This window comes from Cricetulus griseus (genome assembly GCF_003668045.3).
Source record: "Cricetulus griseus strain 17A/GY chromosome 1 unlocalized genomic scaffold, alternate assembly CriGri-PICRH-1.0 chr1_1, whole genome shotgun sequence".
Taxonomy (NCBI): domain Eukaryota; kingdom Metazoa; phylum Chordata; class Mammalia; order Rodentia; family Cricetidae; genus Cricetulus; species Cricetulus griseus.
In genome coordinates this window covers 139,377,474-139,521,652 of record NW_023276807.1, presented here as the reverse complement: position 1 = coordinate 139,521,652, position 144,179 = coordinate 139,377,474, and the positions used below count along the sequence as shown (strand labels likewise).

General features: G+C 41.3%; 1 protein-coding gene and 1 pseudogene across 2 annotated transcripts; both read right to left on the bottom strand.

Annotated features, from left to right (window-relative positions):
* Positions 1 to 32,008: 32,008 nt before the first annotated feature.
* Slain2 (SLAIN motif family member 2) lies at positions 32,009 to 94,191 on the bottom strand. Of its 2 annotated transcripts, XM_027390858.2 has the most exons (9): positions 93,774 to 94,191; positions 73,511 to 73,659; positions 64,770 to 64,934; positions 57,528 to 57,689; positions 54,925 to 55,284; positions 54,191 to 54,328; positions 46,648 to 46,725; positions 36,070 to 36,385; positions 32,009 to 34,892 (listed from the first exon to the last, which is right to left on the bottom strand). In XM_027390858.2, exons 1-9 carry the CDS (start codon positions 94,160 to 94,162, stop codon positions 34,826 to 34,828), a joined length of 1,824 nt encoding a protein of 607 aa, XP_027246659.1. In that variant the 5' UTR covers positions 94,163 to 94,191; the 3' UTR covers positions 32,009 to 34,825. The 2 variants fall into 2 exon arrangements, with proteins under 2 accessions (XP_027246659.1, XP_027246660.1); XM_027390859.2 differs by lacking the exon at positions 46,648 to 46,725.
* On the bottom strand, positions 82,117 to 93,691 carry LOC113832768 (annotated as a pseudogene).
* Positions 94,192 to 144,179: the final 49,988 nt, after the last annotated feature.

Sequence of the window (144,179 nt, the reverse complement as noted above, 5' to 3'; positions counted from 1 at the left end):
TCTGATAAAGCAGCACGTGTTTTTAATTACTGGGCCATCTCTCCAGCCCCTGAGAGTTCTTAATCTAGTCCATGGATGAACCTGGGGTTCTACCAAAATGCCATCTGCTTTTCCAGGTTTGTGCTTTTGTGTGTGTGTGTGGGGGGGGTGGATTATTGACTTTTCTGATTCCAAAGGGTCCAAAACATTTAGGAGAATAGTTAATGAGAGAAGAAGAAACCACTACTGTCTGAAGTGATAAATTAAAAATTATAAGCCCACAAATATGTATGTATTTACATGCTAGTAAATACCTTAAACATATGCATTAGGGAGGTTTGTATACATATTTCAATTTCTGGACAGTCTTTAGAATCGGGACTATTTCAGGTAAAGTACCAGGATGCTGACACAAATTAGTTTAAGATGAGAAGAGATTACTGACTCATGGAAATTTAACCTCTGTGTGTGGCTCAATCCCAGAGCTGGGATCCCTGACTCTTTCCATCCCCCAGCTCTGGGCATCTTCATTTTCACTTCTATTTCCTCTACAGGAAGCCCCGCAAGTCTCAGCTACCTGCTACTGGCTTAGATGTGGCTGCAAAAAGAGTCACTGCTTCTTCTCAGTGGTACCTCCAGCCCCCAAAGGTCCTGAGAGTCCATGCTTGAGTCAATCATGTGGCTAGGGAACAAACATGCTTACTCAAGCTTGGGAGTAGTCTCATCATCCCTCAAGATGAGAGACTCAGAAGATGCCAGGAGACTCCTCACAGGGCTATGGGGGAATGTGGAATGCTGTTAACAGAGGGAAGAAAAAGGGATGTTGGGAGATAGAAACTAAGTTGCCCATAGAAGTTGTTATCTACTGAATGGCCACCAGCAGGCATCTGAGTGTCTACCATTGCATTTCCAGCATCTGAGGTTGCTGCTTCGAGAACCTTTGCCAGTTCATTTTTTTAAAAAAAAATTATTTATTTATGCATACAAGTGCTCTATCTGCATGTATATCTTTATGCCAGAAGAAGGCATGAGATCCCACCACAGATGGCTGTGATCCACCATGTGGGTGCCGGGAATTGAACTCAGGTCTTCTGGAAGAGCAGCCAGGGCTCCTAACCTCTGAGCCATTTCTCTACCACCTCCAGTTCATTTTTAAAGCTTCAGATTCTGCATTTATGAATGAAGTCAACCCTTGTCTGTTTAATCATAGAAATACTTTACCATAGGGACAGTCAGAAGAGAGCCTGTTGAGCAAGCATAAAAATAGGAGTCTGGATACCCAGCATGCATGTAAAAGCTGGGCAGTGCATGGACCCCAGTGCTGGGTGGGAGACAGTCAGGAGCAGAGATAGCAGGCTCTGTGGAGTGCATTGGGTAGCTAGCCTCGCTGAATGGATGAGCTCCAGGTCCAGTGGGAGACTGATACCATCTTCTGGGTTCCACAAACATCCAAATAATTTTGTCTCTCACCACAAACACACAAGAATACTTTCTAGTAAATTATATCTTTTGTCAGTTTTCAGAAATCATTTAGCTTTTTAAAATACGCATAAAGAACATGAAAACATAATAAATAGAGGCAGCCAAAATACCCAACAGCATGTAATTGATTGACTAAATTATTCTTCATTCATATAATGGAATACTATGAAACTAAGGGTCACAAAATACATTCTGACGTGAAAAGAAAAGTTATGGACAATCTGGCCCAATGTCTTTAAAAGTTCTCATATATAGGCATATATAAAAAGGTTATGCAATATATATCAGAGTGTATTAGATAATGGGTGGTTTTTATATTTCTATATTTTCTTCCCCTCTCTCTAACACCACTGCCACTCCCTCAAAGAAGCTGTTTGAAATAAACAAGGATAGTGGGTACACTCTGTGTTTTGAGGGATAACAGATATGTTTTAAAAACTTCACTGAAGGGGCATGAATCAGACTGGACACAAGTTGAGTGGCTGTCTTTTATCAATCTGCTCTTGTTTCTCCCTCCCTCTTTCCCTCCCTCCCTCCCTCCCTCCCTCCCCTGTGTGTGTGTGTGTGTGTGTGTGTGTGTGTGTGTGTGTGTGTATGGTGTATGCAGGTATATATTAACCATGTTGCTGATCAAATTCAGGAACTCTTATGGATGGTTCACAAGCATTCTACCACTGTCCTACAACCACTAGAAGGCATTCTTTTCTAAATTGTTAAGTTACATGCTTATTTTGGGGAAGGGGAACACGTGCCATGCCCCACCTATGGATGTCAGAGGACAATTTGTGAGAGTTGCTTATCTCCCTCCATATGTGGGATCCGGGGAATCAAACCCATCAGGCTTGGTGGCAAGTGACTTCACCCACTGACCCACCTATCTGACAAAGTGGCATTCTTTTAATAGAGACCTATCAGATTGGAGAAGTGACAGGAACGTTGCACTTAACTGGTTTGCAACACAGCACACTGATTATACTTGATTTTTTATTAAGTCTGTTTTACAGAATAAATGTCACTTTCTAATAATGCTAATTCTACCTTAATAACCAGCTAACAATAGCCCTAAGCAAAGACTGTTTTCTACGTGCAAGAAGTATATGCCTGTTGGGTCCCAGCCCTCACAGGGTCTCTGTGAGTTGCTTGTCAGTCAATAACCACAGGTGCATCCTGTGTTCTAGTCCTGGCTTATAGACCCGGCCTTGCCCCACTACACCTGGGAAAACACGAGCTCTTTCTTACTCCACAAGCTCTTCCACCTGGGGTTCTTCCACTGTGCTGTAAGTGTATATAAGGCTGCTCTCTCCCTGGAAAAGGGCAAAGGAATAAAGATGGAAAGACGCACGAAGCACAAGCTGGACATCTCTGCGTTTAACTAAGCCCGATACTTAGACTTAGCTGAGGCACGGATGCCACATGTGCCCACTTGAAACATTAGACCACTGTATTATCTCTAGGCAGCTGGTATGAAAGTGTGAAGACTTTAAGACAGAGAGGACCTGGAATGGCAGCTCATGGTGAACTGTATTCATTAAAATATAGTGGAGAATGGTGGGGTGACCCAGTAGACAAGACAGGTAGAGGCCACATCAAAGGACCACAGCAGTCATCTCACAGTTGCTGTTGTTGTTGTTGTTGTGTGTGTGTGTGGGGGGGTATCCAGTTAAATCTGAACTTCAAGTGAACAGCAAATGTGCTATTTAATGTGAGCATATCCTTTTGGCACTCTCACCTGGACACAGATGACATTAGAAAATTGGAGGAGGATGGCAGCCTCCAGGCAGTTAGAAAATAAACCTACATTTCAGGAGACACTCCAGATGGGCAAAGAGGTACATACCTTAAGTTAGGATGCTTCTGGTGTCATGAGGAGAAGGCAGTGAGGGCTGAAGTCTCATGTGAGGGGGACTCTGGCTTGGTCAACAATGCAGGGTTGCACATTTTGTGGCCAAATTCCAGTTTGGTGGATTTGAGGAAGCCAATGAGCCACACAGATACTGGAACAGACAGCAGTTCAGGAATGAAGTGAACTGGAATTTTCATGATAACAGAAGTGGCCACAGTTCCAAAGGGGACTAGATAGCCTTGGAGAGAGTCACAGGAAGGAACAATGAAGGGACATGAGACCCAAGAATAGCAGAACAGAGGATGTTTGTGGACTTTCACCTCCGCTGTGAGGCACTGCAGATCTGGTAGTCAGTCAAATGTACTGATGTCAGTTGTTTTGCTTTGAGCAGACCTCCTCCATTCTCCTGGGAAATGCATCTTTTGTTCAGAGAGGGACTTATTCCTCCAGAAATTCTCAACACAAAGTGGAAACAAAAGTCACTCTTGCCAGGCGGTGGCAAAGTGTAGCACACCTTTAATTCCAACACTTGGGAGGCAGAGGCAAGCAGATCTCTGTGAGTTCCAGGCCAGCCTGATCTACAGAGTGAGTTCCAGGACTACGCAGGGAACCCTGTCTCAAAAGTCAAAATAAAAACAAACAAAAAAGCCACTTTCTTCCTAAAGTACCTGCCTACAGAGTTGTTAGTCATTATTGATGAGTTGCCCCTCCCCATGCTCTCCTGTGCCCAGCTGCACAAAACACAGGGTGATACAAGTACAGCTTAGAATTTGATGTCAGCTGTGTAGAGAAACCCCTATGCAGATAAAATCACTCTGGAGAATTCTTTGGACATGCATACCAATGCAACCACCCCCCCAAATTCCACAATGAAATTCTTTCCCCAGTAACAGGTAAATGGGCCAGCTTGCAGTCAGCTACACAGAAAGCATTTCTAGATCTTTGTTCTAGATGCTAAGCCATGACAATCCCTGGGAGCTGAGAAAGTGCACGACACACCAAATGCCTGGTCTGGCCTTTTCCAACAACATTCCTCACCATTCAAGTTTTGTTGATATTAAATATTCACCATTTAGCCAAACTAGATCAAGTTGGAACCAGATGACACCATAAAAGGAAGACCATTTTCACTAAGTGGTAAAAAAGAAAAGGAAAAAAGTAGGAATTCTGCATCCAGGAATGTCACAAGTAATATTTGGAAGCCAAAAGGTATTTTAGTGATTTCAAGGTAACCTATATTTGTGGACCATAGCCTCAAACTCCCATGGCAAGGTGGGTGGGGAATGAGCTCTACTGAGATGCTGCACAGTTAGTATTGCTACTAGCTTTATCCATCATTAAAAGGAATGGTCTTCCATCCCCAAGGATGCTATTGCCATTACAAATACAGAGAGCTCACAGAAAGCTCTTGTGTCTTGCTAATAGTCCTATCTCTGACTGAGATCGTCTTGGTGTCTGGAAGTCCTTGCTTTCAGCTTTGTACTCTTTCTTGACTTCCCCAGCTAATCCCATTTGTTCCATTTTTACACAACAGCTTTGGAAAACTCCCATCTCTCAAATCATAAGATTCAATTGGACATGTCCTAGCCCATCAATGGAGATGTGATTGAACCCAGGCCTCCTTTCATGCTATCCCCAAGTGTGTCTGAGAGGAGCCCTGTGCCTCTCACGTATGTGCCCAGTGAGGTAAGAGCAAGCATTTACTCTAAATAAGAGTCCATTGTTCTTCCCTCCTCTGCTAATCTTCTGTTGCCTGGTTAACACATTCTTCTTTTCACCTATAGTTTAACCTGAAATTTCAACTTGATCTTGATGCATGTTTTAGAGGAATTTTCTAGAAACTTCATGTACTTCCTTCAAATAGCACAAAGTCTAGTTGTCTGGACATGATGGCGCTTTCCTTTAATCCCAGCACTAGGGAAGCAGAGGACTGTGGATTTCAATTAATTCAAGGCTAGCCTGGTCTACATAGCTAGCTCCAGGCCAGCAAGAGCTACATCAGTGAGACCATCTCAGAGGGGGTGAAGGTAGAAGGGGAGATTTGTCATTTGATAAATTGACCAGCAAAAACTAGTACCTACAAAGTCCCAGCAGGATGTTAAAGTATTTGGCGTAAACATTTATAGAAAATGTCCACTGATCCTTTCAAGGCTTACTAGTAGAAATATTTCCTCTGTCTAAAATTGGACTTTGCTAAAGTTTTTGGATTGGGCTGTTTTATATTCTGTTGCTTTATGCAGAGGAAGAAAGGAATTGACTTTTCTGTCAAGGCAGGATCTCTCCACATAACCCTGACCTTGTTGTGTAGATAAGGCAGGCCCCAAAGTCATAGAGACTTGCTTACTCCTGCCTCCAGAGTACTGGGATTAAAGGTGTGTACCACCAAGATTTATTACTATTATCACTTTATTTATGTGCATGTGTACACGGCTCAGCAGTTAAGAGCCACTACCTGCTCATCCAGAGGACCCAGGTTCAATTCCTAGCACCCACATGACAGCTAGTAACTCTAACTCCAAGATCTGACACCCTGTGAAAGTTTGAATAGAATTGGGCCCCATAATCTCATAGTGTAGCACTATTAGGAGGTGTGTTGGAGTGGGTATGGCCTTGGTGGAGGAAGTATGTCACTGTATGTGCAGGCTTTGAGGTTTCCTATGCCCAAGATACTGCCCAGTGTCTCAGTTGACTTCCTGCAAGATGTAGGACTCTCAGCTACCAGCATCACATCTGCCTCCATGATTCCATGCTCCCTGTCATGAACCTCTGAAACTGTCACCCCAATTAAATGTTTTCTTTATAAGAGTCAACATGGTCATAGTATCTCTTCACAGCAATAGAAACCCTAACACACACCCTCTCACAGATATAAATGCACGCAAAACACCAATGCATATAAAATAAGCACATCTCTTTAATCCCAGCACTTGGGAGGCAGAGGTAGGTGAATCTCTGTGAGTTCAAGGCCAATCTGGCTTACAGAACAATTTCCAGGACAGCCAGAACTGTTATATAGAGAAAACTTGTCTCAGAAAAAACAAAACAAAACAAAAATTCCTTTAAAAAAAAAAAAAAGAGGTGGGGTGTGTGGATGGCCCCATTCCATGGGCTGGGCAGACATGAACACAAATAACCTTCCTCCTCCTCTTCTTCTTTACCTTCAGAAGATTTACTTTTATTAGTTTCTTTTTCTTTTTTTATTTTGTGTGTGTGCACCTCTGTGAGGTTGTGTGCATGTGAGTGCAGGCGTCTGAATAGGCCAGAGGTGTCAGGTCCTCTGCAGCTGGAGTTGCTGATGGCTGCACACCAGCTAATATGGGTGATTGGAATCAAACTTGAGTCCTTTGGAAGAGCCATATGTGCTGTCAGTCATTGAGCCATCTCAAGTTCATTTTCTGCTTCGTTACAGACACTTGACCAGAAGGCTCCTGTTCCCGCTGCCATGCCCTCTCTGCCATGATTGACTTCCCATAAGACTCTGCCTAAATAAACCTTTCCTTCCCCCCTCCCTTAAACTGCTTTGGCCAGGCATTTGTCATATCACAGCAGTCAGAAATGCAACCAATACAGTACTGATCCAGCAAGGTTAGAACCAAGGAAATCACTCCCTTAGCTAACATTTCAGCACATGGGAGGCTGAAGCAGGAAGATCTCAAGTTCTAGGTTAGCCTAACTAGACCCTGACTCAACAAAACAAAAAACAACAACAAAACAACACCAAAAACCCCTACAAAAATGAAACATCAAAATGTTTAAGTAAACGACTGGGCTGGCCTGACCCCTACCCAGAGCCCTCATCCAGTGGCTTTGAGAGCCCATGCCACATGAAGGGAACTCTCGTCCTGAACACATGGAGGAAGGCCTAGGCCCGGCCCAGGATGATGTGGTGGACTTTGGGGAGCCCCCATGGAGGACCCTACCCTGCCTGGGGAGTGGAGGGTGGGTGGGGTAGAGAACAGGTAGGGGGTTGGGAGGGAGGGTTGGGGGAGGGGAAGGATAGGGAGAAGGGATTGACATGTGAAGCAAGCTTGTTCCTAATTTGAACTAATAACACTGGGGGGGAAAGTAAAAGATTGGAATAGGAAAAAGGAAATCAACCTATAAGCACAGAGAAATGACAATTATTTTTTTCCTTTATGTTTGGAATCAGAGCTATGATTTGAATGTGTCCCCTAAGATTTCATGTGTTGCAAATATAATCTCATTATCTATAAGTTAATGTATCTGAAGGGAATAATGTATCTTTGGGAAAGAGTTAGAGTCAGATTAGGTCAGGAAATCCTGCCATGATGCCATGTTCTTGGACTTCCCAGCTTCCGGGACCAGGAGTCAGATGAATTCCCATTCTTCATCAGGTACTCAGTCCTAAGAGCTTCATTGCACCAACAGAAAATTGATCAAGAGGCACAAGTTCATAAGTCACAAAAAGAAAATATTTTCTCTGGGAAGTTTTCATTGTAGCCCAATGGAGTGCTGGGGTTAGTTTACTGTAGGCCGCAAGAACTAAAAATAGAAATTTCTCCTGCCTTCTCTTTCAATACTGTCATGCTAGAACCTTGACATCAACAAGGATGTACACAGTTCTGCCACAAAAAGTGATGTTTGAAGTCTATCATGGCTCTACTTCAAGAGTTAAAAGCCATTGTGTTGGCCTATCTTGACATGGTTTGGAAATTAGAATACATACTAATGTTTAATCCCAACACTCCAGGGGCAGAGGCAGGAGGATGTCTACATATCAAGTTCCAGGACAGCCAGGACTACATAGAGAGACCCTGTCTCAAACAAAACAAAATAAAACAAACAAACAGCACATATACTTGTATTTCTATCACTATCATCTCCTGGGAGCACCAGAACTAAGAAACAAAAACAGCCCATGCCCTAAACCCAGACCTTCCTGTTCCCCTAAGCAGTTACAACATGAGAAGTTAACTCATTACCAGCAAGGGCTAGCAGACATAGGCAGACCTGGCTTGGGGTCCCAAGGGCCTCACTACACAGATAATTTGGTTAGATATTGAAAATAAACAAAATTAATACATAGTTACAGATACAAAGAAAAAATATAAGACACACAAAAAAGCATAGTCCCAGGACTTGGGAGGCAGAGTAGCAAGTGGATCTCTGAATTTGAGGCTTAGTCTACATAGTGAGTTCTAGGATAGCCAGGGCTACATAGAAAGCCTTTGTCTTATAAAAAACAAAAACAAAAAAAAAAAAGGAAAGAAGAAAAAAGTAAAAGAATATAGTTTTAAAATCAAAGTAAAGATGTTAAGTTTTCAAAAGACCAAACTGATTTGGAAAATGATGATTTATTAAAAGATATATAAGTTCTAGACATAGGGCAGTATAACTAAAGAGATCAGGAAAATTTCTTTTTATTTTATTATTATTTTATGTGTATGAGTGTTTTGTCTGCATGTATATATGTGCACTATGTGTGTGCCTGGTGCCCGAGGATTCCAGAAGACAGCTTCTGATCCCCTGGGATCAGAAAAAGTTGTGAGCTATCATGTGGGTGCTGGGAATCAAACCAGGGTACTCTGTAAGAGTAACAAGTGTTCCTAACCAATAAGCCCACCCCCAACCACAGGAGAAATTCCTAAACAAGTCACACAATTTTTAGCTTTGCTCTTCTCATTTCCAAGATGAAACCGAACTAGACAAAATCTACATTCATTCATCTGGATGAATGTCAGGCATGACAAACAGAATAAAGCACGAACCAAAACCAAACCCAGAACACCCAAAAGAAAAAGAAAAACAAAACAAAACAAAACAAAACAAACAAAAAACAAACAAGAAGAAAAGAAAAGAAAAGAAAAGAAAAGAAAAGAAAAGAAAAGAAAAGAAAAGAAAAGAAAAGAAGATGAAGTGGGTTGCTGCCACAGTGGCTGCTCTGAGCCTGGCTGGTCCTCTGGCTTCTGCAGGCTTCCTCCTCCTGTGTGCCCTTTCTTAAGCTTTGTCTGTAACCTTCATTAACCCCGGGGTTTAGTCCCGAGCTCTTTCTTCTGAGTACTTGACTAGGTGATTTCATGGCTTTTACTACAAACAGTAACTATTGATCCCCAATGTACATTTCTAGCCCCAAATGTCACCTGAACCCCAAACCCATCACACACGCTATGAACTTGGCAGGAAGGAGGAGTTATTTTCCCTACATCTCTTCCCACTCTGGTAGGACAGGCATACACTCCTTATTCTCAATCCAGAAAATCCAGTTCACCCCTTAACTTTACTCACTCTCTCTGTGATCCCCTTAACTCTCATTGCTTGCCCTGTGATTCTGGGGACATCGCCTTTGGTTTCCCAGACCTACAGACACTCTTTTGAGCCCACTTTTCTCCAAAGAGCTGTGTCAGGAGGCGTGCCATGCTCAAGCCTACAGCTGCCTCACAGCGAGTACCTATTGCAGCAGTCCAGGTGGGAAATAGATGGGTTTTTAGATCCAACCAGCTCGAGGGACTTAAGAGTGTGGCTTTACTGTTACACTGTCGCACGAGGACCACAGTCATGTCTGTGAATGTGGCTTCTGTTTGTGGTCTGGTTCTGAAAGCTGAGCTATTGCTGGGAACGTGACCGGTGTTTTCCAACAGCAGGGTGTTGCCAATCACTGTCAAATAAAGCAGTCTCAAGAGCGCTGTTCCAAATGACCCGATGTGCAACTGTCTGGGCTGTGGGCTGGAATATTAAATGACATTGTGTTTCCGCGGCTTGCCGGGCTGCTTGACTCACAGCTGCGGCAAAAAACGTTTTAACGAAATTAAAATCTCCATGGGGGAGGGGAAAGCAGGGACTAAAGGTTGGACTGAGGACTGAGATGAGAACACTGGCAAGGCAGGGGACACTGGTACTGCTGATTCCTGTATTTAATTACCGTGGGGAAGGACTAAGACAGAGAGTCTACTGTATAATTTAAAACAGTCTAAATCATCTAAAATTTGCTACCCATTGAGTTGGGGGGGGAGAATTTTCTGGAAAATATATACATTAAATCAAAAGGGGCCATGGGGTCAAAGAAATAAAAGCTATCTCTTCAGAGAGCAAATTGAAATAGATCAATTACCCCTTGTCATTTCCTATTTCCAAAGCTAATGAATTACTTTTTTAAAAAGCCTGGCCCTGTGCACTGCTGGGTTTGGCTGAAGAAGAGGATTCCCAGATGCATATTTCATGCAAATGAACTATGATGTGGATGCTGAAGAACTAATATTTCTTTAGGGAACTGACACACAGAATTCTTGTCACTGTAAAGAAACCAAAGCTAGAAAAATCTGTGCGGAACACAAGCGACTTTATTTTTACCCCAAAGAGCATCCTTTGGGATCATTTTGACCAAAGGAAAGATGGCGGTAAAAACACTAAAACATAATGTGACATTCTTTGACTTCCTCCATTAAGAAAGGATGAAATGAAGTGTTTTGTTGTTCTCAGCATAGCAGCCCAGAGGGTACAAAGATGAATAAGACAAGATCTCTGCCTTTGAACGGGGCACAAAGTGGAAGGATACTGCAACACTAAAAAGGAGGCCATTAAAAGCATGTCAAGAAGCCCAAAGCAAGCAGGGAAGAATTAGCACCAAGTGGTGTGATCAGGAATCCATAGCTCCAAAAGTTTGGTAGCACTCCCTGGCCATTCATCTCCCACCTACCAGCCATCTACTCATCATCCTGTTCAAAGTGTATCTGCTGGGGAGGAGAGAGAAAAGTGAGATCCCAGCCAAAGAAACAGCACCACCTATGAAGACACAGAAGGGATGGGGACACTAGTGTCTTGGAGGAGGGACAGATAGAGTGATTAGGGCACAAGTGGCCTAAACAGGTAGGTGAGTTTATACTCACCATGTGATGGCTTTAAGACACCTCTTCTTGGCAGTAACAGCAGCCAGCCTAGATCTGTGACTCTGGATTTCTGCCCATCAAGTCATGTATGTTGATGTCTTCCCACGGGTAACAAATACAAGGACTGCCATCCTCAAGAAAATACTCTGAAAAACAGAAAGCATGATTTAGATCCACTCCAAGCTACTGCAAACCATGTCCCTCATGAACCTTGTTACTTCAGCTATGAATTACAAAGTCACCTGTGACACACCCTGCTATTTACAGATGAAGCAAGGGCAGACATGTGTCCTCCACAGATGCCTGGAGATAGAGGGCAGCATCACTGAAGACCTGGGAGAGCTTAAGACAGAGCTCGGCCCCCTATTCACCCACACTTACACACATACACACACTCACACAAACTCGTATACCCATACTCACGGACATACACATTCATATACACACAATCTCTCTCTGTCTCTGTCTCTGTCTCTGTCTCTGTCTCTGTCTCTGTCTCTGTCTCTTTCTCTCTCTCTCTCTCTCTCTCTCTCTCTCTCTCACACACACACACACACACACACACACACATTTCAACCAGAGCTGCTGTGCCGCTATCTGATTATTTCAGTCCTTTCATTGCGATTTCTTGCAGTAATGTGCCCCATTGCTTAAAAATTGCTTGCAGTGGATTCAAAGATGGAAGAGATGGGAAAGCAGATAAATCAGGAGATAATTGTAACAGCCTGGGTGAGAAATAATAAAATTAGTTCAGCCATATCTAGTTGAATGGATAAATTAAGGTTCATAAACCAGTGTGAATCACATTACAGATGGAATATACGTAATAGGAAGTCATGCTGCTGACTTGCTTTGGAATGAATTGGGATAAAAATAAACACATAGCCAGGTGTGGTGGCACACGCCTTTAATCCCAGAACTCGGGAGTCAGAAGCAGGAGTATCTCTGAGTTCAAGGTCAACCTGGTCTATATAGTGTGTTCCAGGCTTACAGCTGGCTTACAACGGAAAAGAGGCTTATTTGGGCTCCTATTTTATAGGGTGCAATCCTTGGTCCATTGATGCGATTGCTTTGGGTTTGTGGCACACATCAGAGTAGCACATGATGGTGGATCAAAAAGGGCTCACCTTGTGCCTGAAATGGTAGAAAAGGTGGGGAGGGACCAGTTCCCATGGTTCTAGTGACCTGAAGACCTCCTATGAGGCTCCCCCTCTAAAAAATTCCTACCACTTCCCAGTAGGACCATGTTGGGGACCAAGGTCAGAGAGACTTCTACAGGGTCATTTAAGACCCAAAACTATAGCAATAACTGGGAGCAAGCATTTGCAGAAGTTGATCTATGGCATTAGCATACTGTTTATTAATTGCTTTACTTATGAAATACATCGAGTATTAAATACTCTTGCTTGATGAGCACATTAGAAGCAGCTGCGAGATCATCCCCAAGTGCCTTTGAGGGGTGGCTTCTAACCGCTGTGGGGGACTGATAAAGTTAAAGCAGGCTTCTGAGTTGGAGTTCAGGCCTCTCGCTGGGGAGGCTTCCTTTCATCAACAGAAGCAAGCCTACCTCCTCCAAGAGATGACTGGAAAGCAGGTACAGAAGAGGTGACCTTTGAATTGAACCTCTAAAGATGAGTCAGATTTAGTGAGATGAGTTTGTCCTGGCAATCCTGCAGACAAGATATTCTGAAAACTTCTCTAGTGACAGAACGCCAGAATTAAATAAATATCCTTTGAGAATAATACTGTGAGATGGGCTACTGGCAGGTACTAGGGGCTCAGAGCCCAAAGTCAGAGTGGGAGGGTATGTGCAGAGGGCAGGGGCAGAGTGAGAAACCCACTTAAGCCAGAAGATAAGTGTGTGAGAGGTGATATGGGCTGGATCTCGGGCTTTGTGCATGCTAAGCAAGCACTCTGCTACCTAGCTATATTCCCAGTCCTTTTGGAAAAAAATATTTTGAGACAAGGTCCCAGTATGTTAACCAAGCTGACCCTGAACTTGTTCTTTAGCCCAGGCAGAACATAAAGCCATGATCCTCCTGCCTCAGTGTGCTGAATAGCTGAGATTACAGGCCGGTACCACCATTTCTTGGTTTAAAGACAGAAATCTTAAAGAATCATTCTTTTTATCACAGCAATAGAAACTCCAAGACAATACATAACTGTAAGGGCTCAAACTATTAAACCTCCCTTATATTTTTCAACCTCTATTTTGTTTTTGTTTTTGTTTTGTTTTAGTTTTTCGGAGACAGGGTTTCTCTGTGTAGCTTTGGAGCCTATCCTGGCACTCGCTCTGTAGACCACGCTGGCCTCAAACTCACAGACATCTGTCTGCCTCTGCCTCCCGAGTGTTGGAATTAAAGGCATGTGCCACCCACGTCAGACCTTAACCGCTATTTTTATTTTATGTGCATGGGTGTTCTATGTGCATATATGTCTGTGAACCATGTGCATACAGTGCCCACAGAGGCCAAAAGAAGGTATTGGATACCCTCAGGAGGACTGTAGTTACAGAAGGCTATGAACTACCATGTTATTGCTGGGAACTGCACGCAGGTCCTCTGGAAGACCCTAACCACTGAGCAATCTCTCCAGTCCCCTCAAAGACACCAGAAGAAATAAATACAAAGTTTTCACGGAAGGCATAGATCCAAGGTTGGCCTGGGAAAACTGTCACCTTATTTTCCTAGGGTAAATGTCCAGCAAGAGTTAGGAACCAGAGCAGCCTCTCATAAGGACACAGCCTTTGGCATTTATGCTCTAAGTGGCCCCAGTTGACCTGTCACAGGGCTAAGTACAGCTATGAGGATAGAGTCCAGGTTGGCAACAATGCCTCAGACATCATGGAAGTCTTCATAAGAGCAAAATAACTCAAGGGATAAACCCATTGACAGCTGTCCTCAGGGAATCACTGCTAAAACTCTCCTCCCCATCACCCTGTCGTTTTCTAAAGCTGCTTGACAATGATGCAACAAGTCCTTGATGTTTCTTCACCATTTTACAGAAGTCCGTCTTTTCCCCTTCGTGTTCTGTTGTTTGGATCAACTAAGGAAAGAGTTCCTCCCAATTGGAGGCCTGGAAGTAGGTCACATGACCTGATAAGCAGGCAATGTATAGCATCTTATTCCCCTCCTCGCTCCTGTGTGTCTATGACATTTTTTTTGTAATTTTTACATTTAAATTAGAAACAAGCTTCTTTTACATGTCTATCTCATTTTCTTCTCCCTCCCCTCCTCCCCTGCCTCACTTCGATCCCCCCCATCCCAACCCCTTTCTGCTCCCCAGGGAGGGTGAGGCCTTCCTTGGGGGATCTTTAAAGTCTGTCATATCATTTGGAGCAGGGCCTAGACCCTCCCCAGTGTGTCTAGGCTGAGAGAGTATCCCTCTATGAGGAGAGGGCTCCCAAAGTTCATTTGTGTTCTAGGGGTAAATACTGATACACTACCAGTGGCCCTGTAAATTGTCCTTACCTCCAAACTGACTTCCTCCTTCAGAGGGTCTGGAACAGTCCTATGCTGGTTTCCCAGCTATCAGTCTGGGAACCCCTTGAGCAACCCCTTGTTCAGATCATCTGTTTCTGTGGGTTTCTCCAGCCTGGTCTTGACCCCTTGCTCATCACTCCTCCCTCTGCAACTGGGTTCCAGAGTTCAGCTCAGTGTTTAGCTGTGAGTGTCTGCGTCTGCTTCCATCAGCTACTGGATGAAGGCTCTAGGATGACATATAAAGTAGTTATCAATCTCATTATCGGAGAAAGGCTTTTAAGGTAGCCTCTCAACTATTGCTTAGATGGTTAGTTAGGGTCAACCTTGTAGGTCTCTGAACATTTCCCTAGTGTCAGAACTCTTTAAACCTATAATGGTTCCCTCTATGATGCTATCCCTTTTCTTGCTCTCCTCCATTCCTCCCCTGACTAGATCTTCCTGCTCCCTCATGTCCTCCTCTCCCCTCCCCTTCTTCCCTTCTCTTTCTTCTAGCTCCCTCTTCCCTCCCCCCCCATGATCCCCAATAGCTTAGGAGATCTTGTCCCCTTCCCCTTCTCCAGGGGACTATGTGTGTCTCTTAGGGTCCTCCTTGTTCCTAGCTTCTCTGTCAGTGTAGACTGTAGGCTGGCAATCCCCTGCTCCATGTCTAAAATCCATATATGAGTGAGTATGTACCTCACTCAGGATGGTTTCTTCTAGTTCCATCCATTTGCCTGAGAATTTCAAGATTCCATTGGTTTTTTGTTTTTGTTTTTGTTTTTTGCTGAGTAGTACTCCATTGTGTAAATGTACCACATTTTCTCCATCCATTCCTCAGTTGAGGAGCATCTAGGTTGCTTCCAGTCTCTGGCTATTACAAATAATGCTGCTATAAACATTGTTGAACAGATGTCCTTGTTGTATGAATGTGCATCTTTTGGGTATATGCCTAAGAGTGGAATTGCTGGATCTTGTGGTAGATTGATTCCCATTTTCCTGAGGAACCACCATACTGATTACCAAAGCGGCTGTACTAGTTGGCACTCCCACCAGCAGTGGAGGAGTGTTCCCCTTTCTCCACATCCTCTCCAGCACAAACTGTCATTGGTGTTTTTGATTTTAGCCATTCTGATAGATGTAATATAGTGTCTCAGATGGGATTTGCATTTCTCTGAGAGCTAAGGATGTTGAGCACTTTCTTATGTGTCTTTCAGCCATTTTGGAGTCCTCTATTGAGAATTCTCTATTTAGTTCTGTACCCCACTTTTTAATTGAATTAGTTGGTGTTCTGGAGAATAGCCTCTTGAGTTCTTTGTATATTTTGGAAATCAGCCCTCTGTCAGATGTGGGGTTGGTGAATATCTTTTCCCATTCTGTGGGCTGCCGTTTTGTCTTGTTGACTGTGTCATTTGCCTTACAGAAGCTTCTTGGTTTCAGGAGATGCCATTTATTAATTGTTGATCTCAGTGTCTGTGCTACTGGTGTTATGTTCAGGAAGCAGTCTCCTGTACCAATTTGTTCGAGGGTACCACCTACCCTCTCTTCTAAGAGGTTCAGTGTGGCAGGATTTATGTTGAGGTCTTTGATCCATTTGGACTTAAGTTTTGTACATGGCGATAGATATGGATCTATCTGCAGTCTTCTACATGCCAGCATCCAGTTATGCCAACACCATTTGTTGAAGATGAAGTCTTTTTTCCATTGTATAATTTTAGCTTCTTTGTCAAAAATCAGATGTTGATAGGTGTGTGGGTTAATATCAGGGTTTTCAATTTGATTCCATTGGTCTACCTGTCTATTTTTGTGCCAATACCAAGCAGTTTTCAGGACTACAGCTCTATAATAGAGCTTGAAGTCAGGGATGGTGATGCCTCCGGAAGTTCCTTTATTGTACAGGGTAGGCTATCCTGGGTCTCTTGTTTTTCCATATAAAGTTGAGAATTGTTTTTTCAAGGTCTGTGAAGAATTGTGTTGGAATTTTGATGGGGATTGCATTGAATCTGTAGATTGCTTTTGGCAAGATTGCCATTTTTACTATGTTGATCCTTACCTATCCAAGAACATGGGAGATCCTTCTATTTTCTGGTATCTCATTTAATTTCTTTCTTTAGGGAGTAAAAATTCTTACGGTACAGGTCTTTCACTTTTTTGGTTAGTGTTACCCCAAGGTATTTTATGTTGTTTGTGGCAATTGTAAAGGGTGATGTTTCTCTGATTTCTTTCTCAGCGCGTTTATCATCTATATATAGTAGGGCTATTGATTTTTTGAATTAATCTTGTATCCTGCCACTTTGCTGAAAGTGTTTATCAGCTGTAGGAGTTCCCTGGTAGAGTTTTTGGGGTCACTTATGTAGACTATCATATCATCTGCAAACAGTGAAAGTTTGACTTCTTCCTTTCCAATTTGTATCCCCTTGATTTCCTTTTGTTGTCTTATTGCTCTAGCTAGAACTTCAAGGACAATATTGAAGAGGTATGGAGAGAGTGGACAGCCTTGTCTTGTCCCTGATTTTAGAGGAGTCGTGTTGAATTTCTCTCCATTTAGTTTCATGTTGGCCCTTGGCTTGCTGTACATTGCTTTTATTATGTTAAGGTATGTTCCTATTATACCTGATATCTCCAAGAACTTTAACATGAAGGGGTGTTGGATTTTGTCAAAGGCTTTTTCAGCATCTAGTGAGAAGATCATGTGATTTTTCTTTCTCAGTCTGTTTATATGAATTACATTGATGGATTTTCATATGTTGAACCATCCTTGCATCCCTGGGATGAAGCTTACTTGATGATGGTGGATGATTCTCTGATGTGTTCTTGGAATCCATTTGCCAGTATTTTATTGAGTATTTTTGCATCAATGTTCATGAGGGATATTGGTCTGTAGTTCTCTTTCTTAGTTGTGTATTTGTGTGGCTTGGGTAGCAAGGTTATTGAAGCCTCATAAAAAGAGTTTGGCAATGACCCTTCTGCTTCTATTGTGTGGACTACTTTGAGGAGAATTGGTATTAGCTGTTCTTTGAATTTCTGGTAGAATTCTTCATTGAAGCCATCTGGCCCTGGGCTTCTTTTTGGTTGGGAGACTTTTGATGACTGCTTCTATTTCATTAGAGGTTATAGGTCTATTTAAATCGCTTATCTCTTCTTGATTCAATTTTGGTAAGTTAAATCTATCCAGCAAATTGTCCATTTCCTTTACATTTTTGAATTTTGAGGAATATAGGTTTTCCCAGTATGACCTGATGATTCTCTGGGATTTCCTCAGTGTTGTTATGCCCCCCTTTTCATTTCTGATTTTATTAATTTTCGTGTTTGCTTTCTGCCGTTTGGTAAGTTTGGATGAAGGTTTGCCTATCTTGTTGATTTTTTTTCAAAGAACCGACTCTTCATTACATTGATTCTTTGTATTGTTTTCCTAGTTTCTACTTTATTGATTTCAGCCCTCAATTTGATTATTTCCTGGCATCTACTCCTCTGGGGTGCATTGGCTTCTTTGTGTTCTAGAGCTTTCAGTTGTGCTGTTAATTCTCTGGTGTGACTATTCTCCAGTTTCTTAGTACTATGAACTTTCCTCTTAGTACTGCTTTCAAAGTGTCCCATAAGTTTGGGTATGTTGTGTCCTCATTCTCATTCAATTCTAGGAAATCTTTAATTTCTTTTTTATTTCTTCCTAGACCCAGGGATTGTGCAATTGGGCATTATTCAATTTCCATGAGTTTGTAGGTTTTTTGCAATTTGTGTTGTTGTTGAATTCTAACTTTAAAGCATGGTGGGTCTGATAAGATACAGGGAGTTATTTTAATTTTTTTGTACCTGTTAAGGTTTGCTATGTTGCCAAGTATGTGGTCAATTTTAGAGAAGGTTCCATGTGGCACTAAGAAGAATGTATATTCTTTTGTTTTTGGATGGAATGTTCTATAGATGTCTTTTAAACCCAATTGGGCCATAACTTCTGTTAGTTCCTTTGTTTCTTTGTTAAGTTTCTGTCTGGTAGTTCTGTCTAGTGGTGAGAGTGGAGTGTTGAAGTCTCCCACTATAAGTGTGTGAGTTTTTATATGTGATTTGAGTTTTAGTAATATTTCTGTTTGAGAGTTCATCTTGATGGATTTCTACTTTCATGAATATGAAATGACCTCCTTCATCTCTTTGATTGACTTTAGTTTAAAGTCTAATTTGTTAGATATTAGGATTGCTACCCCAGCTTGTTTCTTGGGTCCATTTCATTGGAAAATCTTTTCCCAACCCTTTACTCTGAGGTAACATCTGTTTTTGAAATTGAGGTGTGTTTCTTGTATACAGCAGAAGGATGAATTCTGTCTTTCTATCCATTCTGCTAGCCTGTGTCTTTTTATAGGTGAGTTGAGACCATTAATATTGTGGGATATTAATGACCAATGATTGTTCATTCTTATTCATTTTGGATTTGGTGGTGGTGGTGGAATTGTGTGTGGATTTCCACCCCATTTTTCTTTTGGCTGTTGGTGAAGTGGGATTATCTATTGCCTATGATTTTCTGGTTGTAGTTAACTTCCTCGGGTTGGAGTTTTCCTTCCAGAACTTTCTGTAGGGCTGGATTGGTGGATAGCTATTGTTTAAATCTGGTTTTGTCATGGATTTCTTGTTTTCTCCATCTATATTGATTGAAAGCTTTGCTGGGTATAATAGTCTGGGCTGGCATCAGTGGTCTCTTAGTGTAGGTAGAATATCTATCCATTAGATATGTCACATGACCTTAGAAGCAGGCAATGCCTAGCATCTTAGTCTCCTATTTCCTGTGTGTCTATGACAATTTGTATGCTCTACACTTTGGTTCAGGCAGACTGCCCTGCAGTGGTCAAGTCTTTCTCAAAACTCTATTAATTTTGTAAATGGAAACTCACTAAAAACATACTTTAACCTATGTGTAAGGAACAAACCCTCATGTTGGGACACATACTGTTTAAAATAATGTATACCTTGCAATAAACAGATTATAAAGAGCCAATGTGCATTTGGTGACCTGGCCCCTGTGACATCTAGCAACATCTAGTCCTGAATTGCTGATGCTTTTGCCATCCTGTCCTCTCACACCATCTAACGGCTCCCAGTGTTTTTGGGATGTAGTTAGGGACTTTATCTGTATGACAGTGAGTACACAGGCAGCCATTTTTCTCTAAAATTTCCTTTGTAAACATGCCTAGAAAGGCTGTGCTCTGAGGATGGGAGTAGTAAATGCCATCAAGGTCTATCAACAGGAAACTTCACCAAAGAAATGCCCTTCCAACTCTTCACTACCATGACAGCAAGCCAAGGCCAAGTAGTAGGCAAGCCTTGGTAAGAAGGGCGGGGTCTATTCAAGCCTGTTCCTGGATATTTACACTATTCAAAATAAACGGAGCTCGAAGAGGGACTGATAGGAGAGGAGACAGGGAAAATTGCAGCCAGGATGTAAAATAAATAATAACTTATTTAAAAAATAAACATAGCTCTGTGAGGAAGAGGAGACATCTAGTGACAAATCTGGGATCCTTACTATTCTTGGAAATCATCTGCTGAGATGTCCCCCTGCTTGTCTGAGTGGTCACTTAGGATTTGATAATTCAAGCAGTGCCTGGAAGTCAGGTTCATGACTTTAATTGGCCCGGCCATTTATATTGACACGTGGATTCTATCCTTGCAGCTCTACTTAGCCATGACAAATCCAGTTAAGGCCTCCAATAGTGTAAGTGCTATTATATGGGTGGACTTTCAGAGCGCCTGCCATTAGGAGGGACTTTTTCAAGAAATGTGACTGTCATCCTAAGTGAATTACTATGACACTGACCATGGAATTTGTTAACCTTTGTTATGATTCAGCTTGGAAGTTTGCCAAGAAGATGGAGTTTTGACACATCTGTCTATATCTGTGCTTTCAAGGGTTCATATGACAATTTAACTAAATTGAATCATGATTTGCTAATTGGTACCAAGCTCTTTGGAAATAATTGCATTGTTTTGAAGTCTTTTTTGAATTAGCAACTAAGTAAAATGTCCCATTGATGCTTTCCTTAGAGTCCTAGCAAGTTATAAAATCAGGGAACATTTGCCATTTAGTAAATGCCTAGTGGTCCTGGTGGTTTCTTTGTAAATTAAGATATTTTTAAAAGGTAGGATCAGAAGGTGTTAGGGATATAGTCGGGCAGTGGTGGTGCACACCTTTAATCCCAGGACTCTGGAGGCAGGTGGGTCTCTGTGAGTTCAAGACCAGCCTGGTCTACAGAGTGAATGCTAGGACAGTCAGGGAGGTTATACAGAGAAGCCCTGTCTCAAACAAACACAAACAAACAAACAAAGAAGTTGTTAGATCCATAAACTATTGGATTTTATTTTATTTTATTTTATTGCTATTTTCTTTTTGGTCAGAGTTTGAGTTGAAGGGAGGCCTATATAGAGACCTATATAGGCAAAAACAACCCAAGACAACTGCTAATCGGCCAGGCTGTAGGCCTGGATACAGCCCGGTCTCCATGCTACAACAGAAGCAGCACATTTTTCACCCACAGAAAGCCCACTGAGGGTGTTCCTGAGCAGTTTACTAAATTATTCTTAAGAAAAGACCCACAAATCTAGCTCCCCATCCTCTAGCCTGACTCCCTTCCTCAGTCAGGAGCCTCTAGAGATGTGGAAAAACGTCAGACAGGGAAGACCACTTGAACACAGTTCTCACCTTTAAGTGACAGGTGATTTCTTACCAAAGATGTTATTGGTTAAACTGTGAGAATCTAGTGGCCACTGGGATCATCTGGTCCTGGCTTCTCAAGGGTGTTTCTGAGGTTCTTTTCAACTTCTGTTTGTTTCTGTAGCATTGGTGTATGTGTGTGTGCTGGGTATTGAAGCCAGGGCTTTACATATTCACTCTGGTGTATTTAGCTGTGAAAGTTCCAAGCAACATAAACAAGAAGATTATCTTCTTTGTAATCTGGGGATGGCTGCATCATTTGTTACTGTGTTATCTCTTCAGCTCCCTCCATAATTGAAGGAAGATGTCTAAGTCAAGGTTTCTTTTTGTTTTGTTTTGTTTTTGTTGTTGTTTTTTGAGACGGGGTTTCTCTGTGTAGCTTTGGAGCCTATCCTGGCACTCACTCTGGAGATCAGGCTGGCCTCGAACTCAGAGATCTGCCTGCCTCTGCCTCCCGAGTGCTGGGATTAAAGGCGTGCACCACCAATGCCCGGCTCAAATCAGGGTTTCCATTACTGTGAAGAGACACCATTGTGGCGTCCATGCCACCACTAAGTCTAATAGAACCTCCACTACGTCCGAGTATTGGGCAAAAGCCTGGAGATTTAGTTAAAAGCAGAGATATCCGGCCACTTGTGCTATATGCTTCTGTTCGCCTTTATTCCAGGGAGGGAGCAGCCTTATATATAGACTTATAGCACAGTGGGAAAACCCCAGGTGTAAGAGTCCATGTTTTCCCAGGTGAAGTTGATGCCAGTGGGCAAGGCCGGGGTTGTAAGCCAGGACTAGCACAGAGACTCCGTGGGGGCTGGGGCCCAACACACCATGAACTATGGCAACTTTTATAAAGGGAATCATTTAATTAGGGTGGATTACAGTTCAGATGTTTAGTCCATTATCATCATGGTGGGGCATGGCAGCATGCCGGCAGACATAGTGCTGGAGAAGTAATTAAGAATTCTATATCTTGGCCTGGAGAGATGGCTCAGAGGTTAAGAGCACTGACTGCTCTTCCAGAGGATCCGAGTTCAATTCCCAGTAACCACATGGTGACTTACAACCATCTGTAATGAGATCTGGTGCCCTCTTCTGGTGTGCAAGCATGCATGCAGATGACTGTATACATAGTAAATAAATAAAATTTTTTAAAAAAGGAATTCTACATCTTGAGCCACAGGCAACAGGAAGTGAACTGAGACATTGGGCATAGCTTGAGCATGCCCACCCTCACAGTGACACAGTTCCTGCAACAAAGCCATAACCTAATTATGCCACTCCCTTGTGAGCTTATGGGGACCAATTGCATTCACACTACCACAGAAGGCAAGAAAGATTATTTCATTTGTAATAGATCGGGGCTCCTGGCATGGTATCCTGTTTGCTCTTTGTAAGTAGACTGTGGACCTGCTTCTGTCTCCATTTGCCTTATAAGAATGGAAAGCTCAGGAGGAGCATTCAGTGTCAGACAACATCCTTTAGCACAAGCTGGACTTGCCACTCTGATCCTTTTGATTGGTTCAGGCTCCCCACCAACACCCCAAAACTAGCATACCATACCCCACTGGCTTTTTAGTTGTTCTTCTTCTTCTTCTTTTTTTTTTTTTTATCTGATTCAGGGTGTAGTTTTCACTCAAAGATCTTTAAAAACCATCTGGCTCCCCATTAATGAAACTTGATCTATTTATATGAAATGTTACAGCACACAAACCGTCTTCCCACTAGCAATACTCCAGTCTGCTAGCCCAGGAGTTGAGGGTCTCAGCTCCACATGCTAGATCTGGATTTCATCATTGTCTCAGCCAGTAGTCAAGACATTGTCTCAGACTGGCTCCCAGGTACTCTAGCCTCTGCCATCGCTGTACACAAATCCAATTGTGAGCTCAGCTGGGAGCCTGTTCTGGCTGGAAGACGCCACAGGACCAGAGCTGCTCTCCCTGAGAGCTTTATCTACAGGGGTGTGGCATTTAAAGAGAAAGATGAAAGGGAGTGGGAAAAGGCAGATACCAACCTGGATGGAGAGTCTGCTCACAACAGGTGATGGTGCCCATGATTGACAGGCACGAGGGGCCCTGAATGGCAGCAGCTGGACCGAGTTTGTGAATATCAGGTGGAATTAGGGGGGCTGGTTTCCTGACAGCAGCTTGAGGCTTCTTAGGAGAAGTAGTTGGTGGAGAAGCAGGTAGGGCTCGTTAGAGCAGAGCACAGGTCTGAAAGCATCTTGGCAGGTGGGGATGGGTTGGGTGGGGCATACCTTGGTGATTTCTGAACCAGAGAACCAGGCTGATGCTGAAAAGCTTTGAAGAGAATCAGGAGCTGCTGGGCCAGAAATGTCACCTGAATTACTCTTCTGGCAACTTTTCTCTTTGGCTAATCACTTTTCCTCCCTGCTCCTTTCTGTTCCCTACTCATGTATGTTTCTTCTCTTGCTGTGTTAGACTGTAATCTAGAAGTGGCCATTTTTAACAGTGGCTGCCAATAACTAGTGCGTCTTGATGCCATCTTTTCTTAGAGGGTCCCTAGTTCTGCTGGGAAGCAAAGCACCCAGGGCAGTCAACAGCTTCCTCATGATTGACCTTTGTTTGGAAAACAGGTTTTCTTTCATCAAATGACTCTGCTCAAGTACCAAATATAAGCAAACAACCCAAAGCCATATTCTTGATATGCTTCATAGCCCAGACTCTTAAGTTACAACTTGACCTAGGACTTTGCAGGTCTTAAAATTCAGCCTGGTGTCTTCACCCCAAAACACCTGGTTCTTCGGTGAGTGACTAATCATTCACTGATTTGATAACTAGTTGTTGGGTTCCATCTGGGTGCTTCCCCATGGCCCCAAAGAGGAATCATGAGCCAGGTACCCAGGGCCCTAGACTCCACAACTGTTACTCTCTGGAATAACATTTCCAGAACAGAACAGTACTGATGGGGGAAGTCCTTCTTTATATGTTTGTCTTATTGGTTGATAAATAAAGCACTGTTGGCCAATAGGGGAGCAAGATAGGCAGGCAGGACTAGGAGAGGAGGATTCTGGGAAATGTAGTGGAGGAGTCGTCATGTGATCCCCAGGAAGAGAGGATGCATAAGGCCGGCATCCTCGGTAAGATAAGTCTTTATAAAATATAGATTAATGGTTATGGTTGATAATTAAGCCTGAGCTAGCCGATAAGAAATCCTACTCATTGGCCAGCAGCATTGTAATTCATATAAGACTCTGTATGTTATTTGGGGGCCCTGATGTGGTGGCAGAACTCAGACGGCAGGTGGAAAGAGTTATCGTTACACAGTACAAGTTCAAAAGGTCCACAGAGGGTCCCCCAAGAAACTTGACATCTTCCCCATATGGGATGCCAAAGCACTTGAGACAAGTGCCATTTTTCTTTGGGGGAGTATATAACATTGAAAGCAAGAACAAAGATTAAGATTTTCATCACAAGCTGAAATACTTGGAGAACCACTGAGGAATAGCTCAGCCGTTAAGAGCACTGACTGATCTTCCAGAGGACCCAGCTTCAATTCCCAGCACCCACATGACAAAATACTAATGCACATAAAATAAAAATTTTTTAAAAATGTGGCGAAAGAAAAACACCATATGGTAGAACTTGGATGGAGGGGAGAGGGGAGATTGGCCTCTGGGGACAGGAGCAGCAGAAAAGAAAAAGAGAGGCAGAGAAAGAGATAGAGAAGCAGACAGAGGGGAGGAAGGGGAGGAGGGAAGGATGGGAAGTGGTCAGGGCCCTTTTAAAAGGGAAGGTAGTGAATGTGCACAGGTGGTGCTCTTAGTGGCTGCAGCTGAGGGCGTGTCCTGTCAGAACTGCAAGGGTAGGCCAGTACAGATGGTTGAGTACTATCATTAAGAGCAGAGACTCAGAGTGTGAGAGGTGTGGCACTTTTAGGTGTCCTTTAAATTTAGTTTTGTGTCATTCAGTTGGACCACCAGGCAGACAGGCCTCAAGAGGGGCTTCCTGGACTCTTGTGGAAGTATACACCCTGACTCTGTTCTGACATCCTTTCCCTGCTTCATCTGTGGGTTTGGGATTCAAACATCAAATTTTGGTTTTTCTGTAGGGCAGGGCAGTAGCTCAGTAATAGATACTTGCCTAGCATGCACAAGCCCATAGTTTGATGTGCAGGACTCCATACACATTCATATGTGTGTATAATGTTTGAATATGTGTCCATTAGTCACTCACAGTCTCATGGATTGCTTAATAGACTTCTTTCTTCTCGTCACCCTTCCCCGAGTGTGCATTCTCCTTAAAGTATTGTTCCAGAAGAAATTAAATGCAAGTTAGGTTCTGCTCTCATTTCTAAAAATATTTTGCTCTACCAGGCATGGTGGCACATAACTTTAATTCCAGCACTTGAGATGCACAGGCAGGCAGGTGTATGTCTGTGAACCACATGTGTGCCAGCAGAGGCCAGAACAGTCCAGATCCCCTGGACTGGAGTGACAGATGGTTAAAAGCTGCCATATAGGTGCTGGGGGATGAAACCTGGGTCTCGAGGAACAGTATCCAGTGCTCTCACCTGCTGAGCCAGTTCTTCAGCCCCAATGTTGGTCATTTTTATTAGCTAAACTTCATTTACACTCCCTCAGTTTTTATTCACTATTTTGAATTTGCTTTTTCCTGTTCCAAGATTATGAAGAAGGTAGCACACTTGATCTCTGTGTATTATCACTTTATTTTAATTAATGATGAAAATACCACGCTGATTTATTTGTACAGAAAACCAAACGAATCTGAATTTAGTGCAAGTCAGAGAGACTGGAAACTTAACATTCCAAGAGCAAACACGATTTCCCCCTAGTGTTCAATGTAGGTAACAGCAACCTAAACAGCTCACTGGAAGATGAAGAGGACAATTCGATATTTTGTTCAAAAACGTCAAAATGGGCTGGGCATGGTGACACACACCTTTAGTCCCAGCATTTGGGAAGTAGAGGCAGGAATATCTCAGTGAGTGTGAGGCTGGCTTGGTCTACACAGAGAGCCTGAAGATCATCAGTAGTATAAAGAGATCCTGTCTCACAAACAAAAAATTAAAACAGGCAAAATGGGATTTGTCACATATTCCTTCCTCTTATTCCTTCTAAAGACAATACTTATATAACAAGCACACTGAGGGCTACATAAGGAAGAGCAAGCTCTCCTGTCTCTGGCATTTTCTCCGGCCTAATGGAAGCATGGGTACTAGACAAACCCTTCAGCTTCTGGAACACAACAGGCTGTAGGCTAAATGCTTTTGCTGCGATTAAGCATTTGACTAGAGCCAAGTGGTAGAAGCTAGCAGGTGAGTTCTTCTTTCCCTTAGTTAAAGAATTAAAAGGCAGGCAAACAGCACAGTGTAGAGTGAATGTGTTCACTGGCAAGGCCCAGGTTTCTGGGACAGAGAGGGGCCCAGGGGGTCTGAGTCTGAGACTCTAAGGGGTTTGGGTTTGGGCCTTATTTAGTTTTAGGGATTCCTATCCGGTGACTCCCCTCCTTCCACACCTCTATTGGGGTAAAGTTGTCTGTGAGCCCCTTCTAGAGCAGGAGTGGGTCTCTGTCTCTGTAACTGCTGGTAGGCTGGGGTAAAGACTGGGTGCCTCAACCCCCTCTGCTCCTTGTGGAATGACAGGGATACTCACGCGCGCACACACACACACACACACACACACACACACACACACACACACACACACACACGGAAATGGGCTCCATTTCTGAGAAATAGACATTTACTGCTGGAGGCAAAAAGCAAACAAATGGGAGTTTCTCCCTATCACTGGGGGCAGAAACCCAGACAAAAAATTTAAATTGGGATTATGCTCCTGCCTTCTCCCGTGTGAAGGTACACAACTTCACACGGTTCCTGAAAACGGAACCACAAAGGTGCACGACACAGGTGAGAGAGTCCTTGTGATTGTTTTGGCATACCTGGGTAGCCATTCATTATGGCCAGCTGACCAGCAACTGAAGGCCATTGTAACCTCCATCTCCTTTGCGGTGTAACCAAATACAGTCACAGGTCACTGGTGTTGGGGGGGTGGATGTCTTTAGAAGGCCGCAACTCTTGCCTCTTACGTGTTTTTATCCTGATACAAGAATCTTATGTTTTCTTAGTCACTTCAATTTCCCTCAAATTCTGCTTTTATATTTTCTTTTTTTTGTGCAATTTGGAACATTTTCTGGTTTTGCTATTGACTTTGTCTTTGATCCTAGGCTATTTGTAACTAGTATTTTAAAATTTCCAGATATTTGTTTTTTAGGTGCCTTTCCATTGTTGATTTCTGCTTTTATTTATGATCAGAGAACACGCGTTATGATCTCAATGCTTTTAAGTGCATTAGTTTTCTGCCCCATTATGCTTCCTTTGTAGATACTACTTTGAAGATCCTGCTTGATGTTATAGTAACTGCCTTCAAGACCACTAATTACAGCAACTGCATCATTTGTGTTGGTGTGAGTTTGTTTTTGTTTTTGTTTTTTTTAGTATATTTTCTCAGGTCTTTGTATGTCAAGTAATTTTAGATACAATGCTGGGGCATTTCCAGTATTAGACTCTATCCACTGAGGTAGTCCAGGCCTGTTTTGTTTAAGCCCGGACAGGTTCAGACAGGAAGTTCTTTGCCACCTGCTGCATCTCTGCCCAGCAAGGCTATCTTCACTGGCTGTCTCTCAGTCTCTTTAACTATTCAGTACCTTACATCTCAGCCAGTCTCTCAAATTGCACCTTGGTTTTCTAAGTCTGCTGGGCTGCCTTAGGTCTGGTGTCTGCGTAGTTTAGGGGGAAGTGTGAAGTTTGTGTTAATTAGAAACATGAAAAGGAGCAGGGTGTGGTGATACATGTCTTTAATTCTAGCACCTGGGATGCAGAGGCAAGTGGAGCTCTCTGAGTTTAAGACCAGTCTGTCTAAATAGAGAGTTCTAGACCAGTCCAGGGCTACCCAATGAAACACTGTCTCAAAACATAAAAAATAAAACCATCAAAACATAAAAGTGGTTCCTTCTCTTTCTTCTCTGGGCTTCCCTCTTGCCCCACAAAGGTGGTCCCCCTTTTCTCTTGATATAAATATCACGTTTCCCTTCAAATTGAAGCCCCAACACTACTAACACACAACTCTAGCCATTCTCGGGGGAGACAATGGAAAACTGGCCCCTTTCCCCTTCCCTGTCCAGGAACACGGGGCTCCCATTCACTGCAGCTGGTGGCACTACTTGCAAAGCAGGCTTTTGTGGGGGCTCTCCACATGCAGGGGTGTAGCCACAGCAGGTGTGGGTGCCCTCTGTGGGCTCAGTGATGGGAAAAGAGGCAGAAATGGGAAACTTGCTTTTCTATGGGCTGACTCCCTTTCTCCAATCTGCTTTTGTTTCCTGTGTTCTCAGCTCCCTTTTGTCCAACAAATTTCATTCAGTAGGGTGTTGGTGGTCTCCATTTTGTCTCTGGTAGAAATCCAAAGTGCCATTATTTTTAAGAGCCCTCGACTGGAAACAGCTGCCTTTATTGGAGAGGGCAAACTGTGATTCATTTACACAATGGCATATACAAAGCTGTGAGAATGAACAAACCATGGCGACACTGGCAACCTGGGTGAACCTTATTTTTGTTAAGTGGCTACATCTGAGACAAAACCACTTTTAGCCTTCAATCAAGGAGAAAATACAAACTGTATGGTTTTGCTTAAAGTTCAAAACTCTATTATTACTGTTAGAAGTGAGAACAGCTGCAACTTGGAGGGAGGGCATGAGCATCGCATCAGGACTTCCTGGGTGGCTGGGCCTCGCATTTGCAAGGTGTTTGAGCTTAGTGAGAATTCCAATGGAACACTGGCTTCCCTCACTCTTCTGAACACATTTATGTATCAACTGAAGAACTGTTGGAAAAAATAAGCCCTTTTGGTAGCAAATGACAAAATCTGAGCTAAAACTGGCCCATGTTCTGGAGAACTTTATAAGGATGCCAAGGAGAGTGGCGCTGGCCTCAGGAACAATGGCTAGAGCACTAATACTGTCAGCACTCTGGCATCCATTGTAAGAGCTTCCCAAAGAGTAACAGATATTGACGAAAAGTTTATAGTTTACATACTCTGGCATTGTGCTGCAGACCTATTCTGTTTGCTCACGAACTGGTTCACATATATAGACAGCACTCCCTTCATAAGAAAAGGTCTTTTCTCCACTTTTGTGGTTCTCATGGGAGCTATGCTGCTTCTGGCCACACTCAATTAACCCACTAGTGAGTACCTTAGACTTTGGGAGATGCTGGCTTTGGTACTCTTGGATGTGAGACAGAATTCTGTTTTCCAGCAGTCCTCCAGGTTATTCTGAGTTGAACTCAACACAGTCCATCTTAATTCTTTGACAATGTCTGCTGTTTCTTGAAAGTTATTTTTGGCTTATGGGCTGGGGAAGATGGCTCAGTTGGTGGAGTGCTGGCTACATAAACATGAATGAGGATCTGAGTTCAATCCCAGAGAGAAAGCTGCAGTGAGAGAGTTTGTAAACCCAGCACTGGAGAGGCAGACAGGAAGATCCCTGGGGCTTGCTGGCCACCTACTGTAGCTCAATCAGCAAGCTCCACATTTAGTGAGAGAACTCATCTCAAAAAACAAGGTGGAAGTTAAAGACAACACACACGCGCGCGCGCGCACACACACACACACACACACACACACACACACACACACACACACACACACACACACACACTTTGTCATAGAACTACCACTATTTTCAATACTGGGGCTGGGGGTAGTTCAATACTCAATAAAGAGCTAGGAAATACAGACATTATTTGTACACTCTTTCTGGAACCAAGTCTTTCGCACCAGCAGAGTCTGTGTAAATCATAAGTCACCAGTGACTCTGGAGTTAACTGTCAAGCATGACTGATCCCAATTCCACAGACAGAAAACAAATCTCCTCAAATTTCCAAGGTTGAATGGAATATCAATGTAATTGATTGTCCTGATTCACTGTAGTCTTCCTATTTCTGTAGATTTTATAAGAGCCAATTAATGGTTCAGCAATAAAAACAATGCATATGGTGACTGTCCCAGGGAGAGTAAGATGTACATCAAACTCTCTACAGCAAGCATCGAGGCATAGCTTCTATACAAGGGCAAATGCAAATGCATTCAGAATTTTAAATGAGAGAAATGTTACCATTTAAAAATGAACTTGCTACCCTTCAACTTCATAGTTGATAATCATGTTTGGTAAACGCTTCAATATTGATTTCTGAATTGTAGAACTGTAGGCAGTCTTTATACTTTTTAATTATCAAAGCAGCAGGTATATATTACAAAAGTATTAAAAATAAACTCTCGGTTGGGCGTTGGTGGCACACACCTTTAATTCCAGCACTCAGGAGGCAGAGGCAGGTGGATTCATGTGAGTTCAAGGCCAGCCTGGTCTACAAAGCGAGTGCCAGGAAAGGCACCAAAGCTACACAGAGAAACTGTCTTGAAAAACCAAAAAAACAACAAAACCAAAAAACCTCTCCTTTTTATTATGATCCATTTGTTAGTAATTGGCAATTATATAAATTGACTTAGGGTATGTTTTGATGCATGTATATAATTTTTAATAGAATATTTAGCATGTTTATAATTTTCTTGTGGTGAGATTATTCAGAATAGTCCTTCTAGTTATTTTGAGATGTACAATGTTACTATGAAATTCATTCAAATGTGCACAACAAAATTTAGGCCCCTTTAGCTGTAATTGGTTAACTGTTGACCAATCTTTCCCAAGGTGGCCTAAAGTAGATGAAAATTGGTTTGAATTGGAATAAATTCACATAGTTTTAAGTAACTTGTAAATATGGCCATGAATGAAACCTGTCTTATTTAGCCTACCCGGATTTTTCCTTTGCACTGTTCAAAACTCTTAAAGAGTACTCCCTCCCACTATGTTGTCTTCTCTAACTTTATTCTGCCTTCTCAAAGTAGGCCTTTTTTTTTTTTTCTCTTTTTGAGGCAGCATAACTGTATGTAGTCCTGACTCGCCTTGAATTCACAATTCTCCTGCTTTAGTACCAAGATGGCAGACCTGTGCTATTTGCCTGCCTTCAAATAAACACTAATATAGTAAATGTTTCCTAAGAGTCTCCACGCAGGTTTTCCTGTTGGAGACATACATGGCTTAGATAAACTCATTCATAACTGACATTAAGTATACTGACAATTACTCAAGCGGTTCTTCAAGACTTCAGCTGCTTAGGGAGAAGAATTTCAATGTGGGGGTGTAATTTTTTGTTTGTATGTGTGTGTGTGTCATCAGTAAGACAGACTGTAATGCAGGTGCAAGCAAATACTATAGAACAGGCAAAACTCACTAAGGAGCATAAGTCTCAGTTGTTCCACCCATAAAAGAACCACACACTCACCTAAAGTAAGTATGTGGCTTAAAAATGCAGTTTCCTGTTTGCTTTATAGATGATTTTTCTAGCTACATAGCAACTAGAGCAGATGGAAAAGCTCCAAGAACAAATCCAATGTAAACTAGGATGGCTCCATATGGTGCAAATGTGAAACAAGAAGAGTGACCACAGACAGTGACCCAACCCCAGGCTTCTAGTTAGGATTTCGGGCAATCAGACTGGAGTCTGTGTGTTTAAAAAACAAAACAAAACAAAAAAACTAAGAAATTTATTAAGACCAACTGTAGGCAATGGGATGGGGGAAGAGAAGGAATCTTGCCATATCCAGAAATTAATAAAACACTTAAAAATGAATATAGATTTAATAGTAAACATTATGGTCAGGCTGTTTATTAAGGAGGCAACCACATATTACAAGTTCGGCTATAGAAATGTTTGCAAATCAAACTTCATGTGATCTAAAAGGACCATGCATCATACTGTCAAAACTGAACACCTGTACAGTGAGTTAAGTCAATTTAAACAGACAGAGTGTAGACCATCCTAGAGTTATACAAATACCTGGGGCCACATATGTATTTAATTTTCTTTTCTTTCAAAAAAACTTTTTATATATAAAAGTGATGTTCTGAGATAATTTAAAAAAGTATCTGACAATTATGAATGGTCCCCAGTTTTACAAAATGTGATTTCCAGGGTATGAAAACTGAGAAAAGTCAACTCTTCAGAGTGTTTTATAATATACAAACAAGTTTTGTAAAAAATGATCCAGCAAATGCTTAAGAATATTTATATTTTTCCAATTTTTTACACTTTTATTAACACACTTACAAAAAATAACATCCAAACACTGAGAAAATTAAATAACTTTGGAAGCAGAGGTCATAGTTTTCTGCTGACATATAAGTGACAATTCTGGGCTGTTGGCACAAAATAATCAACATTCATAACCCCTTACTACTATATATCAAACATAAATTAAAATCATAGGCACTAGTTTATCAAATCCACATTTCTTCTGTACCAGTGACCACAGTAAATCCTTAGATTTTCCCAAACAGAAAAACTGGCAATACACAAAGGCTTTCTAGTAAAAAGGCAATTTTTCTCTTTAGGAAACTAAAAGCCAATAGTCTGTGGTAGTACAGCAGCAGGTAAAATAATATCACCAAACTCAGATCCAAAATACATTTTTAAACAAGTGATGAAATAGTTTAATTAAAAAAAAATAGATATTTTTTTCTGATGCAGCCATTTAAAAACAATGTTAAATAACCTGAATATTCCTTTTGAAACTGATTATCTAACTTAAAAAATGTAATAGATGGTTCATTAAGTTCTTTTAAATTATTAGATTGCAGCATTTATTATTTTTTTGAAATGTTACACTGACACAGAGACCTGTTTGCTGTGTGCACATGTGATTCCACGGAGACAGTGGCTACTTTGTTACTTAGATTTACATGAGACACTCCCCAACAAAGCACATGTTCCATCTTCCTCTGAAAAGCAACAGTTTCAGTCCATCATTATGGATAACCCCTCCTCTCCCTCTCACCACCTTCAAATGCAATGATACCAGTTCTTCCTTTCTACACTGCAGGTCCTGGCACTGACGGCTGCTTGCACTAGGCTAGCTGAAGATGTCCCTGCTGGTCCAGTGTCAGTTGTGGCAGACTGGGTCTTTTTTTATCATCAAGTTCCATGCTTTCCTGAGCAGGAAGCTTTCCTTCCATTTCTACTTCCAACTTACAGAACATCCTCTACTAACAGGGCACATGTTCAAGTCCCTCCATCTTTATGTGACCCAACTGCCAATATTTTAGATCTGTCCAGATTAAGTATTTAAAAAACAGACCTCATTATCAAGAATGAGAAGTCAGCTCCAGTTAGTTTGCTAATAATCCAATAAAACCGAAACAGTTGATTTCAAGGGGATATATACACTCATATGCCATTAGCGAACAAGTTATTCAGCAAATTAGAGTTGGATGGTTTTTACCAAACAATGCAACATTGATGTAAGGCAGAATCTAACTCAAAAGAGACAGTATTTTAAAAAGATACTTCATACAGTTATTCAGCTTAAAGTTGATCGACTATCACATAATAGACCGTTATGTCACTTAAGAGCAACAGTACAACTGTCACCACCAGAGATTATTGTAGTTAAATGCATAGATTTCCCCTCCTCTTGCGCTATAGTTTTAGCCCAGGTTGTAAGCTCTGAGGTGTTGTTTTATCAAGAATAAAGACACATACAACTTGCTCTTTCACACCATAGAACCCTGGTCATGGGAACAAGGTCTTGTAGTCCTGTGACAGAGAACAGCATGTGAGTAAGCTGGCTTCAATAGCAAAGGCTATCATTCCTGAGCCAGGATTGTAAGGTTTAGAAAGATCGTGTAACTCATAGTGAGCCCTTTTGGCAATCAAAACAAGCACATAGAAGTCTGAGATGCTGATGCAACGCAGTGGGTGTGCAGAGTGACACCATCTGGCAGTGGCTATGTGAGCTATGTCTAAAATATGAGATTTAAAAGAAGGATTCATTTTTCCAATGAGCCTGCTAAAGTAATTTTGAAACTCTCTTAAACACAGGTAGCATGTTTTAAGTTTTTAGCTCAAGTCCTTCCTTTCTCCCTCCCAATCTTTATAATTTACTCTATCCTGAAGGACTTATAAAACAATTTAATTAGTCAGGATATTAGTTCTTGTTAACACAATATTTATTGATACTATTTGTACAGTAAAGTAGGTTGAACGTGAGGTTTTGGACAGCCTGAATTCACCATCTTCCTGTGTACAAAAGTACTCTCTTTACAAATGGGCATTTCTCTTTGGCATCCATTAGGTATTTGCCCAGATATCGGCCTGTCAAATAATAAAAAATGAACCGTGTTTCTAGTGAACAAAACTAAAAGTGACTCCATGGAGAGTGATTGCATGATTACCAAACACATCCGATGTTACATGGTATTAAAGTGCTGCTTCATCATCTCTGCCAGTTTGTGCTATTTTAGACAGAGAGGGCTGGGGTTTTACAAACCCCAAGAGTCTTATCTGCAGAGTCTGAGTCTGTATATTTAAAAGTTGGTTTCAGCCTGGTGAAGGGGTGTCCATGAAGCTGTGGATCTCTTCGTTCTTGTCTCTCTGCTGGTCAGTAACAGCCATCTTTCCAACTGTCATCTTTCATGCTACCATAGGTCTTAGGAGCTGGCAAGGATCTGAAATGAAGTATTCAATGATTTTTTTAAATGTCTGCACAAAATACTACACACACTGTTAAATGTCTTCATTATTTTCAGTCCCATGAGGGCTATTTCAGGGAACTATGAAGACCACAGCTCTAAGCAATGATTAGAACAACCTTTCCTTGTTCAGCATGCTCTCAGCTTTCAAAGTTTACCATATCCAAGATGATTCCTCTAACCCTTTCTGTTAATGTGGCTATGAAATTAAAAGGAGAGGAAAGAAAGTCTCCCTCTTTCCTAATACACAGACAACTAATCTACTGTTCTGTGAGGAGAAACGATGACTGTGACAATGCAGACTTAGTGTCACCATCACCAGAGTGGCAGGCAGTGTGGGGTGCCTGGGAAAAGGTTTTGTAGTCAAACTTGTAACTTATTAGTTAGATGTCCTCATAAAAATTACTTCATTTCACTAAACACCAATATATTTGTCTAAAAAATAGAAGTGCTCATTACTGTGACAGACAAAGTAAGGAGTTATTTAGTGCAGTGTATTCTACTACTAAATGTTGAACTGTGAAATGTTTATATTAAGATAAAGTACAGGAATAGAGTTTTAGTACAAGATTGGAACTTTGTTTTTTGGTTTTTTTTTTCAGGAAAAGAAACTAATTATAGCTGACATCTAAGCTTACTGATGGCGCTAATCCCCTTCTTGAAGGGTAGAGATCACATGCTGTGGTCACAACCTCCCTGGGATCAGAATAATTTCAAGATTAAACAATAAAATGGAGCTCAGTCAATCTTTGGGGTAGAAGCTGGGTGTCTACACTTAAGAAACTCTACAGACAATTTTGAATTATACCAGTTTGAAAAGCTGCTACTCAGGGAGCACAGCTAGAACTTTCTCAATCCCCCTTGTGCTTTCCTTATTTTTACTGTTGTTATTTTCAAAACGAACAACTATCACAACCAACTCAAGTGTCTTCAACAGCTTTGTCCTAGGAGTTTTCTGAGATATGCTTAATGATGTTAGGCATTTGAACAAACTTAATCTGAATTTAGGTATAATGTCCAAATGAAGACTTCTTCAAAACAGGGAGGTAATGCTTTCCTTAAACTGTACTAAGGCAGTGGGGGCCACTGTGGTTCCCCACTCACTGAATGCACAGCCATGAAAAACAGCAGTCTGCTCACGTGTGCCACTTACCTTCGAACAGGCTGTGCAAGCTTGCTTCGAGGCACTGGTATGCCCCCTGCAGAAGGGGCACTCGGCCGGGGCAGGCCACTCCTCATTGCAGTTGTCCCTGCAGGTCTGGTTAGAGTGGCGCTATTGATATTGCTGGAAGGGTTTGCTGGGGCTGTGTTCTGCACCACAGGAGGTCCTGGTGAGGAGGTGGTCTGTGTGAACTGTGTAGTTTCTTGGCCACCAGAACCAGAATTATGATTACTAAATGCTTTCACTGGTTGCCGAAGAGCCAATGGAGATGGTGCTGCAGGGGAGCGGAACTTGCCTGGAGAAGGTACTGCACGCAGAACAGCAAAGGAAGACAGTGTTTTCAGAGGGACCACATACCAGTAAAGCCACTGCTTTGTTACCTGTGCCAATTGAGTACTAGAACATTTAATTATGAGCCTCACATAAAGGTCTTATCTGGGCTAATAGGACAAAGGTTACCTCAGAGGGCTACAACTGTCCTTGAAAAAAGTACATTAACTTGCATAACAAGGGGAACTTGGTTCCCACAACAGGAGGGGGTGGGCACCATAGGGACCAGCAAGATGGTTAAAGGTGCTTGCCACAAAATACGTAGAAACCCAAGCTCAATCTGAGGAAGCTATATAAAGGTAGGACTTGACAAAGTTGTCCTCTGACTTTCATATATGCCATAGCACACAACATGCCCCCACCATACCACTACCTGCATGTGTGCCTGCACATGCAACACAATAATTTAAAAATTTAGGAACCACAGGATTCTGTCTCACTATAGCAATTAACTAGGACCACATGAGAACATCCTAGAGGTAAAAATAAGTGTTGGCTATGCATGTAAACATAAATCGGATGACTGTAGCCTCAAAGACACATATCTAGTGTAACTAGAAATGAGAAATTGACAAGTTACTATTACTGCAAAAGTCAGCTCCAGAGCCACTGAGATGGTTTAGTGGATAACAGTGCTTGCTGCACACTAGTGACAGCCTGAACTGGATCCCTGGAACCCATAACAAAAGGAGAGAAATAATTCCTGAAAGATATCCTGACACAGGTATGTGCAACTAAGGAGAGCACAAGTCTATGAAGTCATAGAATACCAAGTCTACTAAGAAAACGCTTTTATATTAAAACAAATGCCAGATACATGAAATGAAATGTACAGTCTGCACTGATTTCTAAGTAAAGATTAAAAAAACATTTTATTATTGCAATATGTCCCTTTGAGACTAAGTTTAGATCTCTTGGGGTACACACACACCCTTCTCTGTTTCTTCATGTATGAACACATCTCCTTCGGAAGGGTTTTAGTTTCCTGAGAAGGCCATGGACAGAAACACACATTAAAATACAGCCTTAATGTGCTTCATTAAACACAGAGCCTTAGGGATAAGGCAGGGCAGAGGGGGTGTGTGGACCAGAGGCAGAAAGATAACACTTTTCTCAAATACCCTCCCCCCTTAATTTTAGGAGGTCACAAATAAAGAGGAAGCTTGGGCCACAGAAGCCGGTTATCCTACACTATTTTGTTTTCTCCACTTCTTTTTGTTTGTTTTTGTTTTTCGAGGCAGGGTATCTGTAGTTTTGGGGCCTGTCTTGGAACTCCCTCTGTAGACCAGGCTGGCCTCAAACTCACAGAGATCCACCGGCCTCTCGAGTGCTGGGATTAAAGGCTTGAGCCACCACCCTCCTATCCCCACCCCAAGCTGTTTTCTCCACTTCTATTAATCCATCTGGAGGACAGAAGTGACAGTAAGGTACTATAGTAACAGGAGGAAAGGAAGGATATGTGGTAATTTTGACCTGACTGGATTGAGAAGTGAATCAGACTTCTAGGTCTGTGAAGATGTTTCCAGAGAGGATCCAACAAGGTGAGGAGACAGCTCTGAATTTGGGTGGGGAGAAGGTCACAACTCTCAGACGGGGGTTACTGGATAGAATAAAATGAAGAGGAAGCTGGGCTAATGCTAATGCAAGCACCCCCTCTCTGATTCTGGCCCCATAATATGAGCTGCTCTGCTCTGCTCCACCCTCCCTGCCAACACAGACCAGAAGCTCTAAGACCCAGAACCAGAGAAGCCAGTCTAAAATGGAGCTTAAGTAGGACTGAGAGGAAACCAGCCTGCTGCCAGACTCCTATAAGCCTGGATGGGTTCATGAATCATTTAGAAAACACTTAACCATTGAGTGCAGTGATTTATGCAGGGTTAGAATGTTGGGTTCAAGAAGCCCTACAGCTTTCTGTTGTTGCTCTGAACACACTCTGGACTATAGATTAGAGAGGGAATCTCAGGCAGATCAAACTTATGAGCAGAGAAGACAAAAACAGAACACTGTGAGATGCAGTACTTTAGAGGAGAGAAGACCTTCAGAACTCAGGGGTCTGCTTGAATCTTCAGCTAAACAATGGGTTGAGCATATACATGTAGAGTGAAGTTCCATGCCTGCTGACATAGGCACTCTAAACTGAAAGCTGGCAAAGCCCACACAAAATCATTGTGCTGTTGAGTTTCAACCAGCCAAGTAGAGTCCCTGCCAAATTAAGGAGATGTCAAAGCAGCCAGGGGACACTCTAAAAGGATCAAGCATTAAGGAGGGAGCAGGAAAATGACATCCATATGGGACTGGACACCTGGCCCTAGAATAAAAGATTCCCTAAATCTTCTCTAACAAAGCTTTAAAACAAACTTCTGAACAAATGTGTTCTGAATGCACTGTTCATAGGGTTAAACACACTGCTTTGTAATTAAAGGTACTAGAACACACCCATTTATATATAATCTGTAGTGGTTTTCAAGTTGTTGCATGAGGTTGAAAAGTTGGAATAAAGACCATATGACCACAAACCTAATATAGTTACTATGGTCTTTGAGAAAATAATAGCTACCTACTATACAAGCTTAAACTGATTTGTAAGAAATATAATTATTTAACACAGTAAAATTCAACAATATTTTAAAGAAAATAACAATATCTGCAGGGTAATAAAAGGGTCAGCCAAAGAAACCCACCCTGGCCCTGAAACCAGAGTCAGTGAAAAAATACTTTATTAGCCCTGAACCCAGAACCTAAGAAACACATCCTGACTCTGAAACCAGAGCCACATTAACACTTTGGCCCCTGAACCAGAGCCAGTGAAAGACATACACCCCGGCCCCAAAACTAGAGCCAAAAAGGTAAAAAGGGTCAGTGAAAGAAACACAGTTTAGCCCTGAAACCAGAGCCAACTTTGCCCCTGACCAACTTAACATGAAATCAATCAATCCCTGAGCGTGAACTCTAACAGCCTGACTCTGAACCCAGAACCAGTGAAAGTAACACTTTAGCCCTGAACCCAGAACCTAAGAAACACACCCTGATTCTGAAATCAGAGCCGAAGAAAGACACTCTGGCCCTAGAACCAGAGCCAGTGAAAAAAATACGCCTTAGCCCTGAAATTAGAGCCAACTCTGCAGCTGACCAACCAACCAATCCCTGAACAGAAGAAAATCTGCCTGGGAAAACTCTGCCCCTAAGAAGCCCCTCTGCCTGTTCAGTTGTGGGCTGTCCTTCACTACCCTGGCAAAGGCAGCCACTCTCCTGAACTCCTCCTTCCAAAATAAATCTCTTTCTCAAAAGAGCTTTAGGTGAAGATCTTCTTTTCCCGCCACAGAGAAGAACTTTTGCAGAGACTTCCCTTAGCAGGGCTGAGCAGAAAAAACTACAACAAGCAATTACATCTGCTGGGAAACTCCCTTGGGAGTGGAGCAGAAATGTAACTTTTTGCCAGAGCCAAAGGACATTGCTACATTTCTTCAGGGGTTTCTCCTTTAGCAGAGTGAAGCAGAAGTAACATCTTGAGCAGAAGAAACTGATAGCTCTGCTAGGACCTTCCCTGAAGGGAACAGGGCAGAGCTCAGCTGAAACAGCTCTCTCTGGGAGAGAAGTGGGATTGCCACATCCTGCAGAGAAACCATCCCCCGCCACCTCACCACAGCTCCAGGTTATTGTCCAAAATCCGGACAAGGATACCTTTCCCTTCAGAGCTGTCCCTTTGCAGCTCCATGGAGCACCTGACTTCCCAAGGAGTCAGGATACCTTTCCCTCCAGAGCTATAACACTTGTAATACCCATCACAGAACAATGTAAACTTCCAAACTGTCTACTGTCCGGTAAGTAATCACAAAATGTGAAGAGCAACAAGAAAATGATAATGAAGGCCAGGAAACACTTCGTTAAGAGGAACAGACCAAGAAGAGACCACAATAACTGAACTAGCAGAGAAGGACTTTATAAGGACTCTTACTTAGGCTCAAAGATATATATAGTTAAATATAATGAGAGAAATTAGTTTTCAGGAAAACCACTGGGAACTTTTCTGTTAAGGAATTAATAGCAGCTTAAATGCTGGAGATGCCTGAACATTAAGAATGACTCAATCCAAAGCATGGAGAGTAGTAGGAAGACACATAAGAGGTCAAAGGCCTCAGTGAACTTTTAATCTGTGCACCTGAGTCTCAGAACTGGGGAAAAGACTATATGAACAAGGCCCTAAAAAACTATTATATGTGATAAAAAACCACAACTCATTCACAGGGCTGGTGAGACAGCAGACAGGCTAAACCTGACAATCTGTGTTTGATCCCTGGAAGCCAGGGTTGAATGGGAGAATTGACTCCCTAAAGTTTCCTCTACTTCCACACTCATGCTGTAGCACATGCATGCACACCTACACATAAATAATAAAATAACATAAAGTCATACTAAAGTGGGGGAAAACCCAAACAAACAAAAAAGCCACCTTTGTAAAGAGGGTAAAACAGGAAAAAAGCGGGACCTCTACCCGATAACCAACAAAGAACTTTCTCTTTTATTGAAAATAGATTCTTTTCTTCCATAATGTATCCTTATTACAGATTCTCCTTCCTCTACTCCACCGAGTTTCTCCCACCACCCCTCCCATACAGATCCACTCCCTTTCTGTCTCTTAGTAGAAAAGAATAGGCTTCTATGCTTGCTTTGGCAGCACATATAGTAAAACTGGTATATACAGAGATTACTAGCATGGCCCCTTATGGTGACATTATTTATGATTTATTAAAGCTTGTCTCAAGATTCAGAAAGCAAAGTCAGCCACAAGCCATACAAGCCAGGCACACACCTTTAATCCCAGCAGCCAGAAGCTAGGAGGTGGTGGTACACACATTTAATCCTAGGATTTAGGATTAAGGGGTGGTCCAAGGCCACCTAGATCTACACAAGAGTTAATTAGTCTAAAAGAGAATTATAGCTCACACCTTTAATCCCAGGACTCATGAGAGGTACATAAGACAAAAGCAAGATCTCAGAATCAGGCATTCACTCTCCAGCCACATTGAGAATAGAAATGTTCCAGCCCTTTTAGAGGTAACAGCTATCTGGTGGCTTGGCTGCTTTGCTTCCCTGATCTTCCAGTTGAACCCCAATATCTGTCAGTAGGTCATTTATTTTTTTGTGTTACAGTCCCTGAGCAAGGAAGACATGCAAATTCATGAAGCAGTCCCTGTTTTTTCTTTGCAGCAATAATAAAATGAAACCCTTAAAAAAAAAAAGAATAGGCTTCTAAGGGATAATAAAAAATACAAAATCAAATAATATATTTTATGACACAAAACCATTACATTGGAGTTAGACAAGACAAACAGAAGAAAAAGAGCCTTAGAGAAGGCGCAAGAATAGAGAGCCACTTGTCCAAACACTCAGGCATCACATAAAAGCACTAAACTGGAAGCCATAATATATATGTGGAGGACCTGCTACAGACTGTGTAGGCCTTGTGCATGCTGCCTCAGTCTTTGAGTTCATGTGAGCTTTGATAATGTTAACATAGAGGGCCTTCCAACAAAGAACTTTTAAAACAGAAAAGAGGGGACACTAAGGAGATGGCTCAATGGTTAAGAGCACTTGCTCTTCTTGCAGAGGATCTGAGTTCAGTTCCTTAGCCCAACATGGCAGTTTACAATTGTCCTTAACTCTAGTTTCAACAGAGGGCCCTCTTCTAGCTTTCAAATGTACCAAGCATGAATATATATACATGTAGACAAAACATCCATATAAATAAAAACTTAAAAAAGTAAGGGGCTAGAGAGATGTCTCTGTGGGTTAACAGTACCAGCTGCTCTTCTAGAGGGCATGGGTTCGATTCTCAGTACTCAGGTGGTGGCTCACAATGACCCAGTCCCAAAGGATCCAGCATCCTCTTTGACTGGATTGGATTCCAAGAGAATCAGCCATGCACATGGTGCACAGACACATACATGCAGGCAAACACTCACACATAAAAATTAAATGTGTATTTGAGGGAAGAGTAAAATATCAGACTTCTCAACAGAAACAATGTAAAACTACTGGAGTAATATCATTAAAAAGCCTGCCTGAGAGGCTAGAGAGAGATGGCTCAGCAGTTAAATGTTTACTGCTCTTGCACTAGATCCAGGTATAGTTCCCAGCAACCATATTAGGCAGCTCACAACTGCCTGTAACTCCAATTCAAGGGGATGTGATGCCCTCTAACCTCTGAAGACACCTATGTGCATACGGTGCACATAAACTCACAAAGGTGTGCATATACACATATAACAAATAAGTTAAAAATCTCACATGAAAATAAATTTTAAACTATAAAATGTTTTTTTTTTAAAACCCCAACACATTTATTCAAAAACAGTTATTTCAGTTAAGTTAAAATCCTATAATCAGGACAGCCACAATTCCAGTCACTTCGGTGCGAAGTGTAGATTGGTCAATAGCCACATCTGGATGCTCAACAAGCCACTGACTCCATAAAACTAAAACGAAACGGTCGCTCAGAGTGAACAGAATTTCCAAGCACATCACAAACACAACAGCAAAAAGCCTGCAGCTTTTCCATTTGGAGGGTCACATTTTCTACTCGGTTTCCTTCACTTACAAAGGCGAGCTGGCACAGCTGGGGGAGGGTGGGGAGGAGGAAATCAACTCCCTCTATCCAGGGAATTGCAGCTGTTATTACAAATGGCCCCGAGAGCCCATTATAAGCGGCTGTGTGAGACTGTGTGCCGGGAGTGCCCCTTGTGTAGAGCCGCCCAACTATAAAATGTTTAAGAACAGCAAAAATAAAACTCCCCAAACCAAAGTAACAGCAATTAAAAAAAAAAAAAAACAAAAACGGATTGATCTGTTAATTTTTCCACCCCTTAGGTATAAAGGAAATGATACCAAGTGCCAACTTCAATAAGAATGAGGTCATGAGAAAAGGACAACAGTAGTTTTATTACTGGATGCTAGGCACTTAGAGAAAAAGTGGCTACTCTTTGTGCAGTATTTGGTCTCAGATCCTAGAGGTATTCTCAAATTCAGGATCATCAGTAATTGAACCTGTAAATTGTATTTTACAGTGCTGGGAACTGAACACACTACCTTGCGCATACCAGGCATGTATGTGCTTTACCACTGAGCGACATCCCCAGCCCTCGGTTCTTGAGACAGGATTTCACTATATATGCAGGATGGCCTTGAACCCACATCCTTCTGTTTCTACCTTCCAAGTGTTGGGGTTACAGGTATGCAATGCCACATGAAGCTAAGCTAATACAAAGAAGAGGTGTAATGATAACCCTCCACACTACAACACACGAAAGCCTGAATTACTAAGTCAGTAAAAGTAGGAAGGTAGTTTGCAGTTTGAGAGCTTGAATTCACAAAAATAATGTAATCTTTTAGAAATTTGATCAAAAGCTATGGTCTTTTAATACAAAAACCACAAGATTAAATCTTTAAGTACAAATGTAAAATTACACAAAGCTACTTGACTCAAAAGTAGAAATGATGCATTAGACAAGTAAGATTTAAGTGAGCAACAGCTCTTCTTTGCAGTCTAGTGGTCTCCTGCTTTTTTGGACAACACACCTTATTGTCACATACCTCTTCCCAGAGACTCTGTTGAAATTAATTTGCTTTTATTTATGTTCTCCAATGCTGAGAATCAAACCCAGAGCCCCACTGGCACATGTAAGCAAGCTCTCTACCACTGAGCACACCTTTAGGCTAAAGGTTCATCTGTTCTGACCTGCCTTACTATCCAGAAGTAAGCCAGATTTTTTAAAAATCTGGACATCTCAGAAAAGAAGCCCTTTGTTCTCAAACAATTCCATAAGGTATTTCTTTTTTAAAATATGGTACAGCCAGGCATTGTGGCACATGCCTTTAACCCCTAGCACTCAGGAGGCAGAGGCATGTAGATTTCTGAGTTTTAGCACAGCTTAGTCTGCATAGTGAGTCCCACAGTCAGAATTACATAGAGAAAAAAAGCCCTGTCTCAAAAAAGTGTATGTTTATGAAGCAAAAGTAATGTTTTCATTCATGTATATATGCATTGTGTAATGATGAAATCAAGGGAGTTGACGTACCCATCACCTCAGACATTTATTGCTTGTAGTAAGAGGATTCAACTCCCCCCAACCTAGATATTTTGAAGTATATAGTATATTTCATTCTACTACAATGAGTACAACTTGTTTCCTATTCACTTGTAACTTTGTACCCACTGGCAGTCCAAACCCATTTCCTCCCTTCCACTCTTCATCTCTCATATCCACTATTTTACTTTCTACTATTGGAGAATGTACATTAGTGAGATGATTAAAATATTCTCTATGTGTCTGGTTCATTATAGCTAACATAACAGCCTTAAGGTCTATCCATGTTGTCACAAATCATGGGATTTCATCATTTTAAAGGGCTGCATGATATCTTACTGTGGCCACATATCCAAACATCCACTAAAGCTCTAAGGCTGATTTCAAATCTTAGCTTTTATGAATAGTACTTCAATAAGCAAGGAGATTCTTGGCTAAACTATTTAGCAGCCTTTTTCATACTTACATCTGTTATTTCTAGTAATATTTGTGTATCATTGGTTTGAGTCAATAGCTTTCATTCTTATAAAAGATGTTTTTTGTTTTTTGAACTAATTGTGTTTATCTGTGTGGAGGTATGCATGAGTGTGCACATCTGTGGAGACCAGAAGAGGGCACTGGATCTCTAAAGCTGGAGCTACAGTGGTTATGAGCCACCCACATGGGTGCTGGAAACTGGGAACTGAGCTCAGGTCTTCTGGAAGACCAGCTAGCAAGTGCTCTTCACTTCTGAACTCTGTTCCCAGACATCAGTTTTAGACTTCATCTACTGGCTTTCTCAGAGAGTAGATCATCCTACACTTCAACCTCCTGGAGTACTTCTGCTTCTGCCTATAAAGCTATACTGTAATTGTTGCTTAAATCTGAGTTGCATTTATGTTATCATAATGTTGATATTGTTTATTGCAGTACCAAAGAATATATTCTAATTATGCTTTACTTCCTTTTTAGCCAACTTTTAGATAATAGAATCCCTTTCTATAAAGCCCAAGGACTATGCAGCATGTTACTCTTGACTATGGTGGTGTATGTGAGTACTGAACACTTACTACATAAGCATGACCCTATGCTACTATTTGACTATTCTCTTTCCTACAGAGTCTAATCTTGAAAATCAATTATTTACAATAACACACTAAATCACTGCTAACACACTTAAACCTGTTTAAAAGTATATAATGTTTTGCAAACATATTAAACCGTACCTTTATTTAAAAAAAAAATCAAACATCAAAATTCCTCTTTGCTCAGGTTTTTCTTACTTTCATCAGGGGATATATTTTTCCTCACTGCTTCTGTTTGTTCTGTCCCATTCTGAGACACCTGTTCATACTCAGGACTACTAGTCTATTTTGTCACTTTTCTCTCAATTCTTTTGTCCTCTACCTACCAATACACTCAATCTTTTGGAATGGATATTGTCTAGACTTAGTGCCCAACTTTCATATATCTCTTTAGCACTTAGTTCTTTCTTTCTCTTCTTTTCTTTCTTTTTTCTTTTTTTTTTTTGGGGGGGGGTTGAGATACAGTTTCTCTGTAGCTTCCGAACTGTCCTGAACTCCTGAACTACTTCTGTTGTCCAGGCTTGCCTTGAACTCAGAGATCCACCTGCCTCTGCCTCCAGAGTGCTGGGATTAAAAGTGTGCACCACCACCACCCAGTGCACTCAGTTTTTATAAAAGTTACCACTGGATAGTAAGTTTTCCAAATGTATTCACTGACTATAAAGACTTGTGTCTTAATTTCAATCAGCTTCTAATGCAAAAGTCTTCCCACTTTATTCCACAGATAAGTAAATCCAAAGACCAATATTTAAGGAAAAATATTAATACATAGAATGTGTGACATTAATACTACCTGTCCAATTCTCATTAATTTGAAACAATAATCTTTGATTTTAAATTAGTAGTAAAATGATCAATTATCAATTTAATCCTTTCAGAACAATTCAATACATACCTCTGCAAACAGGTTTCCTCTGCAATTATGCACACAACAGGGAATTGATCTGCATTATTTTATTAACAAAAACAACAAAAACAACCAACCAATTTGAAACGTGCCCTGTAGGCATCACTGATTCAGGAATCCAGAAGGTTAGAGATTTATCTACACCACTTGCTGAAATTTAAACTCAAGCAGAGGCTGTAGTTACCTCTTTTTGTAGATGAAGTTGGAAGCAACTGTTTGGCTTTGAGGGAAGTACGAGGCAAATTTTTCAGCCTTTGAGAAGCTGTTGAAAAACAAGGAAGTGTAATATTTGCTGGAAGTACAGGGTAAAGGCTACAGCTTCTGTAAACTTGAACACTAAATAGAAATTTAAAGTTATCAAGGAATAGAAACCATCGAGGTAAAACGTTAGAGTGCTACAAGTGCAGGACTTTGTAAGTGATGCTTCGTGCACTGAGTTGGAAAAGAAAAGGGGCAGAAATTAAGTGCCATTGCATATTTTTAGAACTAGTTTTTTTTTTGTAGATTAAAAAAAAACTCTAATATGTCAATTGGCTGGAACATCAAAGAGAAAAGAAGCCACCAGCAAACATGCTATAGATGCAAAGATTACAAACACGAGGATAAAAGTGATGAACACAGCACACAGAATAGAAAATAAACAGTACTTTTTTGATGAAAAAAAAAAAGAAAAAGCACATTTTGGCAAAGCAATTATTGGTAGATGAATTGCTCCAAAATCAAACAGTAATTTTCATTCTCAAAAAGGAGAAGAAAACGCAGAACCAGGCAAGTCCTTGCACAACCTGGCAGCTTTAATGTGTTCAATGCTATCCTGCTGTAAAATCCAACTAATGTGTACCTCAGGCTGAGTAGCAGCATGGCTAGTCTGTGGACCTGTGTGTGCGTGTGCACATGTGCGTACGCACTGAGCGGTCTACATGAGTTAGCACATCTGCTTTATTGTGTGATCAGGGAGGACTCTGAAGTCACTCTCAAACTTCCAATCTATTTATTAACTACAAGGGAATTTCCACAACTGGCATGTAAGACAGCCCAGAACTGTGCATAGTGAAGAAGGGCCAACCACTGCAATACAGAGTTACTCTGCTCCAGTCCCATTCTAATCACCTAAGTTCAGTAGCTCTAAATTGCCATCTTACTGGCCTTGAAGGACTTGTAGAAAGACAGACATTCTATACTCTTAGGAATTTTATCAAAAACAAAAAAAACAATAGAAACAAGTAAGAACAACACCTAGGTTCTATCCCTACAAGTGTATGTAGGGATAAAAGACCATCCTAAAAAAAGGAGGTAAAGGGATACTGGATGTGTCAACAGTGAGAAAAGGGGGTTCTGTCATCTCTAGCAAAGCCAAAGCACTGTTTTCCTGAGATAGCCAACTTTTGGAAAAAGAAATCTAGCTGACTTCTAATTTTACAGTACGCCAAACCTTACTGTAGTGACACAGTGTTTGATGCCAATGTAACTCAAACATGGTCAGGCAAACAAGCATTTGGAGAACTTCTCCAAGTCTGGAGAAGTTTAATAGTTACTTTATACGTATAACTACAAAATTATAGGATACTATTATCAAATATTATTCAACTATATATTTGTCCATATGTTCTCTGTCATCTGTATTTCCATCCATCCACCTGTCCGTCCGTCCGTCCATCTATCCATCCATCCATCTTCATTTTTATTTATTCAAACAGGGGAATATCCCAGGTATCATGTTTAGATAAAATTGCCAGCTAGGAACTTTTCTTACTCTTACGCAATTATTTAAGAAAGAAAAAGTTTTATGGAATATTTAGGAAAGGGGAGAATGAAAATAAAGTAGAAAATATATAGCCTTCCAGCAGTGATGGCCTTGAGGTAGGAAGTGAGCAGGAAAGGAGGGGGATGAAGAGACTAGAACTGCAATTATACATAGGCAATCCATAAAGACTTCCCAAAGAGGACATCTGCTCAAAGATCAAATACAGCGAGAGGGAGCCACGTGGGATCTGGAGAAGGCATTCAGAGGAAGGAAGAAGCAACAGTAGAGAATGCTGAGATTGGGTATGCCAAGTGTTTAAAGAACAGAAGGAGGTTCAGTTGTAAATGACCACTAAAGAAAAGCAAAGGATTATTGTTGGCAAAACATATGCCATTATTATTTTTTTTTAATCTCATTACTCTTAATTGTGTATGGCATGCCATGGCATATGTATGTCAGAGGACAACTTACAGGAGTCATTTCTCTCCTTCCACTATGTGGGTCCCAATGTTATTGAACTCCGGTCATCTGGCCTCTATACTGATTATGATGTCTCTCCTCTGCTACTACAGCAGCTTTGACTTACCATCTTTGGCTATGGGGATGTCTACACCATCTTACATATAAATCCTCTGCACTCGGACTATCAAAGATACTCAATTATTTCTACTGAATAATCACAGCAACTGACAACTGAACATTTTTAATTTTATGTTATTTATTCTGTTAAATAAATTATACTTTTAGTCAAAGTTTTACAAAGCTGTGGCCAAAATAAGTGGTTCTTAAACTTGCATATGCCTAAAAATCAAGTGAGACACTCACAACAAGAGCTGGGCCTCCACTAAGATGTATCAATCAAAATGCCCAGTGATAAAGGCCCCACATCACCACATTTATTATCTCTTTTTGATTAAGGCAATTGATCCAGTGTTATTTATTAAATTGATAGATATTTTCCTAGTCTTATATTAGCTGCATGTAATATGATATATTTTAACTCGTGTTTCAAAATAATGCAAAACTGGATAACAACCATTAGTGTTTTGGTAGTAGGTAAAACTTGAAAACATATGTTATCAGCCACCCAGATATTTCTGTGGGTAAGTGGAGTGGAGCACAGTATTGGTCCTACATTCCTCCTCTGGGGCACACTCTGTATCTGTGTAAAACTGTTCCCGTATTGGGCAAATTATCTACAGTTCAGTCTCAAATCATGCCCCATTAGAGCCATCCAAAAGTTTTCCTAGAGGCCTATGCATGCAAATTAGGTTGGGAGCAGAATTGAGACTGTAGTGGGAGGTGCTGGGGGAAGTAGTAGTTTGGTCTTAGCTGTGTCACACTCTAGATATGTGGTCCTGCGTAATTAACTTGACTACACAGAACCCTGCTCTCTACAAAAATAAATGTGTGTATGTGTGAAGCTCAAATGCTATAATACATGTAAAAAAAACCTTAGACGAATGGTAATCATACTTTGAATATAAAAACTTGGTCTTGAGGTTTTCATCTATTCCTTTTCCTCACTCATAAGCCAGTAATTGCTCTATTTTTCTAAACTTAAGCCCATACTTTGGTAATGTGAGGAAGCAAGTTATTGTCCGTTTGAAAAATTCTGCCTCTAACACCTCTCTCTTCAGTTAAAGAAACTGAGAAAATGCTCTGGTTTTCTTAAACTTTTTAAGTTACTCACATTTTACGACTATAAAAGTTGGTAATATATTAGCACCATCATAATACCCATATTTGAATGCCAGCATCCACAATAATGCAGCCATAGCAAACAAGCATATAAGAGTAAGTGACTGGCATAGTGACAAGGCAAAAGAAGTGGCCCAGTGGGTAGAAACCAGCAGCCTTGCAAAGTTAGCTTCATGCACACCAGCAAGTGAGAACCAAAGCTTTACCATTCATAGCTGAAGAAAGAATTACTTAAAACAAAATGAAACATCTATGAGAATAACAACTGAAGTTTATAGTGAAAAGTACCAATTCCTTATATAAAATACATAAAAACTGCTATTATGTTTACATATACTTTTAAATCTACTTTGATAGTATACATTAAAGTAAAAATTATAAATTTTTACATTATATAACTATATATAAAGCACAATTTCACGTTTTAAAAATATATAAAAACCAAGAAAATATATAACTAAAAAATTTGTGATATATTAACTTTAAACAAAAAGTTATGTTTCTATAGAGTATACTTAAAATTGAGTTTAAAGCTTGTTAATATTCTGGGTTTTCTATTTTCCAAATACATTTGTGTAGTATTGCGAACATTTTTAATTGTAAGTAAATGTTACTGTAGCTGTAGATGTAAGAAAGAGCATATATATACAGTTTTTTGTTGTTGTTGTTGTTTTTCAAGACAGGGTTTCTCTGTGTAGCCCTGCCTGATCGGGAACTCACTTTATAGACCAGACTGGTTTCAAACTCAGAGATCCACCTGCCTCTGCCTCCCAAGTGCTGGGATTAAAGGCGTGCGCCACCACTGCCCAGCAAGTAGATACAGTTTTAAAAAGGATGGTGATCCAACTCTTCTGCCTATATAATTTCTATCAAATGCTCAACTGCAACTTTGTAAAACTGCACATATGTTTTCCACATAATAAACTAATACCAGAAAACCATTATGTTTTCCCTATACCTTTTTCTTAATTATCAACTACTAGAAGAAATGAAAAACAATTCTAGGATAATAATGTGACTATATAATGGCAATTTTATTGCTAGAGAAGACAGGTTATTATAAAGAACTTTAATATACATTTTACTATTGGTATCTGTTAAAAGATACAGTATTAGTCCTAGGTTCCCAATCTATCTGTTCACTGTCATAAAGTTTTAGGATGCTAAAATAGTTCAAGCAATGGGATTCGGGTAGAGGATTTAGGAAGAGCTGGTTTTATCACACAAGAGGCTGTTTGTAGAATTTTTAAAAATCCAGATCTTAGTAATTAAACTAACTACGACAGCATGCTTGAAGGTAAAGTATAAATGTTTCAACTCTGTGTAGAGATGCTATAAAAGCATAGCTGTAATGCCTGTGAGGGTTATGAATTACATAGGTTGTTTTTTGGTATCAGGTAAGTATCTGAGGGGTAAGCCCCCAGAAACAAGACGTTTTCATGTCTCAAACTAACTTGTGGGTTTAAAGACATAAAACCTACCATTCTCTATTTCAAAGATAACAAAGATCAAATTCTACTTTTAAATTCATTTTTAACGTTTTGTGAATTTATGTTTCCTATACCAATTATTACTGCCACAATGAGTATCATAACACTTAAAAAATAGTACCAACTCTTCAGTAAGTGAAATATAAACATTTATTTGTACAAAAAAATTTTAGCATGTGCCCAGTAGAATAAGGTATATAAATCTTGAGCAACAATTTTCCAGAGTGCTTTAAACTGGAGTTTCAAACTCAGAAAAAAAGAAATATTTCTGTATGATCTTTGTGCCTTAGTAATAACCACAGATATGAAAAGTCTCTACAGGGGACTATACATTCTTGAGCTGGATCAACACAATTTGAACACTAACCTGCCACTTATTAAGATGTATAACAATTGGTAGTTATTTATATATTTTATAGAAGTATTTCCAACAGTTCCTTTTAGATAGGCTTGTTATTTTTCTTTAACTTAATTTTTTTTTTTTTTTTTTTTATGTCAGGCTGTTTGGCCAGCATGGATTAGCTGTGCACTGTGTGTGTATCTAGTGCTCATGGACACTGTTAAGTGGGCACTGGAAGTCTGAGACTGGAGTTACAGACGGTCACAAGCAGTCATGTGGAAGCTGGGAATTTAACTTGGGTCCTCTGGAAGTGTACCCAGTCTCTTAACTGAAAAGCAGTCTTTCCAGCCCCCTTGATTGGTTTCATTGTATATACCCATGCCTACCTAAGTTGGTAAGCAGCAAATGTTTCAAAGCACAGCCCCTTTTTAATAAGCCTGTAGGTAATGCACAGGTGTTACCAATGCACTGTTGCTAGTGTGCAGCCATTCCTGCATCCCTTAATTAGGCTCTGTTTGGCCAACTTGACTTAGAAGTTAGCACCGTTTATACTGTGTGTTGCCTCTGTAACACTCATCAGTCTCACTCCTTTCTTTCCATTAAATTATCCTCAAGACTATTTTGTTTGAGTGCCTATATTTGCTGGGATATTCATTTTATTTGTTAAGAACTGGTGTGGTTTTACTGTGACAGCTGTTACTTCTGGAAGCTTATTACTGCTTTTGTTAATGTTCTATGAAAAAGCTGCCGAGGGTTTTAAGTTTTAGGTTCCAGTACTATTTCCTCCCCCAAATCTCATCATTTTAATACTGAACAATCTAAACCTTTTAAGGAATCTATGTCATACTTGAGTAGAAATGCCTTGTCACAATATTTCTTGTCACAAAACAAAGGCAAACATTACAACTAAAGGTTAAAAACAAAAATTACCCCATGAAGACAGACCTGTCACATTCCTTGGTGAGTATTCACCTAGTCACCAAAAATAATGTTACAGGCAGAATGCATCTGGGTCTCACTCTGTACACTAGGTGGGCTTTGAACTCACAGATCTGCTTATTTACTCTGCCTCTTGAGTGCTAGAGTTAAAAAGGCATGAACTACCAGGCCAGGACTCAAATTCATTTACTCTATTTGAGTTCAGATTTAATTCAATAATTAATTCCCCAATTTAAATAAAGAAATATTGATCAATTCTTAAAAAGTGATAGTTTGGATAACTTATTACCTTAGATTTTAACCTATATTACAAGTCAAATTAGAAATACATATTAATCTGACACCTACACTAGTTAAATATTATACTGTTTACAAATACATCCTTGGCAGACATAGAGATTAATCAAATGAAAACTAAAAATTTCATATGAACAGATGTAGGTATTAAGTGAGATTGTACAAATCCTTATAAAATACTTTTACAAAGAAAAGCCACATGGTCAGTTTTGTTATAGATTTAATAGACTGTATTATTGAACAACCAATTACTTTTATTATGATATGGTCTAAAATATTTAATAATAAACTTTCATTTTGTTTGACTTCTGTGGCATTAGGGATAAAATCCAGGGTGTCATACACAGTCATCAAGTATTATCAATGAAATATTCCTCCAGCTCTAGAAAGTTTAAAAAGGAAGATTTTTTAAAGAAAATCTATTTTATAAGACATACACTTGAATAGCGACTGCCTACTTCTATAAATAAAAGCAAGGCCAATCCCCTTTAAAAACAGACTTAAAAATTTTTGTATTCAATCCTTATTTGTAATTGACTTTTTGTTTTGTGACAAGAATTATGTTAAATACAGGCATTTCTATGGTAGCACAATACATACATTCCTTAAGAGCCTCAAATTACACAGTATTACATATCAAAATATAATGATCTTAACTTTAATCCCATCATGTGGGGGGCAGAGACAGGAGGATCTCTGTGAATTCAAGGCCAGCCTGATCTACATTGTGAGTTCCAGGACAGCCAAAGCTATTCAGAGAGACCCTATCTCAAAACTAAAAAACTGGAAACAAAACAAAGATGATCTTTGGCCAGAGGAAATAGAAACCACAGAGAGTGTCATGCAATTATAAAAACTGGTTAGAATTAAATATTTTATAGAGGCAATTTTTAAATTTATTAAATATTATCTTTTAAGTTTACTCTATTTTTATTTATAGTCTAGTTTAGTTACTGGCAGGTAGGGAGTGCCACATCTACCGTGGCACAGGTGTAGAGGTTAGACATCAGTTTTCCTTTTCTACCATGTGAGTTCCAGGTATCTAACTCAGGTTGCTGGCTTTCCAACAAGTGCCTTTACTGGCTGAGCCACCTTGCTGGCCGTACAGAATCATATTGTAGCAAGGGTTTAATATTGTTACTCAGCACAAAATCAGCTTCTATAATTTTCATTTCTGTTCCTGAAAGGCATTTCAAAGTGTAAGGAACGAACTTACTGGCTGAAGCCTGAGGTTGCATTCGAGGTATTCCTCCATTTGGCACTTGAAAATTGGAGTCACTTCTACTGCTTTTCACCGAGTCAACTTGCGTGTTTGATGTTCGGGATAGGTTTGGAAGACTCCGTCTAAGTTTTTCTACAAAAATGAGATTTTAAATAAATAATAATAATAAAATCAAACTATTCTCTCAGATGTTAAGTATCATTCAAAATGACATATTTAAGTATTTTTTCTGTATATTGTAGAAGTAACAAGAAATGTATAAAAAAAAAAAGAAAAAGAAAACAATAAAACCCAGAGGCTATAAATGGATGAAATAACAGCACCCTTAAAGAAACTATAAATTATATAGTCAAATCTAAAGAAATTAAGGCCACTCCATGAGTAAAAATAAAGCAAATCCCTTAAAAATCCCCATGTCCACTTAGCCCTGTAGTTTGGCTTGGGAATCACATTAGTAACTGGCAAGTACTTAGTTTAATAAAGTTAAATTTACTTTCTCCTGTTTGCATGAATAAAATGGTAAACATGACTACTTGAAATTAAAAAACAAAACAAAACAATATTTAGTGGGACAGTGGTGGCACATACCTTTAGTCCCAGCACTCGGGAGGCAGGGGCAGGCGAATCTCTGTGAGTTCGAGACCAGCCTGGGCTACAAGAGCTAGTTCCAGGACAGCCTCCAAAGGCTAAAATATGAACATCTTATTCCCCAAGCTGCTCTGTTTTACCTTCATTTTTCACATTGCTCGTCTGTAAATCTGTGGGATGGCCTTGGAGGGAGAGGCGAGGTTGCTGCAAACGACTAATCATAGGCTGTGGGGACACTCTACTGTATTCTATTCCCCGGGCAGGAGATCTCGAGCGAGGTGAATTTCGAGGTGACTGCTTAGGAGATGGTCGGGGTGAATTGCGTGGTGATGGAGAAAACCTGCTAACAGCAGGATATACTGCATGATGCACACTATCATCTTCATCATCCAAGCTCTGTGCATCCAGTTCTTGGTCACTGAAAGTGCCCCGCCTCGTAGAATTGCAAGATGAACCAGAACTGCGCCGAGAAGTGGTAGCTGCATATTCTTGCCGGAGACCTAGCAATAATGAAAACATTATTTATTTCTTTGATTGTATTTTCAAACATTTAAATATTTTGAAAAGTTTATGTAAATGATTACTACTGAGAAATTAAATTTAGGGTATAAAGTACAAAGAAAAGTTCCATTTCTACTTCTAGACATCCTTCTATATAAAGATGGATAACTACATCTCAAAGTTATTTTTAAACTAACTGAAAATGTAGTATTTGTTTAATTTCAAAACTTCTGGAAAGTTTTGAAGTCTGGAGTCTAAGTAATAATACCAACTAAGTAATTAACACCAACAAACATAAAACCAGCTCTACTCAGAAACCCAAACTTGGATTGAAGAAACACTGAGGGAAGAACTATTATGTAGGCAGTAAACAGAATATATTAGCTAGCAAACAAATCTTTACTGTTATAATTGGAGAGGAAGGAATCTAAGTACATCTTCAGCAAATCCTGTTAGCTACTGGCACCCACTAGAAGGGATCTTACAGTCAGAATCAGACCTTTATGTCATTTCTTTATGTGCAAAAACTGCTACCGAAGGGGTGAGATCTAGGGCATCTTTTAAGGCCACAAATTCCCAGAAAAGTAGTTCAGTGAAAAGCACACATGGGGTGAATCTCCACAAACTAAAAATAAAGAACAAATAACCCCTCCGAATCCTTAAAAATTCTAAGGGTCATGTAGCCTTGTAGGTCTGGGAAGTACAGTAGTAACTGAGTTACTTATTGTCTAGCTATAGCAAACAGCAATAAGAAACCAGCAAAGCAATAGAGAGCATTGTTTTAGAAATGGAATTCAGAGCCCATTGCATCCTCTCCAGTAACAAAGGAGAGCTTTAGGCAAATCACAATCACTATAGGATTTTGCACTTCTTTCTGTAAAAACTAAGACACATGGCCAGGTATGTAATTGACCAAATATGTAATTCTAATTTTTAACTGCTATATACAAATCTTAGAAGAGCCATGGGGTAAAAATAGAAAAGAAGGGAAGGAAGATGGTTTCAAGTAGGTAACATGTATGTTTGGTAAGAACTTTTTATTTACTAGGAAAATAAATATTTATGTGTGTGAATGTCTTACAATAAAGTTAATATTTCTATCTGTTACCAAAACACAACATCAAAACTACAGTAAACAAATAGCTTGCTAAGCTCTCCACAGAAACCAACATCCAAAATAAAAACTGAGTTTATTCTATGGTGTGGAATTGGCAGTATTCTCTTTCCAGCCTCTTACTGTCTCCACCGCTGACTCAGTGAGGAGAGACATAAAATCAAAGCAGAAAACTGTGTCATGCCATTAGCGTTTCAGGCTAATGAGTCATACTAAAGTGGAAATGATTCAGTAGAGCAAGAAACATTCTGCAGTTTCCCAAAAGCTACAGCTTGATAAAGCTTACAAAATATTTGACAAGACACATCATGCACACAGGTACAACTAAAGCTCTTAAGGTTTAGCAACACTCCCAGATGCTCTGCCACTGTCCAGTCTCTTGACATGTAATTCACTGAAAAGGTTACAGGGATCACATTATAGTTCATTGTGTTGCAAGAATAGTACCACAACCACCTTCTTGCATTCAAAGAGCCAGGATATACATCCTCAAAAAAGAAATGAAAAATTTTTGTCTACGTATATTTTCGGAGTGCCAAAGGCAACAAAGACATTAGATATCATAGTAGTTTGGGGCTCTTACAGTACTTAGACAGGTATAGAATATAACTATGGTATTACAATTTCATGGAAGAGTAGTAAATGAAAAGGTAAAAAGGCTCCCTTGGGGGCCATTAAATATACACTGAAAGATACAGAGTAACAGAGTAATAGTTACACTGTCAAGAGCCAGTTCAAACTGGACAGGGTACAGATACCATTCATAGGAGACAAGCCAAATACGCCTTTCTGTGTCCTTCCTACTGCAAAGGTGTCTTACATAAAAATTTAAGGGGCTGGAGAGATGGCTCAGAGGTTAAGAGCACTGTACTCCTGAGTTCAATTCCCAGCAACCACATGGTGGCTCACAACCATCTGTTATGAGATCTGGTGCAGACATGGAAGCAGAATGTTATATAAATAATAAAATCTTGAAAAAAAAATAAAATTTAAAAGCAAATACACTATATGTCTACTTCAACATTTATACTTTCACCATCTTACTTTTAAAATACATACAATAAATTTAATACATAAAACAAACTTGTGTAGTAACAAAAATCCCAACTTTTGACAATTAAAACTTACTTTCTTCCTGCATCCGGGCTAGAATCTGCACATCAGTTACATCATTTAGCTTATAGTTGGATCCAATTGAATCTTCATCTAATTCTGAAGCACTTAACTCACTATCTATAGAGGATTGAGGGCTGAGTGGAGGATTTCTATCTGATGAATTTTTGAAGTTACCTTTAGAAAAGGAAAACACAAAATAAAAAAAAAAAAAAAGGAAAACACATCAAACATTGGTAAGAGAAAAACAGAGCAAAACAACAGTTACAACTAGCCAAATTAATTACATCCCTTGATTCAGTTTTTATTCTGCCATTTACATGTACAAAATTCTCAAAAAGTGAAATTAGAAACTGACCTCATTAGGGAGAACAGCTACTTAGACTCCTTTACATACTTTGTCACAAATACAAAACACCTTTTAAGTATAACTCACTGTATTTCTCACAAAACAACTATGTTCTCAGCCAGTGCCTGATTCAGCAACTACAGGCTACATCAGTGATTGTTACCCTTCCTAATGCTGAGACCCTGTAATACAGTTCCTCATGCAATGGTGATCCCCAACCATAAAATTGGTTTCATTGCTACCATAACTGTAATTTTGCTACTGTTATAAATTGTAATGTAAATATCCATGTTTTCTGATGGTCTTAGGAGACCCCCATGAATGAGTCGACACCTATAGGTTGAGAACTGCTGCCCACAGTACTCACAACCCACAGGCTGAGAACCATTGGGCTAGAGGCTTTCATCTTTTACAAGATACTCAGGGAAACCATTCTGTAAGCAAATGATGTAGTGTTTTCTCTTCTCAAATTCAGTCATTAGCACAATAACCTTTTTTTTTGAAGAAAAAATTTATTTTCCTAAACAACAAAACTAATTTGAGTAAAGTAGATTTCTTAGACATTTAAGAACCAACCTAAAAAAGAACACTAGGTTACATGTTGTCATGCTTACCAATTTAGAAATGGGAATCCAGGATGTTGTGATGTTTGGTAGTGAAGTGCAAGAGATGGTAGCAAGAAAATGAGTAGATTTTAGTACTCTATCACCTAGAGCAAAAGGAGGACAAAAAACTGGGCAAGACAGGGAACAACACACTGGCAGGAACCTAGCATGTTTCTCAGGGAACACTTTTCTTGGTGACCTGTCTCTGAAGAAACAATAAATGCTCAACACTCTCACTAATGTATCTAATACAGACTGATTTAGATTAAGCTACCAGAGTTTGTAGCTTTTAATTTTTTTCTCATTACTTATTTCTTATGTGCAACGGTGTTTTGCCTTCATGTATGTCTGGGGGAGGGTGTAGGGTCCCCTGGAACTGAAGTAACAACCAGCTGTGAGCTGCCATATGGGTGCCAAGAATTGAACAAGGGTCCTCTGGAAGAGCAGTCCTAACTGCTGAGCCATTTCTCCAGCCCTGCAGCTTTTTTTTTTTTTTTCCTTTTTTTTTAATTGAACTCACTATGCTGCCTAGGCTAGCCTCAAACTTCCAATCCTCCTGCCTCACTCAGCCTCCCAAGTCTCCCAAGTGCTAGGACTACAAGCATGTACTATATCATGTCTATCTAGTTTTCCAAAAATTTTCATCATTATAGTCAACTCTCCACAAGGATAGTTCCAGACCAGCCTGAGAGCCTTCTTTGTCCAGGAAGCATCCTTTCGAGTAAGGAGCTGAATCCCTTTCCTATCCTTATGCCCCCCCCCCCCCGCCCCTTTTAAACCCCTTTGTCTATAGAGATCTCCACACCACGGGCCTACTTCCAGATCAGTGACCTCCTTTCTGGAGAGCCACTTTCGACCCTCCTTTGCTCTCCCATCCTTCCCTCTGCCTGCTTCCACTTCCACACCCAAAAGCCCTGGTTCCAGACCCATGGTTTGGAGACCATGTTTGCAAGGTCAATTAAACAGCTCATCCACCACCATCTCCTAACGTAGCTCAGATCACACATCCCCTTCACTGGCCAGATTATCACATCAGACACAATGCTCAACTCAAATTGCAAATACAAAAACATGAATGGGCAAGACAGCATGTCTTCCTTCAAACCCACTAAAGCTATGTAAGTGTTCTCTAACGAGAGCTTCCTAGGTGAAACTCAAGACAGAATTTAAAAGGATAATCACAAACTTTATCAAAGGATTAGAAGAATTTAAAAAGGACACAAACCATTGACCTCCAAGAGGATAACAGTAACAGAAGAAAATACACAGCTGTATGAAATAACAAAGATAGTTCAGGATTTGAAAACTGAAGTCAACAAAGACAGAAACATTAAAGAGAACACAAGCTAAAATGAAGATGGAATTGAAAAACTCAATATTCCAATTAGAAAACTCTGGGAAAGCCTTACAAATAGAAATAGATCAGGCAGAAGATAGATTAGCAACCAGGACCTAAATTTTTTTACAAGCATAGAGAAGGAACATGCAGGAAATGTGGGGTACCATCAAAAGACCAAACCTTTGAATTATAGGCATAGATGAAGGAGGAGAATCTCAGGGTCAATGACATAAACCAGATTTAACAAGATCACAGAGAACTTTCTAAAACTAAGGAAAGATGTATCCATACAGATACAGGGAGCACACACAATTCTAACTTGACAAAACCTAAAGAAAAATCTCCATGGCATAAACAACTCCTTACTGAATGACGAATGGATCAAAGGGGGGAAAAATCAAAATATACCTGGAACTAAATGAAAATGGAAACATAAAAAGCTCTGTGACACATTAAAAGCAATCCTAAGAAGCAAGTTTATAGCCTTAAGTGTCTACATTAAAGAGAATAAATGTCTTAATGATGTAACCTAAAAAAAAAAAAATGGGAAACCAAATCAAACCCAGGAGATGACATGAAATAATAAAAACCAAAGAAATAGAAACAAAGAAAATCATACATAGAATCAGTGAATCTAAGAGCTGGTTCTTTGAGAAGACACATCACTGCCCCTTGGTCCTACTAATCAGAGAGAGAGAACACAGAGGAAGGGATGGATGGAGAGGGAAGAAGGAAGAGGGAGGAGTCAAATTAACAGAATAAAAAATGAAAAGGGAAACATGACACCAAAGAAATACAGATTATTATAAGGCAATACTTTAAAAGCATATCCTTCATTAATTAAGCTGGAAAATCTAAAAGAAATGGATGAATTTCTTGATTCACCCAAACTACCAAAGTTAAACCAAGAAGATATCAACAACTTAAACAGACTCCTAACAAAGGATAAGACTGAAATGGCAATAAAGTGCTTTCCAACTAAAAAAAGTCCAGTCCAGATGAAGTCACACCAGAATTCTACCAAACTTACAAAGAACAACAACAATGAATACTTCTTAAATTATTAAAAATAAACAAATAAATAAATACATAAACATATGTAGAAGGATCACTCCAAACTTGTTCTATGAAGCTGGTATACTCTTAACACTTAAACCAAGAAAGACACAACAAAAAGCAAAAAGTACAGACCAATCAATATCTCTGACCAACACAGATGCAAAACTCAATAAACACTACCAGCAAACCAAATATAGGCACATATCATGAAAGTCATCACCATGATCATGTTGGCTTTATCCAGAAATTCAAGGACGGCTCAACATATGTGTAAGGAATATAAATGGAGTTAAAGGCAAAAGTCACATGATCATCTCAATAGATGCAGAAAAGGCCTTAAGCAAGAATCAACATGCTTAGCCAGGTGTTGGTGGCACACACCTTTAATCCCAGCACTTGGGAGGCAGAGGCAGGCAGATCTCTGTGAGTTCGAAGCTAGCCTGGTCTACAGAGTGAGTTCCAGGACAGGCTCCAAAGCAATACAGAGAAACCCTGTCCCAAAAAACAAAAACAAACAAACAAACAAAAAAATCAACATGCTTTCATGAAGAAAATCCTAGAGAATTTAGGCCTGAAAGGGACATACCTCCTAACTAAGGGATATATATGACAAACATGAAGTCAACATTATCATAAATGAGGACAAACGAAGTAATCCCATCAAAATCAGGAATGAGACAGTGCTGTCCATTTATCCTCACTCCTTTTCAATACAGTGGTAGAAGGACTAGCCAGAGCAATAAGGTAAGAGAAGAAAACTAGAGCAATACAAATAAGATTAGAAGTTAAATATAACCCTATTTGCAGATAATATGATATTGTATACAAGAGATCCCAAAAAGTTTGACCAGAAAACTTCTACAATTACAATTTCAGCAAACTGACCAGCTACAAAATAAATTTATAAGGAGTAGCCTTTCTATATACAACAACAACAAACATATTAAGAAAGAGGTCATGGATGCACTCACATTCACATTATCATTAAAATAATAAAATATCTTGGAACCTACCCAAGGAGGTGACAAAATTCCACCACAAAAAACTTCAAATCTGAGAATGAAATTGAGAAAGACACTAGAAAATAAATGGAAAGACACTGTGTTCATGAATCAGTAAAATTAATATGGTGAAAACAGCTCTCCTACTAAAAGCAATTTACAGATCCAATAATACAATACCAATCAAAACACCCACAACATCCTTCACAGAAAGAGGAAACTATCCTGAAATTCATATAGAACCAGACAAGACCCCAGATAGCCAAAGCAATCCTGAATGAAAAGAGTAATACTGAATGGGTTGCCATTCTAGACTTCAAGATACAGTAGAGCTATAATAAAAATAATAAAAACAATATGCTACAAACCAGATGTGCAGACCAACAGAATAAAATAGAAGAATCAAACATGACTACTCATAACAACAGCCATCTGATATTCGACAAACACACACACTGGAGAAAAGACAGCATCTTTTAATAAGTAGTGCTGGGAAAACAAGATGTCCAGGCAGAGAAGAATGAAAGTAGACCTGTATCCATCATCCCAAACAAAAGCTAGTTTGAAGTAGATCAAAGACCTCAATTTGAAACCAGAAATACTAAAACTGCTAGAAGAAAACATAAGCAATATCCTACAAGATATAAGTGTAGGAAAGAACTTTTTGTATAGGACCCTTCTATCCAGCAATGAAGGCCAATAATTGACAAGTGGGACCTTATAAAACTAAAAAGTAGGCTGGGCATTGTGACACATGCCTTTACTCCTAGCACTTGGGAGGCAGAAGTGGATCGAGGCTAGCCTGTTCTAAATAATGAGGTCCAGGACAGCCAGGGCTGCATAGAGAGCCTGTTTCAAAAAACAAAAACAGAAAAGCAAACAAACCTCAACAAAAGAAACTAGAGTTTCTGCACAGATAAGAAAAACAAGTCAAGAAGAACCCCACAGAATGGGAAAGAATCTTTGCCAGCCATTCATGATAGAAGATTGAATATTCAGGATATACAAATAACTCAAAAATCAGAATGAAGGAAACAAATGACTCAATTAAAACATGGGCTAGGCATCTGAAGAGAGTGTTCACAATAGAAGGAATCAAAATGGCTAAACAATATCTCAAAAAGTATTCATTATCCTTAGCAATTAGGGAAAGACAAATTTAAAGCAAGTTGGAGATTTTATCTTACCCCATTCAGAATGACTAAGATCAACAAAACGTAACAAGTGCAGGCAAAATCGTGGAGAAAGAGGAATCCTCAGTCACTGTTGGTGGGAATATAAATTTGTGGGTGCAGCCACTTTAAAAATCAGTATGGAGAATACTCAAAAAGCTAAAAATAAATCCACCATATGATCCAGCCATATCATTCCTTGGCCTATTCCTAAAGGACTTAACATTTTACTCTACAGAAACTTTCTCAGCCATGTTCATTGCTGTCCTATGCACAAGAGCCGGGAAATGAAACAACTTAAATGCCCTTCAGCTGATGAATGAAAAATGAAAATGTGGTACATATATCAATGGATTACTATACAGGTATAAAAAATGAAATTTGCAAGTAAATATATGGTCCTAGAAAAGATTATATATTGAGTGAGGTAACTCAGACTCTGAGTGACAAATGATACATGTTTTCCCACCTGCCATTCCTGGCTCCAAAGCTTCAGATGTAAGTATATAAACAAGGAGTCACTAAGAAAAATCAGTAAAGTATAAAGGAACCATGGGTCAGGGGAGTTCTAGAGATGGGAATAACAGATGATACAAAGAGGCAAACAGAAAAATGGGGAGGAGGGGCTCCAACTAGGAATGGGGAGGGACATAGACACAGAGGGGAGGACAGACAACACCAAGGCTGTTTGATAAGCCTCAAGGAATCCTATTACCTAATATTTACCTAAAATTACATATATAACATATATATGTACATACATACAGATAGGATAGCTTAAAGCAAGTTATGCCACTTGGGCTAACAATGCTCCCCACAGGAACCAAAGACTAACAAAACCCCAATATCAGGTACAAGAAACTTCCTTTCAAATGGTTAGTCAGGGTAATTCAAGTGACTCCCAAAACAATTACTGTTGCCCTTGGTTGCCTCTTAGAGGTTAAAGGTCCTGGGGAAAGCAGAGTCTATAAACCAGCACAAGGCAGGTGGGTTTCTGGAGCTCAGAAACCTATTTCAAAACAGGCCATACTCTATTTTAAAAATAAGGTGGAAAATGAAAGAAAGAGACACCTGATGTCAACCTGTGGCCTCCCCATGCAGTGCACACACATGCATACATCCACAACTATACAGCACACAGTTTTGAGGGAAGCTACACTTAGAGTTATAAAAGAAGGCAATAAGAGTGATGTCACGAGTGATAGAGAAGACTAAGCTACTCAAGAGAAGTGTCAGTAGCAGAACAAGAACAGAACAGACAAACAAGTCACAGTAGTCTGTCCTCCTCATGTCTATTACAGCACCTATTGCTTTTGGCACAAATGAGACATATGCACACTAATAACATGAAATCATATGCTATGATTTAACTGTAGTACCATGCTTACCAAAACTCTTTTAAAAACAAGTTTGTAGATTTTACAACATAACAGGCTGTAAATCAAGTTTCATTGGTTAAAGAAATCGAGTTTGTGGTCTTGCTTAATTTAACCAGATTTTAAATACTAATTTAAAAACCAGATTTAGGTACAGCGCAAAGAAAATGACATGCAGAGAATACACAGCCACTGACTTACCTTGGTGCCCTTAGTGCTCAGTAGAGGAACTAGCATAAAAGAGCACATCTAAGAGAGTCTCTTATTGTTTCATGGGTTCCTAAATACAATGAACCTAAACCTGAGATGAATTGTTCCTTTCTGAGGTAGGAACACTAGGTAAAGCCATTCCTCACCTGAATTTCCAGGAAGTATAAGCTGCTTGACTATAGGAGGTCGCACTGGTGTTGAGGATGGAGAGTTGAAGCCGCTGCTGTAAGGGCTACTGGCATTTGGGCTATAAGGACTTGTATAACTCACAGAGTTGAAAGGATTATTGTATAAATTTTGCCTCTTGAGAGCTGCATTAATGAAAAGAGAGAAAATCAAATTTAGTAACTGGGGAAAGGTTAACATTTCAAAAAGTTTCTGAGTAAAGATTCATGAAGTCAGGACCCAATGTACCTGTTAAATCACCTTTTATATCGCTATGCTCATGTCCGTAGATTAGTGCTGCTGTCAGCTCTGGTAGAGAACCTTTCGCAGTAGTCAGCATTAACTAGACTTGTAGCTGGACCAAATGCTGAGAATAAGTGACTGCTGAGTGCTAAGCCACAAATGGGACATCTGTATCACCGTCCCCCAAAGCTTAGGGGTCATGGAAGAAGGGATAGAAAAGAAGATGTGGACATGCTGACTCCCATGCATAACATGGCTGTTGCACAACTGAACTCCCAGCAACTATGACTGCTGCATGAGCTTTGTATGAGATTTAGCTCTTCTGTCATGGACAGAAGAGTGGCTAGAGATGGGGGGTGCCCCTCTTTGGGGATTCTATGCAGTTAATAGTTGATGGAGGATGCTAAGACAGTTTTCTTCAGTGGTAGCTACTAATAAGGTACCTACACTCCAGTCAACAAACATAATCTCATTGAACACACACACACACACACACACACACACACACACACGGACACACACACACGGACACACACGGACACACACACACACACACACACACACACACACACACACACACACACACACACACACACACACACACACACACACGGACACAGAGGGCTATGAAGTAGGGCTAGTTAGGAAGAGAAAGAAGACTGGCAGGAGGGGAGGAGGATATCTATCAATTCAAGACCAGCCTGGTTTTACAGTTTGGGTCTAAGACAGCAAGTAAAATCATAAACAAGAAAAAACAACCCTTAAATGGATAGTTCTTCCTTCCATTTCAATTTTTTGAATATTTACAAACATAAGCTAAATACTAGAGAGAACAGACAGACAGGACTGGGGAGAGGGAGATCTTTAACATGTAGCATGTGCTCAGGAATGAGTAGCCTACAGTGGTAAAGATCAGGAAGAAGCAGCTTAGGAAAAAGTTGGAGCTGAGTGTGGTAGTCCTAGCACTTTGGAAGCAAAGGCAAGTGGATGTTTTATGACTTTTAAGGCCAGCCAGACTACACAGAGAGACCGTTTCTTTGTTTCTCTCTCTCTCTCTCTCTCTCTCTCTCTCTCTCTCTCTCTCTCTCTCTCTCTCTCTCTCACACACACAACACACACACACACACACAGAATGAGAGAGAGAGAGAGAGAGAGAGAGAGAGAGAGAGAGAGAGAGAGAGAGAGTGCGCACAGATGTAATAAGTCCTGAAATACCATGTCCAGAAGTCTGAAATCTATTTAGTAACAATGTTAAAACTTCAGGGATTTTTTTAAAATTAATTTTATTTTTTACATTCCAATCCCAGTTCTCCCTCCCTCATCTCCTCCTGCTCCTCCCACCTTCCATCTGCTCTTTGGAAAGGGTAAGGCTTCCCCTAGGAAGTCTGCTAAGGTTTTCCCATCATCTCATTGAGGCTGGACCAAGGCACCTCTTTACCCCCCCCCCCAAACACACACCCCTGTGTCTAGGCTGAGCAAGGTATCTCTCCCACACACACCCTCACCATCCCTGCAAATAGCACCATGTCCCAATCATATCAGGGGGAAAGTGATAGAAAATCTGACGAATGGACTAGACTAGGCAATAAACAGTGACTAGAAAATCAGAATGAACAAAAGAAAAAACGGACAGACATTAAAATTGGAAAGACTAATAAAGAAAAACAAATTAGATGGCTGAAGTTCTGGTTTGCCTATTGACAGAACAGTGGTTTGGGGAGGAGTCTTCTGTGTACTTTTTTCTGTCTAATTAGATCACATGATTGTATACTTATTCTGTGAGACACCACATTTTGTACATATTTGTTATATGCTACTTACTATGCAGCATGATGACAGAAACGTCAACCTGAGCAGAAGCAAACTGCTAATTTAGATCTCCTCTACTTTATTATACTTTACTTGCTTACTAATCACCAGCATGTCGTACTCCTGTGAAACGTCAAACATTTACAACACTGATGAACATCAATATGCCAGATTCCTGGATTTGTTTTCCATCCTGGGTTTTTCTCTGAGCTTTAATCTGAACACCTCCCCATGGTGTTCAACATATCCTCCAGTCAGCATACCAAATCCAAACTCATGATCTTTCTTCCAAAATCAGTTTCTCCTAGGGAACTACGGGAGGTCCTTCTTTTAGACTGGTGTGTGGTTTGAATGAGAATGGCCTCTATATATTTGTATATTTGAATACTTGGTCCCCAGTTAGTGGAACTGTTTAGGAAAGATTAGGAGGTGTGGCCTTGCAGGAGGTGTGTCACTGGGGGTGGGCTTTGCGGTTTCAAAAGCCCATACCATTCCAGTTATCTTTCTTTCTGCCTCCAACATTCAGGTAAGATGTAAGCTCTCAGCTTCTGCTCCTGGGCCATGTGTGCCTGCTGCCATGCTCCCACCATGATGGTCATAGGCTAGCAAACCCTATGAACTGTAAGAAAGCTTCCAATGAAATGCTTTTATAAGTTGCCTTGGTCACAGTGCCTCTTCACAGCAATAGGAAAGTAATTGAGACAACTGATAACGTATGTCCTGCCAAACAAATGTGAAACCTAGAAATTACTACTGATGCTTTCTTCTGTTTTATTTTTTCACATCTCATTTATCCCTTTTATTATTCATAACTTCCCCATGATGTTAAATATTTTCTGACTTTATACACAGTTTTTTACCTTGTAAGTTCCACCCAGCTCAAGCAACAGAAATTAGAATTTCTCTTCTTCCAGGTCAGTCTCAGAATCTAACATTACCTTCCCTTTCTGTCTTGTAGATGACTATAAAGATTTTTTTTTTAAGCCTACCTTATCTTATAGATTAAGGCCCCTATTTCAGAGGCGGTCTTTGCTGGCTTCCCATTCTGTGCAATCATATTTTGACACAGTCCATTCTTCAATCAGGCTTTTGCAATTAAGTCTCCATTAAAAACTCAGAGGGGAAAAAAGAAAAGCTGGCAAAAAACAAGCCAAGCTAAAGCCTGACATTTATAAGGAAAACAAAACAAAACAAAACAAAAACCTCAAAGAAAAAACTGGGGGGAAGGATGGCTTGGTAGGTAAAGTGTTTGCTGTACAAACATGAAGACAGGAGTTTGGATTCCTAAACACCCATGTAAATGCCAGTTATGTTCCCAGGACTAAGCTATGATGGATACAGAAGTCTCATTTCACTGTAGCCCAGGCTTGTTGAGAACTTGATGTACAATCCAGGATGGCTTTGAACTCAGTTTTCCTACTTCAGCACATACTAGAATTGCAGACACATAAGACCCACTTCGCAGCTCTCTTAGTCTTTAATATCCTTGTTATAATAAAACAATCCTTCATTCAAAATTTCTATTTTTGAGATACAGCAGCTTTGCTTTCATCCCATAAGTCTAGGTAGGTAGGTAGTAACTGGCAAATGTTCCCACTCTCTTTTAAACCATGATCTGGAGAATCATAACCTGCAAGCCAAATCCAAGCCACTCCCTGTTTGAAGATCAAAATGTACTCAAACACAATCCCACTCATTCATATACATTCACAACTGCCTGGGTGCTATGTTTGTGTGTATGCATGTGTGTTCTATGTGGACACATGTGCCAGTGCATGCATAGAGGGCTAACAAAGACATGGGATATCCTACAACTTTCTCCCTTATTCCTTTGAGACTGTATCTCTCAGTGAACCTGATACTAGCCAACAAACCACAGAAACCCTGCTGTTTCTATCTCACAGCTCTGAGTTCAGATGTATGGTATGCTGGACTTTTTGCAGGAGTACTGGGAATTTGAACTCAAGTCCTCATACTTGCTGCAGAACATGTTCTTACCCACTGACTCATCTTCTCATCCTCCTAGAATACTCTTAATGAATGTGTAATAATATCATCTGACTAAAATTTAGTTATTTCAGATTGTCTACAGATTTATAGCAATCTATTTCACTCAATCACAGACCAAATATTAGGGAAATCAAGTTCCAGAGAATAATTCTACTAGTTTTTTAAAGGGGCCTCTTTACAGAGATGAAAAGAGGCAGATTCAGCAGCTCTGTAATTACTTCCTTAAGTTATTTGCACATAATAACCATTTCTTATTGCATGCCAGGTTAATAGCTCACCTAGTCTTCCCTTTGCTTTCTTGAACACATTTAGCTTAAACTCTAACCAAAGAACACACATGTCTATCATAAAGCTAAAGCAGAAATTTTTAACCATAAATATAACTAAAAACAAGTAGGCTGCAGGAATGGCTCAGTGGTTAAGAATACTTGCTGCTCTTTCAGAGAACCCTGGTTCAGTTCCTAGCACCCACATGGGAGCTCATAACCATTTGTAATTTGAGTTCCAGAGAATCTGGTCTCTGTAGGCACCTACACATGCACACATGTTATTCATATATTCACACACAAAGATTAATTCTCTAATTTTTAAGTATCAATAAGCTCAGGGACCTGAATTCAGATCCCAGCACTCAAACAAAAACCTGAGCACAGCAGTACACATCTGCAAACCCAGTGCTGGAACAGGTGGAGAAAGGTAGATCCTTGGAGCTCTGTGGCCAGCCAATAGAGCTGCATCAGTGAGCTCTAAATTTCAGTGAGAAACCCTGTCTCATGCACTGGCTAGCTTTTATGTCAACTTGATTCAGGCTGAAGTCGTTTGGAATTGGGAATCTCGATTGACAAAGTACCCCTATCAGATTGGCTTGTGATACATTTTCTTGATTGCTGAATGATGTGAGAGGGCCCAGCTCACTGTGGACGATGCTACCCTTGGGCTGGTTCTCCTAGGTGCTATAAGAAAGAAGGTTGAGCAAGCCAGCAACCAGTACTTCTCCATGGCCTACATACACATCAGCTCTGGTCTCCAGGTTCCTGACCTGACTTCCCTTGGTAATGGGGAACTATAAGCTGAAAGAAACCCTTTCCTTCCCAAGCTGCTTTTGGTGTAGGGAGCCGTTCCTACATTCTCCATTACAATGATGGTGCCTGCAGGCACCAAATGTAAATTATTTCACAGGCGCTGGGTAATTTCCATTCCTTTGATCTCTGCCTATCCCGTGGCTCATTTGGCCTGAGGAGCTGAAGCCATTCATAGGGTGACACGTCCCAGGTGACTGCCGCCAGCCTTTATTAAGGAACGGGATTCTTGGGCCGGGGTCTCCGCTCTGGTAAGCTTATGCTCTCCCACTCTCAAGATACATTAAAGCTTTCCTGCAGAAGGATCCGAGTGTCCTGCGTGATTCTTGCCGGCGAGAACATAGTGCGCGGGACATCTGGTGCCGAAACCCGGGAAATTGACCTCAACATCACCGGCACCGCGGAGACCCCTTGGCTACAAGGCGGATTCAGAACTGCAGGGTGGTAAATTCGGAGAGGTATGTCTTTTCTGGACTTTGGCTTGGGAATGTTGCTATTTTGGGAGGTTAGTGTAGAGGCTTCTGTGCTTTTACTAGGAGCTATTTTGACCTTTCTCACTGTTGTAGCAATCTTAAAGAAGTCCAGAATTACATGTCAGAAACCGAATGTAGTGAGAGATGGGGCTCGCCCAACAATAAAATATAAGGAAAAAGGACCTCCCAGGATGTCTAGTGACAAGGGAGTGAATAATTTGTTAAGAGAAACAGCAACAAATAAGAAAAAAGGACCTCCCGGGATGTCTAATGACAAGGGAGTGAATAATTTGTTAGATAATTCTATAAATAAGTTTAAAACTTTAAATCTTGATAGCTCTGATGACTCTAAAAGCTCAAGAGATAAAGTTTTAGAGAAAACAGCTCAGCTAGGTGAAAAAGAAACAAAAAAGGAGGGAGAGAAAATAGGGGATAACCGGTCACACCCCGGTAAATTTAAGAAACCTGTTAATCCAGCGGGTGTACTTCCATCAACACCCCCATTATTTGGTACCGACTCCTTCTTACCATTAGAGGAGCGGAGAAAATTACAGATGGCTTTCCCAGTCTTTGATAGGGGAAAAGGCCTTACATGTTATTTAACACTTCTTGGAGGCCTGGAATGCCTATGGCTTTAAAGCCTCATAAACATTGACGCTCAGGGCCATACTGAGGCCAAGCGCCAAACCTCAAAACCTAAAAGGCCAAAGGAAATGGTAAAATGGAAAGATATCTTAACTGGTCTTTGGAGAGGCCCGGATCCTATTCTCATAAGATCCAGGGGAGCTATATGTTTTTTCACAGGATAAAGAGAATCCCCTGTAGATCCCAAAAAGACTCACCCGAAGAGCCCCTTCGGACCTTCAAAAGTCGGAACTCCACCCTCTCCCCGGGAGTTGAGAGCCGCTATTGTTATCCAGATTAACTCCTGTCCTTGGCGGAGAGATTGTCATCGCTTAAGGGGTGGAGGATGGGATTGTTTGGTGCAGCCGTTTGCTGCGGATTGGTGTTACTTCTCTGGCAGGTCTGTAAGCTCAAGGCTCAAACTAAGAGAGGCAAGATGGTTATCGCCCAAGCGCTTATTTGGCTAACTATGCTTAAGCAATAGGCCGCCGGCCAGACAGCTCTTGCACACCCGGAGCCTAGGCTCATTGCACAGGGTAGAGTGTCTGGTTTGAGCAGTCCATGAGGGTGTCGAGCAAGGCATCGCACAGAGAAGTTGCCTAGTATGCAGGCTTCTCTGGGAGGCATGTTGTCCTGCATAAGGGTTGCCTGCCCGAGCCTCCCTTTCCCAGAAAAACGGCAGAGGACAGGTCGAGAGTGCTTCGGGTCAAGCTAACAGCCTAGTCGCGACTCTCGTACACAGTCTTATTGTTTGATTTGGGAAGATACAACCTCTGCCTCTATCCCTCAACATATGGGTGACCTATTTGCTTGTAATAATATAAAGCCTTATCATTAATTAATAAAAAAAGGGAGATCTGTAGGGAGCCGTTCCTACATTCTCCATTACAATGATGGTGCCTACAGGCACCAAATGTAAATTATTTCACAGGCGCTGGGTAATTTCCATTCCTTTGATCTCTGCCTATCCCGTGGCTCATTTGGCCTGAGGAGCTGAAGCCATTCATAGGGTGACACGTCCCAGGCGGCCGCGGCCAGCCTTTATTAAGGGAAGGGATTCTTGGCTCAGGGTCTCCGCTCTGGTAAGCTTATGCTCTCCCACTCTCAAGATGCATTAAAGCTTTCCTGCAGAAGGATCCGAGTGTCCTGTGTGATTCTTGCCGGCGAGAACATATAGCGCGCGGGACATCATGCTTTTGGCATGGTGTTTATCACAGCAATAGATAGCCTAACTAAGCCAACCCAATGTCAATCTTTGGCTTCCACATGCATATACACATACACACATACATATACACACATATATACATGCGCCTATACCAACACACATATGTACACATACCCTCATGAATACCAAACACAAATACATACAAAAAGGAAAAGAAAGCTTATTCAGAATAACTCATCATGCTTTATAATTTCTATTTCATAAGTTGTGAGTTTTAAAAGAGACCAAGAGAGGGCTGGAGAGATGGCTTAGTGGGAAAGAGTACTGGCTGCTCTTCCAGAGGTCCTGAGTTCAATTCCCAGCAACTATATAATGGTTCCCAACCATCTATAATGGGATCTGATGCCCTGTTCTGTCTGATGACCACTTTGTCATGCAGGCATACATGCAAATAGAGCACTCATATACATAAATATTTTTTCAAAAAACCCACTAAAAGGGGGGGGGCAGGGGAGCCAGGCAGTGGTGGTACTTGCCTTTAATCCCAGCACTAGGGAGGTAGAGGCAGGTGTATCTGTGAGACCAGCCTGGTCTACCGAATGAGTTCCAGGACAGCCAGGGCTGTTACACAGAGAAACCGTGTCTCGGAAAATGGATGTGGGGGTGGGAGGAAGGAAAGGAGATGGGAGAGAAATACAAAGACAATTTTCCTATATTTTTACCCACACTAGAATGTTATATTAAATAGCAGAAATAGCCAGGAACACATTTTGTAAGCTTTAAATGAATGCTGTTAAAAGAGTATAAAGGCAATTTAAAATATCAAGTACAAAAAAGATAAGAAAAACACCTGAAAGGAAGGGAACTGAGTAACAGGCACTGTCTATGAGCCAGGAACCATGCTAGACTCTCTCACATACACTATCATTTCCTCAATCGGATGAGGGATCTGAGCTCATAGGAGTTAAATAATCAAGTTGAGTGAGGAGGTGGTACCTCTTGGGTCTCCACGTGTATTTTTCAGCACAATCCATCTACCAAAGTGTTATGTAGGATAATTTTAGATGATACAAGACAAACATTTTTCATTTTAGAAACTGTTTTAGGTCATTATTAGAAAAATTAAAATTCATAATCTCATGGTGAGACCAAGACTTTTAAAACTGCTATTATATGAATCCAGCCTTCATAATGGTATACAGTGAGATTCAGAAAGGTTGTCAAGCCAAGAATTGCCTGCCCAAACATGCACATTCAGTGTATATTCATTCAGGCCAAGACAATGAATGAATTCACAAGTAAAATTATAGACATACCTGACATAGTTTGATCAAGTTTGTGGATAAGAGACTTCTTAGCACATTCCACATCAGGACTTGGGTAATCCAAAACTTGCCTGCACCAAACTAACGGACTAACAGATTTCTGCATTGGTGTGAGTTTTTTCTTTGGTGATGAGTATAGCCTATAAAATAAAAACACAAACAACATTTGTTATTGTGCATAGGACTATAAAGTAGGGTCTTTCTGTACTGGTTCAAAGAGAGGGTGGTAAGTGATAGGTATGCTTAAAGTCACAACTACTCACTGTGCAAAAAAATGACACTGCAAGCAGTATTACCCCCAAACCTCAACCACAAAATGAACCCAAAAGAGGGATTCTCAAGATGGATTCTACCTTCCTCCTGTGATTAGAGCTATGAAGAAACACTTGGCTTGGCAACAACTGATTATAACCATGCCATTAAATCAAGTGGGGAAGCAGGAGGGGCTCCACCCCCCTACTTCCCTTTCTACCAAATACATATACACCTGGCCACATGTAGTACCTACTGGGTAGTCTTCTCAAACACTGGTGTGTCCGAGAAGGTCAGCATTTCAATCTTTAATGATTTACCATAGCCATGTGTGAGATTACTTGGATTACTTGGAAAGAAGAAAGGACGGTGTTTGAAAGTTCCTGCAGAGGCACACAGAAGGAAAATGATGGGGGAGGGAGGTATACTTAATTACTTAATCTCTACACTGCAGTTCTTCCTTAGAACTGATTGTAATAATCATTTCAGGTGCAGTTCCTTGTGAAAAATGTGGATATTTGATTTTTAATGAGGATCAATTGTGCACTGAGTGGAATTTATAAAGGGAACACATTTTGCTTTGATGTATTTACACAGATGTCTCAAGAAAAAGCTGATACTCTCACATTTTACTCTCATCAAATTAAGCCAATAGTCCAAAAAAAAAAAAAAAAAAAAGCCAGGCATTGGTGGCACACGCCTTTAATCCCAGCACCGGGGAGGCAGAGGCAGGCGGATCTCTGTGAGTTCCAGGCAAGCCTGGTCTCCAGAGCGAGTGGCAGGATAGGCTCCAAAGCTACACAGAGAAACCCTATCTCGAAAAAACCAAAAAAAAAAAAAAAAAAAAAAAAAAAAAGCCAATAACATGAAGTGATGTTCTGGTAAAGTATTTAAATAAATATTTTTCTACAATACCGTATTAGACAAACTACTTTTAAGAACATCACAAACTTTTCCATTCCCTCTCTCTGTAGTTTAAGTCTAGTACTACTAGCTTTGACAAAATCAAGAGTGTCTAAGGTAAATGACTCCTATAGTTCAAACTTAACAATTCAAAAAGCAGTGCATTCATTATCTTTCCAATGTGTTAAGTACCGCAAATGTCTATAACAAATCTACATCTTGGCTTCCCCCTTTAAAAATCATGGTAACTACTACATACTGACTCTGTCAGTTCAACCTCTGCAGGTGAATAATTAATATCAACACAACCACTTTTACAACATTTTACAACTTTGTTTTTTAGGCAGTGTCTTGCTCTGTAGTCCTCGATGGCCTGGAACTCACTATGTAGACAATACTCTCAAATTTCTTAAGTCATAATATATGACTTAATCAAAGAAGAGAGAAGGTAGGAGGAGCAGGGGATAAATATCAGGACTCAGGAGGCTAAGGATTTCTGGTAAGCCTAGTCAGTTTGATGATGAGATTAAACCCAAGATAAAGTGAGATGTGCCACCAGTTTTTGCCTAAAAACTGGCATGACCTCAAGTGTTAGTTAGTTGTTTACATCAACTTGATACATGCTAGTGCCAATTGGTAAGACAGAACCTCAGTTGGGAAAATACCCCTACTAGGTTGGCCTGAAGGCAAGCCTGTGGGGCATTTTCTTAGTGATTAATGTGGGAGAGCACAGTCCATTGTGGACAGTACCAGCACTGAGCCCATAGTCCCGAATAGCATTAAAAACAAGCAAACAACTAGGTGAGCAACAGTAAACAGCACCCCTCCATGACCTCTGCATCAGTTTCTGCACCTCTAGTTCCTGCCCTGACTTCCTTGGATGATGAGCTACATACTGTAGCATGAAGTAAGCCCTTTCCTCCCCAAGTTGATTTTGGGCATGGTGTTATCACAATAAAAACCCTAACCAAGACACCTCATTATCCTAGTAAAGTTAAGTCACAGAGGTCCAATGAGCCTCACAACCAAAAACAAGGCTCTGAAGAGTAGGGCATGTTATCTCAGACCCTTTCTCTCCTCCCTAAGGTTCATGGAGCCCTCGGGGAGTTGCTCTTCCACATTGTTTATAAGGAGGTAGCTTGAGCCAGTGTTCCATTTTGCTGAAGACCTGGCTAAAAGCTAAACACATAGCCAATCTGTGTCTACATGGTACACACTTATAGGAAGACTGTTTAATCTCACAACATAAAACTCAAAATGTCCAGAGTATGAATGGGCAGAATTCATCATACTGAGAATAATCAAGAAGAATAAGAATGAAACAACTGAATTAAACTAAAAACAAACAGCAAAATGTTCTAGGGTAGATTTATAATTATACTCAAAATTTGTAGCATTGCTCCCCAAGTTAGTTCTTCAGAAAACTGTTAAAAAGTAGAGCCAAGCATTTGAAAACAACAAACAAAATACCAGTGTATTGTAAGTATGCAGATATGTATATGATGGAATTCCTTTCCAAGCACAGACTTTCAAACCACCAAGAAACCACCAAAACTGAATTGTCTACATAGTACTTCTACCCAAAAGGTGTACCTGCAGCAGAGGAAAGGAAAAAAAAAAAATCAAACTTAGTATTTAGTGTGGGAATAGGATGGAAAATTTTAAGCACTGTTTGAAAATTGTCTTAAAAAAAAAAAAGTGCTGGTGGGGAGATAGTTTGCCTTACAAGTCTTCGGTCCCCAAGTAGAGTTGGGTCCCCAAAACTCAAGCAAAACAATCCAGACAAGGTAACATATGTCAGCAGTGAGAAGGGAAAGACAGGTGACCCCTGGGGCTCACCTGGCCTATTCCAGGCAAGTTCCAGGCTACTGAGCAGAAAACAAAACAAAAACAAAAGATGGATGAGGCCATTACTGTTATCTTCTCTTGTAGGTGGCAGTGGCGGAATAGAAGACCCGAGGTTTACTATCATCCTGGCCACAATCAGGCAGAGAAGAAAGTAGTTGTTGATGAAGGCTCCCAAATACCTTCTTCATCTTTTTGTTTGTTGAGGAAGGGTCTCACTGTGGAGTGCTGGCTGGCCTCATAAAGATCCTCTTGGCTCTGCCTCCAAAATGCTGGTTTCCAAATATCTTCCCGATTGTTGAAGAGCCTGATTGTCATCTGAAGGTTCTCTAGATGTTCTTTGTTTTTTAGTACCTTTGGCACCAATAATGAAGGACAGATCAACAATCTCAGTTCACTTTCTTTGTAGTGAAATAGTCAATAGTCAATTTAAGTATTTCACAGCACTGAATTTGAGTGTGCTGGTTTCAGTGTGTGACAGCCAAAGACCCTCTTTCCAAGATAGGGACAACTTTGTATCAGTGGTTCTCAACCAGTGGGTCACGACCCCTTTGGGCAGTGGCTCATAACCTGTGGGTCACAGCCCTTTCACAGAGACTCCTAAGACCATCAGAAAACACAGATATTTACATTACGATTCGTAACAGTAGCAAAATTATAGTTATGAAGTAGCAACAAAAATAATTTTATAGTTGGGGTCATCTCAACACGAAGAACTGTATTAAAGGGTTCCATATTAGGAAGGTTGAAAACCACTGGTCTACAAGGAAAGCCTTATGTTCTTCTTCCTAATCACTGGCCTAGCATCCTTGCTTTGAAGGAGAACATGCACTCCAACAATCTCATCAACATTCTAGACTGTTGACGCTTGTTTCTCTTCCATCTTTTGCAGTTTCAGTGTTACAAAAGGTTTTATCTGGCTTTTCAGTTTCTGTTTTGTGTTAAATGGATACCCCATCAGTTATAGGCAAGATGCTGATGGCCGCATAACCAAGACTAACTTTTTAAAATATAAATCTGACTAAACAATTTGCTCCTTCAGCTAAACTTCTGTGTCCGCTTCCTTTGTCTTCAGGATAGCTTCTTCCAAAAATGGTGCCTTTGAGAAGTGACTAATGATCCTATTGTACTGTATCTTTAGCTTCACTTCTCACCTTCCTCCACAACCCAAATCTAAAATTGAGTCATATAGGACCAGTTTCTATTCCTGGAAAACTTTTTCTCATAGGTTACTTATGTATACTGTTACATTAGCCTTGTCTGAAACAATCCCAATTCAATTTTTCTGCCTCAATGTCCCCTGGCCAATTTCACTCAGATCATTCCTACTTTCTACTGGGTCTCAGCTTACACACAATTCTTCAAGAATACCTTCCTTGAATATCTCTGGAACAAACAGTACTAGATATCCCCATTAAGTACAATGTTGGGAAGCAAGATGTTTTAAGGAAGCATCTTTATAGCCATTTACACACAGCATACCTTACCAAGAAGAAAATTCCACATTCCACTCTAATCTCCATCCCATTGAATTTCTTCTACTCATTTTATTCTGTTTGAATGTTTTGAGTTAATAGTTTTAACACAAAAAGACAATTTAGAAATGTATTGGTGGTGGGAACAAAATCGATATAACATGGATAAAACTCATTCTTTATGACTTGCTTACATAGAAAGTCTGGAATTGGCAAATCTATGGAAAACAAAGTACATAGTGATTACCTAGGAATGGGAGGGTGGGTAGAGAAGAGGATTAGAAAATAACTACTTCTTATGAGTACCAAGTGTTATTTGGAAGTGTGGGAAATAGCCTAAAACTGTATTATAATAAATGCTGTATAATTCTGTAAGTACAATGAAAAGCAATGAACAATAAAAAGCCCAATACACTTAGTCAGGTAAGTGTTATATTATGGAAATTACATCTTATTAATCAAATTTATTAGAAATAAATTTGCTCATGAACAATTATTACAAAGAAATTAAACACCTTTAAACATAATTTATCCATATGGTTAAATGTGGAGAACTTTAAGAGATGTAACTAAGAATATGAATGATATGAATGACATGTGGGTTATGTCACACCCTAATATGTCCATGATATAATCAAGAATGTAACTTTATTGTGTTTTTTGTTCACATATAGAGATGCACATACACACACATATGCATACTCATATAAAGACCAGAGGTTATTTTCAGGTGTCATTCACCAAGTGCCATCTACCTTGTTTTTTAAGGAGTCTCTTTCTTGGGTTGGAACTCACTGTGTAGGCCAAAATGAAGCCCCAAAGATCCCCATCTCTGCCTCCCCAGTCCTGATATTACAAGCACATATTGCCACAACATGAGGGTTGAACTCAGGTCCTGCTTGTGTGGCAAACACTCTACTGACTGAGCAGTGTCCCCAGCACTGAATATAACTTTTTAAAAGTGCAAGCACCTTTAGAGTATAGAAATCTACAGATACAAGAATAACAACAACCTTTCCCTTGCTGAAATTAACCCCCATGTTACTTATATTTTGGATTATCTGACTCTCCTATCCATACTTATATAACTGGAATATTATTAAATTATGGAAAGAAGAAGACCATAATTGATTGGTTGAATTTATAAATATAGTAACCATTTCTTCTTACATTGTAGACAAAATAGTCTATCGAAGCTAAGAATGACAAAAATTTAATCTTATTTAATGTAAAAAAAAAAAACAAAAAAACTAGTAAGATGCTTCTTGAGATTGCTGTGGAAAATTTTCTTCTTTGCTGGGCAGTGGTAGAGCATGCCTTAAATTCCAGAACTCAGAGGCAGAGACAGGTGGATCTCTGAGTTTAATACCAGCCTGGTCTATATAGCAAATTCCAAGACACCCAGGACTACACAGAGAAACCCTGTCTCAAAACTGGCTTGTTCATGGTGTTTTATCACAACAACAACAAAAATAACTAATACACCTACTTAAGTAGTTGCAATGAAATGGAATGACTATCACCAAGGTACTATTCTGTTTCAGGCCACAAGAAGCAAGTAAAGTGTTTTCAATCACTTAAGGTACCTACAAAGTCCTGTTCTCATCTCCATTCACCTGCCACACTAATCTTTCCAAAAAGACCACTTGTTAAGAACATTCCCACACTCAAAAAGCCTCATCCCAGATTTCACAGGATACCCACAATATGTTCTCTGACTCAATGATTTAGCTTTATTTTTAAAAGCTATTTACCTTTGCTTGATGCACATTAACTGTATTTTCAACTGTGTTTCTCATTGTTCTCTAAGAAACTTCATTCTAGTTAAGTGTGCTTACAGGCCATTCCTCTATTTTATTCAAGCACTAATTCTTTCCCCTGTACTTTTTGATTCTGACTGAAAGGCATACCCCTTCTGTCTGTAGCCAAGTCCAAAGTCTTAGCTCTCATATTTAAGTGCATATAAACTTCTCTCCTGTGAATAATTATTGTTTTCAGAGAGAAATAGAGTCTATATTCTGTCTCCAGTTGTAGTTAATTTTAATTTTCAACTTGACATAATCTAGATTATCTTGGGACAAGGTGAATCAATGGTGTATTACTGGCCATGGGTATGTCTGTTGGGACTGCCTTGACTATGTGAACAGATGTGGAAACACCCAGCTCACTGTGGGTGGCATCAATCCCTAGATCTGTGAGCTGACTGTGAAGGAGAAAGTGAGCTGAGTAGAGAAAGTATGCATGCATCCACTTCTTTCTGCTCTTGACTGTTGACATGATGTGACTAGCTGTTTCAAATTCCTATCACTTTGATTCCCTGAAATGATGGACCATAACCCAAAATGGAGAGCTCAAACAAGCCCTTTCTTCCCTAAACTGTTTCTGTCAGGGCATTTTGTCACTGCAACTAGAAAAGAAAGTAAAACCCCAGTCAAACTCTAAAAATCTTGAAAGCTTTGTGTCATGCTCCACTCAATCACACAAATAAACATCTGTGTATCAGCTCCTACTGGCCAGGCTTAGGATAGGACAGGAATTCAAAGATGAGCTATGAGAAAACTAGATTATTACACCTCACACAGAAATCATTAATCTGTCACAGGCTACACTGCCATCAAGATACCTGCTTACTAGATTCCAAACCTCCAGCTAGATGCAGGCTTTTTTGGTTTTTAAATCAAATTCCTGGATTTAAGTGGGAAGCACTTTCTTCTTATTATTATCATTATTACTATTAATTATTGAGACAGTTTTTCTGTACAGTCCTGATTGTCTGGGAACTCACTCTATAAACCAGGCTGGTGTCAAACTCAAGGGATCCACCACCTGTCACTGCCTTCCAAGTGCTGGGATTAAAGACATGGCCACCATGCCCAGCTTATCTCATCTTCTTAACTAGAAACATTTTATGTGTGAGCATTTTGCCTATGTGTATGTCTGTGCACCATGTGTGTGCTTGATGCCATGGAGGTCAAAAGTAGGCACTGGACCCCTTAGAATGGAAATTATAAATGGTCATGAGGCAACATGTGGAATAAGTCTAGTCCTCTGTGAGAAAAAGTGCTCTAAGCCACTGAACTATGTCTCCAGCCCTTGGGTTTTGTTTTTAATCATCTTCAAATAAGCTTTGGATAAGGATATTCAATGGCAAACAAATTTCATAACAACAAATAAACACAAGATCCATTATCTTACTATTAGAAGGAAAATGATAGAAACATATTTGAAGGATATGCACATTCATGTTCTAAGATTATAAGTAGCCATTTCTAAATCTACTACTGAGGTATTAACAATGACATACCATCTTTAAAAAAAAGCAACGCTCTGCCATCTAATTTCATGACAACTAAAAAATGTAGTAGTGGTTGGTACCAAATTCACAGCAACACATCTTCCTTAACTTGACAGTCTATTAAATCCCATTCCTACTTCTTACTCATTCTTTCCATCGAAGAGACTCTCAACAGTCACCAAGACTGGCTGTTTTGTAACCTCTCCCAGAGAGATGAGCAGAAGCTCTTGACGAGCAGAAGGCAGTGTGGGAGAGCTTTTTTTCTAGTAAACTCCCAGAGTCCATTCCTATGCTAGAGTTAAGTACTGATCCACTACAAGGGGCCCCATAGATTTCCAAGTTCTCCTCACTGACACCCACATTCAGGGGGGTCTGGATCAGTCCCATGCTGGTTTCGAAGCTATCATTCTGGGGAACAAGAGCGTGCCCTTGTTCAGGCCAGCTGTTTCTGTGGGTTTCATCAGCCTGGTATGGACCCCTTTGCTCATCCATCCTCCTTCTCTGCAACTGGATTTCAGTTCTGCTCAAGGTTTAGCTGTGGGTGTCTGCTTCTACTTCCATCAGCTGCTGGATGAAGGCTATACAGTGGCATATGAATTAGTCATTAATCTCATTATCAGAAGAGGGTATTTAAGGTAGCCTCTCCTCTGTTGCTTAGATTGTTAGTTGCTGTCATCTTTGTAGTTCTTGAGACATTTCCCTAGTGCCCGATTTCTCTTTAAACCTATAATGTCTCCCTCTATTATATTATCTCTTACCTTGCTCTCTTCTGTTCTTCCCCAACTCAACCTCCTTGTCCCATCATGTCCTCCTCACCCCTCCTCTTCTCCCCTTCTCATTCTTCTAGTTTGAACCCTCTCCCCTCCCTCACACCCATTTTTGGAGATGATATTCAAAACAAATCTAATAATCAACACTTCTTCCCCAAACTACACATCTATAGCTAAATAAATCAAGGCCAACTATTTTTCACAAATGGCTTTTAGGCTTAGTGTAAATCTCAATTTCCCCCTATTTATCAGCTATGTGACTTTAGGTCCAGCTTCTTTTACTGTAAGAGGAATGACATACACAAGTTATAAAATGGATTAAACTTTGAGGGCATAATGCTAAATGAAACAAGCCAAAACAAAAGGACAGGTGTGCCTGATTCAATCCATATTAACTTCTCTCTAACGCCTTACAGAAGAGAATTCTTCTGGCTCTGTTTCAGGGTCTCAGTAAGTATGAAAAGCATGTCAATAGCAGACGACAGTCCATGGCAACAACACACATGAGCAGATTGATAGATACATGGTAGCAGACAATGAGCAGAACGATGAAGGGCTATAGCCTTCTATAGGCCACCCTTAGAAATCTTCCTCTACCAGTTAGGTCTGACCTCCTAAAGGCTCCACGGACTGCCAAAATAGCCCACCAGCTGGTGAACAAGTGTCAAGGACATGAGACCATGGAGGAACATTATTGCTTACGCTCATTGATGATCCGTAGGCCGTAATGCTAAGATTTCTTTATTCAGATAAACACCAGCCCAAACGCAAGACAGAGCGTGCCCAGTGGCCGCAAGCTAGTGTGGCCACAGAGAGTGGCACTCCACGTGTTCGTGGCCTCTTAAGAATTCTCTCTGAGTCATCTTCGACCTCCCCTGACCACGCCCTCATGGGCGTGGCCAGGCACACGTGTAGGGGCTCCTAGGAGGCGGGGCTACAGTGTCTCCCTACAGGATATTGCATATTCAAAATGTAATAGTAAGCTACCTGGAAGAATCAAGTTTACAGACACAGAAAGAATGGTAGTTGTTGGGTGGGGAGTATGAGAAAAGAGAATTATAGTTAATTGGCTCAGAGTTTCACCTGGAAGGAATAATTGCCAAGATAAGTAGTGGTAACTGAGTATAGTGGCTCATGCCTGTAATCACAGCATTGAAGAGGCTGTCTTGGCCTTACCAGGAAACTCACAGATTTACAATCTCAAAAATGTAGAGGACGAAATAATCAGACTTACTACCACATCTCATTCTGCTTCTGATTTCACTTTTCTATAGTTTTGTGATATAGTTTCTGGCATCTCTACAAAGAGCATGATGACTAATCTGCAGACTGCATAGTGGATTTAGGGGACTCATGTCAGTAATAAAGGTTCTCTCAAAGGAAGGAGAAAGAGAAAGCTAAAACACAGCCTTTAGGGTGCTAACAGTCAGCCAGCTAACCCTGACCAGGCAGTGCAGGCCCTATGGGTACATAGGTTATACTGACCTCTCACCTATTCCAGGGCAGCACAGTAAGAAGAGACACAACATAAATTCATTTAGACACTTCTTCAAATAAATCCCCCCCCCTTTGCCCACAAACAAATTCTTTTTCTATTAGCACAATTCACAGGATGGATAAAACATTAACTGACTGCAACCCTCCCAACAATAATGAATATTTTTTACAATATAGTCTCTAGTTCAATTCTTTTACCAAAAGCATAAATTATAAATGTAAAGTAAGAATGGTATCGTGGGTGTTGATTTCAGGCCAACAGACCAAAGACAGGTATGAATAAAGCTGCCCATGTAAGGAAGTTTCAACTTTAGTACAGACAAAGGACACTGCCGTGACAGTACAGAGACATGGTGGGCCACTAAGTGCCCAGACACCTGCTGAAAATTTTACCTGCATGACAAACAGAAAACCAAAGAGATCCTGTATTTACCTCAACTGTTAACATCAGAAACAATGGCTGAGGGGTAAACAGGAGCTTGGGTTTGCTCTGATCACCACTAACCGAGGACATATAAGTGATCAAAACACAGACAATATAATATAGCCAGTGTAGATAACAGAAAGGCAACTCCTTAACAAGGAGGGACTTGGGAGTTACCACCAAAGTTAACTTTGTTTGCCATACACACAATAGAAGCTTTCCATTCCCAGAATCCATGGAAATGCCAGGTGGGCATGGCAGCTCACTATAAAATTCCAGTCTCTGAAGGAGACACCCTGCCCCAGCCCCATTCACCCCACTCCCAGTAAGCTGATTGGCAAGACTAATCCTTCTCACCCCCTTTCACCCCAACCCTGCAATCTGATTGACAGGACTACCCATTTGATCAGTGAGCTCTAGGTTTGATTGGGAGACCCTGACTCAATGAATAAAGTAGAAGAGCTATCAAGATAGATTTCTGATTCAAACTTGGGCCTACACACTGCACATTCACACACTCACACACACGTGATTTCATACATACTTGCCCACACACTTGAATATGTGCATACACTACTCAAGCACAGCACACACCAGACAGGAAAGGGAAAAATTTAAATATAGAATTACCATCTGATCCATCAAATCCACTACTGAGTACAAAGAAGTACCTTCGGTTAGAGCACTATTCACCACTGTCAAGATGTGAAAGCAACATTTTCCATCAAGGAATGAATAAAATGTGATTTATACAATGATGAAATATCACCTGGCCTTAACAAAGAAGGAAATCCTGAGTAGCTTATGTTAAGTGTGATAATCAAATGACAAATAAAATCCACTTTTATAAGGTGCCTACAGCAGCTCAGGCACTGAAAGCAGACTGGTGACTGTCAAACAGGGGAAACAGTTGTTTGTTAGGAAGTTTCCAATTAGGAATGGCCTACAGCTGGACACTCCTGACAGCTGTATAAGAATGTGAATATTATTATTAATGTCACTGAACTGTATATTTGTTTAACAGCCAGGAGTGGTGGCTCATGCCTGTAATCAATATTTGGGAGGCTGAGGGAGGAAAATTGTTGCAAGTTCCAGAACAGTCTGGGCAACCTAATGAGTTATAAACAAGCAGAGGAAGACCATGTATAAAGAATTAAAAAGGGGGTGGCAGGGGAAATGGCTCGAATGGTAAAAGGTGAAGTGCTTACAATAAGCTCAAGATTCTCAGTTTGATCCCAAGAATCCTTTTTTTGAGGGGGAGAGGGAGGGGGAGGAGGAGGTGGTGGGGGATGGGGAGGGGGAGGGGGATGGGGATGACTGTGTGCTTTTAATCACAGTGCTGGAGAGACAGAAAGAGGTAGATGTTGGACTCACTGGCCAGGCAGCCTAGCCTACTTGTTGAGTTTCAAGCCAGTGAGAAAAAAGGCAGGCTGCACCTGAGGTCTCTGACATCTACACAAACATGAACATGCATATATAGCAGCAAAGAGTGGTGAACAAGGTATAATTTATGTTATTCTACTTTAAATAAATCTTAAAGAATACAAAGGTCTAAAATTGCATGCTGGCAAGGATATGAGGAAAGGTGAACCATCATTTACTATTGGTGGGATTACAAACTGGTGCAGCCACTCTGGAATTTCAACCACTGTGGAGACTTCTCAAAAAGCTCAGTAATGATAAATCTATCCCATGATCCAGCTATAGCACTCCTTGACATATGCCCAAGGACTCATGATAGTCTAAGAGACTCTCAAAACAATACAGGCTATTTCTGTTGCCCTTGGTTGTCACCCAGAAGTTGGTGGTAGGTCCCTATCACTGAAGACACCATGTGCTTTGGACACAGGACTCTGAGGAACTAAGCTGGATCTGATCCAAAGCTCCTCCCTGAGGACTAACTTTTAAAGTGCTAGAAGGTGCTATGTGATCTCTTAGGGAGGAAAGCAATCAGTAGTTCAATCCAGCTGTGATAGCTAGGAACCACATAATGATCACTAGCACTCCAAGACATCCCTGAAGGAACAATAGTGCCACTGCCATCTTAGCAGTAACCAATACGTGTCTAGCTGGTTTTAAGGGCCACTCAACAGGAGAGAAATCATGCCCAGTACTGAACACCTATCCAACTACCAATGACTAGCACTGTCTTGGATCTTAGAGGAAAATGTACTACTGCCACTTTCCTAAACCAGCATAATTCCTAACTGCATTCTAAGTGCTTAGCCTTATAGCAACAGTTAAGTAGAGTTCTCACCCCTTATTAAAGCACTTTTTTTTTTTTTTTGCAGCAGCAGCAGCAGATAGAGGCCATTACAGGAAGTCACAGTTGGTCAAAATGCTCAGTCCAGGTTGATATATCTACAACACACCATCAACATCTATGGCTCAAGAAACATATGGGTGTGGGGTTGAGAGAGCCAAAGGACCAGAAGTCTTCTTTGAAACTGTGTCTTCTAGTTACTACAAGAAAACTATACCCATGAAATCTCAACAATGTGGCTGCCTAAATAAGAGCTAAACAGTGACACCATTAGGTGACATACCAACATGGATTGGAGAAATGTCATGGGGCTGTACAAAGTGCCTCAGGCAATTAATAATAAGAGAGGGAGAATTGGTTTTCCCCAGAGATTCAACACCAAGTGGTCAGTCCTAAAAACATATACATACAAGCAACACCAAATGAACTCAGCATATTCTGTTTACATATGTATTCATATATGTGTAATATATTAAAGAGAAAGATTATAAACTTAAAGGGAAGCAGGAGTTGGGGAGCATGTGAGAGGCACTGGAGGAAGGGGGGAATGATATATATATCCCATTTCTAATTTACTCAAGATCACCTCCTTACAATTTCCAAAGAGAAACAGACTCGGTTTCAAACACATAAACAGTGGCTGGAGTTGAAAGTGTTGTGATGACACTGTCATAGGATGTCAGCACACTCCAGGGCACTTCAGTATTCCTGAGGAACAAGCATGGTTTCTCTTTCCTCTTGCTGGGTGTTCTCAGCATAAGTCACTGCTCTTTGACATATTTTCCATGTAGAAGATGTGGAGCCTGCAAGTCATGCTGACAGTTGGAGTAGGCCATCCCCAATCCCACGCCGGAACCAAAAGCTAATGGCCACATTCTTTTTTTAAAGAAGGTGAGAAAACAACTCCTAATCCAATACCAGTACCTAGCTTCACCACCACGTTGGCCATGCACCGGTCCCACTTTCTGCCAAGGTTGAACCCACCGGCAACTCCAATATAATTATATTTTAGTAAAAATAAAAGAAATTGCACCTATGGTGGTACACACTTTTAATCCTAGCACTCTAGAGACAGAGGCAGGGCAATCTTTGTGAGTTCAAGGCCAGCCAGGACTACACATAGTAGGCCCATCTTAAAAATAAAAAAAAAATTAGAGCCTGGCGGTGGTGGTGCATGCCTTTAGTCCTAGCACTGTGGAGGCAGAGGCAGGCAGATCTCTGTGAGTTTGAGACCAGCCTGGTCTACAAGCTAGTTCCAGGACAGCCTCCAAAGCCACAGAGAAACCCTGTCTCAAAAAACCAAAATAAATAAATAAAAATTAAAGAAACTTAAGAAATCAAATCAGCCAGGTGTGATGGAGCATGTCTTTAATCCCAGTACTCAGGAAACAGAGGCAGATGGATCTCAGTGAGTTTGAAGCCAGCCTAGTCTTCAAATAGAGCTCCAGGACAGCTAGAGCTATTATACAGAGAAACCCTGTCTCGATAAAAACCAAAGAAAGAAAGATCAATATCTAGAATCTATGAAAAATTCTTACAACTTTACAGTATGAAGACAAACAACCCAATTAGAAAATGGGCACGTGGAGTCAAGGATGTAGCTCAATGGTAGAATGTTTACCTAGCATACTCAAAGCACGGTGTCCAATCCCTAGCTAGTACTGAAAAAAAAAATGTATAAAGGGTTTGAATCTACATTTTTCCAAAAAGAATTATGACAAATGGCTGAGAAATACTGGGAAAAGATTCTCAACATCATTAAGCATTAGAAAATGCAAATCAGAACCAAAATGATATTAACAGAACAATTATAATTAAAAAGATAGACCTAACAAGTGCTGACAAAGATGCAGAAAAATCAGAACTCTCATACATTGCTTGTGATGAGAAGTGGTACAGCTACTGTGAAAAAGTCTGGCAGTTTCTCAAAAAATTAAGCATGGTGATGCCATTTGGAGTAATTTCACTCCTAGGCACATACCCAAGGGGAAGAAAATAAAACATATGTTCAAGCAAAAACGTGTAAATAAATGTCAAAGCAGCATTATTTATAATAGCCAAATGGTGGAAACAATCCAAATGCCCACCTACCGATGAATGGATAAACAAACCTGGTAAATCCACACAAAAGAATACTGTTCAGGCACATAAAAGAAGGAAAAGAGAGCCGGGTGTTGGTGGCGCCCTCCTTTAGTTCCAGCACTCGGGATGCAGAGGCAGGTGGATCTCTGTGAGTTCAAAACCAGTCTGGTCTACAAGAGCTAGTTCCAGGACAGCCTCCAAAGCCACAGAGAAACACTGTCTGGAAAAATAAAAAAAAAAAAAGGAAAAGATCAAGGCAATATTGTGACATGTGCTACAACACACAACAATGAACCTTGAAGGAATTATGCTAGATGAAAGACAGACAGACACAATGGCCATTGGCTATATGATTTCATTTACATGAAGTGCCCAGCATAGACAATTTGATAGGCAAAGTAGATAAATGGAACAAGGAAGAGAGGAAAATAGGGAACGACTGCTAATAACAGTATATTAAAACCCACTGTTTTGTAGGCTTTAAAACATGCCTTATAGGGCCAGAGAGATAGCTCAGTGGATAAAGACGCCTGCCACCAAACCTTACTACCTGAGTTCAATCCCCAGGACACACATGGTAGGTCCCATAAATTGTACTCTGCCCTCCATGTGCCCACTTATAGAATGAGCAGTCCTCACAGCCAGTAATTTAAAAATACACTGTATACTATTAATTTAGATGGTGCATCATACACTATAAAATTATAGTTCAACAATGAAAGACTTAAAGAGGAAAAAAAAAAACTACAGTAACATCAGTAGAAAGAAATCACAGCCCAATCACAAACAGAATAAGCCCTGACACTGAAAATCTAAGATAAAATAATCCGGTAAGTTTGTTTGGATGGAAGAATGGTCTTCAAAGAGAATCAATGCCCAAAGAAACAAAATGAGCTATTAAGCTATATGTAGTTAAAATGGGCTTAGGCCTACCCCCTCCAAACCATGGAAAATAACAAAAAATTATCATAAAATCACTGTGGATCAGAAATGTGGAGGAAAAGGTTATGACAAAAGATGGTAATTTCTAAGGAGAATAATAAGCAATTTCTAAAAATTCTGGAGCAAACTGATTACTTACAAAACTCAAAGTCAGATTAAACAATGCTTGTGAAATTAAGAAGTGATTCCATAAAGGTGACTAGATTCATCAGAACCACAACAAGCCAAATTCACTCCAATTCTCCTTTAAGAGAGTGACATCTAAGAACCATGCAAGCTCATTACAGCTCAATTACAGTGTAGCATTTGCCAAAATCTTTCAGAATATTCACACAAACCAAAGGTCATAGGGGCTTGACAATAGAAGAACTAATAGCCAGTGAGTAACCATAATGGTGTTAATGGACTGGCCTTCCTGAAGGAAATCAGGTTGAGCTGCATTCTTCAGAGTAATCTACTCAGTCACTTAAGATTTTTGTCAACAATCTGAACAAAAATCTACAACATATGTCTACTAAATACAAACATACAAAATGCCTAAGTCAAGACTGAACATGAATTTTTATTTATTTATTTATTTTATAAGTATTTTTTTTTCTGAGACAGGGTTTCTCTGTACTGTTTTGGAAGTTGTCCTGGAACTCACTCTGCAGACCAGGCTGGCCTTGAACTCACAGAGATCCGCCTGTCTCTGCCTCCTGAATGCTGGAATTAAAGGTATGCGCCACAAATGCCCAGCTCCTGAACATGAAATTTAAATGCCTTGTATTTAAACTTAAAAAAAAAAAGTATCACACACAAAAAAAGTTAGGAAGACATAGTTTAACATAGTTTATATAGAAAACACATGGTGGAGAAGTTCATACTACCAGCACTTATTAAATGTAGTAACAGAAGTTGAAACTGTTAATGACTAGCAGTTTAGTGGGCCTCAGTGAGCATCTGTAATCCCAATACTTGGGAGGCTGAGGACTGTCATGAGTTCAAACCAGTGTGGGCTATGTAGTAAGATCCAGTCTAGCCTGGGCTACAATCTAAGACCATCTCTAAATTAATCAGTGAATTCATAGTATTTACTGTTTTAAAAGTAGCTTTTAGTCAGGCAGTGGTGACAAACACCTTTAATCCCAGCACTTGGAAGGTAGAGACAAGCAGATCTCTGTAAGTTCATGGCCAGCCTGGTCTACAGATTGAGTTCCAGGACAGGTTCCAAAGCTGCAGAGAAACCCTGTCTTAAAAAACACCACCAACAACAAAAAAGTCGATTTTAGTTCAAGAGAAGTATATACATACACTTTGGTTACCTTAAAAATGGGAATACAATTCTGGATATGATGTCTAATAAAGAGCAACTAGAGTAAGAAAAAACATTAAATCAGCCAGATGTGCTAGCTGTGCCTTTGATCCCAACAGTTGGTAAACAGAGACAGGCAGATCTCTGAGTTTGAGGCTAGCCTAGCCTACAAGTTCTAGGAAGTGGAAGACCTTGTCTCAATAATAATATTCACCTACTACTACTACTATTAGAATTATTGAAGGACCAGAGAATTGTATTATCTAAGTAATCAATAAACTAAAATTCATTCTGAAAATAAAATGTCTAGCATATGGTAGGAAAGAGGGGACAAACTGGTAGTCTTCAAATACATAAAGGGGCAGTTCATGTAGGAAAGCTGATGTTGTATTTGAAAGAAAATGCAAAACACAATGGGAATAAGCTTTAATGTATAAAGAACTGGATTCTAGTCTTAGTGTCATCATTTACTGTGTGTTATTTGATGCCAAGACAGATTAAGTTTCCTTACACTGAAACTGACACCTACCTTATAAATATATAAACATTAAATCTAATTAAATGGAAAATGTTTCTAAGTTCCTTCCCCCAGCATCACCTAATGCACTATGATACACAATCATCTTAATTCTCTTGCTGAGACTTTTCTGAGTAATGAGAGCAAAGTTTTTCAGACTGAAGATTGCAACCCATTAGTGGATCCAGAAATCAGCCTAGTGGTAACTAGCATTCTTCCCCCTAGTGAAATACAACAGAATAGAAATTACTAAAGTGTACCACTCATAGTAAAAGTAACCACTGTTATTGGTATTAAGTGTGTACTGCGTTGTATACTTCTTATCATGAAGCTGTCCACCACTACTGCCTAAGTGTTCTGACATGGAAGCTAGCTCCTTGGGAACTCAATTAAGTTTAGGAAACAACCATAGTCCCTAGAGATTTATTATGGCCAGTACACATCTGCATCTCAAAGAAGCCCAGCATAAAAGAAACCTGTTATTTCCCTTATATTAATTTTACTCCAGAATCTGCTTATTTTTCCATATAAAGCCTACTCCTACCTTCTGCATTTTGTGGCGTATCTGCTAGAGGCAAAAATTTCTCTAGATGAAAATGATGTGCAATAGAAACAATCTTTGGAAAATAGTTTCTGATTTTTGAGGAAAGCAAACTTTACTATGGCCTATGATTTCTTCCCCTGACCTATCAGGCTAAAATTAAACCCAGGGTCAGATTTTAATTTCAGATTTAATTTCACACAATTATTTTCAGGAAAAGGCATAAGATATTTATAGCACCAATACACAAAACCAGATAAAAACAGTAAGCAGGAATCAGATAGTCAAAACAAACTCCTGGCATGTTTAGCTATGAATATTTGCTTCACCTTGACAAATACATGCTCAGAACCAAAACAGCTAAAGACTTGCTGGTGTTGGGAGGAGTCACTGTGCTCCATCAATACATCTACAATGGGCTGAGAAGTGCAGCCAATCCTCAATATCATGAATGAGCACTGATCTCATCATCACTTGGAAAAGATGGAATGATACTTGGATGACTCTGGGTTCTTTGAAAGTGCATACATACACAGGAGTCCTTCAGAGGACAGTGAGTCTCATTAACATGAAGCTGTAACTACTATACTCAATTCTAATAATACTTCGTATTGCTTGGCAACAACATAAGAAAGAATACTTCTGTTGTTCCTATCATCCTACGTACAAGTTCTAAATACTTGTTGTAGTTTTCAGGACATAAAATGCAGTTCCCAGTTCCCACCCTCAGATTTCTACCTTGTCTGAAAGTTTGCCCCATTATCTGGACCAATGCTTGCTGCTTAGCCTCTGCTCACTGTCAGTAGATCTCCTCAGACCTCACTGCATACATATATTCTACCTTGTTTAACTCCTGAGACTTAGCTCTCAACGCGACCACCACTACCTCACACAGAAGCATCAGCACTTAAGAATCTTTAGACTCTCCTACACCAGGGACCACAAGGAAACTCACTAAATAGTGGTGATTTAAATAACCAGGATTAAGGGTGACAGTACCCAGTCCTGGAGAACGGGCTATATGCCAAGCCCGGTGCTGAAAGTACACATGGATTACCTAATTTAATTTTCGGAATCCTACACATGTTAAGAATGGTAATTTTCCTGAGGACAAGAGTGAAGCTCAAAGTAACTTCTTCAAGGTCATAAACCTTTAAGAGGCAAACCTAGGGCCTACATCCAGGGCAAGCTTACAATACTTCAAAGTTCTAGGCCTGGACACCAGTCCGTGAGGGAGTCCAACTTCACAGAAGTTTTAATGTCAACAGCGAAAACGATCCAGCTAAAAGTTAAGACTTCAGAAAAGGGTGAATTATGAAGATAATTTCCCGCTGATGTTTTTAAGTCTAATAAAAACCTCTCATGCTCTTTCTATTTAATGAAAGTGTGACTTTAAGGTGTGGGGTCACAAGCTCATTAAGAGGTGCCTTATGACAATTACAGCTTTGGTCTGGATTTTAAAATAGGACTCTTTCTTTGCCTCTAGGATGGCATGGAAATGATAGTCAGCTTTGATAACTACCGCTTCACGGCTCCGAAATTAAGTCAGACCCAATTCTTGTTTTCAAAAACATAAAATGCAGGGTTCCTGTTCCACCACCGACTTCACACAAAGCGGCCCCATCCCTCCTCTGCCCTCTTCACACAAAGCAAGCTTTACCCCCACTACCCAAAGGGGAGTGTCGCTCACCCGGCCTCCCCACAAACATACCCATCTCACTCCAGTCCAAAACACTGCTACTCTGTACGTCCCGGCACCTGGTGCTGCCTCATGAAGCAGACCCCCTCCCTATATCCGAAATGCCCAGACCACCACCCGAAAGCCAGTCTTTCACACAAAGCAGGATCCCTTTCTACGAAGCAGTTTGCTACCTGAGTGCTCTGAGCGTGCGGGCCCAGCAGAGCTGTGCCAAGCCACAGATCCCATCTGGGTCCACTCGGGTCCAGCACCCCAAGATTCCACACACAACCCAGAGAAAAACTAGCTTCAGACCCGTTCCCAGGGCACGCCTCGAACCAACTCCAGCCGATCTGCCCTCAGCAGAAGCAGGCAAAGCCAGTGTCCCCACCATCGCCGAGCCCACCCTGCTTCCCCGGGGACGCCCCCCACCCCCCATCAATCCCGGCCCGCCCGGCCGGGCACCCGGTACTCACCAGCTCTCCTCCTCTTCCTCCCAGCCTGACAGTCGCTCCAGCTCGTCGGGCCGCAGCGGCTCTACCTCGTCCAGCAAGCCGCCCTCGCCCGCCGCCAGCAAGGAGGTGGCGTCCCGCAGGTCCTCGCTGCTGGTCCGCCGCGGGCCTGAGCCCGCCACGCCGCTCACCTTGGTTCCCAGGCCCAGCGGGAAGCCCCGAGGGGACGCCGCGCCCGAGCAAGGGGTGGACACGCCGGCCCGAGCCGGGCTGCCGGGCCCGAGGAGGCCTGCGCCCTGCACGGCTCCAGAGCGGCTCCTCAGCTGCTCGTTCTGCTTCTCCAGCTTCTTCACCAGCTCCTGCAGCTTCCGCACCTCCTGGTCCGCGTTCACATTGGAGTTAACGTCCTCCATGCCGGCCGCGCCGCCCGCTCCGACTCCCAAGCCGCCGGGGAAGCGCGGGGGGGGAGACAGGCGTTACCGCCGCCGCTCACGCTAGCCGAGGCGCCGGCATAGAGCAGGGCCAGGCCCCACCGCCAGGGTCGTCCCGGCTCGGGTTGCGAAGCGCCGCTGGCCCCAGCCGAGCCGCCTCATCTGCGCCGGCTCCGCGACTGGTGGAGGCGGCGCCAATATCCGGCCTCGGCCGCCATCTTCCCTCCGTCCCTCCGCCCCCTGCCGGCCAGCCCGGTCGGTGACCTCAGAGCGTCGGGGGAGGACGTGGCCGCCCGCGGGCTGAAAGGACTGGGCGCTGGGCTCGCGGTGGGGCGGGGTCAGGGGCGGGGCCCGCAAGAGTCACGGGGTCTGGAGAGGTGGGGTCACTGTGGGGGCGGGGTCGCAGCCGGAAGGGGTGTGGTGGGCGCCGGCGAAGGTGGGCAGGGACGGGCGAGTGGAGTGCTGCCCTGGCCGCTGGCCCTACCCACGCAAGGCTGGTGACGGGCGCAACTGAGACATTGAACTCGGCTCGGGCTCAGCCCCTGCCGAGGCGTCGGTGTTGAGGGGCGGGTGCTGAGACTCGCGGATCGGCAGCTCCGACTGGCCGCGTGGACTCTCGGTTTGTTTAGCATTACTGAGTTGGTTTTTACTTGAAATCCGAGACTGTTGGAGCTGGCAGCAGCCCCGGAGACCATCTGTGGCCCGTTCGTTCCCCTGAAAATGAGAACCCGAATCCCAAATGGTTGAGAGAGCGCGAAGGTCAAAATAATAACCGTAATTTGTTGAGTGTTTACTACCTGCCAGACACTGCGCTAAGCACTTTTAAAGGCATTAGCTCATCCGTTAAAACACGTGCAGGAGGTTGTTGTTTTGTTTTTGTTTTTGTTTTTTTTGTCTTCAGATTTACGACGCAGAGACAGAAGCGGGCGATGGGGAAAACACTTCTGTATTGATCTTTCAATGTTAATTAATGCGCATTGTATTCATTGGATCCTCCCTCTGCCCCCAAAGACTTTATAATAATAGTATGTCTTGACTTTGTTTTGTTTCAAGGCAAGGTTCCCCTGCGTTTCCCTGGCTGGTCTGAAACTCAGAGATCGCCTGCCTCTGCCTCGAGTGCTGGTAATTAAAAGGGGTATGGTCCCTTGACTTTTTTTTTTTTTTTTTTTAATTGTGCCTGAAAAGTACTTAAGCAACCGGTTGACAGGTAATAGAGAATGTGGAGGGGCGGTAAGTGTAAAATTCTGCCTTAGGTGGCCTCTGTAATTGGTACTGCAGCAGCAACTGCAAACAATTTAAATGCTTTGCTTCCATCACGTTGGCACACTGTTCCTCAGTTGTCAATTGTGAGGCACAATTGCCTGTACAACAGTGAGAAGTTAAACGCACCTGATTTCTCAACTACTTGGCTGGTGTTTGCAGTCGACTCTATTGCCTCCTCCACCCTAAGCTAACACGGAACCAGTCTTACACCTGGGTGTGGACTCACATGAGAACTTAAAACACTTCGGCCTTTCTTCACTGTATTTTCCTTGCATAGAATATCCTACCTACCACATTTGATTCCTTTTTGTAAAAACTTATGCCTATCCCCAACCGCGGAAGTTGTTACTATTTGACTTCACCTCCTCAATAGTTGGCTACAGATATTTTTATGTGCATTTTTTCTAGTAAGTCTTTGTTTTGATCCGTATACCTCGTTAAAAGGAATCATTCCATTTTCCCTGCCATGTACAATACAGTGTCTGACAAAGTGGACATTCAGTGCCTGTTTTGCCGTAATTAAATGGGATGTTAAGTTTTGATAGGTCAAGTCCCAGATAGATAGCAAAATAAGTAATTTGAGTATACTAAAGTTTGCTGTCTATTACAAGCATGTTCCTAGCTATGCAGCTGTATTTAAAAGGATGCCTTTGCTAACAGAATTTTGTGAAACAAAATGTATTGTCTGTATGATGAACATTAAATGCTACAGTTGTCCCTGACATAGCTGAACTCATTACTAGAGGGTCCACCACTGAGATGACATCACATATCACGGTAATGCATTTTTATTAACAATTTGTGACATGGAATCCAACTAGCCAGGGTCTAAAGAATACTTTAAAAATATTTTCCTGAAATGTTCAGTTAACATTATGAAGCTAGCATCAGTGTTCTTGAGAGGAGGAGAGCCTGATGTAATGCATGATCTGTGGACCAGGAGGTCTGCTGGCAGGTTCTCCTCATACCATGAATGAGATAAGAATCTCATTCTTATCTCATTCATGCTTGTGCACAGAGTATGCTTGTGCACAGAAATTAATAAAAGAAATACTTAGATTTTAAATCCAGTTGCCTAATTACACCTTGGTTTTAATTTAATAACTATTATGTGTGTAGTATATGTCAGGCACTTGATGTTTAATAGGCTTTGTTTATTTGAGGCAGCATCTCATGTAGATCCAGCTAGCCTAGAACTCACTAGGGGTCTGAGATGAGCTTGAACTCTCGATCCTTCTGACGCTACCTATAATAAACTTTGTATGCCAAAAACTGAATTACCTGGGCATAGTGGTACATGCCTTTAATACTAGCATTCTGGAGGCAGAGACAGGAGGATCTCTGTGAGTTTGAGGCCAACCTGGTCTACATAGCAAGTTCCAAGAGAGACAGAAGTAGATAGAGAGGCCTGTCTCAAAACAACAAAGCTGAAGTTATGTTTCATACACACAAATATTTAACACCACACACAGAGTCAAATCTATTTGCCCTATACTACACTATCACAGTAAAAGATAGCTTTTTTTTTTTTTTTTTTGGTTTAGGCCAAAAACTGTGTGATAATTCCTACTAGTCATGTTCTTTCACCCACCAAATCTATTTCTTAAGCAGGTCAAGCTGCCTTGCATTCAACCTCGGAGCTGTTGGAATGTCAGGACTCTAGTTAAGTTGCCCTTGTTTTCCCTTCTGGTTTCTGCCCTTCTCTCTTGATGGGCACATTCCCTTTGCTATTGATAGCCTGATGAATACACAGTAGCCAGAAGATCCTTCCTGTAAGTCGAGTCAATATCAGAAACCTCCTCAGAAGTTGCTTTCCAACATACTCAGCTCACAAGTCCCTTTGACCTACTTGGCTTTGGATACTAGATGACTTCTGAAAGTAGCTCCTGGATCACCGTTCTTCAGTCCCTCCTTCTGCTCTACCCTCACTAACCTTCTAGACCTTCAAAAAAGCCAAGCACATTTCTACTGTCAGGACTTTGTAGAAGTCTAACCGGGATCTTTGGGTCATCCAGCAGGTCACATGACTGACTCATGATTTAGTCTGCCCAAATGTCACCCAGGTTCACTGTCTTCATTATTGCTGCGTCACAAAATAGCATTCCTGTCATTATTGATCTTCTCCCACCCCCTTATCATCAGATACATTTTTGTTGTTGCTCTTCCCAGTAGAATTGCAGAAATTCCCCCACTGCATCCCCAGTCCATAAAAACAGTGCCTGCTATGTACTAAGTGCCCAGTAAATATTTGTCAAATGAGTATAAGTGGGTCAGGTGATGCCTCCTGAAATAGGATGTCAGATAGATGTGTGGGTTATGTCTTGAATCATCAAACTAGAAATTCCTAATTGTTTTGAACAGTGGGTTTTTAATCTACATCTTCCTCTTCCAAAAGAGCAGCATGCCATACCACATAAAGCACCTTTAAAACTAGGTCATACCCCATGTCCTGAGAGCCAGCAGCCCTGCAGAATTGCTGAGGATAGCCTTGGATTCTGCCTGAAGTGTGGAGATAAGACTTTTTTTTTTTTTCTGTCTGAAACATTTCAACAACCTTCCTCTTTCAGGTTACTTACAACACTCTTCTCAGGTGACTCAGAAGTTAGTGTAAGTCTAAGGTCACTTTTTAAAAAAAGACAGGATCTCAAGTTCCCCAGACTAGTCTTGAGTTTGCTATGTAGTAGTGGATAGCGTTGAATTCCTAATCCTTCCTGCTTTACCTCCTTAGTGCTGAGATTACAGGTGTTCAATACCCTGCCCAGTTTTCTGCGGTTTTCGGAATGGAGCCCAGGGCTTCATATGCCTGCTAGGTAAGCACTCTACTGACTTAGCTACATCCCCAGCCAAAAAACTTGATCTTAGTAGATAGAAGGAGTAGAGCTAGTAAGTGTCTGACATAGGCAACACAACAATCCCAACTAGCTTTTCAGGTGTTACCTCCCATGAGAAGCTCACTTTGTTGCTGAATGAAGGAGCTGCTGTTTTCTAAGCAGGTGTGGTGTTTTCTATGGCTTGCTCCTACTTGCATGCTTGCCCCACTGAAAGCCCTGACAAAGTGGAAATCATTACAAACTACTACAAGTATGTCGAGTGAAAACCATGACTCAATGGCTTGAAGGCATTTAGCAGTCCTAAATCAAGGGTTTTGGTAGGGGGCACATATCCAAAAGTAACCCAGAGACTACTATGCCCTTACAGAAATATTTGTGCTTGTTTTAAAACACTGCTCAGAGAGGTACAGGCAAGTGGATGTCTGAATTTAAGGCCAGCCAGAACTACATAGTAAGATCCTGTCTCAAATTTTAAAAAGCAAGTACATAAATATTTTTGAAAACCTTTCAAATTCTTTGGCCTAACCTGCACTATCCAGGGCTTCCACTTTATCTGCATTGCACATACTTGGTCAGTCATTTCCTGCTGTCTCTGCTCTTCCCCAGTGTCTTTCCTCCAGATATGCCTGTCTTTGGTCTACCAGGGGCCTCTTTGAGAAAATAGCGTAAAAAAGAATCCCAGGAACTCTTATTTATTTAATTATCTTGGTGTTTTGAGACAGGGTCTCACTGTGTGGCCCTAACTGGCCGGAAGCTCCCTCTGTACACCAAACTACCCTTGCACTCACAGAGATCCTCCTGCCTCTGCCTCCAGAATGCTGGGATTAAAGGTGTGCACCATCTCCAAGCCCAGACCCCAGGAACATGTAGAGACCTGTAGAGACCTCACTGTCCAGATCTGGTTGACCTGGAACTTATTTGTAGACCAGACTGGCTTTGAGCTCAAATAAATGTGCTTTCTTTTGCCCCCTGAGTAATGGGATTAAAGTTCTGTACTTCCATATTTGCCCAGAACTCCAGCAACTTTCAAATATGAGAGACTCCGAGTTTAAATCTTGGGCCCAAAATGAAGGGGGCTAAATATGTGAATCTATTTTCCAGTGGCCATCAATCAGGTCTTACAGTTGTGGGGTACCTCAAAAGTAGCCATAATGATCCCCTAATCCTTGGGAGGAGACACACACTGCATTATATTGATGGAGGAATAGGAAGTCTATGATTAAAGCAGAGATGAGAATGTTCTTGACCAATTAGAAGCTGCTGTCTTCATTGAGAATAAAACCAACCTTACTGCCTACCCAACCCCTTTTAGTAGCAAGTGGAAAAATAAATTGTCACATAACAGTATTTCCTCCTTTGTGTAGGTAGTAGTATTTCAGCAAGACAGTGAGTTTGAAAAGTGCAGTCTGAACCTAAATATCTTAGATATATTAAACTAAGAAGTTGGGAGAAACTTGCCTGGAGTTAAGTGAATCTCCAAGGATAAGGTGAATCCCGGCAACCTGATTTAGGATTTAAAATATAAAACTGGACTTTGTTTTAGGGATGTAATGAACCCTTGTAAATGAAGAAACACACACAGAGATTTCCCAGGAAGCCATAGTAGGTGGCAACAAAGCTGAGTCTGAAACCAGTGGTCTAACTTCCAAGTCTGAGCTCAAAATCCCTGATTTTCAGTGTCTATGATGAGTTAACCATTCTTTTACTTAGAAGAATACTTTTATCTCCATTACCATCTGATGTGGGCTTTGAGGACAATGTTGAGAACTTAAGCATTAATGACTTTGTAATACCCCAAAACTCAGGCTTCTTGTTCCAGAAGCAAGCTTGCCAAATTTGATTTATCAGAACCTCTAAGATCTAACACATTGTAACAATCAGGGTCTAGAGGAAGGCAATCCCTCTGTGTCTAGCTCAAAAGACTTTCTAGAAGCCATTGACGGGGCTGGACAACCCACCTATCAGTGGCTTGCTGAAATGGAGCGTTGGCATCAGTTTCTCACTAGAAAGGCTGGTGAACAGGCCCTGCCTGTAATGGAGTTTATAGGACAGATGATACCCAGGACTGCAGCGTCATTTCAATCAACAAAAAGTAAGAAGATGGGGATGGAAGAGTGTGACCAGAGAATGAAAATTTGAATAGATCCTGAATTGAGACAGACTATAAACAGATACCAAAAGCCAAAGCATAGCACCAGGGAAGGATGTGTTGAGCGGTGCTACAGTTTAATACCAGATAATGGTAATTATTGATGAATGCCAAAACCAAGTGGTTATAGTCAGCTGTCTTTTTTTGTTTGTTTGGTTTTTAGTTTTTAAGACAGAGTTTCTCTATGTAGCCCTGGATGTCCTGGAACTTGCAGGTTGGCCTTGAACTCACAGAGATCTGCCTCTGCCTCCTGAGTGTTGATATTAAATCATGTGCTACCACTGCCTGGCTGTCAGCTGTCTTTTGTAGAAAGAATTGTGGAAAATACATTTTCATTTAAGGGATTAGGATGCTGTTCTCTGGCAAGGTGGTTTCTAGTGCTGAGACAAATTAATAACCAGATCTGTCAGATGAAGCCTCAATCTCCAAAACTGCCTGAGTCCAAATAGACGTTTATCTTCCCATAGCTCCTGGAAAGCAGGTAGCCCTCACATCCTTGCTCTACTGTGGAGAAATGAGGGTTTGAGGCAGGGCAGGGAAGACATGAATAGTAGGTATAGGTGGCTCCCCTTTTATCAGCTCGTTTTGCTTCAGGTGGGCTACCTAAAGCAGTAGCCCAGAGTCCAAACAGATGTTCTGTTTGTTGGTCTGCCAGAATTACAGAAGAATATGATTCATTTTAAACTCACACAGTACTTCTGAATCTTTCAGCTTTTTCCACTGCCGGTTTTTCCAGCCAGGATCAGGAAGCCAGGTCTCTAATCAACCTTGAGTCAGGCATATCTTTCAACAGTTCTGCTGTAAGAATCCCTTGAGTCTGGGTATTGGACCCAGATCTTGGTGTCCAATAGATAGCTCTTGAGCTAACTACCAAAATATTGCTGTGCACTGGCAGCAGGTTTTATCATGGTGGCAGCTGTGAGCAACCTAGCAGGAAGGGGGCTGCATTCTACAGGATAAGCAGATGTGTGTCTTGCTTTCAAAAGATGCAATTGCTACATAAAGAGGCATTGAATTCCCCATCCTCCCCAACAGGCAGAATAAAGATGCCTTTCTATTTCTTCCCCTCTGATGCACCCAGAACATCATCATAATGTTGCGCAAAGTCCTTCCAAAAGTGGTGTGGCTTCTCAGTGTCTAGGCAAAGCATGACCACATAACAAACATTTCCTCCTCCCGGTCAAAAGGCTAACAGAGGCCACTAGCCCATGTTCCTTCTGAGTAGAACAATGTGGTTTCCAGATCTTCCACATGGCTATAGCAATGACTATGAATATTATATTTGGGAAAGAATATGAAACATCCTTTGGAGGGCCCCATTTGGGATTGGTGCAATGAGGAAACCTTGGCAGGCCCTTTTCACAAGGATATAAAACAATGTGCCGGAGGGCTCATTTTGTGCATTTAAGGTAGTTCAAAGGCTCAAGGTTCAGCATATCCTGTCATTAACTGAGAAACAACTTCATTTATGTTTTCCTTGTAATTTTCTATAGTTTTTCTTACAATTTTAATATTTTGTATCCAGCTCTTTACTAAATCTCTCTGTATGTGGGTTAAATGAGGCATCATATGGATACTTTTTAGGGACACGGCGTGTTCTCGATTAACCTGTTATAATTTATTCATTCTGCAATTGGTTACTAGTTCAAGATATATACACTTTTGGGGATCTGAGATGATAAAGGTCATAGGAATATGTTTCTTCATCTGCACTGACCTGTTGTCCATGTAGGAGATATGTGCAGATTGTTTTATATACAAACCAACAGGTGAAAAATGACATGTAAGCAATATGAACAAGAAAAAAGAAAATTTGGGGGAGGGGGGACAGAAGGAGAGAGACATGGGAATAGAAACCAGTTTCTTCCACCTGAAAAAGTTTTCCTCATTGTGATTTAAAATTGGCCTATAGGGAGGCTTAAGGTCCATAACCTTCCTTTAGTTATAATGAGCAGAAAATCTCCTTAATCATATCAATTTACAAAAAAAAATGGTAGCACACACCTTTAATCTCAGCACTTAAGAGACAGAGACAGGCAGATCTCTGTGATTTTGAAGCCAGCTTGATCTACATAGCAAGTTCAAGGCCAGTCAGAGCTACTCAGTCATCCCATCTCAAAAAACAAAGACGACATGGTGAAACTGTGTCTCAAAAAAACAAAACAAACAAAACAGGATGAATGGGTTGTTATTCATAAAGCTTAAGTCCAAGACTTCATTAAAAAAGTAGATTGCCAAAAGTAATCTATAAACAGTAGCAAAAGACAAAGGGCAGCACAGAAGCCATCAGTGTGAACTACTAGCAGAGGAGCCATTATATACACAGGGTGAGACAGTGGTCTAGTGAAGGAAGAGAGACATGTGAGCATCTCTTGGATGACTGGTCAAAGCAGTACCTGCAGTGTGCTACCCTTCAGATCAGAAGCAGGAGGGAGCTGGTAATGGTAGCACACCCCTTTAATGTCAGCGCTCAGGAGGCAGAGGCAGGCAGAAGGTGAATTCAAGGCTAGCTTGGTCTGGCGAGTACCAGGCCAGCCAGGGATACAGGGAGAGACCTGTCTGAAAAACAAAACAACAACAACAACAAAAACCCAGGAGGGGGAAATTAAAAGAAAAAATACATATGTGCTTATATTTGTAAAACAAGGTGATGGAATAATATACTCAATGTCCATAGATGTGAGCAAACAGGGAAAGGGGGAATGAAAGGGCATAGAGATGCTTCTATGGAGAACAGTAAATCAGTGAAGGGGGAGGAGTGGGAGCAGGACTTCAGACTGTGAGCAGGGCCTAACCAGGGCCTGCCTTGGGCTGAAAAGCTATTCTATCACTGACCTACACTCCCAGCTTCCACTGGAACACTGGAAATGGGGAAGCAGGTTATGTGGGACACTGGGGAAGGGATCATCAGCAGAACAGCAGACCCCAAAGTCCTCAGCCAATAATGTGTGCCCCTAAAGAAAAAGCAAGTTTCACGTGCCTACCCTGGAGTCGGAGGGAAGGAAAGACCCTACGGGACCCCTTAAGCAGCTAACATGCAGTAAGATGACAACGCTGGATACTAAGGTTGCTTTGAACAGATCCTAATTTACATTTTGACAAGATTCCCATTTGCTTCTTGTAATGTTTGCCATTTACCCTGTTCTCCTTTCTCCCATCTCACGCAAGTCCTCTGCTTACTGGTGATTCTGAGTTCCCTTGCTAACATCAGCTGGCTTGTGGCTTTTGGTTTGGTGTTAGATCAAGTGTTGACATTTCAGCTCATGCGCCTACTGTGACCTAATCGTTTAGCCATCCAGTGTTCTAATTCCAGATTTCTGGGTGACATAATGTTAGCTTCACGTATGGGTGGACTGGGTAATATTAGTTCACTGTGGTATCATAAACTGAGGTCAGACTCCAAAGGAAGCAGAAACTGCAACATTTCCCAGAGTATGGGCAGGTCATGAGTGGCAGGTCTCTGTCATTGGATGCACAGCATCTTTCTCAATAATATTCGATAGTCAACAACTCCAGCAAATACAGGTAATCTGCAACCCTTCTGCACTGCCACGCTTAGTGACCACCTAAGGGTGATGGGAATGGTAGATGACTATGGCTTTATTATAATAATTATGGCTTTATTATCACTTATCTGCCTTTTGTCTAAGATCAAGGGTAATTATGGTTTTATGGTAAAAACTGGGCTCTAGAGCTATCTGTGGTAAGGCCTGGTTCTTTTATTTTTTATTGTCCATCTACAGATGAATGATTTTTTAAATAAAATACATTAAAATGAAGTCTCAGAAAAAAATTAAATTTAAAAACTTAGATATGAAGTGGACCTGACTATTTTATTGTTAGCTTTGCTAGTTTATTAGTTCCTTTACATATTGCTGGAAGACTTTGCTTGAGGAAGGAAAGGTCATTTGGATCACAGTTTGAAAGAACTGTCCATTACAGTGGGGAAATCATAGCCACAGGAGCTAGAGGCAGCCAGTCACATTAAAGGAAGGAAGGAGCTGGGAACCCTGGTGCTCAGCTCATAGCCTACCCCAAGCAATGGGGTACCTATAATTAGGGTGGATCTCCCCACCTCAATTCATCCTGTCTGAAAACTTCCGAACAGACATGCGCTGAGGCTTGTCTCCATGGTAATTCTAAATCCTATAAATCAACTATTACAGATGGAGAAGCACCCTGTCAGATCCCTGTACTAAATACTTAGCTCCATTTCTGCACTGATTACTACGCTGTAAAATGCACTGTACTAAATCTTACCATCATGACAAATGAATAGCACTTCATGTTCTTAACAAGCATAGTAAGGAACAAAGCCTGTGAAGTCATTTTGCTTCCCTCATGAATATCTTAAATGTAGTCCAAATGGGCACCTGTGGAATGAACCTGGTGTCTCCCTTGGAAGTCAGTTCAAACTTGTTCTATTTAGATTTTCAGTCATAGATGAGCTTTCCTGCCAAGTTTGACTCGAATAGCTCCTATTTTCTTGTAGGTTGGAATCAGATAAGAGAGGGGGAAGGAAAAAAAAAAGACCTACAGGACTTATCTTTACAAATTTCAAGGACAGAAAGACAAAGCATCAATCTTCATTGATTGGGGAGAAGGCACCTAAATACTCAGCCTTCACCGAGGTCTGCAGTCCTGGTTCTGTGATTTATAAGAGACCCCTCTTCCTAAAGCAGCAGGCGTCTGAGTGCATAACTCTTATCCTCAATTCTCTATGCAGTGATTTAACTGATCCAGGTCCACTTGTTATGGCTTCACCATCGAAGACAACACATAACAAGGATACCTGCAGTAATTGAGTTGTTTACAAATTCTCATGCCACAACAGTGATTCAAAAATCATACAGTTTATTCTGGTGACCTTGACCTCTGTTTTGTAAGATGGTGTGACCTCAGTTTCTAGAGAATTCTGGCTCATCAGAAATTCAAATTCACATACAATTTTTTTTGCATTTGATTTTTTTATTTGAATTAGAAACAAGATTGTTTTACATGTCAATCCCAGTTCCCACTCCCTCCCCTCCTTCCCTACCCCCCACCCCCCACCAACAACTAAAACCCTACCTATATCACATATCCTTTCTGCTCCCCAGGGAGGGTGAGGCCTTCCATAGGGGATCATCAGAGTCTATCATATCCTTTGGGATAGGGCCTAGGCCCACCCCTGTGAAATTCACATACAATTATAATAAAAACACCTGAAAGGGTTTGTCAGGGAGGTATCGGTGTTCACTCTTTAGTGTTCCACATTTTGTTTTTATCACCAGACTCAAAATACCACAGAGTCCTCTGTTCAGGAAGAACATGGGGTCCACCCTTTTGGAAACATACTCTTAGAAAAACAAACTGAAAATAAAAACCAAGAAACTATTTTTAGCAATTATTTCAAAGTCGCCCTTGCCAAGAATTTAAATTGTTCTCCATGCTGTTGTGTGAAAAACACATGAATGCTGTTCTAGAATTGTCCTCTAAAAGAGTCATCTATGTTTTTTTCAAAAAAAGTAGCTAAAGCCAGGTGTGGTGGTGCACACCTTTAATTCCAGCAGTTGGAAGGCAGATTCAAGTGGATCTTTTAGGAGTTCTGTGAGTTGAATAACAGCCTGGTCTACATAGCAAGTGTCAGGCTAGCTAAGGCTGCATAGTGAGACCTTGTCTTAAAAAAAAAATGTAACTATAACAAGTGAACATTCAGTAAGATCCAAATTGACAAACATTTAACATTCCATGAATTCATTTATAAACCATGCTGACCTTAACCATGCTGTTCTAGAAGGTACCACAGCTGCGAAGCTGTTCCTGGGGTATATAGGGGCTGTTTTGCCCACTCAGTCCTTCTGACCTGCTTACTGGGACATTTCTCCATGGAGTGTCTAATTTGAGAGCAAAGCGCAGCCTGCTCTGGTGCTGGGAAACTTCATCTAGGATGTTTTTATGGGAAGCAGCTGGAGATAAACATAGAGCCTCACTCTGGAACAAGGAACGGGTTTGGTTACTAGTCATGATAAAGATTAAGTCTCCCCGCAGGGCAAAGGTCAGGCATACTTTATGAAAGATTTGGATGGGGGGGCATCTCTCCACTTAACACACATGGTGAATACAAGTTTTTCCTGTCAGCCTGGGAGACTGGAGTTTAGAACCAGTGATAGTTTAGCTACTAATAAGGTTTAAGTCCTCTGTTCAGCAGAAAACTTGTACTTTCTGGCTATTTTGTAAACCTAGTACATGGTACTTCTCTAGCTTGCAAGTGGGATAAACCCCTACTTATTTTAATACAGCAGGAAGAGTCCCTACTTTCCTCTAATTCCTGCTTTGCATTCTCACATTGGCACACCAGAACCTTGTCTTTTAACTTCCCAAGCCCATTTGTCTGAAGAACACAGGTTTTCCCCCTCCCCTCTTTATTTATTTATTATTTATTTATTTATTTTTGTTTGTTTTGGTTTTTCGAGACAGGGTTTCTCAGTGGCTTTGGAGTCTGTCCTGGAACTCGATCTGAAGACCAGGCTGGCCTGGAACTCACAGAGATCCACCTGCCTCTGCCTCCCAAAGTGCTGGGGGGAAAAGGCGTGTGTTACCACCACAGCCCAGCCAGTAGGCTTTGGGAAGTCCATTACTTGTAATCATAATAATCCCAATACATCTGAGTTTTTTTCATTCAACGTGTGCTTGTTGAACATCATTCCAGGTCAAGTTATAGCTGCCGAGGCCAATCACTACACGGCACAAGGTTCTGAGCGTTTCAGTTTTCTAAGAGAGCAGCCCACAGCTAAGTAAACCAGTAGGCAATCATTGCATTTCTGTTGTTTGTGTTTGTTTTTGAGGCAGAGGTTCACTCTGTGGCCCTGACTGGCCTACAGCTAGCTCCCTTTGTAGACAAGACTGGCCTGGAACTCACCTCCAAAGTGCTAGTATTACAGGAGTGCCATACCACATCCTGCCCATTGTTGCAAATTTGGGGAAGTGCTATAAACAAACAAAGAACTTTCGCAGAAAACAAGATTTGCAAATAATAAGGATGCTGGGTGGAGGTAGCCCACAGCTTTAATTACAGCACTTAGGAGGCAGAGGCCCGCAGGTCTTTGTGAATTTGAGGCCAGCCTGGTCTACAAAATGAGTTCCAGGACAACCAGGGGTACACAGAGAAACCTGCTTGCCTGTATGTGCACTGAAGAAAGCATTGGAGTAACAGGTGGTTGTGAGCCACCTGATGTGGGTGTTGGAAACCCAGCCCAGGTTCTATGCAAGAACAGCAAGCACTCTTAACTGCTGAGCCATCTCTGCAGCACACTGATTTCCAGGACCTGGGAACCCAAGTTCTTAAGAGGAGCTCTCCACTCTCGAATGCTGGGATGTACCCAATTCAACAAAAGCTGAATGGCTTGTGAGCTGTCACCGTGGCACCTTTAACGAGAGTCTTGTGGTGATCCTCTTGATTCCCAGACTTGCAGAATTCATGATGCAGCATTGAGAAAATGAGAAGGAGTAACAAGATCTGGGGGATGAAAAGAAGAAGGACCCAGCCAGGCTGTGAGATAACTGTGATAACAGGGAGCCAGGGCACTGGGGGAGGGAGGGCATAAGAGGAAAAGAGCTCCAGGCTGTGGACTGTCTGTGTGGGGGATGAAGTGGGGGATGAGGTGGGGGATGAGGGGGATTGAGGCAGTGGCAGAGTGCAAGACAATAGTGTGGCTGGACACAGCTCATGAATGGGATTCCCTTTAATGCTCACCAGAGGAATTACGGACTAGAGCTTTTCAAAAATACTTTTTAGGTGCTGGAGAGATGGCTCAGCAGTTAAGCATGCTTGCTTCTAGAGGACCCCAGTTCAGTTCCAAGTGCCTATTGTGGCTCACAACCACCTCCACTTCTAAGGGATCTGGCCTCTAATGGCATCCACATACACTTGACATTCACTCCCATGGACACACAAATAACAATAATAAAAATCTTTAAAAATAACTTTTTCTTATGAGGCTGAGGCAAGAGGATTGCCATGAGTCTGAGGCCAGGTTGGACTCCAGTATGAGACCCTGTCTTCATAAATGAATAAATAAAATTTTAGGAGGATGCAAAGTTGGGTTCTCAGTAATATGCTATTGAAACACCTCAAGAGTTTGTGAAGGTAATGATGGCTGATTGGAAGGATCTTGGGTACATCAGAGAGTTATTGGGAGAATTATAGGGAGGCACAGAAAATGACCAGGAGCTGAGGGGACTGAGCAGTCAAGAACCCAGCCAGGTCATTTGACTGGAACACTCTGCTTATCTTGTCACTACACAATGTCACTCTGGCTCAGCTTTCCCTGCTCTTACTCCACTAAAGGGAGACTACCACCACCAGCAGTGGAATCAGTGCCATGTGGACACTGTCCCCACTTCTTTGTATTAAGGCTCAAATCCCAGAGTGGGATGCTTCTAAATGGTGACCTTAGGTCACATGCTTATTCCCTCACTGTGAGGAATCTGGAGAACAAGTGTCTGCTATTTTTAGCTTCCTTAGTGGGAGGTAAAACCTGCCTCCTGCCAAAAGTCATTAACTAGGGACTTTCTCCAACAGGAGATTGTTGTGCAGCTGTATCTACCACAGAACCTAAGGAGGGGTGATGTACAATGGTAACGATGGTCTGGAATGGCCAGGGTCAATCAGAGTAAGATCATCACCATCATCATCATTTGGGTTTTCAAGACAGGGTTTCTCTGTTGTGCCCTGGCTGTCCTGGAACTTGTTCTGTAGACAGAGATCTACCTGGCTCTGCCTCCCAAGTGCTGGGATTAAAGAGGTATGCCACCACTGCCTGGCTAACATACATTATTGTAGGGCAACAACAAATAACTTTAAAAGGTCAGGCACTTACAGCAACAAAGATGTATTTCAGGTCATGTCATTTGCAGATTTTGAATGTTGACTTCACTTTGGGTGCTTAGCAGCCTCTAGTATATTACTGATCTCATAATAGCAAAAAAGAAAAAATGGAAAAGGGGAGGAGGAGATACAAGTCACACTTTTTTTTTTTATTTTTTGAAGCTTCCCTTTGGAAGTGATGAACATAGCTTGCTTGCATATTACTGCTCAAAATAAACCAGGAGGCCAATGTGATTTCTGTGTAGCTGGGAAACATGACACTACACCAAGATAAGCTGTCTGTGTTTTTGAGTAATAATAAGGGCAGGACAATTATATTTGGAAAAGAATAAGAACACACAAACACAAACACTAGCCTGTGCATTTGTTTTCAAACAAGTCTTACATACCTCAGACTGATCTCTACCTGAACCCATTATGTAGCTGAGGTTTGAACTCCTGATTCTCATTGCTACCTCTCCAAGTGCTGGGATTATGGACAAGGACCAGCATGCCCAGTAGAATAATATTTTGACTAGACATTATTACTCTGCATTTATCATGGAGGAGAGAGATTGGGTATGCTAAGCAATAGGATTGAAAAACTCAGGCAAGAGATGGATTGGAGCTTGGCTGCATTTAAAGCAGCTGACTGCTCTTGGAGCTTAATGCTGTAGGTAGGGATAAGAAAAAAGAATACCAATGCTAATAGGCAGGGAATGGCCCTGACACTTTGTTTTCAGGGTAATGAGCCTGAGCCTTAATCGGCAGGCAATGAGGCATCATGAGGGTGTTTAGAATGGGACAAGAGGAGTAGGGGTGCTTTGGACAGAACCCTCTGTTATGTTTGTCACTTCTAAACAGAAGCCTCTTGGAGTACCTCCTTCTCTTTTCCTTCCTTCCCCTTTTTTCCCCCTTACTGTTGTGAGATTAATAATATTCTAGAGGTTTCTAAGCACCCTCTGTCCAAAGCTTCTAAAATCTCTGTCCAAAGGGTGTTGAAGAGAGGATTTGAGGGTCATCTGTGGAAAGTGTTGTGCTTATTTGAGTGAGAATGACTCCAACAAGCTAATAAGAGAGGAGAGGCGGTACCAAAGAGGGGGACAAAATGACTGGCTTTGTTGACTGATCAGATGGGAAGGTTGAGAAGAAAAGGATGGCTGAAGGATGCTGCAGTTCATCCAGCCTGCACATTTCATTTCCTTCATCTTCCCACCTAGTGACAGAATTGAATGCCAGCAGCATCTCTGTAGCATCGACCTCCAGCGTCCCCAGATGTGTACATAAAACCAAGCCAAAGGCCTCCAAGATGTACAATGACAGAATTCAGAAATGAAGGCTCACTCTCGGGTGACAAGCTAATCTCTTTTGTCCTCTCACCCTTCCCCCATTTCCTATTTCTTCTTATCGTCTGTGGATGCATAGTGCTATTGAGACAAGAAAGGCTGGAACAAGTGTGAATTATAGAGAGCTCTTCCTAGAGCACTTTGCTCCAAGAGTTTCACAGGCCGCAAAGATACAGGCAATCCATATCTGGTATTACAAGAAAACATTTATCAATGTGGGAAAATATTATATGCATATTGTTTGTCTCAGCAAAATTCACATTATTAAAGAATAAGAAATTACCTCCATGTAAAAACAAAATCCATACTTTCTTTAATAATGTTTTAAAATAATGGAAGACTGCTTCTATTATTAAGAAAAAGCAAAGCCTAAAAGTAAATACCATTGTAAAGACAAATTTTATTTCATGAAAGCATAGAAGAAACTGTGATGCTTTGGTCCTAGGTGTGATGGGGTACATTTGGGACCCCAGAACTCTGGGAGCTGATAGAGGAGGAATTAGGGATTTGCCTGGGTTACATAGCAAGCCCCTGTATCTCAAAAACAAACAAAGCATCAATCATATCAAAGAACTATGACATTGTTTATTTTTAATAAACTATGACTTCTGTTTATTTTAATAAAAAGGATTACGTGTGTGGGTGCTTTGCCTGCATGTTTATCTGTGTACCATGTGCATCAGTGCCTGAGAGGCCAGAAGGTGTCAGATTGCCTGGAACTGGATTGGCAGCTGATTGTAGGGGTCCTCTGGCTAGTGCTCCTCAGTGCTAAGCTATTTCTCTAATTTTTAACAAACTCATATAATAAAATAATTTCTTCTGGGATGTGAAGGAAGGGTCTCTTTCTCACCTTATCCAGCTCCACATCTTATATCATCTCTAAGATGATGAAGGAAGGTTCTTGACAGTGCAGGAACGGACAAGTGCAGTTCATTTGGACTTCTGGGTCAGTTCTTCAAGGAACCACAGGACCAACCTTGAGATGCCAGAACCAAGGCTTCAGGCTTTCTATCCAGTTCTTGGGCCCTCTGAGGAGTTACCATGAAGACACTAAGCACGGCCCCAGTGATTAACCACTAACTATGGTTAATCAGATTCTTAATGACTGGCCATTAGCCAAGACACATGAAAGAGACTGGAGAAATAATGTGCTAAAATATGCTGGTTACATCAATTATTATCGAGCCTTTAGGTAAGAGTCCCTTAATCACATGACACTACAGAAAGACTTTTCAGAAGATGTTCAGGATGTTGGACAGGCAGGGGCTTGGTGCTCTGTTCTGTATGCTTGGAAAAGAAAGGGGAGGAGGCCAAATGACAAGAGATCATCAGGGATCAGGAACATACAGAATCAGGGCTGGTAGGTTAGGCAGGTCTGGGCCTGAGACAGTCATCTGTGTATGAGGCTTGGTGGCTTTTGCCAAGAAGGTGGCTCATTTGACCTAGATACTGGTTAGGGAAAATGAATCTTTGTAGAAATAAACATATAAAAGATGATGGAAGACAAGCTTTTCAATGTTGCAGAAGGGAGTAGTACAGATGAAGGGAAGCTAGGATTGCAACTACAGACTGTCTGTGAAATCATGGTCTACCAATTCAGCAGCACAGATGTGACTGTGTATAGGTATGGTATGGGTGGGCTTGGGGGCCTGTTTGGCACGAGTGCCTGGAAACAGTGGCATCTTCAAATGATAATGAGTCCATCTTGCACCAGCTTGGTATTTAAGTAATTTACTGAAGGGAACCAGAGCTCACTGGAGAAGTTTCTGGTTCAAGGTTGCCAAGAGAAGAGAAGAGAAGAGAAGAGAAACATCTTTTTGCACCTGAGAATATGGAAGCTCTTGGGTTTATTTGGGATGTGTTAAAGGACACCTGATCCAAACTAGTGGCTTGCACTATTCAAATTTGGGACAAACCCAGTAGTGGATTCTAAGCCAAGAATAAAATGTGAGCATGGCCTGTTTTGACATGAAGAAGTCAATGAATATGTAAATGGAAAAAAAAGAATATGTAAGTGGGCAGATCCACATGACAGTACAATGCCAGCCAGGTGAAGTAGAGGGAACAGTGGAGTTATAAAACTGCAGCTGGTAAGAGCCACTGTCTAACAGTTGGTTAAAGTTTCACTAGAGAAAGGATATATGCATATTCCCGAAATATATCACAACAAAACACACTTTTTAAACTAATAGCCCAAAACATTATTTATTTACTTAGCAATGGAGAAACAAAATAGTTGATCAGTGAAGAGACAAGGGAACATTGTGTGCCTCCTGATTTGGTACTGAGTGAGAGGGTGTAAACAGAGAGATAATCAGACAGACAGAATGGTAAAGTGCCACTAAGCGGTGAATTTGGACCCTAGGTGAAGAGTACATAATTTCTTTAAACTCATGTTTTATAATTTTGAAAATTGTCTTCCCAAAATTTAAAGCAGAGCACCACATCTTAAAATATATTTCTTAGAAAAAAAATGCCTTTGACACAGTATGAGTGAATAAATTGGCTAGGAGAGACGTAAGCGGTCGAGATGAGAGATGCGATCCTGGCCACCATCAGGATTCAGATTACATTCTCGGTGAACTTCTGGAGATCTAGGGCCCTACACTTCCAAGTAAAAAGAGTGCAGTACAGTTGCAGAAAGACAATGCAGTAACCTCGCCAAAGGCCAGGAAGCGCCACCTAGTGGCCAAGAGATTTTTACCATATGTGAGTACAGGAGGGGCCAATTTGGTCTCCTGTTATCAGAGTGTCAGAATTCTCGGGATCACTCTGTCTTCAAAGAGCTTGATGAACCCAGACTTACCAAATGTTATAATTTAAATAATTACTGAAATTTTTTCTGAGATGCTTAGAGATTTAGTATTTATTTGTTTATGCAAGAATACTTTGCGGATGGTGCTATATGCTTTCTGTTGTGTCATGGCAAGAAACAAGGAATTTCTGGTTGTCAGTCAGTACAAGTCTCTGATCTATTTTTCCATTATAAAATTACCATGTTTCCTCTTTATAATGAAAAAGTAGCTGGCAGATAGTTTATGACCATATCTTATTTTTCTACGAATATTTAGTGACCAGTTGGACCATCTATAGACAGTTCTTTTATAATGCTTATATTATAAAATATTATCAATATTAAATAAAATTTTAGGTTTATATTACCTTACAAAAGTGTATGAGTTTTTTTCCTGCACGTACATATGTGAACCACATCCATGCCTGGTGCCAAAGAGGTCAGGAGAAGGGTATCAGGGCCCCTGGATTCCATGTTGTGAACTACCATATGGGAGCTGGTTCATTGCAAGATCAACAAGTGTTCTTTTTTTTGCTTCCTAGACAGGGTTTCTCTGTGTAGCCCTGTCTGTCCTTGCATTTGCACTGTAGACCAGGCTGGCCCTAACTCACAGAGATCAATCTACCTCTCCCTACCCTCCACCCCCATTAAAGGCCTGCACCACCACCACCTGGCTCAACAAGTGTTCTTAACCCCTGAGCCATCTCTCTAGACCTCTCCATACTTTATCTATGTAGAGAAAACATTCTGAAGAAAAGATAGCAAAGTGTAAACGAAGTAGCATAAAGTAGAGAACACCATTATAAGGCATTGATTTATGGATTTATTTAGAGAGTTATTTAAAGCACTGCTTATACTGCCTGTTTGCCAAGCATGACTTCGCTTGCTACCTGGAGCAGAAAGACCTAGAGAAATAGCTGGAACAATGGGCCATTGCCATTAACAACATGCTGAGTGACCCACACACTCCCACAAGGTCTCGCTACCTTCTTCATTCCACTTTGTGGTTTTAGAGCAGTGGTTCTCAACCTTCCTAATGCTGTGACACTATGATACAGTTCCTCTGCCTCAGCTCCTGCTTCTGGGAGCCTGCCCTGTTGAGTTTCTGTCCTTGACTTCCTTCACTGATGAACAGCAATGCTGAAGTGTAAGCCTAATAGAACCTTTCCTTCCCAACTTGGACTTTGGTCCTGGTGTTTCATCACAGCAACAGAAACCCTAACTAAGTCAGGGTTGTTCCACCTCCCCAAAGAAGTCTTGACCCACATGTTGAGAACCACTCTGTTGGAGTGTAAAATGACAATGCAAACTGAACCTGATACTGAGGGCTTTCAGGAACTCTCCTGGCTTCAGTTTAGTGTTTATTTCAGAAAGAGTCCCAAAATATAAACATAATTTAAATAAAGATGGTGGGACTGGAGAGATGGCCTAGTGGTTAATCGAACTTGCTGCTCTTCTAGAGACCCAGGGTTCAATTCCCAGCACCCACATGATAGTTCACAACTATGAAACTCCAGTTCAGGAATCCAGTGCCTTCATCTGCCCTCTGCAGGCACGGTACCCACGTGGTGCACAGACATACATGCAGACGAAACACCCATACACATGAAATAATATTTTTTTTTAAAATGACATGGTAAAGAGAGGGGTAGTGCTGTATGCCCTTAATCCCAGCACTTGGGAGGCAGAAAGAATACCAGAATTCTGTGAATTACAGGCCAGCCAGGGCTACATAGCAGGACCCTGTATGACCTGCCCATAAGGGGAAAGAAAGCTTTGAAAGTCCTTTCAAATCATACTGTCATTCTGCATTGAGGAATCGGGAAGATGGGCAGCCAAGCAAGATAATCGTGGAAACAGGTGTTCTTTGGGCTTAATTGGAACTGACTGTCATATCAGAAAGTTATCCTATCAACAAAATTAACTCTTTTGATGAACCTGAGCCTCACAGGTTCTGTGTGACCTGTGTGTCTTGCTTTTTACTTCTAGCAGTTTGAGTGTTGTCTCTATTAGACGCCTATCTGAAATTGTTTTCATCATTAACTATTTCAAATATACAGAAAATAATATTGTAATCACTTGCCTTTCATATGAACTTAAATAACGTTGATATTTTTGCCATTGTGGTTTGAAAGAAAATGGCCCACAGGGAGTGGCACTATTAGGAGGTGTGGCCTTGATGGAAATGCGCCACTGTGGAGGTGGGCTTTGAGGTCTCCTATACTCAAGCTATACCCAGTGTCACAGTTCACTTCCTGTTACCTGTGGATCAAGATGTAGAACTCTCAGCTCCTTCTCCAGCACCATATCTGCCTGTATGCTACCTGCCATGATGATAATGGACTAAACCTCTGAACTGTAAGCTAGTCCTAATTAAATGTTTTCCTTTATAAGCGTTGCCTTGGTCATGGTGTTTCTTCACAGCAATTGGAAACCTAACTAAGATAGCCATCTTTGCCTCAGATTTTTTCTAAATAAATATGGATATATATATATATATATATATATATATATGTGGCTATTAATATATCTAAAGCCAAGCTTCCATCTAAGAGCCATTCCAATCAATGTATCATTGCATGGGTTTATGCTTTGACCATATATGAGTATGTAAACATTATATTATATTTGTAAAATTATATGCACATTTTATCATGTTTAATATAGTTTGTTAGGATTTATTTTCATTCTGACTAAATAGTTTTGAAATCTGTCCTATGGGATACATGTACATATGATTTACTTATTTTAAATATGGAATTCATTGTATAAACTATATTTCCCAATAGATGGATAATTAGTGTTTTTTTTTCTTTTGCTCTTTCTGTCTTTTCTTTCTTTCTCTCTCTCTTTCTTTCTTTCTTTCTTTCTTTCTTTCTTTCTTTGTTTTGAGACAGAGTTTCCCTGTGTAGCCTTGATTGTCCTGGAACTCACTGTGCAGACCAGGCTGGCCTGGAACTCAGAGATCCACCTGTCTCTGACTCCCAAGTGCCAGGATTAAAGGTGTGTGCCACTACCACCCACCCCATGGGAATTAGTGCTTTATTAAGCTTTTAGATTATATTTTTATTTAATTATGTGTGTTGGGTTTGTAGGTATGCCCCATAGCATGCTTGTGGAGACCAGAGGACAAGTTTCAGGAGTTGGTTCTCTCCTTCTACCATATGAGTCCTAGGGATCGAACTCAGGTTGTCAGACATGGTGACAAGCCCCTTTACCTGATAAGTTATATCTGTAGTCCTCTTACAGTATTTTTCCTTCTTTTTCATTATTGGGATGTAGTAAAAACTCCCTGTATATGCTTCCTTTTGTCTATGTGGGCAAGTTTCTCTGCAGTAAAATAGCTGAACAATGATTCAAGGACACCTATGCTTTATGAGGTATAGCCGATTTTCTTCCCAATGGTTGTACCTATTGATACTCCCCACAGAAGTCACATATTGAAAAACTTACGGTTGGAAGGATGTCAAGCATTATCTCTTTGCTGCTTCAATTTGCAATTTGCATTTGTAATTACTAGCAAGCAGAACTTGCTTTTGTATATTTTACTGTTGGCTTTTCTTTTGAAATGCACCTGTTTATGTTCTGGGCCCATTTTCATAGGTGTTTATTATTTTCTCTTTCATCTGTCTGACTTCTATTTATTATAGATTTTACCATTTTTTTCCTGGGCCTTACAAACACTTTCTCCCACATATTATTTGGTGACTTTAGTCTGCATTTGATAAACAGAATTTCTGAATTCAATGTAATGAAGGTTATGGCCCATTTCATTTAGTTTATTTTGTTTCTTGAAGGCCAGACAGGCAGCCCTCCTGAGAGAAAGTACCTATCAGCCATGCTGTCCATTTCCTGCTTTTCTGTCCCTGCTGATGCTCATGGGAACATAAAAGTACTGGACAGAATCTTAAAAATTGAACCTAAGTGGAAAAGTCAAGACTGCTCATAAGAAAGTACAATTCAGGCAGATATTTTCTTTGATCAAATGGGAGAAGTTCACTCCAAATCAAGGTTTCAGAATTTGTCTTGCTTTGTTTGGAGAGAGCAGAGGCTGAATTAGGTAGAGTGTTTTCTTATGCTTAATAATTACTGCTATTCACATTTGTTCTTAGGCTTGGTGGGTGTGGTGTTTGCTTAGCATGTGTGAGGTCTTGATTTCCGCCCCCAGTGTCACCCAAAAAGAGAAGGCGTCAGGAGAGGAGAAAGAGAAGAAGAGGAGAAAGAGATCTTTGAAATATGTTTTGGAAGGAAATAGGGAATATTAATTACCTACAAAAGGATAGTAAGTGGTGAGTCACATTGTTGCTAGAGTCTGCCAGGGTATTTCTCACAGCAGTCTGCTAGCTGTGTGGATGCCAGCTGGCATTTTGTAACACCTGATGCCTCACACTTGGCCATATGGTTAAGAAATTGCTTTCCTGGAAGGATGGTGGCCATTTTTTGTATGCAACACAAAATAGCTCACACCCAGCTCCACCTTGCTGAATGCTTGAACAATAGGATCTGTAGAAAGCTGACGTCATTGCTAACTGGTTCCCACCAAGAAGAAAAAGCAGCACAGTTGATTCTTCTAAGAACTGTGAAAGGCTGGGCAGTGGTGGCATATGCCTTTAATCCCAGCACTCGGGAGGCAGAGGCAGGTGGATCTCTGTGAGTTCGAGGCCAGCCTGGCCTACAAAGCAAGTTCCAGAGAGGGTCTAAAGCTATAGAGAAACCCTGTTGTAAACAACAACAACAACAACAAAAACCTGTGAGAGCAAGAAAAGATACTCTACTTCTCTAGTTTCCCCATAAGATTATGTAGCTGAATCAACTGTGGCTTGAAAGTCATCTATAAATTTAATGTGTTATCCTCATTATGCAAATTGTTTTAAGGCAAAATTAAGAAGCAGTCTATTACTCATTGGTAGTACTAAATATGTGCCCTTTATCACTGATGCTCTTTTCCCATGTGTGCAGTTACTCGTTTCAACCAAAGATGAGGTAATAAAGCCCATCTGTTTTATAAGTACAGTTTTCCGTGCCATTTTGCTGTAACAATTTGCTAGATCACTACATACTCTTTTAAAACATCATTATATGAAAACCATATGGCTCATGGATAAAGGCCTTTGCTGAGTTGGATTCTGGAACCCATGTGGCATGGTGGAAGAGAATGACTGCCACAAGTTACTCTTTGACCTCCACGTGTGTGCTCCCCTACCTCAACAAATAAATAAATTTATACAAGTAAACAATTAAAACAAAACAAAAGTTTATGTAATACATACATGTGAAGCATTTTCACTGTTATTTTTGCTCTTACAAATAAGGCTTTTAGGTTTACTGCTCTACTTGGCAAATAATGTTTTCAATATCCAGTGGGATCCATTAGCATCTGTTTACTAGAGGGCTATTCAGCAGACATCGCTACCATATGATAGCGAGCCATTAATCCTAGAGCAATTTCTAGCACTGCATGCAAACTCACCCATGAGTTGTTTCAAAATGAATTTGAGTGAAGGCTTTCTTTCACAAATTCCTATGACATAGAGGATGAATATAAGACACACACACACACACACAAACACACACACACACACACACACAAACACACACACACACACACTCCACTCAAATATACATTTGACTGGAATCATTTTCATATTTGTGCTACAAATATTTTAGAAATTGTTATTTTTAAATGCATATAGTTTGCAACTGTGAGTTAGCAAATATTTAGGTAAATTCATGGACAATTGAGTTTAGGCAGAAAAGTATTATTTCAGAGAGCATTTTTCCATAGACTAGATTCATTATCCTATATAGTATAATCACCTGACTGCAGATGGTATTTATTGTTTTAAAGTGCCCTTACATCATTCACTCCTGCAACATATATTTTAATACCGATTTGGGATAGATATTTAAAGTTGCTTAGTTTTTTATTTTTTTAATGCTATAATCTGGCAGTTCTTAACCTGTGGGTCATGAGCCTTTGAGGGTCAAAAGACCCTTTCATGGGGGGGTCACCTAAGACTATCAGAAAACACGGATATTTACATTATGATTCATAACAGTAGCAAAATTACAGTTATGAAGTAGCAACAAAAGTAATTTCATGGTTGGGGGTCACCACAACATGAAGAATTGTATTAAAGGGTTGTAGCATTAGGAAGGTTGAGAACCACTGCTTACACAACCATCCGCTGTTGTTAGTTTTATAGAATATATAGCAAAACCTGAGAATTCTGTGACATCTAAATTACAAAAGCACGCAGACACATTAACTCATTGATATACCCGTGTGTACAAACTATGATTGATAAATGGCCTGAGGGGCCCAGAAATGAGAATGCTGGGGACTGGAGCATCCTTCTGTTTGAGTAGGAGGCAGTGTACTCAAACTTATCTTTGAATGACGTCTCCAGATGTTGGGCAGCCAGTTTCCTCAGCACCACACTCCTCAAAATATCTGGCAGTTATGTGGAAACTGCTGGTGTTCCATTTGTCCCCACACCACTATACACTCAGCATTACATTTCACCTTGTAGGGGGTTAAAGCAATAGAAGGAATGGGGTCCCTCTACTATGTGGGATGCTCTCAGTGTACTTACCTGGCATGGGTATGTCTCTTTTAAAAATGTATAAAGACCACCTGCCCACTTTGTAGTCCTTCCCATGGCTGTATGTCAGTAATCTTTGTTCTGGAGGCCCACGGGAAGCTTGGGTATGGCAGGTCCCATCACTTTTTTTCTTGACTTTGGAACTACCTTGTAACTTGCTGGGACTGCCAGGTTCTATTCTGTTGTAGGATTCCAAACCTCCCTGACAGGAGGACTCCATTGTTATAACATGGTTTCCCATCCAGTGTACCCTGAGCCACCCATAATGGTGTGCAGAAGTTAGCCTGCTAATGCCCTTCACCACCCTCCACACATCTGAGAAGTATTTTTACCTCCAGCTTTTGGTGGTGAAAAGAGGGAACTTGTTTCTATGGATACATTTGATTCTACATCTCCATTTATGGCTTCACATCTGGGTATCACTTTTGAATTCAGAAAGAGAATTTTAGTGTCTTTATTATATTTTTAGATTTACTTATTTTTATTTTTATGTGTATGTTTGCCTGAATGTATGCATGTGCTGGAAACAGAACCTGGGTCCTCTGGAAGAGCAACAAGTCCTCTTAAAACTGAACCATTTCTTCAGGCCCCAGTATAATGATAAGTCTTTCTGCTGAAGCCTCCAGAGCCCTGCTGCCACGTGGGTACTTTCCACTAGACGCCCGAGTTCTGCCCAACTCATTAGGGCCCCCCAAAATACACAGAGATTTATATTAGGTACAATGCTGCTGGCCAATGACTAGGATTTCTTATCTGCTAGCTCAGTCTAAATTATCAACCATAATTATTAATCAATATATTTTATAAACTTATTCTTATTGAGGACGCTGGCAGCGTCCATTCATTCTTCTCAGGATCACATGGTGATGACTGTCTTTACTACATTTCCCAGAATCCTCTTTGACTCATAGTCCCTCCTAATTTGCTTCCATATTGGCCAACAGTGTTTTATTTATCAACCAATTAGACAAACATATATACAGAAGGACCTCCCCCATCACCCCATTGTCTTTATTTTCACACTCAGAACTGGACATTGCTGACCTAGATGGTAGGTCTTTTGTTTTACTGCCCTGAAGGGACACAAGGTAAAATGAGTCATGGTATGTGGGAGTAAAAGACATGACCATGTTACAAACATCCCTTCACATCTTATCTGAGTATTTTTTCTTATATGTAGAAATGTCCTAGTCAGTCAAAGAGACAGAAAAAAAATGTTTTTATACCATGAATGAAGTCATGCAAAATGGAAACACCTACACAGAAAACAGAAAAGAATGTACAATGCTCAGGTGCTAATCTTATGTATGTTTAGTCTGATGGGGTTATAGGTAAGGTTTTTAACTCTGGGTTTTCTAAAAATGCTTGTAATCACTGCCATAAGTAGGGGGAAATAAATTTACTGGAGTAAACAGAGAGATGCTGTTCATTGTCTGTTAACACACTTCCTTGAATAAACTTTGAATAAAGAAGAAATAGCTTCCATTTACAAAGAGCCCATTGCCTGTGGTAAGCCATTCTAATGGTTTAATAACTCTCTTCTCAGGAAGTGTTTCTATCTGTCATTAAATCTCTTTTGCTATATTTTAATGCCTTTAATATCTGGCTGAAGTTCTAGTTGGTTATTTACCAATGTTATAACTGTGGTTAACCACAGGGGAAAGTATCCTTATGTACTGTAACTAACAACATGTTGGCTAAAGTATCACATGCTCATTGAAAGTATGACAGATTATGTAAACTCCTGTCATACTGCATCATAATATAGTTCATGAACCGAGCCGTTTGCTTCTGCAGTCTTAGCTGCTATCACTTTCCTTTCTTTTTAAACATATAGGCCATTTAATCAATCATTAAATTTTATGATTTAAAATTTGTTTTTCCTATAATTTCCTAAGAATATGGATGTTTTGAAATAGCTGGAAATTTGAAAAGTCTCTGTAATAAGACCTAGATCGGGGTTTGTGATATTAATTATTTCTAGATTTATTAATCTAATCTTATGTGCATGTATGTGCTCTTTGTACATTGGAACGCTAGGAGAGGACATTGGGTTCCCTGGAACTGGAGTTGCAGATGATGGTGAGCCACCTGGTGGGTGCTGGGAGTGGAACCCAGATCCAGAGTCAGGGTAGTAAGTGCTCCTAATTACCGAGCCATCTCTCCAGCCCTACTTGTAGTATTTTTTCTTTTTAAAAGCCGTCTTCCCCCTCAATTAGATGATTTTTGTCTAGAGGCCATCTAACCCCTCCACCATTGATAAAAGTATATCATTCTTTGGCTTTATGATTTACTGACTCACAAATGGCAAAAATTCAGAGCACATTATTCATATCCTTTACAGACTAGCCTAATTATACTAGACCTATATCATCAAAGGCCAACAGTTGCACAGTCATGTGGTCCAGTTCAGATAGCAGAGTCATGTGACAATTCTTGCTCAAGATGACAGAGTGTATGTTATTTTTACAAGTAGAGAGGATAACGCAAAAACCAACTCTATGCTTTAAATAGTCTTTTCCACACACCATATTGACTTTGCACATGGCCCGGAATAAAATAGAATACAGTACAGTAAGTAGAAATACTCCAAGGGTAGCGAGTTGACAATGGGGTGCTTTGAAAGCTTGGGTTGTAATAGCATAGAATTTGTTAGAATAAAGAGAGGAAACGGGACCAGTTCTCTAAGCTAGCTTCCAGCAGCCAGTTTCAGAAATTCCCCCAAGGGAGTGGTACAGACCTCTGTGTGGGTGTACCCTGGGATGTCCCAGTTTGAGGAATCTGGTCTAGGAATAGGTAATCAATTTCTACTTTGAGGATTTCCAAATCCTCTCTGAATGAGGTGTTAGGTGATTTGGGGGTTCATAAAGGAATCTGATTAAGTATAAGATGACAGATGAACCTGTGGAAACTCCAATGGTAGTGTTTCCCAAAGTGAAACACCCAAAGTGTTTCCCGAGGGCATTTCAGAGTGATTTCCCCACCCACTTTTCTGTGGACATGAATACTACAACATGTGGTAGGTCCACATCATTTGGTGTGGTCCTAATATTAGTCAGGGTTCTCTACAGCACAAGCAATATCTAATTTATAAGAGGGGATTTATTAGATTGGCTTACATGATTGGAGGCTGAATAGTCCCCACAGTGGCCATCGGCGGGGCGAAAACCTAGAGAAACTCCAGTTCTGAAAGCTGGAAGCTTCAGGGAAAAAACAAAACAAAACAACAACAACAACAACAAAAACAAACAAACAAACAAACAGAGCAGAGATGCAACCCCAGGCAAAAGCTAAAGACCCGGAGGGCTGCAGGTCCAAGTTTCCGTTGTCAACACCCCAAAACTCCACCTGCTCAAGAGCCCCCCGCCCAGTGTGCACACATGCAGTTTCCTCTCCTGCTTTGCTGTTCTATTGGAGGGTGCCACTGCATCGAAGGCAGGTCTTCAATTCTCAGACCCACATAACCCTTATTCGTCTCTGGAGGCCGCCTTAGGCGAATCCCCAGAAAAAAGCTTTACCAATTTTCTAAGGCATCTCTAGTCCCCCACCATAAAGTTATTGAGTACTTGGAATAATTGACCCAAACTGAGATGTGCTGTAGGTGTAGAATACACCAAAATGTGAAGGTTTGGTATCATAGTGGGGGATGAGAATGTCAAATACGGGGGCTGGAGAGATGGTCCAGTCGTTTACATATGCTGCTCTTGCGGAGGATCCAGGTCAGTTTCCAGCATCCTCATGCTGGCTGACAACTGCTGGTAACTCCAGTTCTAAGGGATCCAATGGCCCCTGAGTGTCCAGGCATGCATGTAGCGAACATACATACACGTAGGCAAAACATACACACATAAAAATGAATGAGTGAATTTTAAAAATATCTCTTTTTGCTGGGCGTTGGTGGCGCACGCCTTTAATCCCAGCACTCGGGAGGCAGGAGGATCTCAGTGAGTTTGAGGCCAGCCCGGTCTCCAGAGCGAGTGCCAGGATAGGCTCCAAAGCTACCCAGAGAAACCCTGCCTCGAAAAACAAAAAACAAACAAAAATCTCTTTTTGTTTTGTTTTTAAATCAGTTACATTAAAAAGAACATTTTGGGCTGGTGGTTTTGCTGACTGCGCTAAAGGGCAGAAAGGCTGCCTTCTGGGCCCTGGGCCAAGGGAGTGTGGAAGGGATGCTCTTGGGGACTGGACAGAGGGGTGGTGAGGGGCGCTCAGGGACCTCCGAAATCCGTGGGGGTTGGAAGGGTAGGGGTCCACTGGAAGGGTAGGTTCCTGCCACCTAGCTTTAACAAGGCTGAGAGACACAGGTGGCAGAAGTGTCCCTACAGGACTAGGTTGAGCTTGGCAGTGACAATGACAAACTCCTGCAGTCCCACCTTCTATCTGGGAGCACAGCCTGTCCCACACCCCCAGCTTTGCAGCAGTTGTGCAGGTGAGGGCAAATCCCTGCTGTTCCCGCTGTCTAGTGGGGCTGCAGCTTTGCTCCAGCTCTGGGGACTCTGTAAAAGTTATCCTGAGAGCATTCTTTCTGCCAGGATGCAGTCCTGGCCTCGACTCCAGGGCATACCCCAAAGCCAAAGCCAGGGTCTGGGCAACTACCAACTGCAAAAAGACACTGGACCTTATTGAGGGCCTTTACACTTTCTTGCAAGTTACCTCCTGTGGCACCAGCAGGGTGTGGGCAAAATAATGAAAACAGTAATGTCGGGTTGGAGAGATAGCTCGGTGGTTAAGAACATTGGTTGCTTTTCAAGAGGACAGTGGTTCAATTCTTAGCACCCACATGGCAGCTCACAATAGTCTATAATTTCCAGGGGATCTAATACTCTTCTGGTCTCATGTGGTACACTGACATACATTCAAGCAAAACATCCATACATATGAAAATAATAATAATCAGGATACATTATGTTAAATGTGGTAACTGGTTAATATTTCTGCCTGGATCTTTTTACTTTTTCATTGTATTTGTAGCCTGCATTGGAGTCTCCTTTATAATTTTTTTTTCTATCAAACAGTTGTTGCTCTGAACTGACAATATTGGAAGGGTTCCCATTCATCACAATTCTATTCCCATGGCATGCTGGAAGTTAGGCCTGGGACTGCTAGCAAAAGGCTCCAGGCCAGGCAAAATGAGGAGCATCTATCAACTGGATGGTCCATGGTAGGGTGCTGCTGGCATAGGGAGCCAAGGGTTGGACATGATAAGCTGAAGCCAAGACAGATGAGTTAGTGGAGGAGAATGGCAAACATTTGCACTAGCAATTTTTTTTTTCTTCGAGGCAGGGTTTCTCTGTGGCTTTGGAGGCTGTCCTGAAACTAGTTCTTATAGACCAGGCTGGTCTTGAACTCACAGAGATCGGTCTGCCTCTGCCTCCTGAGTGCTGGGATTAAAGGTGTGTGCCACCACCGCCCAGCTTTTTTTTTTAAAGATTTATTTATTTAATACATATTTAATACATTTAATAATATAGTGTTCAGTCTGCATGTATGCCCACATACCAGAAGAGGGCACCATACCTTATTATAGATGGTTGTAAGCCACCACGTGATTGCTGGGAATTGAACTCCCTCAGTATTGCAAGTATCTGTCACACATTTCAAAGTCCACACTAGCATCCTGGCCCTCCTTATCTCCTTTCCTACCCTAAGCTCCCTCCAGCTCATGGGCTTCCCTCTCCCCAGCTAATAGCCCAGCAATTCCCACTATTCTCTGCTCCAGCTGGTCTCACTAACTTCTCACTATTCTCTCCCCCCTGCTATTCTCCCTTCCTTCGCAGATAGCCCATGGCCATGTCTGGTCTGCTGGCTGTGTTCAGTTTACTTCTTTATCTTTGTGCTCTAGACTCTTCCAGGTGCCTCTGGCTGTCATCTCTCAAACCTACAATAAAAACCATAGCTGTATGATGGAACAGTCATGTTGGCAGTTTCTTTACTGTATCCCTCACATACATTTGGTGCCCAAACCCTTGCTTATGGCTCTTACCATGAACTCTTAATTTTCCTATTTCCTAATAAATATTAAATATAGTAGAGGGACTGGAGAGATGGTTCAGGGGTTAACAGCACTGGCTGTTCTTCCAGAGGAACTGGGTTCAATTCCCAGCACCTACATGACAGCTCACAACTACCTATAATTCCAGTACCAGGGGATCTGACCCTCTCTGGCTTCCACAAGCAACACACACACACACACACACACACACACACACACACACACACACACACGGTGAACACACATGCACACAGGCAAACACTCATACATAAACAATAAAAATAAATAGATAAATAAGTACCTATATAGAGCAGAACATAACTCTCTCTCTCTCCCTCTCTCTCTCTCTCTCTCTCTCTCTCTCTCTCTCTCTCTCTCCCTCCGTCTCTCCTCTCTTTCTTATCACATTAGGCATCAGGAAATACATAGCCAAGGGTCATTCAAGGAAGAGGTGACGCTAACTTCCCTGTCCCATGCTGTTCCTTCTCTGAAGTCACCCAGACATGAAGCTGACATGTTCCTGTGAATGTCAATTCCTGGAAGGAATCTGAGTCTGCAAAGACTGACTGACTGATTAAAACTGAAGAGAGTGGAGAGGTTGGAATGGTGCAGGTTCAGAGGCCAATTACCGAACCTCGGGCTAAGCCCCCTAATAGCCATTTTCCTTGCCCACCAGAACTAACATCAAGTAACTAACAGATAAAGTCCTTTTGAAATCTATTAACTTAGTAGCTGTCTAGCTTTCACCAAGCTGAAAGCTAAGAATGTCATCATATAGCATCTGAGGCCCACAGAAAAGTTTTCCCCATCTTGCTGTAACTTCCCTCTGATATGCCCACTGATGTATTTTAAACTTGCCCAGATTTTTGACTTTCTTCGTTCAGTAAAACTATGAAACTGCTTCCTTGATGGAACTTGGGGTAACCTAAATCTGTGTTCCTGGGCTTGGCCACTTGAGATGGCTCCAGAATAAGTTGTCTCTTAGTATCTTTAAGGTGAGTGCTGTGTTTCTATATCCATATTCTTATACTATTTTCCTCTTGATGATCCAAGTGACTCTTGGGATCCATGAAGAGCTAACATCCTGAGATGGCCTCAGAAGACCTCAGAAGAAGTTTCATCACTATGGAAAGATGTTCAAGAACTTTATGTAGCACGGTGGCGGCGGAGCACACCTTTAATCTCAGCACTCAGGAGGCAGAGGCAGGCAAATCTCTGTGAGTTCAAGGCCTGTCCCATGGTGTTCCTTCTCTGAAGTCACCCAGACTACAGGTGTGCCTGACCACGCCCTTGCAAGCTTTCAAGGGCATGGTCAGGGGACGTAGGGTGACTGCGTTTTTTGCTTTGGGTTTCTCTTTTGGGCTTGCATACAGACTGCTGCCACGCCAGCTGGCTAGGTAGCTCTGTTAGTAAGGCTTTTCCCTATTAAATACCCTTATATTTCTACCTGACTCCGTATTGGTAATTTCCCACTATAAAAACGAGTTATAGGAAAGGCTCCAAAGCTACACAGAAAAACCCTGCTTTGAACCCCCCAATCCAAAACAAACAAACAAACAAAAAAGAACTTTCTGTTTAGATAGTCTTAAGAATTTTTTTCTTCTTTTAAAGTTAATCAGGAATTTACAAAAAAGCAGTGAACCAGTGCCAGCAGTCCAGGATAAAGATTTTTTGTTTTTGTTTTTGTTTTGTTTTTTAAGATAGAATTGAGTTCATCAGCCAGGATTCTCCCACAAAGAGAAGTTTATTAATTTATTCACCTACCTGACAATTCAATGAGCAGCTCCTGGCAAGGTGAAAGGTGAACAGACTAACCTAGTGGCTGCTGATTTCACAAAATCATGCATGTTGAGGAAGAAATTTCAGAGAAGACAGTTTATAGTATTTTTCTGAAAAGTTCCAAATATAGCCAGTCACAATGGACAAACAGGGGGAAAAACTAAGATAAAAGGATGTTTTTTTTTTTTTAACCTCTTGAACAGGATCCAGAGGCTTGTTATCAATGGGAACCTACTTCCTAATAATCAGATCATGTGCCTGGCTGGCAAAACTTCCCAGTGGGCTTTCTTCCCAAAGTGAGAAGCCAAGAAAGAAGTTGAACTTGCCTTGGGCCATCCATATGTAGTGCTAGGGGGTCTACCTGACCAAGGACAGGAAGAGCCTTTTCCAATTATCTTCATGGCTGTTGTGTTGAAATTAGTCCTGGGGGAAAGGGATTAATTAGAACAGGCAACATGTTTTCCATTTAAACACAGATAACACAAAATACCAAAATTTAGAATTTATTTGGCTGAGTACCTCTGGGTGGAGGCCCCTGGCAAAAACCATGTATGTGTGCATGGCTCTGAGGTTTTATATAGTAACATGTAACCTGTTTATAACACCAGAGTATATGATGTATTTCTGAAGGTGAACATCATCATCTTTAAGTCTTCATCCAATAATCTAGTAAGAAATTACATTTTGGCTACTACCCACTTCCTTGGAATCAAGCAATAATCATAGGGTTGCATAGTCCCAGATGTTAGGTCCAAAGTGGGCCCCCCAAAGTGGCAGTAATGTTGACAGTGTCCTAAATGACAGTCAGGGCTCAGCTAAAGCTGGATTCTGACTGAGTAATGAGAAGGATTGGTACCAGCTAAATAAAGCCTAAAATCAGCATCTCAGAAACCTTGAGAAGTGGGTGTCTGTTCATCAGGAAAAATCATTATTTCCCATATTATCTCTGGCAATGGGGTGTCTAGCTCCATATTAACTCAAACAGGCCTGAAGCATATCAAAGTTCCCACCCTATCTCCCAGGTTGTTGTAGTTCATGAACCCTCCCCTCTCACTACTTTAGTTCCTGGAATGTTTCAACTTACATGCCTCTTCCCACCACAACACACCTCCTTAAAACTGGCAAGGCTTTCCTGCCTTCCCTTTGTTCCCCTCTCCCTGTTCAGTCTTGGTAGTTTGAATTAGCCAACTAAACCTTTCTTGCTACCCCACAGAATGGTCTAGTTTGTTGGTTTCACTGCACCCTTGCTTACACCAGGACCTTGGGGGATGGCCTATGCTTTGTGTATAAACTGATGACATGACCACTGTGGTGGTTTGAATAGGTATGGCCCCTATAGTCTCAGGTGTTTCAGTGTGTGGCATTTAGGGATTGGCACTAGTAGGAGGTGTGACCTTGATGGAGGAAGTGTGTCACTGCAGGGGTGGGCTTTGAGGTCTCATATGCTCAAGCTATGCCCAGTATGGAACATAGTCTCTTTCAGCTAGCTGCCTGTGGATCAAGATATAGAACTCTCAGCTCCTTCTCCAGCACCGTGTTTACCTGTACAATGCCATGCTTTCTGCCATGATGATAATAGACTAAACCTCGGAAACTGTAAGCCAGCCCCAATGAAATGTTTTTCTTTATAGGAGTTGCCTTAGTCATTATATCTGTGCAGCAACAGAAACCCTAACTAAGACAACCACTCTATGGTATAGTTAAGGGGGACGATTTCATTGTAGATATATGGGCAATCTGCAAGGGAGGGGGACTGGCAGGAGATAGAGAATAAAGCATAGTGAGAGAAGCAGGAGTAGAATAGAGAGACAGAGAGCCTATATTGAGAATAGCAGGGTTATAAGGAGAATGGGTAGCTGGGGAGAGGGAAGTCAATGAACTAGAGGGAGCTTAGGATAGGGGAGGAGATGAGAAGGTCTAGGTTGTTAGTGTGGGCTTTGAAATGTGTAATGGATACTTGTGATACCGAGGGAGGCTGGAGCTTTGATATGCTATTAGGCACCACAGGTACCTATAAACCCCTTCTGCTAGAGGCAAGGGAAATGAGTCCTTTTGGTAGAGGGGAACTGGCTTCATAAACTCCTGAGGAATGCTAGCTTTTAGTTAGTTAACCTGCACAAATCCTCCTTTAGTCCAGGCTGAGCTCATCTCTGGATATTTTAACTGCCTTTTGGAGTTTGTGGAACTGGAGTTTCCTTGAGAGCTGACATTTTTATTTGTGCTCCATAAAATTTGAATATTGTATTTTGCTTTTTACTTAATTCAAAGTAAGGTTTTCTTTTTCTTCTTTTTTGCTTTCCCTCAAAATTTTCTTTAATCTTTGGCTTATTTACAAGTACATTATTGGGGCTAGAGAGATGGATCAGCAGTTTAGAGCACTGACTGCTCTTCTAGAGGACCTCTAGAAGAGAGTTCTAGGTTCAATTCCCAGTGCCCACATGGCAGCTCACAACTGTCTGTAACTCCAAGATTTGACACCCTCACACAGACATACATGCAGGCAAAACACCAGTGTGTACAAATAAATGATGTACAAGCACATTATTTAGTTCCAAATATTGCTTGGAGATATTTCTATTTCTATTATTATTATTTCTTTTGAGACAGGTCTTCCTATGTAGACATGGCTGGCCTGGAACTCAATATGTAGACCAAGCTGTCCTCAAACTGAGTTTCAGCTGCTTCTGTCTATGGAATTCTGGGATTAAATGCATGCACCACCATGCCCAGCTCTCTTATTAATTCTTATTATTGCATTCTCTCTTTGAGTTTGAACATTTTCATGATCAGAAAACACAGCGTGTATGATTACAGTTATTTACAGTTTTGTCATGGTTTGAGTTTTGGCCCAGTTGTAGATTGTCTTGGTAGAGTTTGTGGTGACCTAGTTATAGTTTGTCTTGGTGCATGTTTCATCAACACTTGAAGAACATACATGTTTTGCTGTGTTCTGATTCCCTGGGACTGGTTACAGAATGTTGTAAGCCACCATGTGGATCCTGGGAGTCAAACCTAGGTCCTCTAGAAGAGCAGCTAGTGCTCTTAACTTCTGAGCCATCTCTTTAGCCTTTTTGTATAGTTTTTTTTTTTAAAGAGTCACTTCAGGCTTTACATTATATATGTAACTCCTATTGGTGTCACTTTTAACTCAGTTGAGGGAGTATGCACGTTTTATCTCCTTTTATGTACCTTTACCCTTACCCATGTATAACTATCCTCAAGTGTTTCCTGGAATACATTTCCAACAACTGTGTATTACAATCTTTGCCTCAGCCCACCATTACAGATTGGAAAGAACAGGAGGGAATGAATGATATTTTATCGGCCCATATTTATGCTCCCTGTGTTCTTTCTTCTTTCCTAATATTTGAGGATACCTTCCTTGATTGATTCTTTTTTCTTTTTGCTGTTCTTCAGGGTAGATCAGCTGATGACAAATGTTCTTATTTTTCTTTATCTGAGAATACCTTGCTTCCTCTTCCTCCCCTCCCCCTCCCCCTCCTCCTCCTCCTCCTCCTCCTCCTCCTTCTTCTTCTTCTTCGAGACAGGGTTTGTTTGTGCAGTCTTGGCTGTTCTGGAACTTGTTCTGTAGGCCAAGCTGGCCTCAAATTCATGGAGAGCTCCCTGATTCTGTCTCCTGAGTGCTGGGATTAAAGGTGAGTGCCACCACCACCTGGCTGTATTATTGTTCATTTTTGAAGGACATTTTGGCTAGCTGTAGCGTTCTGGACTGATTGACAGTTGCTTTCTTTTACCTTTTAGGAAATCTCTCCCACTTCCCTCTGCCAGTTTTCCCATGAAAAATTAGCTGTCCTTGGAGTTGTTTTCTTGTCTAAGGTTAGTGTCATGTTTCTCTGCTTTCAAGAGTATTTTTCCCTTTAACATTATGAAGTTCAGCTGTAGTTTGTCTTACTGTGAATTTCTCTGTATCTACCCAGTATGAGGTTTGCTCAACTTCCTACTCTGCAGCTCTATATCATTTGCCAAATGTGGAAATGTCAACCTTTATTTCTTTGAATGCTGTGTCAGCTCTCCTCTTCCTCTTAGGAGACTCTGATGTTGCAAACAGTAAATCATTTGTTGTAATCTGATAGCACTATTAATGACTTTCCTCCTTTCCTTCTTTCATTCATTCTTTTCGTTCACCCACCATCTGTCACCGTCAGGTTAGGTAACTCCAATTGCTCCAGAAGTAAGTAGTTCACTGGTTCTCCATCCTAGCCCATCTATCCACTGTAGGGCACTCATGGAGTTGCAACTAGGGTCACTACATTATTAGTGCCAACATTTTCTCTTGCTGCCTTCCCCTTCTACGCAGTCTACTTTACTTGAACTCACTCTTTCTTTTCTTCTTTCATCTTCCTTCTTTCCTTCATCCTTCCTTCACTTCCTGTCTCTTCCCTAGGCTATTTGCCACAAGCATGTGTGTAACTGAAAACATACTTAACATGGCTACAAATTTGATTGTTATAGATGACTAACTACTAACCTGCATTTCTTAATAGTATGTAATAATAGCTATCAAGGCCTAGAATTTTATATTCCTTTTTTTTTTTTTTTTTTGGTTTCCTGAGACAGGGTTTCTCTGTGTAGCTTTGGAGGCTGTCCTGGAACTAGATCTTGTAGACCAGGGTGATCTCAACCTCACAGAGATCTGCCTGCCTCTGCCTCCCGAGTGCTGGGATTAAAGACATGTGCTACCAGATCCTGGCCTTTACATTCCATTTTTAAATGAGCTGCATGGGCACAATACCTTAAACAAGTTTAGGAATATATATACAATATGTTTTAACAAATAAACTTAAATTTGTATCAACATACAAAAGTCTACACTAACGTATAATATATGAGACTAGTAGTTGCTTTTTAGCTTAAAAGTAGATTCAATAATCTACCCTTTTATTCTATCATCCCTATAACCCCCCTGTTTACTAGATAGGAAAGAATGATAGAGGAATGGAAAAGAAAGAAAAAAAATCCCTTAGCCTCACCTAACTTCCTTTGTTTAATTTCCTCCCTGATCATGACCAGTAACAACTTGCAACTTACCCCCCTAAACAGTGACAAATATCCATAACTCACTGAATGACCAAAACCACCCACCACATCCCACTTCTTGGGAAAGAGGTGTTGTGTTCTTAAAATTACTTCCTGTTGTTTGGGGATGATGGCATCTTTAGGGGACCTTGAGAAAATTGGAGTAATGGTCAAGTCCTGGAGAGCTAGCTGTATCATTTGTTTTCATGTTTTGTGTGATGGAACACTACAGGGCTTGTCTCAAGTCCTGGCTAGAGTAGACTGCGAGGCTAGGTGCTTTGAAGCTGTTCTGGATGCAGATTTTTGAAGAAATTGCAACAGAGACTGGGTCACCTGGGCTACTTGTTTCAAACAGAACAAAAGGTGTCTGGTCCTTTTGTTCTGAAAACATACAAAAATTTAAAGTTAATGTACATATCTGCATTAACACAAGTATGGAATGTGTGCTATGCACAAGTCAGCTAAAGATGATTCTCTGCTCTGTGTTTAAGCAGGTAAAAGACATCTGTCATCTTCGTAAGTCCACTTGGACAGCATATCCAAACTGTAATATAAATCTCCATCCCTGCCATATAGAAGGATGGCATGTAATAATAAGTCATGAGGGCTCTGTAGATAACAAGATTTAACATGTCTCATCCAGTCTCAGAGCTGTTCCCATATAGAGGGATCAGCATACATGTCACCTGTCTGTAGTTTGTTTGTTTTGTTTTCTCTCTCTCTCTGTCTCTCTCTGTGTGTGTCTGTGTATTTGTACCACACATATTTGGGTGTCTATAGAGATAAAGAAAGTAAAGGGTGCAACATTTGGACATAGTGTCAATATGGACATCTGGAGTGAGGGTTTCTTGTGTGTGTGTGTGTGTGTGTGTGTGTGTGTGTGTGTGTGTGTGTTTGGGAATCAGGGTCTCATATATTTTAGGATGGTCTCAAATTCTCTATGTAGTCAAGGATAAACTTAAACTTCTGATCCTTCAGCCTCCATCTTCAAGTGCTGGAATTACAAACATGTGCTACAGAGTTTATGCAGTGCTGAGAATTGAAACGAAGGCTTTATGCACGCTAAACAAGCATTTTTCAAACTGAGATACACACCCTCAGCCCTTCTATCTATCTATCTATCTATCTATCTATCTATCTATCTATCTATCTATCTCCACTTAGCCTCTATCTGTCCATCCGGTGGTTTGTCCGTATGTCCATCTGTCTGTACATACTAGGGATAGAACCCAGCATCTTGTACATGCTAGGCTAAATATTCTACCACTGAGCTACAGCTTCAGTCCTTGAAAGAAATAGTTATTTATGTGTGGTGTATACATGTGGGCACATGTGCTGTGATGTGTGTGTAGGTCAGAGGACAACTGATAGGAGTCAATTCTCTCCTACTCTGTGGATACTGAGTGTGGAACTCAGGGCTCCTTCACAGGTCACCTGTGAGCCTTGGAGACAAGAGTCTTTACTTGGTGAACTTGGTGAAATAGCTCACCAGTCCCTCCAATCCTTGCTTCTTGAAACATAGCTCACTAGGTAGCCTAGGCTGACCTGAAACTCATGATTCTGCTTCCCAAGTGTTGGGGTTCTAAGTGTGTACTACCACACTCAGATGATGCTTTTGTAAACATACTTTTTGTATGGAACTTTTTATTTCTTTTGAATCATTTTTTTAGCAAATATATGTATTTGTGTGTACCTTCACACCTAGGAAATTTTTTATTTTGTTTTTATTGGTGTTTTGCCTTCATGGATGTCTGTGTGCCACTTGCTTGTAGTACCTGCAGAGGCTAGCAGAGGGCAACAGACCTTCTGGAACTGGAGTTAGAACTGGTTGTGAGCCACCATGTGAGTGCTGAGAATCAAACCTGGGTGCTCTTAACTGCAGAGCCATTTCTCCAGCTTAACAACTGTTCTTGGTATTATGATTAATAAACTTGTGCCTGACATTCAACATTCTTTCCTTCCTTCTATATGCTGAGTTCCAAAGAAGCAACTGTTTTTGATACACAATGGAAAGAGGCAGGCATGTCATGTAACTGCAATGAGGTCCTCTTCATCAGGAAGAGATTCTCTGCACAAGACTGATAAGGTCTGTATTATTGTTATCATTTATTATTTCAATGAACACATGGCCAGATTGTGGGCAGATTCCTTAGGTAGGTGAAGGCTCATAAAAGGGAGGCAGAGACTTCCAAACAGGAGTGCCAGACACTCCAAAAACAAACACTGCTCTATCTACAGACCTTTCTGGTGGATTCTGTATGTTTCTTATGCAACATGTGGAATTCAGATACGAGTCAAAGAGTGTTTTTTTTTTCTTTCAAGAAAAAGAAATTATGCCAACCTAATATTTAGCATTTAAATATATAAAATTTTATAGCAATACCCAACAAGAAGGGAGATCATGGGCTCCAAGAAGCTTATATAAATGCCTAGTTTGCACTTCAACGTTATTTATTTGTTTTTTTTTGAGACAGGGTTTCTCTGTGTAACAGTCCTGTCTGTCCTGGAACTTGCTTTGTGGATCAGGCAGGTCTTGAACTCACTGAGATCCACCTGACTCTGCCTCCCCAGTGCTTGGATTAAAGGCATGAGCCTCCACACCCATTTTAAGGGAGAAATCTTAAATCCATGACCTATTGTTTGAGTGGTGGAAGCCCAATCTTTGTATTCTCTTTCCATGTAAGACAGAAAAAAATAATATTATATATATTTACACACAGAGAAACAAGATACTCAGGCGGTATATATGCTGTGTCTAAGTGTGCACATGCCACTCTATGAATGATGTTAGAAGACATCTTTGGGTTTCAGTCTCTGCTCTGCCTTTCACCTTGAGACAGGGTCTTTCTTTTTTTGTACACAATGTGTACAACTGTGTAATCAGTTGTCTCTTGAGCTGCTAGAGACTCTCCTGTCTCTGCCTCCTGTGTTGTCACGGGAACGCTGGGATTAGAGATGCCTGTGTAAATGTGTCCAATTTATGTGTGGGACCTAACTCAGGTCATTGAACTTACATGACAAATGCTTTAAATGCTGAGCCATTTACCCAGCTGCAACATTAAACACCAAGCAATTCTGAGTTCAGTTTTCACACTTTTCCATTGATGTACTTGAAGTCTCTGCTGGTCGATCTGTCTCTTTTTCCCCTGATGACAATAGTGGTCCTCTCTCTCCTACATGATTTGTGGAGGCCATAGGGTGGCATTGGCAACACCTTCTCCAGCTATTTGATTGGCAGTGGAATGAAATCTTTCTTCAGGAAACCAGCCCAATTATTGTCAAGATATTTGGATCTAGGTGTTTTACTGACAGTTATGTCCTCTCTTGTTTCCCGGGAATTGAAGGAGAGCAGTAGAATATCTTTTTCCCTCTTAATTTTAATCTTTATGAAGGAGGCATCAGAGAGTCTATTTAAGATTCATAATCACCAAATGCCTCTTTCTGTTTCCATTTAGTTGAGAATATGAGACACAAGGGTTACCCAAGGGCAGCAGCCCACATGACAGGAAATTAGTTCTAAGCATCATAGTATCAAGAGGTGGCATCCTTTAAAGGCAATGGTGCAAATCTTTTCCAAGATAGTCAATATGATAAGCTTCCAAGTCTATACACACACACACACACACACACACACACACACACACACACACACACACACCCTACCTGCAGAAGCGCAGCTATAACTTACTCTCTCTGCACATGCATGCTCCAGTGTTGTTGTTGCTGTTTTTCATACAGCTTTACAGAAACCAAATCTCCTCTCCCTAAGAACATCTACATGGCAGGAAAAATAAGCACATGAAGGCAGGAGAGAAAAGGGTAGGTTCATTCAGCACATGGCTCATTCTGCTTATGGCCTTCCCTGGAGGAGAGGATTTAGTCACAATTTAGTTCAATTCTGTATTCTCCTCCCATTCCCCTGCCCCTTCCTAATTATATGACTTTAGGCTAGTCCTTTAAACAGCTTTTAGCTCCTTTCCCTGTCAAATGGAATCTTGTCACGTGACTTCTCGTCATTATGATGATCACAGGAGAAACAGCACAGGAAGGCAGTCCTTTGAAGTTCTGAGCAGGTGTTAGCTAAGTGTCCTACTGCACACGTCATCATCCCCCGAGTTTCATCTTCAGGTTGGCTGCCTGACTCAGGTCTCAGCTGAGGTCACCTCCTTTGAGAAGTCCCCCTTCTCATCACTCTCTCTTTCTTTACCCCAGTATACTTCAGTCAAGACACCTCACATGTGAAATCGTTTCTTTGCTTACCTGTGCATATAGAGTAAAGGCTCCATTGTGGAGGACAGAGGTTGAGTGTCCTTCTCAATTGCTGGCTACCGTACTGTTTGAGATAAAGTCTTTCATTGAACCTGGACCTGAACCTGGAGCTAGCCTGTTGGGCTAGACTGGCTGGCCAGCAAATGCCCAGATACGCATATTTTCTGCTTCTAGTTCTGTGTCACAGGTTGAGAGCAGTATTTATTTATTTATTTACTTATTTATTTATTTGGTGGGTTCTAGGTGATCAACCAGTGTTTGCATGGCACACATTTCATAAATCAATCTCTCTCTCCATCCCAAAAGCTTTTGGAAGGCAGAGCTCAGTCTTGTATTCCCAGGAACAATTCATGGACATTGCAGTCCTGTTCTGTGTCCGTTTCCCTCTGGTCCTCACATGCCAACCCTAGCTAGCATGGAACCACTATATAAACCAGAATGGCCTTGGATGCATAGAAATGGATCTTGCCTTTGCCTTCCAAGTGTGGGCCACCCTGCCTGTCGGACAGTACAGGATTGATGAGTCCAGATAACAGAGGCTAAGAGCAAAAGACTCGGGTCAAGGACAATTTAGACATCAAAGTTGAGATGTCCACACACCGAGGGCCTTGTGCATGTTAAGCAAATATTGTACACTGAGCTACTGCCCCAGCCTTTCAAGGCCAGCTTCTCAATTAGCCAGCTAGGTGACAATGGACAAGTCCTTTCCCGTATGTCTCCGTACTTCACAGTATACAAGTGAATAACTTGAAGGTTGTCTTCTACTCTTCAACGAGAAAAACTGTTAATACACTAATAATGTACGTGACCCTATGCTATGCTCTGCTGACCCATTCTTTTATCACCTCAGGGCAGAGCATCGTCGGGTTTGCACGCAGGGGCTAAGCGGAAGTGGAGATCGGTTCCTAGTTCCGACAGGGCTCTCAGCCACCCACAGGTGCCACTGCTCCGGGCTCTCCCAGCTGGGGACACACGAACCTTTTCTGGACGGTTCTCTTGGGATGGGGAGTCGGGACTTGGAGAGACCCCATGCCGCATTTGTGTGGATAAGGGACGCTCCCTGGGAGCCCCGGCCGCGGGAGCCTGCAGCTTCCTTGAAATCGCGGAAGGAAGGTGGGGGCACTCGTGGTTGTGGGCAGCAGAGGGGAGGGACGGTGTGGGGGCGGAGCTAGACGGTGGGCGTGACGGCGGGCGTGGCGATGGGCATGGGCAGTGCTCGCGGGGCTCGAGGCTCCGCAGTCCCGACGTCTCGCTGTCCCGGCCGGCCTTCCCCAGCGTGCGCTCCCTCTAGGTAAGGACTCTGGGTGGGGAGGACCGGACGGGGTGCGCGCACAAGGAGGTGGCCTCCACCTGCTGAGACCTTAGTGGGACTGGGAAGGCTCTTCTACCTTTCGCGTGGAGGAGAGAGTGGCCTCTCCGCGTCAGGTGACAGACCCGTCCTCTTTGGGCCAGGAAGAAGGGACAGGTGCTCTCCCCTGATGGCCGCGCCTTCCCTGTGACTGCAGCCTCTCTCCGGGCTCCACATCTGAGCCCATAACTCGCGGTTGAGTTCCCTTCCCAGTGGAGCGGCAGACAGCTTTTTCCCCTCTGCTTGTTCCGCGGGAAAGTTAGAATCCTTATTTGTCTGTGCCCCAGCGCCTCGCTCCATCAGTTGCATTTATTTATTTACTACCCTCTGGGAAGTGGTGTTTGGATCTTGATAAACGGGCTTGGAGAATCTATGTGGGAAAAACTATTGTTGTCCTGTGAACCTGTTGTCCCAGGACTGTGCAATCTTCTCTGGATCTTAATTTTTTTTGTTTTTGTTTTTTTTTTGTTTTTTTGAGACAGGGTTTCTCTGTGTAGCTTTTGGAGCCTATCCTGGCACTCGCTCTGGAGACCAGGCTGACCTCGAACTCACAGAGATCTGCCTGCCTCTGCCTCCTGAGTGCTGGGATTAAAGGCGTGTGCCACCAACGCCCGGCTATATCTTAAATTTTTTAAACTTTTTCCTGTCATTGATGAATAACAGGTATGCTTCAGTGTATCAGGTCCTATCTCGGGCCAATCTTTGGGAACTGGGATATTTGATTAGAAGAGCTGATCTCAGTGTTAAATTGGAACAACAGGGTGGCTGGTGGTTAAGTGAGTTTGGAGGCTAACCAGCATAGTTGTATGCTTTAAGCATATGCCTTACATTTTTCCAGTGAGTCCCTGTTTTCCTCTGAGGAAATGCTGGTAGTCTATTCCCTTTCCAGATAATTCTTTTACAGAGCTAGGGGTTGTTAGGAGGAAGCTTCAGCTTATCAGCAAGTCTCCCAAGGAAATTGTGGCGTTTAATAGATTAGTTAATGACACTGGTAGCTTTTTGGTCTGCAGGACTCCAGTGTAATATGGAATAGCTTGGTTTCTATGCAGGAGTCGGGAGAGAAACGTGGCTAAACTTATACATCAAGTATCTGAAAGCATTCTTTTTGTAGAGTTCTATTTTCATTGTTCAAGAAAGGCTTACCCTTTCACCATACTCTTACTAATCTGTCCCTGACACTCAGGGTGCTTTCTGTAGTGTGTTTATGGTAATGAACCTCATTCTTCCCACTGGGGTGTGTGCATTCTGGTTTGTGGAACTGTGTGGGACAAGTATTGTAAACACATGCAAATCAATGCTACGCTGTAGTTGGCAATACCTTTGCCCTACATGGACGTTTGGCTTAGAATTTTCCTCTCTTCCCAAACAGGAAAGAATCTTAAGTATGAATGTATGTTTTAGCATTGCCAAACCATCTCCTTACTTTGTTCTGCATTAAGGTGCTCTTGTTTTCAAAGCAGCACAGGGACTGTGTTTTATCCAACCTATAAGAATCAATAGGTGGTAACCTACCTCCCTGCCGTTGATCCTTAAAGAATGGAGACACTGGACAATTACTGGTCCGTTTGTATTCTTGAAGTAGAATGACTGGCCTCCTTGCCTTCTTCCAGGCACCCACTGTGCTATGAGCTTGGTCCTTGGAGCTCTAACTACACCTCTGCCTACAGGTTCTCCAGGCTGCAGTGGTCGGTGCCTCCCTTCCTTATTCTGCCCCTGTTCTTCTAGATTATGGCATCTACTTCACCCATCCCTGGGTCTCTACTCCCATCCAAGGGAGACATTTGTGTCTACAGCATCAGTAAGGGCATTGGTACTCAGCCTCGTGCTGGCTTCCTATTAGATGCTCCGGGAAGTGTCTGTTGATGACACTGTCCCCATTCAGAGCCCTTACGATGCTCTCTCTCATCTTGTTTAGTGAATAGCAGGTGAGGCAAAGTCTGTCAAGTTGAATACATACGAACAGTTTTGGGAGGCAGCTGTTTTGCTTCAATTAGGGTACTAAGTGAGGCATCCAAGTTCGTAAGAAAGAAATGAAATTGACTGGTGATCATCAGCAGTGGGGAAATTCTCCTGCTCCATGTGCTTATGCTATTAGAAGAGAGTTATTGGAAAAACAGCCATAAGCAACCTAGAGGAGAGGATTTAGAGGTTACTTTTCCATCCATGCTTGCCTCCACCTAGGCCTGCCTTTTTATCTCTGCCTGGGCCAGCCAGTCCTTCCTTGGGTTGGATTATAACTATTAATTTCCTCTGTATGTTTTACTGCTCAGAGCTCAGATGACCAAAGCTACTGTGAAACAGAGGTTGAAAATTGCATTTCTTTTTTTAGAGGAAATAAAGAGGAAGGAATTAAAAATAAAACAAAACCCCACAAACAAATAGGCTGCTATTAGGGAAACAAACAAATGTAAATATAAGGACCAAACAAATGTAAGTGTAAATATATGTAGGCACAGAATTTGGGCTCGGAGATGGCTAGATCAAGATAAGCTACAATATTAATGGTAGGCCAGTATTCACAGCTAAGCCAAGCACAATTTTTTGTGTTCTTTGGAATTCATAATTGTTTTATTTGTGTGTGTATGTCTCATTAATTCACTCTACAAATCTTGACTAGTTTCCCAAGCCTCCCCTTAAAGGAATCAGGTCTTCTGTTAATTTCATTTTCCCCAGGAAGCTGGACTTGAACCTCTCGGCTTACGATACTTCTATTTATTGGGTGCAGCAGTCACCCAGTGGCTGTTCTGCCACTAAGCATCCTGGGAATCCCCACGCCTCTTTCCCAGGTTCTATGTCCTGCTATCCATGCGATTTCCTCTATTTTGGTGGACTCCTCAGAGCTTTCTGGAAAAGGATGCATGGGATGTCAATCTTTCTGGGATTGAGAATGACTGAAGATAGCCATTTCCCCCTCAAACTTTATCGATTGACTGAGTATGGAATTATGGAGTGGAAATTTCAAAGGTGTTATTCCCAGATCTAAATTATGAACTTCTGGCTCTTTAATCTTTATCTGCAGTCTGAGTAGAGGCCACAGCCCTGCTGTGCTTTTCTGTGGGGTTATGAAATATTCTCTGTTCTCCACAATCTCTATGTTTCCTGGTGGTATGCCGTGGCTTGCCTTTGTTTTCATCTTGTGTTCTGGGCTTTTGAATCTGGGTATTTATGTCTTTTAGTTTGAGAAATTTTCTTAAATTATTTCATTGACGATTTTTCTCCTATTTTTTGTTGTGTTTTTTCAAGGAATTCATTGTTTAGATGTTAGGTATTTTGCATCAATCCTCTTATTTTGTACCTTCCATAATTTATGTCTTGTTATTTCTGAAATCTTTTAGGAAGATTTTTCTCAATAATAGTATCCAAGTCTAACATTGGGTTTTTCAGTGCCTTTAACATTATTATTACTGTTATTATTGAGACAGGGTCTTGCTATGTAGTTAATGCCAGCCTAGAATTCACTTGCTGGGTAGTTCATGCTAGCCTAGGCTGGCTCAAAGCCCACTCTCCTCCTCCTTTAACGGCATGAGTGCTAGAATTACAGGTGTTTCACCATATCTGGTTCTAATAATGCTTTTAGCATTTTTAATTTAAAATCCCTCCCCCCTCTCTTTATATTTGTTCTCCAAGTAGGTGTGTGTGTGTGTGTGTGTGTGTGTGTGTGTGTGTGTGTGTGTGTGTGTATGTATGTATGTATGTATGTATGTGTTTGTGTCTATGTACTTTTTTTTTGTTTCCAGGGTCTTATCTATCCAGGGAACCGATTGATCCCCTGCCCCATCCGCTGAGTTTGCAGAAGTGCAGTGAAAACACGTAGTGTGTTAGAGGTGTTCCTTCTGGTCTGGTTGTTCTGGGTTACCTAACAAGCTGAAGATGTGGGTGGGCTTGTTGGCTTAGATTCATCTTAAGCTGATTCAACTAGGCCTCCCAAGTAAGTCCAGGCTGGGCCAGGTGCAAAGCCTGTGGGTGAGATGATGGGGCTTTTCTAACTCTTTTTGGTGTTTGGTTGTGACATTTACGTCTTTTCCCTGGAGATGGGAAGTATATATGATGCATGTGTCCGAGGTGATATTTTTCTGGTAACTATATTGACTTGGACTGTTGTGCTGTCATGTGATCAGAGGTTAGGGTGATCTCTGATATTATTGCTGGTCTGGTGAGAGTGACCGGAGAGGGCTCTTCTGGTCTTCTAGAGGCTGGAGGAGTGCCTGGTTGCCACAGTGGAGACAAGGTTGGATGTGGCAAGCTCAGAAACTTTTCATGCTGTTTGTGCAAACTTGACCTGAAGGTAGAGAAGGGCAGTCACTTAACTTCTCCAAGTTGTTGACAGAATGTTGAAAGGTCCAGCTGACTTTTTTCTTTTTTGTGGTGTTGGGGATTGAACCCAGAGTCTTGAGCATGTTAGATGCTGCCTCACCTTCACGGAACCCAGCTTTCTGAACAGAGTCTAGTTAATCTCCTTGTTTTTTAGCTCCCTCATCTAAGAAGTATGTATTTCATTGTTGTCTTCTCTTCACCCCACAAAATGTGTCTAGTGTTCTTTTCTCTCTCCCTCTTTCCTGATTATACATCAAAGGAAAAATACTTGTTTTCCTCATTTGATTTTATTAGGAGTTCAGCAGGGGTGGGAGGGTGAGGGTGTTAAGGAGATGCTTTTGTTCCTCCTGCCTTTAGTGCAGGCATGTAGATTTCTTCATGCGGCCCCTACCCAGACTCCAGTGCCCAGGTCTGGATGGTATGCTGTCAAGTCTCCCTACCTGTACCACAAGTACATGTTTTCTAACCAGCCTGGCACAGAGAGTCTCACTGGTTGGATAAATGCCTTCAGTTTTCTCTAGTCCACTACTAGTTGAACAAAGTTGTAGGAAGCCAAGTCCATGTGTAAACCAGGCTTAGACCTGTGGGCAACAGGAAGCTCACTGGTGTTTGGGTCTTGGTCCTCTTTCTCACCTCTGGATTGTCTTTGAAGACTCTTATCTGTCACTTGGGTCACTAGATGTCTTGCCTGAGTGTCTCATAATTCAATTTGAAGGATGGTCCCTGTGTTGTTGGTCGATGTGTGACCTCAGAGTAGATATGATTTCTCTGGAGACCAGCTGCCTTCCCAGAATCCTCTCTTCCTGTTCCCAAGTGCATGCCCTTCTTGGAATGTGTACCAAGTTCCTGTTTCGGGCTGGCCGAACAGGGACACTGACTTACCCTGCCCATAGCAACTTTCCAGGCCCCAGTTTAGCAGCTGAGTCATCACTCAGGCTCCCTTCTTGAATCGTGACCTTCAGCGTTTCTTCCAAGATCCTCATGGCATCAGCGTTCTCAGTGGTGACACATAGAGGAATACCCCCAAGCACCAGCCTCCACGGAAGCAGGAAGAGCATTCTTCCCTAACCATTTTACCTGCAGGCTGGTTAAAGCTTTGGACTCTTAGATGGCAGGTGTGCCAAGGAAAGAGGAGGCGTGTGAGCAGTGGGCTTGGCTGCCAAACAGCCAGCGTTGACTCGACTGTCTGTGGTGGCTGAGAGACAAGGACAGATATCAGAAAAGAGCCATGTTGCTGTTCCCCAGTGAGTGCCCACATGAATGAATGCTTAGCTAGGAGAAGCCTAAATACATTGGTCTTTTATAATTATTATTGTTGGTATATAATTTTATTTTGTCTTCATGATTGGCTTTCTCTATGTAGCCCAGGATGGCCTTGGACTTGTGATCCTCCTGTTTTAGCCTTAGGGATGTTGAAATTATAG

Bases quoted from the DNA above. Each gene is read 5' to 3' on its own strand.
- Slain2 (XM_027390858.2), bottom strand. From the start codon at position 94,162: ATGGAGGACGTTAACTCCAATGTGAACGCGGACCAGGAGGTGCGGAAG. The intron at 64,935-73,510 runs GTATGTCTATAA...TCATTAATGCAG, and splicing joins ACTTGATCAAACTATGTCAG to CTCTCAAGAGGCAAAATTTA. The intron at 36,386-46,647 runs GTAACTACAGCC...TTCTGCGTGCAG, and splicing joins AACTTCATCTACAAAAAGAG to TACCTTCTCCAGGCAAGTTC.